The sequence below is a fragment of the Ambystoma mexicanum genome, chromosome 5q, assembly GCF_040938575.1.
Source record: "Ambystoma mexicanum isolate Mex_15411 chromosome 5q, UKY_AmexF1_1, whole genome shotgun sequence".
NCBI classification, from domain to species: Eukaryota; Metazoa; Chordata; class Amphibia; order Caudata; family Ambystomatidae; genus Ambystoma; species Ambystoma mexicanum.
The window spans coordinates 165,262,433-165,406,611 of record NC_090933.1 but is presented as its reverse complement, the minus strand read 5'-3'; positions in this window follow the sequence as shown (position 1 = coordinate 165,406,611).

Here is a 144,179-nt window from a genome sequence, read left to right as displayed (position 1 = left end):
TGGAGTACATGTCTGAGCTAAAGTGCCTGCTGCAGATGCGGTATCGATCACCCCTCTTGTCCGCAAAGACTTCTAGGACTCTACTTTCAAGCTCAGACGGTGGATATCCGCAATATCGGACCCATTCTCTTATCTGATCTATTGTCTTAGGGAAAACATGCATTATAGTACTTTCAGATTTATTATAGGTCTTCGAAGGGCAACCGCCAATGGAACAGGCAGGCATTGTGGAAAGTTCTGAAAAGTAAAGATCAACAATTCTCTATGAATACCAATGTGTTAAAAAATTAAATGACACATAAAAGGTTCAATGCAAGGTTCGTTTTGGTTCTTGGAACTATACACGTTATTCACATGCGGATAAGTATTTGAATAACTTTAAAAAAATAGAAAGATAATTTGACTAAACTCAGAACATGTGACTAGTTCTTGCATGTACTGTCTTGAACGAAAAGAAATTGGACGCAAAATGATTATGGTACATGGCCTTACCTTGACGAACAAACAGTTAGATGCAGGGATCAGAGTAGTTTCTTGTCGTAGAACAGGGAGCAGTTCACAGGTTGCAAACTGACGAGTTTCCTCGAAGTGGTCACGGAAGTTCACAGAGACGAAGAGCAGATAACCAGCACCTTCACGGGTTGACTAGCAAAGCGCAAAGAAGTTCTCATTAGAATATGAAGTGGGTTATAAAGAATTCGAAACAGGGGTGTGTTTGTGAATGAATGACGTGTATATGTCGTGGCATTATGCGGTTTGCAGGGGGCCGTCCAGCGTGAGGGGGGATGCTTGGCAGGAGACACGGGGTATGGAAGTAGACATGGGAACAACAACCCATGCTCTATAGACCACTTTGAAGTGTACATGGTCTTTGGCACCTCTTGGCCTTTATCGCTCCCTGACAGCTCCACTTGCCAGCACAAGAACCCCGGTGCGAACTGCCTTTGATAGGGCGGGGGGGTGGATTCGGGCGGTGGTCGTGCAGACAAGACACAGGAAGACTCGTGAATGGAGACACACTTATGTGGATTGCAGGGGGCCGTCCAGCGTGAGGGGGGATGCTTGGCAGGGGACACGGGGTCTGGAGGTAGACATGGGAACAACAACCCATGCTCTGTAGACCACTTTGAAGTGTACATGGTCTTTGGCACCTCTTGGCCTTTATCGCTCCCTGACAGCTCCACTTGCCAGCACAAGTACCCCGGTGCGAACTGCCTTTGATAGGGCGGGGGGGTGGATTGGGGCGGTGGTCGTGCAAACAAGACTCGTTTGCCGCAGGGCCTCACCAAGGAGAGGCCATCTAACTGCATGTAAGAGGCAGGCTGCAGGATATAGTACATGGAAGTTAGGGGGGTGAGTTTATAAATACCTCACCCTCCCAGGAGAATATATGGGTGCAGTTCACCCTGGAGACCCTGGATGCCTAGGCAGTTAGTCAGCAGCAGGCTGGCCTGTGGTGGCAAGGCGGCACAGGACAGAGGGGGTCATCTCTGTACCCGGTGCCCAAAAGGATGATTTATTATGATCAACCATATGGATTATTTACCTATAACCATGTTTTGTAACAATAAAATCCAACGGCCTTCCTTTTATTGCCAACGCTTGAACAAAGTGGTGTGGTAAGTATTTTTGGGGGAGGAGGCAAGGCCGGGAGGCTTGATGCCAACCCGCAAAATAACATATGTATGTCTGCTGCATATGGATTCAACGGTTATGTGGATTGAAGGTGGGCGGCCAGCGTGAGGGAGGATGCTGTAATGCTCACCTGATTCCCGCAGAGGCGCCGGTCTTGACTGGGTGAATGCCGTATCTTCAAAGGTGATGTGTAACACACGGTTGGCTCTTTGGGCTGCACCTCTGTGCACTGTATGTCTGACTCGAAGAGTAAGATTTCTGCAGATAGAAAATATGGGATTAATGAACTGGGGTTATTGGGTGCCTCTCTCCTCTTCCCTTTCTCTTCTCCTGTAGAACCCCAAAGGTTAACGCCCTCACCTTAGGTAAGTGAACGCCGAGCTCTCCATCTGCCTCGGGGCAGGGTGCCGTAACCAGTTTCTTCACTGGATAAGGGTGCAGGCCTCTTGACCTCAGAGGACTGCTGTCCGTCGTTAACTGCACGAACGGTAAGTTCTGGGCACTTCAAATGTCTTAAAAGTCTTTTGTAATGATATCTCTTGTTTTGCAGGGTTCCGGCGATGGCGGATGGCGGGCTGATGAGAGTTGAGGATCGAACCCGCATGAGGAATAGAAGCGCCTGGAAGAACGTAAGTAAGCGCTTGTAGCCTGCTTCACGATGCACACTAACTGTCCCTTTTATCTTGCAGGTACAAGTTCGGAGCTTTAGAGAAGCTGAAGGGTGCTGGAATACCCACTGGATTCGGCGTGGGAAGGAGTAATGGCACGTGAGTAATAAAGTTGCCCAATGTCTTTAAACGCACCTTCTTTTGTCTTTCAGATGCGGGATGCAGCGCCGAAGGCCTCCGGAGCGTGCAAAGAGCTGGTAAGCTTTTGTCTTTCAGATGCCGGAATGCAGTGCGAAGACCTCCGGAGCATGCGAAGAGTAGGTAAGCCTTTGTCTTTCAGATGCCAGAATGCAGCGCGAGGCGTTGGTGACAGCCGATGGACCAGGTAAGAGATGCGCTGCCACTGAAGACCGTAGTGCTAACCTGTTCTTTCTTTGTCTTTACAGGTGCTGCTGAAGACTGGATTCCAGGATGGTAAGCCTTTGTTCCCTTAGGCCCAGGATCAGAAGCAGAAGACAAGATGAGCGTTCTGCTGCAGAGAATGCAGAATAACACAAAGCAAGATTCATCCATCGGGTGTGGTTTAAATAGCCTCCTGTACTGCTTAGGTGTCTCCTTCCACAGCCACGCCTAGGTAAGAAAAGAGTTCCTGCTTTCCAGAAGAGTTCCAGTGTTCTGAACCTAGGGAGTGGCTCCTGCCCCACCCAACAGGAAAAGTAGTCCCAAACAGAAGAGGATCAGGGGTTCAACTGGCAGGTAAGTAAGCAGCATGGTCTGCTGCAGGTAAGTCCACCCAAGCATTATGAGCCCGGCGCTTCCAGCGCTGGGACTGGGCATCTTTATGAGCCTGGTGCCACTGGCGCCAGGACAGGGTCCAAAAGGTCCCAATTGGGACTGGCTGGCACTCGGAACCGGGGTTATGGGTCTGCTTCTAAGGGAGTCGGGCAAGTCCTGATCTTTTGGAAGCAGAGATCATGACAGCACCCCCCCTCAAGGCCCCTCCCAAACCGGGCTTCTCCGGGGGTTTGGGCTTGTTAGGAAATGTTCGATGAAATCTTTTGATTAGACGAGGCGCGTGGACATATTCTGCAGGTTCCCAGGATCTTTCTTGGGGACCGTAGCCTTTCCAGTCAATCAGGTAAAATAGTTTAGATTTGGAGATCTTGGAATCCAGGATGCTTTTGACTTCAAACTCGAGTTCTCCATCAACTAGAATAGGTTTTGGAGATGTAGTTAGTCGGGTTTGAGGTGGCACGGGTTTTAATAGAGAGACGTGGAAGACCGGATGTATCTTCATGTGAGGGGGCAAGTCCAACTTGACCGCTACTGGATTTACTTTGGTAGTGATGGAATAGGGACCAAGGTATCTTGGGTTGAATGTGCGTGGTCCTTTTAGAGGTAGATATTTGGTGGATAACCAGACTTGATCTCCTACTTGATATTGGGGGGCTTCCTTCCGATGTTGGTCTGCTCCTTTCTTGTATTGTTCTTTAGCCCTTTGAAGGTGAGAAACGGCTTCCTTAAAGGCCTGGGTGATTGTAGAATGCAGGTGGTCTACTGCTGGTGTTCCAAGATCTTGGAGTGGATCCAACTCCGAGGTTCGAGGGTGACTACCGTATAAAAGAAAAAACGGGGTTTTCCCAGTTCCCGAGTGGACAGAGTTATTGTAGGCATATTCGGCTATCCAAAGGATATCTTTCCAAGTTTTTTCAGTTTGTTGTAGCATGCAGCGCAAATACTGTTCCAGAGTTTGATTGGTCCTCTCGGTTTGTCCGTCGGTTTGAGGGTGGTGGCTGGTCGAAAGTCTCACATCAATTTGAGCCGACCGACAGCAACTTCGCCAAAAATGAGAAATAAATTGACTACCTCGATCCGAAATTAGAACTGAAGGAAAACCGTGCAGTCGGACGATGTTTTCGAGAAATTCTCGGGCCAGAGTTGCTGCTGTTGGTAATCCTTTGAGTGGAATGAAATGCGCCATCTTGGAGAATAGGTCCACGATTACTAGGATCGTATTGTATCCGGAGCATGGAGGTAGATCGGTGAGGAAGTCCATAGAAAGCGTATGCCAAGGGCGAGGCGGGATGTCAATAGGGCGTAAGAGGCCGCCTGGTTTTTCCTTTTGACTCTTGTTTTGGGCGCATACTCCACAGGACATTATAAAGTCTCTGATATCTTTTTTCCAAGACGGCCACCAGAAGTAGCGCTTGATCTTTTCCGAGGTCTTGGTCATACCGGGATGTCCTTCCATTAAAGAATCGTGATAACAAGAGATTACCTTTTTCTGTAAATCTGTGCTGGGCAGGTATAACCATTCTTGGAAATATAATAGGTTGTTCTTCACCGTAAAGTCCTTTCCCTGCAGATGCCAATTCTGTATGTCTGCTGGAGTTACCAGTAGCCTGGCTTTATCCTTACCTTCCTCTATGGATTGTGTGGCGATTACACCTAGAATTCTTTGTTCGGGAATGATAGATACAGGTTTAGGATTGATCAAATGTTCTTCCACTCCCATCCGAGAAAGGGCATCAGCTTTACCGTTTTTTGTACCAGGTCGATAGGTAATTATGAAGTCAAACTCGGCAAAGAATAGTGCCCAACGGAGTTGCCTAGAGGATTGAGCTTTTGCGGTTTTCAAATATTGCAGGTTTCGGTGATCTGTAATCACAGTAACGGTGTGTCGGGCCCCCAGAAGATAATGCCGCCAAGCCTTAAAGGCGGACTTGATAGCTAGAAGTTCCTTATCAGTAATAGTGTAATTGATTTCAGGAGGCGAGAATTTGCGGGACCAAAATGCCACGGGATGCAACTGATTGGTTACTGGGTCCTTTTGTGATAGAACTGCCTCCATGGCAAGGCTCGAAGCATCAGTTTCAACGATGTAGGGGAGTTCTGGGCGAGGATGTTTTAAGATCGGTGCAGAGATAAATCTAGTCTTCAAATTCTGGAAAGCTTGTTCCGCCTCGGTAGACCATTCAAAACGTTTGTTTTTCTTTAACAAGGCGGTGATGGGCTGGACTATTCGAGAGAATTCGGGGATAAACCTGCGGTAAAAGTTAGCGAAGCCTAACATGCTTTGAACACCTTTTACAGAGGATGGCGATGGCCATTTGAGAATTGCATCGACCTTCTTTGAATCCATACGCACTCCGCTAGGTGATAATATGAATCCCAAGAATTCAACTTCAGTCACGTTGAAAACACATTTTTCCAACTTAGCGAAAAGTTTGTGTTGACGCAATCTCTCGAGGACCATTTTCACGTGTTTCCGATGTTCAGTTTTCGATGAAGAATAAACGAGGATGTCGTCAATGTAAACAACAACACACACATCTATGAGCTCTCTGAGGACATCGTTCATAAAATATTGAAAGGCGGCCGGGGCATTGCAAAGTCTGAAGGGCATGACCTGATATTCAAATAGCCCATACTTGGTGCGGAAGGCCGTCTTCCATTCATCGCCCTCTTTTACTCGTATCAAGTGGTAGGCTCCTCTAAGATCCAGCTTTGTATATATGCATGCTTTTCTGACTTGGTCCAGGAGTTCAGGGATCAAAGGTAACGTATATATCTATTCTTAACGGTGATCTGGTTCAGGGCGCGATAATCTATACAAGTTCTAAGGTCCCCTTCTTTTTTTGGAACGAAGAACAAAGCTGAGGAAGCAGGGGACTTGGAAGGACGAATAAACCCATTCGCTAGGTATTGATCCAGGTATCGTCGGAGGTGAAGATTCTCAGGCTCGGTGAGGGCATAAATTCTACTACAAGGAGGAGTAGATCCAGGTATCAGGTCTATCTGGCAGTCATAAGACCTATGAGGAGGTAGAGAGTTAGCCTGATCCTTCCGGAAAACATCTTGGAATTCTAGGTATTCAGGAGGTAACTGGGGAGCCTCAGAGGAAATTGCTGCCAGTGCAACACCAGGTCGAGGGTGACAAGTAGAGACACATTCTGGAAACTGAACCGTTCTTGCTCGCCAATCGATCTGAGGATTGTGCTTCTCTAACCAAGGAATTCCTAGAATAATCTGGAACTGAGGGGCCTTGATCACATCGAACACGATCTTCTCATGGTGTCCATCTTGACTTACTAGCGTCACTTCTTGGGTGGTATGCGTTACTGGTCCGCAGGCTATCTCCGTACCATCCACCGTAGTAATGACGTCCTTTACAGCCTTTGGACAAAGAGTCAGATTCATCCTCAAAACCATATTATGATCCACATAATTGCCGATGGCACCGCTGTCGACGTAAGCTTCAATCGCATGTAATCGATCCGGATGTTCAGGGCTAATGAGGACCATAGGTATCACGAAATGCGAGGTCACGGAACTGGTTTTAACGCTCGGCAAGAGGACCTCTATTCTTGTTGGGCGAGGTCGTTTCTCTGCTCAGAGTTTGTGACCCTGGTAACTGCAGCTCCTACCGCCTTCTTGGCTGGTTTCACCGGACAGTCTCGAAGAAAGTGCCCCGAGTTTCCGCAATAGAGGCATAATTGCAGCTGTTTTCTCCTTTCCCGCTCCTTTTGTGTTAGTGGTCCTTTCAGGCCCCCTATTTGCATGGGTTCCCCGGAGTCTACTCCTTTGGTAGGAGTTGGTGGTTTGCAAAATACTCGAGCATCAAACTTGGAACGATCTGCCTTCCTGTTCTGCAGTCTGTGGTCAATTTGAACGACTAAGTCAATATAGTCCGAACAGTCTTGCGGGGGATTCACTACTTGGGCTAACACATCTTTGAGCTCTCCACGTAGACCTCTATAAAACAGCGTAATCCTTTTGTTCTCAGGCCATCGAGTTTCCACTTTCAGTCTGTTGAAAGACGCAATATAAGCCAAAAGGTCTTGATTACCTTGTCGCAATGAAAGGAGCTCATTGTCCAAGGCCTGATCCTGTGAATGTCTTGCAAACAGTTTTTCCATACTGAGCTGAAAAGCTTGAAAATCGTGGAGAACCGGATCATCTTGATTAACTAGAGGGATCAACCAGTCTGCCGCATTGCCACTAAGGTACGAAAGCACGAAAGCTACCTTAGCTTGATCAGTTGGAAAGGCTGCTGGCCGGCATAAGAAGTGCAACCGGCACTGATTAATAAATACTGCAAACCTCTTTGGGTCACCAGAAAATCGTTCAGGCGGAGCCAGAGGTACATTCCCAGGTAGGTTGATCTGCACTGGGTTCGTAGAGGATGTTGAAGGAAGATTTGCCCCTGATGCGGGTAACGGAGTTTGTCCAGCTTGTGACTGTAGCAATTGTCTAGCGAGATCGTGTGTTCGCTCCTTGGAAATAATCAGTTCCCTTCTTAGAGCATTCGTTTCCTGACGGGCTGCATGCACTTCTGCTCTTAGTTCCCCAAGTAACTGGGCTAGCTGGTCGGTATCCGAGGTTTCCATAGCGCCTGGGTGGGAGTTTTGCGGTAGGCTTTGTGTTCTGTAACGCTCACCTGATTCCCGCAGAGGCGCCGGTCTTGACTGGGTGAATGCCGTATCTTCAAAGGTGATGTGTAACACACGGTTGGCTCTTTGGGCTGGACCTCTGTGCACTGTATGTCTGACTCGAAGAGTAAGATGTCTGCAGATAGAAAATATGGGATTAATGAACTGGGGTTATTGGGTGCCTCTCTCCTCTTCCCTTTCTCTTCTCCTGTAGAACCCCAAAGGTTAACGCCCTCACCTTAGGTAAGTGAACGCCGAGCTCTCCATCTGCCTCGGGGCAGGGTGCCGTAACCAGTTTCTTCACTGGATAAGGGTGCAGGCCTCTTGACCTCAGAGGACTGCTGTCCGTCGTTAACTGCACGAACGGTAAGTTCTGGGCACTTCAAATGTCTTAAAAGTCTTTTGTAATGGTAAGCTTTTGTCTTTCAGATGCCGGAATGCAGTGCGAAGACCTCCGGAGCATGCGAAGAGTAGGTAAGCCTTTGTCTTTCAGATGCCAGAATGCAGCGCAAGGCGTTGGTGACCGCCGATGGACCAGGTAAGAGATGCGCTGCCACTGAAGACCGTAGTGCTAACCTGTTCTTTCTTTGACTTTACAGGTGCTGCTGAAGACTGGATTCCAGGATGGTAAGCCTTTGTTCCCTTAGGCCCAGGATCAGAAGCAGAAGACACGATGAGCGTTCTGCTGCAGAGAATGCAGAATAACACAAAGCAAGATTCATCCATCGGGTGTGGTTTAAATAGCCTCCTGTAGTGCTTAGATGTCTCCTTCCACAGCCACGCCTAGGTAAGAAAAGAGTTCCTGCTTTCCAGAAGAGTTCCAGTGTTCTGAACCTAGGGAGTGGCTCCTGCCCCACCCAACAGGAAAAGTAGTCCCAAACAGAAGAGGATCAGGGGTTCAACTGGCAGGTAAGTAAGCAGCATGGTCTGCTGCAGGTAAGTCCACCCAAGCATTATGAGCCCGGCGCTTCCAGCGCTGGGACTGGGCATCTTTATGAGCCTGGTGCCACTGGCGCCAGGACAGGGTCCAAAAGGTCCCAATTGGGACTGGCTGGCACTCGGAACCGGGGTTATGGGTCTGCTTCCAAGGGAGTCGGGCAAGTCCTGATCTTTTGGAAGCAGAGATCATGACAGATGCTGGCCGGAGACATGTGGTGTGACAAGACAAGGCACAGGAAGACTATTCAATGGAGACACACTAGATTCATTTAAAAAATCAAAACAATCATTGTTAAAATATATGTTGGGTTTTATTTTAGATCTTACTTTCAATTGAACATAAATAATAAACATTACACATTGTAAAGTTCCGGTTGCAGCACATCCAGGGAAAATCCGCGGTATTGTCCACTGTCGCTGGGGAAATGTTGTCTAATGGCAAGTACCGCACAGGCAGGTATTACTCTCCGAACGCGGTGTCCGAGCCTCCCGTGAAGCCACCAAGTGAAGCAACGATAGGCCACCAGCCTGTACCACCTGTGAAAATGAAAGATGCAAACTGTATTAAATTGACAAAACTTTCACTGTCGATTCAGGTAAAAAATGTCATTCTGCTTTGAAAAAAATTCTATCTAGAAAATGCACAATATGGAACCAATTTACATTTGAATGTTATGTAGATGTAATTTTATATGTGGGAGACGACCATGAAATAGTAGTGGCATCACTGACATCACAACCAGAGTATACTTACTCGTTACTCGGATTACGCGGACGAACAGTGCAGCGAAGTTCGTGCATAAGCACCATCATCATCCTCAACACGGTCTGTGAGAGGCAGGTTTCCCTGAACTCTGGCAGCTCGGTGATGCATTGCGGACTTGGCTCGCCTTCCGAAATGTAGGCCAAGCACCCGGAATTTTCACGGCAGCAGCAGTTCTCCTCCTCATATGGCATTAGCTTGCACCGATTGCACGTGCACCAGGTGGAGACACCGTCCATGCGACATGGTCCAGGCTCTTCATCCGTTGACTGGTCTTCCCAACTGCCGTCCGAATCCCCATCATTTTCGCGTGCTTGCCTTTCCAGTAGTTCTTCCTCGGTGTACTCGGGCTCGTACATATACGGCATTATTGTAGCCATTGTGTGGTAAAGAAAGTAAAATAATTTACAGAGATGGTACAGGTGTTCACAAGGCCTAGAAGCGGCGAAGGTAGCTGACCAGAGCACAGAAACGAGTCATAGAATACTCAAAGTAACACAGAGAGAGTAATGGAATCGAAAATCTGCTGCTGTGTGTTGTGAAACGGTGTGTTTATACTTATAGAGGAAAGAGGCGTCCTGCCATTTCCATGGCGACACTTCATTAGCTGAGGCGCAGCGATTGTTGACACAAAACGTGCTTTGGCGTTGGCAAATGGGCGGTACGCGTCTGCTGATGTCAGGCTCAGGGGCGGGGGATTTGATTTAGTGCCGCAAAAGCAGGTGAGCCAGGGCGATGGGGGGAAATGATAGGATTATCAGAAAATGGCGGCTGATTTCGAGTGCGTTAATGGACGAAAAGTCGGGTAAGGTCCATAGGAAAGTTTTCTACGATCTACCGATTTATGCTTAAAAACACATGGCCGAACCGTAGGGACAATAAAAAAAAAGTCCCGGAACTATCCTTTAATGGAGTCAATCTCCCATCTGGGAAGACAATTATATTTCTGTTAAAACACTCTGAATTGTCACTCCAGGTTTCACGATCTATAGATCCATACCATATTCATTCAGAGTATGCAGGGGTGATGACTTGTGTCAGAGAGAGCTCATTCTTTCATTCAGGAGAGATAAAGGGGTAACAACCCCCTGTATGTGGGATCAGGCTCATTTTGCCCCATGGCCCCTCCAGAAGGAGTGAGCAGATTTTAAGACCCTGATGATTCTGCTATCCGACAGGCTTGAGCCTTCTATTCCTTGCCCCATCATGGCTCCCAACATCCTGAGCGGCAGTTTATGGACAGCAGGCAGCTCTGGACATGCCTGTTGCCAATTGAATGTAGACAGATCTACTATTTAGACACTGGGAGAGAGCCATGGATCCACATTGGTGGTGAAGAAGCACTCAACATGCAGAACACAATGGTATAGTGTTGCAGTCCTGCTGAGAAATGACAATTCTGAGCAAGTGAGCAGTAGGCTGGATCAGTGCTGCCCGATAAGAGGTGTAGAAGCCTCTGTGAGAAGTGGCAGTACTGTCCCAACATATGAGCACTTGTATAACCACGACAGTTTTGAGTTATTCTGATGATGACAGACTTGCTCAATAGTTCTGGTTCTGTATCATTAAATGTACTTCAGATCTTTTGAGTATCGGAAGGATAGCTTAGGGGCAACGTGCTTGCCTTGTAAGCAAGACGACACAGAGCAACATAGGTTCGATCCCTCGGTCTGCGCAACACAGGTTCACTCCCCCGGTACGCACAACACAGGTTCGCTCCCTCGGTCCGCGCGACACAGGTTCGCTCTCTCAGTTCGCTCTTAGAAACCTCTGGGTAGTACACGCATTATAAATACACAAATTAAAATAAAAAGAAATACATCTGTTGAGAAGTGCTGGGGCCTTGTCAATAAGAGCGTGGGAGCTCAAGTGAGTGGTACTGATGTTTTCCCTTCAAAAGTATAGCAGCCCCACTAAGATGAACTAGCATTGCCTCAACAAAAGCATAGTATTATCGCTGAGAAGATTCAACAATTATAGAAGCCCTGTTACAGCAGTACTATCACATCTAGAGTATAGCCAGCTAACTGAGGAGTACCAGCATTGCCCCATTTCAAATATGGCAGCTCTACTAGAAAGTGCTGGCTCATACGCCTCCGCTCCCCACCCATAGCATTCACCATCACCACGTGCACACTCAGAGACATGCAAACAGTATCATTTTCCCTCTCCCTGTCCCTGCTCCCTGCCCCCTCCCTCGCTTTGCATCTGTACCTCCTTTTCTAAAAATACTTCTGGGTTGGGTGTACCTCTACATCTGTTCACCCCTCTTTCCAAGAGGGGTGCACAGATGTACAAATACACCAAACCCAAAACGATTTTTAGAAATTGAGGGACAGACTTGTTTTGCATCTGTGCCTCCATTTCTAAAAATCCTTCTGGGTTGGGTGTACCTCTACATCTGTTCAACCCTCTTGCCAAGAGGGGAGCACATATGTACAAATACACCCAACCCGAACGATTTTTAGAAATTGAGGGACAGACTTGTTTTGCATCTGTGCCTCCATTTCTAAAAATCGTTTTGGGTTGGGTGTACCTCTACATCTGTGCACCCCTCTTGCCAAGAGGGGTGCACAGATGAACAAATACACCCAACCCAAAACGATTTTTAGAAATTGAGGGACAGACTTGTTTTGCATCTGTGCCTCCATTTCTTAAAATTTCTAAAAATCATTTTGGGTTGGGTGTACCTCTACATCTGTGCACCCCGGTGCACAGATGTAGAAGTATACCCAACCCAAAACGATTTTTAGAAATTGAGGGACAGATGCAAAGAAAGCATTGACATTGCCAATTTCTAAACATAGTTTTTCCCCGGCTTTTACCCGGGCCTCCAGAGAAACAGTATAGATGGAACAAAGGGCCATCCATACTTCATCTCTTCTCTCCGGCCCGGGGGTGGGGGCTCAGCCCTGACTTCATTCTGCCAGGGGGGGGCAGGCCCCGCAGCCCCCCTGTACTCAGCGCCCCTGCATGGTGGGGTTGTAAAATCCAGTCCTGCTGCTCGGAGTGCAGGAGGACAGCCCGGGTAAGTGGGGGCCAGTCAAGGACGGAGACTAGCCCGCCCACCATATCTGCAGGCAAGCAGGAGGCAGGGCTTCATCTGTCCAGGATCTGGCTCTCCTTGGCTCTGTGCGGCGGGGCGCACATTTAATCAGCGAATATCATGACTGTTCCTCAGCCTGGGAGAGCACTGAACTCACTGAGCTATGCAGTTTCAACACTTCTCACTATAACGAGGTTTCATTAAGAGGGGGGGCAATGTGAACAGATGGCTGCGTGCCCCCTCCCCTATCCCCAATGCTTTAATCTGTAGAAAGATGCCTCTTCTATTTCGGTGGCCCTGCCCCCAGTGCTTAACTATTAGTTATGACTGAGCGTGCGCAGTCAGCCGGATTTATCATGAATATGTACGTGTATGTGCATTATTAATGTGATAATGATGCACTTACTTCACATACACGTACATATATATTTGTTATGGATACTTTCATATGTTTTGCACATTTAGTGCTTATTAGAATCCTGGAACTTTATGAAACACAGTGTCCGCTGCGTTTATCTTCTGGAGTCCGCTGGGTTTGTGCTGTTTGCATCCATTTACGAGTAGCTCTTCACAGGGCTTTGCCGTGTTCTGTTATTTCAGTGAGCCTAGCTCACATCAAGTTACAGAAACTGCACCCCTGGCACCCCGCAAACACAGGCACGCCACATTCCTGCTGTCAAAAAATCCTATCTGTTAAGTACTGACTTAGCATGCGCACGCATGCTCAGTCAGCAAGATAGGATTTTCTCACAGATAGCGAAAAGTGACGTTACACCGGGCAAGACAGACTTTGCTGCCCTCCGGGTATGCAACTGGACCATCATATTATTGTCAGTTTTACACCCTTTGATACTGGTTTTATGACAAGTTTTTTAATTAGTTGCACTGCTACCGGCATCTTTGACATTATTGGAAATGTGATACCTAATAGTTTCTTATTGAACACGCATTCTCTTGCTGCCCATTCTGCCTTTATCTATGAGTTTTTATCTGAACACGCCCCTGATTCTCACAGAGACTTGGCTCTCAGAAACATTGGCGCCCATTTTTTTCGCACCTACTTCTTGAAATATGTAATATTATCCATTTGGACAGGGTTGCCCTCCAACCTGGTGGTGGGGTGGCTATTATTTTTAAATCTACTCTTCTGTTTTCCTTGATTCCGTTGTGGCGTAGTTTTAGAATGGAAGTTCATTTGGTGCATTTTAACATTTCTGCCTCACGTTCCTTACATTTTCTTATTATTTATCACCATCCCGGATCCGATTCTTATTTTCTGGATCCTTTTTTTTAGTGTGTTGCTTCCTCCAAGTAAAATTCTCTAATCTACTGGTGCTAGCAGACTTTAATATGTGCTACAACTTTCCCCAAGCTCCGCTATTGGCCTAGTTCGTTGACTCCCTAGCTGATCTTGGCCTTAATCAACTTGTTCATGAATCCACTCATGTGTTTGGTAGTTACTTAAAGATTTTCTTGTCTACCGATCCTAGTATTCTGACCTTACCTGCTAGACCTGTGCTCTGGTCGGATCACTTTTGTCAGTCCAGGCCACTGCCCCCCTGACCAATCCCTCGCAGCTGCTACTTTAAAACAGAATCGGGGTGCAACCATATGCTATCAGTGATTAAAGAGAAATGTAAGAACTCTCCATCTGTAGATCTGTGTTTTTTTAGTTCAGACACTGCGTGATGCAGCTAAACAAGTGGCCCCGCTTCAACTTATCAGACCGTGTGATCATCGTTTGCGGCCCTGGTTCTCCTGAGCTTAAGGCACCTCACCAGGAATTGAAGCCAGCCAAACGTAAGTGGTGCATGTCAAATGGCTCCACCGAGAGATTACTTTTTCATCACTGCACTACTGTGTATCACATTGCCATCAGGCTAGCTAAGCAGAGAGTTTTCACGGGCAAGGTTGAGACAGGGCTAAACAAGTCTAAGGAGTTGTTTGCTGTTGTTAAGTCTTTCTTCTTGACAGCTTATTTTACTTCTAGTCTGCTCCTTACTGAAACTCTGGGTGACTCATGAGCTGAGCTTTTCTACCACTAAAAACACAGATATTCGCAAGCACAGTCATTTGAATACACAGAGTGCCAAAAACATCAGTGCTGTGGAGGCTATGCCTGTTTCACTACACTGATGGTATCGGTTCCCTGCGTTCTCCACAGAGTCGGTGTCTAGAGCTGTTAGGCAACTTAAATCCACAGCTCCCTCTGACCATGTTCCTCTGGGTGTACTCAAGGAGATCATGCCTGGCATGTTCTCTCGGGTTACTAGCACAGTTAATTCCTCTTGTCAGTTGGACTCTATTCCTGGGGAGCTTAAACAGGCTACAGTCATTCCTCTTCTTAAAAAATACATCACTGGGTTCTTCGGTGGTGGATAACTTTCGTCCTATCTCCCTTCTTCCATTTTTCATGAAATTGCTGAGTTTCTGGCCTCACCTCTTCTCTCTTCCTGCCTGGAAACCTCATCCTTTCTTAACGATTTTTAGTCTGGATTATGGCCTGTGCGTAGAATGGAGAGTATGCTTGTGCCGGTTGTGGATGAGTTGGCCATGCTGGTTGATCGGGATGGAGTGGGAGCCCTGATATTGTTAGATATTTCTGCAGCATTTGATACTGTTGGCCACTCGATCCTATTGTCCCGCCTGGACCTATCTAGCCTCTCTGGGACTGTTCCGGTCTGGTTTACCTCGTTCCTAACTGACAGGGGCCAATCGCATACTCTCCCGCCTTTTTCATCTTCCCCTTGCTCACTTTCTGTGATGTTCCCCAGGTTCCGCCTTGTCCCAGTTGCTTTTTAACATCTGTGTTCAGCCTTTGGGTGGTCTCATCCACTCTTGCGGCTTCCTGGGCTATTCCTATGCCGATGACACACAGATCCTGGTCTGCTTACATCTTGATCAGGCTGAGGTGCTGTTGTGCTTGTGTGAGTGCCAGGTCATTGCGAACGGCTGGATGGACAACAACTGGCTTAAGCTGAACGGGGACACAATGGAGGTTCATGTGGGGGGCTCCTCCCCTGATTCTGTGCTTTGGATGCCCTCCTTGTGGCCACCATCTCTGGGTGACATTCCCGTCCCAGTGACTGCAGTAAATAATCTTGGTGAATGTTTCTCTTCTTCACTGTTGAATGCTCCCCAGGTTAGTGTTGTCTGTAAGACGGGTCACTTTTTGCTGAAGGTGCTTTGCAAGGTCGTGCCATTCCTGCATACTTCTCTGTGGCTGCTGGTGGTTGCCTCGCTAGTTACAAGTCGTATAGACTATTGTAAAGCCCTGTTCCTAGCTCAGCCTGCTGGTCTTATACATTGGCTGCAGCTCCAGCAGAATATTGCAGCTCAGGGTGTCGTGTCCTCCCTCTACGGCTATCACATTAGCCCAGTGCTTTGCTCAATTCATTGGCTCCCAGTGACTAAAAGGATTCAGATTAAATCTCTTTATTTAGTCCACCGGGAATACTATAACATGGGGGCACACTTTCTTCAAGATAAGTTCTTGCCCTACATCCCAGGACGTACTCTCAATTCTGGGAGTGCCTGTCTAGGGGTGGTTCCCAAATTTCGTCTTTTTAGGGTAGGCGGCTGTGCCTTTTCATTCTCGGACAGAAAACTCTGGAACACATTTCCCACTGCTCTTATGACCATTGAGAACCATTTACAGTTTCAGTGCTCCTTAAAAACGTTGTTATTGTAGTCTATGAGTGTAGGGCTGTTCTGTCTGAGTCCTAGCACCAAGATGCCCTTTGGGTGAACGTGCGCGGTAGAAATTGTTTCAACATACATAACATTTATTTAATGCATTCAATGCAAAATACCTTTATAATTCGTGCTGTTTTGGGGAATGGAAACCATAACTCAATTCTGTGGGTGCTTGTGGACAATTAAACATTGTCAAGGGTTTTGACCCATGTTGAATCAATAGACTGGGTGGATGTGGGGATGAGCTGTCGCCGCCCATTATTCTATCCCAGAACAAACTAAATCAATAGACTGGGTGGATGTGGGGAGAGCTATCGCCGCCCACATTCACGCCAGAATAGGAGAACTGCGCAGTTGGCACGAGACCACTCCAAAGATACAACCTTCTTGTGGGGGGTTCCACATCACCACTCTACTGTAAGGATGCCATCAAAACAATGTTAAGCAAGGGTCCTATACTATCAAGCAAAAGACCACTCTATTGAAATGCAGTAATTCAAGACAACTCAAAAATGGATGCAGTACCGACAAATTCCACAAGGCGGCGCTAGCGGTCTAAACTCTGACAGGGAAACTGTATTTAGGAGTTGCAAGAGGGGCAGGGACTTCAAAGCATGTTGGTTAATTGAAAATCTTAGCCACCTTCTTTTCCCAGAGGCCAAGAGGCTGGGAAACCTTAACACCTCAGAGATTCCCACACCAGGAGGCAGGATATCACATGACCCTGTTGATTGATTGAGGAGAGACTTCCAGGCAGCCTGCTGGAGCCCACACAGAAGGCTCTTTCTGTTGAATGGGGTATGTTCATTTTGAGTGTTTCCTGTCAACAGCCCTCTGCCAGCAAGAAGAGACATGTGATCACTGACCCACCCAGACTTCTGGAGGTGGACCCAAACACTTTGGGGAGTTGAATTGCAACAAATATATATTTTATAGAAACAGTGATAAAAACTTATTGTAACCAAATGACAGGAATGTACAACTTTGAGAGTCTTAGTTTGAAAAATGCCCTCACGATTTGAGTCCAAACACCAATTTGTACCATGTTCTGGCGCAAAACCCCGCTAATTATGAATATTGTAGACAATGTATTTCAGCTAGAGACATGGAAAGTTACTGGGATATATGTGGAAGGGAAATGTACCTTTGTATAATTTTTGATGAAAAACCAATGTTGCAAAACCCACTAAAATCGAAAATAAGTTGCCATTTTTGAATGCAAGCTCCTAGAAACGCCAGAGTCGGGACATGGACTATCTTTAGTAATATATGATGTGTGTATGTGATGTCAAACAACTGTGTACCTGGGAAATATGTATTTGGATCAGGAATAGATTTGTGTGCACATTGACCAGGGGAGTGTCATTTCTGCAGGTCATAAAAATGACATCACTCTGACACACTATCCCTTCCCAAATCAGGGACCAAAGAATCTATTGACCTATCAAATCAAGAGAGGGGCAGGCTTAGTGATGCTAGCCTCTCCACCCACTTTTTAAAACACATAAAAAGAGACTGCTGGGACAGGTAGAGACATTCAATTCCATTTTCTGCGGGACGCTCTGCCGGGAGACTCCAGACTTCACATCCATCAATCTACAAAGACTAGAACTTTACTTCAGAACTTAAAGCAAGGGCCTAAACCCACAAACTGAGAACTCTTCTCAGCAGGCCTCAGCATCCTTAAAATCATCTGCAAACTATTCCACAGCCGGGCGAGCTGTTTGAATTCTGTGCCAAGAACTTTTGCCGGAACCGCAGACCGGACCCAGACCGCTGTGAGCAGAACCAGAGATCCGGATCGCTGTGAGCAGAACCGGTGCCTGATTGACCCGCTGAGCAGAGAGAACCGCCGCCGGACGTGTTGACCAGATCCGTGACGAGGCCTATTTCAAATTTATATTGTGAGTACCTAGCAGAACTGTGCAGAACCAATCTCTTAGTTAAAATAATCTAATCCAAACTATTTTAACCTAATTAGAACAGCCTCCTAGAAATCGTGTCATCTGTCATTTGTAAAGCTGCACAACTGTCTCCTGTCAATTCTGAAGCTGCAAGCTGTCACCTGTCATTTTGAGTTTTACTTTAAATCCGAAAATCTACCTTTATTAAATCGTCTGTATCTCCGGAACCGTTTGTCTTCATTTTAAAGCTGTGATTCTGAGCTTTCCAACGAACCTAGAACCGACTTCCTACTCCCTATACTTTTTCCGCAATCGCGATTTACGCACTTGCGAAATTTACCGCGATTTGTGATTTGGCTCAATTTCTCCACTTGTCAAAATAGCAGCTCCATTCTTTCCTTTGTTAAAATCCGTTTGCAACCTGGTAATTACTCATAGAGCATTGCTAAAGTGAGCCTGAACTAATACCAACAAGCATCTATCACTCACCCTGAACCTCTAGAGGGAATTAAAAGCAATTTTAGCACCTTTTCCCTTCCTTGCAAACCACATTAAAGTAATTAGCCTGTGTTTAAAACTCATCCCTGTTTTCTCTAAGCTTGCTGGGGGAACTGGAACTGTTTATTGCATTATAAAGTGTGATTTGTTGGGATTCTTGAAGACTGTGTGCTCTCCTTCCATTTCTTACATTGCATAGGGTGGGGGAGTGAATTGTCAAGAAAAAGTGATCATATTACCTTTTGCTAAAATTATAACAAGTTATTTCGGTACTGCATTTTATTTCACCTTGCATTTCCTTGAAACCATCAAGCATTTTCAGCTACCTCATCCTCTACACTACTCCTAAGTAACCAAATCAGTGTACCCCTGTAACATTATCCATTGTTGATCACGGTCATATTCTGAAGTGTGATATCAGTTATCAATTTATTTATAAAGTGTGATAGATATATATTGTTGAATTGTCCAAATAAACCTTTTACATTTGCAAAACAAACCTACTTCTTGGCTCAGTGGGGTCAGGGGGATTCTAAGAGGGGGGTGTTATACAAGGGTTGTCATCCAGAGTACTGAACTGGACATAACAATACATCAATAAGGGTTTTCGTCAGCATCCCAGACTAGGCATTGACTTAGCTGTAGTGTTGATTGAATATCGCTTACAACATCTTCCAGATTAGCCTGTCAACGCGAATCTCTTAAGCTGCAGAATGTTTTCTCACAGGTAAGAGAGACTCCTTTAAATTCAGAGTTAATTTTTCAGCAGCCAAATAAACACTGTTGGGATCAGGATGATTAAACTGCATACCAAAGGTAATACAGGTATGGCATTTATAAAAAAAGATATTAGTTTTAGATGCTTGGGCCTGCCCAACATACTGCGTTTTTGTGTTTCAACATGTGGCTTTTTCGGTCTATAAATACTACATAATGATCAAGGGGAATGCTGGGAATGGCAAAAATATATAATGTTTGATGTTTTGCTATTGTGCCAAATTGCAGGGTGGTCTGTACCAAAGTGCTTGGCAACAGATGTTAAAAATACCAATAATTATGACCCACATTGTGGTACTCAGTTCCAATTTGAATGAAAAGCCTGAAAGAAAAACAAACTCAGATCAGTGTGCATCTCCTCCACAGCAGTGGTGTGCATGGTATGGATTGTGCTACCATTTTCCCCTCACATTTCACTTTTTCACCCGCTATCTTTGCCAGATTCTGCATGGCAACGTCTCTTCACTGATGTGGTGCTTAGTACATTGCCTACTTGTTCCGCACCACAGCTCTGCCTTTATGGCACTCTCAAGCACTAACATGTAGGCAGAATGCGGACGGTTGCCACGGACAGCACACCCTGTCATTTTGACAGATCTGTGGCATGTGCAACATTTTAAAAGCAAAGCAATCTTGGCCTTTGCATTACTTTGATTAAAATACTTATGGAATGTTAAAGTTCCAAAAATAGCCAGTGTGCTGAAATTATAGCCAAATGGCCACATTAAAATGGGGATGAAGTCAGACCACTGCTGTAAAAATAAATGAAAAAACTTCAACTGTTGCCAATTACTCTTTTAAGAGCTTCAATTAAGTTTATGCTGAATACATTTCTCAGATTGTTACTGAGGGAGGGAAATGCACAATTTCTTTTGTGGTCACAGAGGGCACACGCAGCAGCTGCCCAATTTAGGAGGGGTACTCCTACTGTCTATTCTGACATTTCCCTCAGACATCTTATCAACTTGTGTAAAAGTTGAAAATGTAAGAGCACACATAAGTGAACACCCCATGAACTTCAGAGAGACAGTCCATCAACCTATGTCCTCCTCCTTCTCTTCTGTTATATAAATAGCAGTTAATGGATGAGGTGTTACCTCCCTGGCTCCCTGACAGACTTCCCCTACCCTTGGAAGGACAGCTCTTAAAATCTTGATGAATAAAGCATGGGTGTTTCTGCCCTGATCTCATCATTTAGCTGTGGCACAAGTACGGAAATCCCCCTGAGAGCCTTAGCTAGCAGGGGGGCACAGAGGCTGCAAACTCAAGTTTGTTGGCTTATTGGAAAGTTCCCCATACGCCCTCACCACCAAAACACCTACCTGTCATTTCCAACAGCTTGTTGCATCTGCCTGTCCCATTGTTTGGGCCGCAGTGCTGCACATTTCTGAGGCATCCACAATCCACCTTCCATCTTTTCTGCTCCTTGTTTCATCATGACGAATCCATTGAAGTTTGGAAGCTTCACTGTGCTACAGAAGTCCCGGTGCAGCAATCAAAACCTCATGAGTTGTGTCTGTTGGGGCGTGGGGATGCTGGGATTTCATTTTGGACTGTGTGAGAAAGGTTTGGGGATTCTGGGAGACAGTAAAATAGACCTCTTGGCAAAATTAACAGGTATTCTGTCTGTGGCCCTGACCAATGCCGGACGAACGCCTAACCAACCTCTTGCCCTGCCCTTGACGGGAAACAGTCCCAGCAGGCCAATGAGTATAGCACCTGAGTATGTTAGAGTGAGGTTTAAAGAATCTCTCAGCCTAGTGAGGTTTAAAGAATCTCTCAGCCTATCAGCATACCAGTGAAGATGAAAAAATGGGTCCTTAGATTTCAGACTACCCTTTCACTGAACCGTAACTCCTTGCCACCTATAAGCCTTAGTATGTTATGGTAATGTTAGCGTATCCATGCCATCCCTGTCCCTAATCTGCCAACCACAGATGCTTGATTTGTTCCTCATGGGATCCAAAGTATGAGAGAGAGAGAGAGAGAGAGAGAGAGAGAGAGAAAGAGAGAGAGAAGAGAGAGAGAGAGAGAGAGAGAGAGAGAGAGAGAGAGAGAGAGAGAGAGAGAGAGAGAGAGAGAGAAATTTAACATATGTGACCTGTCTGCAAATGACCAGGAGTAGGAGTACATGGTTGCAGGTTATTTTACCTACTCCTGCCGTTCCCTAACCAACCAACCTCTCTCTAAGTTCTCCTACTACTTTGCACGAGACACACAACCCCCTCACAGAAGGCCACCACATGTCTAGCCATCAGTAAATCAACACTAACTGAGACACAACTGAGCTCTCCTCTTTAGCCCTGTCACACTCTCCCACATCAGGGGCTAATATCCCAATTCACTGTAGCCTATCTGATTGTTGGCTTTTCACTCTGGGGAACATACTCTCAAGGTTCTCTGAGGAAGCCATACAAAGCAGATGCCTATCAAGAACCGGTTACTTCTGACCTGCGCTCATCAACACCACAGATTTTGATCTGTCTTTTCCACTGTCACATTAACAAGTCTGTAGTGGGTTTGTCCGCCCCGAAAGACGCTGGACCTGGCTTCAATGTAAGGGTGTCCAGTGATAAAGTCACCTGGGAAATGGCCTCCAGGGGGCAACATTTCGCAAAAAATGCACCCTCGTTAAAATCAATCACTTCCCCTCCATATTCTGCAGTGGGAGTTTATAATATCTAATTATACACATCCTAGAATATTTGGGGATAGTTATTTTAGGGGTTATGAAAAAAAGTTGCCTAAAGGACGACTTTTACTTTTTCCAGGCGACATTATCACATGGAACCAATTAAAGCATCTTTATTGTCCTTTGGTCTACAAAGAGGTAAGTGACATACCGGTAAGTTGGACAACCCAACAGAGAGACCCACTGGCCATCTACGCCCAGCCATATCCCAATTGTAACTCCTTTCTCAGAAAACTCATGCTGTCACACACACTCCATGCTGACCTCACAGCATTCTAATGCCTCAGCATTACAACAATAAGAAATCATAACAGATTCACAATTCTAACAGAGCTAGGTGCCGCACCTGGCCACCAATAAGGGTAGAAGGGCGCAATAGAACACCATTTACCTTACAATACACTATTTTAGTACCAAAATGCAAAACAAATATCAGATTATTGCTGGGCGCAAGAGCTTTAATCATTCAGCTCTGGGCTTACTTTAATTAGAGGAGCATAATATTTACTGAACATAATACAAAACGTGCCCGGTTATTTCTTAAATAAAGTCGCCGGAGGAAGCGTCTGCACAGGGCGGGTAATATTTCGCGACACCTGTCCTGATAAAATGCCAAGATATTACATGCAAACTATAAAGTGAAGTAGTCCTTGCAATATGACATGGATACTGCGACAAGAGATGACTGACATCACTATGAAGCACATTCAGAAGTGAAGTGGACACCGCCCAACGTTTTAAAGTACGAGATAGAGGGATATGCATGACTTCATAATGTTAGATGTTACGTGAGTTTCTAAATAAACACCCGCTCCATTTGAATGACTTTGTGTTGAGGGATCCTTTCCTATGATAGCTGAGTTTATGAGCTGGGAATTCGTTGTTTGTGTTTGAAGATGGCCGAGCGAAAGGTTCAAGGGTTTGGATAACTAATGGCACCCAAGTCGCTCACACTTCTGGTTGTTCTAAAACACAGCTGCATCTTTGTCTATATGGTCTGACAAGAAGGTGTTGGGAAGGTCGCAGGTGGTTAGCTAGCGACCAACTTGAAGATATTCTCAACTTCTCAGTGCGCATGCACCAGCTGAGTTATGTTGTCATGCAGAGAGCGGAGAGTACGATTATAAAGGTATTTCATTCATGCATGCTTGAAACACTTGTGTATAGGCGCGTTATGAATGCCATATCATATCATATCATATCATGCCTGTAAGGCCTTTTTTTCATCCCCTGTTCGTTCGTGGTTTGTATAAGAAGAAGAAGGAACAAGGACTGAATACAATTGTGAAACAAAGGAAGAAATGGAGGGCGAAAAAGAAAACATGGCTTGTTTGAAAAACCGTACGTTCACATATCGAAGGAGGACAGGGCTTTTACATATAATTTCACGTAATCAAACGTTTAAAATGATCCCAGGTCGTTCCTTATAAACCCTAGTTAGTGGCATCGTGATTGGCCTAAAACGAATCATGAACACGTGGCTTGCATGAACCACTTCTAAAATGAATGTATCTAATTTATAATCCCAACGATAATTGCATTGTTACAAACATAATTATTAAATGAATTAGGTAATGTCAAAGTAATTGCAAACGGAAGCCGTACTTTACATGAACTCTAAAACACATGGGCCCTCATTACGACCCTGGCGGAAATCGAAAAACGATGGCGGAAATGCAATACCGCCATCGAATACCGCCCGTTGCGATTATGACCCGTCACCGTAAAGTACGATGCCATTAGCGACACCGTAGTGAACGCCAACGCTAACTGCACCAAGTACGCGCACGCGCGCACTGCGAAACCGTAATTACCACCATGGCGCAACGGTACGGGAATTCTGACCCTAGCGGACATGTACCTAACGCCATCAAGCATGGCGGAAAGTACCATTCTGCCATGGTGAGAAGTACGGCATCGCAAACCAACCGTAAAAGGCCTTACTGAGTGCCTGTACACCACTCCCTGGCCACATTGCACAACTCCACGTAGGTGCAATGAAGTAAAACAATGCAACCAGTGAAATGTACAAGTCACCCATGCATGCCAACGAACAAATGAATGTAGGGGCTCCAAGTGCCTTGTGAGTGGCCATCCATATTAGCCATGGCACCATTGCCGTACTGATGCAGCACAGGCATGTGAAGCTCCAAGTACAGCAACATGAACTGAAAACTGAGACAAACAAAAACAGGCCCCCCATCGCTTGACACCAGTGCAAGGCAACATACAAAGCAGTATCCTGAGTGAGACTGCACCAGCCCTGTACTCCTGCCAGTAAACAAACCAACCAGCAGCATAAGCATGTACCACACAAGTTGGCAGAGTGACTGAGCAGCCAGGCACATCTCAAGAGGGGCCAATGGGAGCAGCAGGGCACAGATGGCACGAATACAGAAGCCATTCCAATGGACATGACCTCAGTCTCCCTCAAAGAAACGCACGCAAACACAGGCACCTGTGACCAGCCATATTCTGAAAATCACATCATTCCACCAATCCACCTGGCTGACCGGCATCTGTTACACAAAAGCCAATCCCCCTCCCATGAGCATGACATCATTAAAACAGTCATAATGGCAGCCCCTATCCCTGACCTTACTGGCCTTCGTAGGCAAACGCGCCCAGTACAGTACCACGCAACTATGCTCAGAAGGCCAAACCCAAAGCAGATCTCCTCACAATACATCGCTCCACAAATAGGAATATGCTACATAACTTGCAAAGAATAACGCTACAAGGTCAATATCATAATCAAAATTTAATGCACAACCAAATCACCCGGGCCATACAGCTATTAGGTCATGAACTCCAAATCATATCTCATAATTGTGGGCTGCATCCGCAATAAATGACCAGCTTCTTCTTGTGTGACGCCCTGTTCCTCCATGGTACACAGGGGCTACATCCACGTTCAAAAAGGCAACATGGAAGCGCCTAGAACTGCAGGGCCGTCCCATTAGGTAGCCACTAGTCCAGCTGAAAGCTCGAAATGTTGCTCGTAGCCACTAGTACTGCGTAAGGGCATGTGGGCCATTGGCGATCGTCCCATAAGATCGTAATGGTGCTCCACTGATTAACACGAAGCAGCAGGTGTCGGGAGTAAAAGCCATCTGCAGGAGTGGCATACAGATGGCAGCGGCAAAAGGGGAGGAGATACCTGTCACCCAAATGAAACGAAAAAGAATAGTATGGGCATCTGAACTCCATTTGAATTACTCACTTCAAAGATCACACTAAATCCACAGCCATATGCATGCTAGCCCACTCAAAAGGATTATTCGCACCCAATAATCACTTGCGAATCATAACCATATAAATCGAGGTGAAAACACTATTACAAACGAGTGTTTGTGTGCATGCGTCTGTTAAAACAGAATCCATTAGATGGGATTAGTAACGTGCATAGACACAAGTGTTTGAAGGCGCGTCAAGACAGGGAGGGTTCAACAAGGACAGATAGACGATGGTCCCACTATGGCAGCCCTGCATCACATAGCGCAGAGGAAGTTGATAGATTCCAAAAAGCCATGTACATGGCAGACTCTCTATAAAATCATCTGTCCATGCATCCATACATCATTCCCTCATCCCGGTATAAAAACCCCTGATTATTTACTCACATAACATTAGAAATTTCCATTGATTCTGTGCTAAATGCAGTCTGCAAAATCCACTGTGCTCCAGGCCGGAATTCTAGTGTTGTGAAGTAACATGTATTTGGGAACGTCCTGCCTTATCCTCCACTACGCTATTGCGCATCCCATACTATTCATATCAATCATTGCATTCTCGGCATGGCCCCTGTCCCAAGGACATTAAACAATAGAACTTTCTATCTGCAGTCAGACCTGTGGGCGTCTCCTCGCCGCTAGCTGGAAACCGAAAGCGCTGTCCTTCGAATTCCTCATTTGCAACATCACATCGAAAAGTCATCTGTGACCGCTTGAAATCACAAATCCATCCATTTAGTGCGGCAGTGTGTGAAAATGGCAACTGGCTACACTCACAAATGGGACGCCCCGCCCATCGGTGAACCGCGGTACAGCGCTGCATGAGGGTCTACCGTTAATCGAGTACTACATTCCACGGACCCTTCACAAGTATGTTCCCGACTGCAAAGATAGTATGTGAAACAATGGGAGCATAGCAGATTTAACATATGAAGCAAGATCTCACTGCCATCGGGATGAAATACATGATTGTAATAGCAAGATGCCATGCGTCGATTTGCAGCGTTGTGTGCGGGACGTGCTCGCCCAAAGGGGATTGCAGCGTGCACAGGTGGAATGAATCACCACAGGTGGAGGCTATACAGCTTGGAAACACATAAATTGCACACCCAACCCCCTCCCACAACCACACCCACTCCAAAATGCTACCGGCCGGACTTGCGGTGTTGGCCCTGGGGGACCTGATAGCACTGCAAGTACTCCAACTACAAGAAGAAGACGAACACCAACTACTACAACAACCGGCCGCACAGAGGAGACGCAGGAGGAGGAGGAGGGCAAGGCAGGGCCAGCAAGGCCCACCAGCACAGCCACTACCACCACGCAGGCAGCCCGCAATCCCACACCTCCGAGCACATCCGTTCAACCTCACTGATGAGCAGATCCACACCCTCTACCGTTTGGACCGGGACACCATAACCGCCATTGTGGACATGACACACGCTGACCTTGTCAGCATGATAGATAGCCCAACCGCCATCCTACCCCTACTGAAGGTGGTGTCTGTACTCCACTTCCTGGCCACAGGCACCTACCAGCACACAGTCGGACAGTTGCATGGCATTTCACAGCCACTGTTGTCACGGACACTATTGCAAGTGCTCGATGCCCTCCTGAAGCACGCAGACGACTACATCTCTCTACCACGCTCGGAGCAGGAAATTATGAACACAAAAGTGGGATTCCATGCACTTGCCGGCATACCGGGTTGCATTGGTGCCATCGACTGCACCCATGTGGAATTGGTTGTCCCACATGCCATGGAGGCCCAGTACCGCAACCGAAAACAATATCATTCTCTTAATGTACAAATGGTGTGTGACTCAAACAGGATCATTACACATTGTTGTGCCCGATTTCCTGGATCAACCCATGATTCCATGGTCTTACGGAACTCTACAATACCACGCTACATGGAGCGACATGCAGGGAACAGATCCTGGCTACTCGGTGAGTCTCATTTCATGCATGATAATGTGGGGTATGTGATGCGGCAATGACCTGCCAGGAAGGGGGGGGGTGCTTACGTAGCTATGTCATTCCTCAAACATCCTTTATTGTCCACATACAGGTGATGCCGGGTATCCACTGAAGAGATGGCTCCTTACACCACTCCGGAACCCACAGGACCAGCATGAGGAGGACTACAACCATGCCCACTCACGTACCCGTGTAGTCATAGAACAGGCATTCGGCCTACTGAAGGGTCGTTTCCGCTGCCTCAGCAGGTCTGGCGGGGCACTCCTGTACCGCCATGAGAAGGTTGCTAAGATGGTCATGGCATGTGTCATGCTACACAACATGTGCATACGTAGAAATGTGCCCATGCCCCCTGACGCAGAACTGCAAGCACCAGAATATGGTCATGATGTGGGTGGTGATGTGGCAGAACCTCAAGGAGTCCGCGAGGCACAGGAGGGCCGTGAAATTCGTCAGATTATCATAGATTCATGCTTCTAGCACTCACGCCTGGTGGTTGATACATGGACATGGGAGTTGTGGCACTGTGTGTGTCTGGAACATGCACAATATGAACTGTACGCCTATGATGGCCTCGTACACAAAGATCAATGTCCACACATCTCATTGGATGATTGTGAAATGTTTATAGCAAATGTGAAATTGTGTTACACACCCCATCGACCCGCCACCCAAGTAAGCCCAACACACCCCCTCCACCCTCCTACCTCCCCCCCCGAACACCAGTGTCCAAGGATGCTCATAGTCAGTGGGCAGACGCTATTGCAAGCCCCCTCTCCGGGTATCAGGGGCACCCCTGCCTGTGGAGCGCAGGTTCCTCCCAGATCTACGTTGGGGGCTGCCCTGGACGGAACTTGCAACGGATGATGTCTCTGCCTGCTCACGTCCATGCATGTCCCTAAGGGTTTGTGAGAGCTCAGTGAGCACACGGCGCACAGCGGCAAGTTCAGCACATACGTCTTTGGACGTCACATGCAGTTCCCCCCTCAGGCTCTCGGTGCTTCTCTCCATTTGTACTCTCAGGCTCTCGGTGCTTCTCTCCATTTGTTCTCTCAGGCTCTCGGTGCTTCTCTCCATTTGTTCTCTCAGGCTCTCGGTGCTTCTCTCCATTTCTGCCCTTAGTGTCTCTGTACATGTTTCTATGGCTGCCTTGGTACCCCCACATTCATCAGCATGGTCCTTGAGGAGCGTGGCCAGTTGCTGCTGTTGCAGGATCACCTTGTCGGGGGACTGTTGCCTCTGCTGGGCCATGGCCATTTGCGGTGGTGTCACAGAGGGGCTGATCACCTCATGTTGCCTTGACACAGGGCTTGTGGGGGATGGCCAGTCGTCGTCTTGTGAGTGCCCCTGCGTGGTATCCTCATGTTGTACGGGATGAAACAAACAGGGGGATTGAGACAGGTCATGGATGGATCGTACATCTACATCACCGTTTTCTGTGTCGGAGCATGCTGCCATTAATGCAGTGTCACCTATGGTGCTGCTGCCACCAGAAGCAGTGCCTTCTGTGGCATCCATTGGGGGGGGCCTGTGGTGGTGGTGGTGTTGTGGCCATGCTGGCTGCTGGGGTGCCTGTTGAAGTCCCCTCCTGTGTGCTGCCACTTGATTTGTGCTGCTGCCGTGTCTTGATGCGTGCAGCTGAGGGGGAGGGTCTTTGCCCGTTGGTCTTGGCCCTCTTTGCAGGTGTGCTGGTAGGGGTGTCCTGGAGCTCGTCGTTTGAATCGGACCCTGTGGTGGAGTAAAGGAGGGCGAGCGTTATTAATGGGTCTGTGGAAATTGGAATGGCAATGTATCACATGCATTGGGGTGGTACCTGAGGGTGATTTGGGTCAGGGCCTTGGAGGTGGTTTCATTTTTGTGTGGATTGAGGGTGCAGTTGTATTGCAGCCTGCAGTTAGGGGGTGCCTGCTGCACGTGTAGAGGGTGTTTTTAGGAATTTGAATTATTTATTTATTTAATTTGACTTTTAATGTCCGCTATCAGGCCAATGTGAGTGGACGTTCTCCTGGACATGTGTTTCTGTTGCACTATGTGGACACATGGTACTTCACATGATTGAACATTGTGGTTTTAGCATAGTTTTATTTGGGCCACCTACCTGATTCTTCGGATGTCTGCACTCCTTTCTCCATCCCTCCGACTCCCTCTATGGTCTCCATTCCAATGGTGGAGGCACAGATTTCTTCCCAGGGTGTCAGCTTGATGGGTGATTCCGATCCTCCCCCGGTAGCTGTGGCAATGTTACGGTTGGCGGATAGTATGCTCCGTACGCGTATCCGCACGTCGTCCCATCGCTTTCTGCATTGCTGTGGGTTGCGGGGTGAGGTCCCCACCGCACTTACCCGCTGTGCCACCAGGGCCCATATGGCCTTCTTGTTCGCGAGTGCCGTCCTGGTCATTTGCGTCGAGAAGACGACGGCAGCATTCTCCTGGAGGGTCTCTGTGAGTACCGTGAGTTCCTCACGTGAGAAGTGGACCTGCCGCTTGCGGTCGCACGCTTTTTTCGCTACTTTTCCCATTGTTTTGGTTTCACTAGGGTGGATGACGGGTTGGGATGTCTCTCAGGGTAGTGTTTTTAATGGTTGTGTGAATGTTCTGGTTTTATAGGTGTACGGCGTGCTGTTTCCCGTTCCGGGACCATGTTTTTGCTTCCGTTTCTGTATATTTACGGTCACCGTATTTTCCGATTGCCGCTCTTTACGGTGACCGCTATGTCCGGTGGCGGAATTGCACCTAGGTCGCCGTACGACGGCGGTGAGGGGCGTTTTTGGGACTTTTCCGCCATCGCGGACTTTGCACTTCCGCCAAGGCGTAGTGCTCGTGCCCGATGGGTCAGAATTAGCCGCACTTTACTTTGTCGTGCCATGGCGGAAACGCTATTTACTCTATGGCGGTCAGGTCAGTTGCTTTGCGCCAGGGTCGTAATGAGGGCCATGTTCTATAATGAGCTTGGAGGCTGAACACGAGAAGGCAGAATGCAAGCAGCCCCTGTGTAACATAGCCCTGCCCTAGATAAAGGCCTGGGTGCACTAGATAAAGGCCTGAGTGCACTAGATAAAGGCCTGCGTGCACTGCAGGACTGAAGAAGGAAATGTGTACAGAACGTAAGCCCAAAGTGAGCTTTAGAACATGTAGGGGGAGAGTAGGTGTATGATATAGTGCATGTTGGGGGCTGCTCCGGGCCACCGGGCAGCCCCATACTCATGTCGGGGAGCATCCGACGCGACCCACAGGGGCGGCGATCACGCCGCTGACACAAGGGGTGGGGGTCACCCCATCTGCTCCGGATCACCGGAGCGACACACACGTGGCCAGGGGCACCCGGCTCACCACGGCCCCGGCTCTGGGGGCACCCAGGCCGGGGTCGCCACACCAGCCCGCCTCACATGGCTGGGTGACACATAAGGACGGCGTTGCCTGGAAGGGGCACCGTCCGGACAGTGTTGCCCGGCAGGGGCACCGTCCTCAAGCTGGGCCCCGTCCTTGGGCCTAGCGAACACGGCGCAGCGCAAGCATGGCGCGTACAAAGGATAACACCGGAGCCTCAAGATGGAGTGATTGACGAGCCGGAAGCGGCTCGCTTCTTTTATTATCTTGGTCACGTGGCTACTGCAACGTGACCCATTACAACATCCTGGGAGCTACCACGCTCCCAGGAGGGGTCACAATGTAACACCACTCCATTTTTTAATAACAACAAAATAAACTTGCACCACTACACACTACTGCTCCTAGGACCACTCAACTAACCACTTTATTAACCTGGGTGAGTGGCTCTCCTCTAACACCACTGACGCTAGGAGCTACTGACACCATATTATTTTATTTTTTTTCGCCAGAGTCATTTGAGCACATAGTCTTTGCGGGGGTGTCGGTGACAGTGTCCTCCATCTCAATGATGTGGCAGGCCATGTTAAGTCCTCACTGGTGTTCGCTGCAGACCGCCCCACCAGAGTCACACAAAGAGAGACTGGCAAAGAGGCACCTGGGAAGGCCCAGGGGCCACATTGGCCAAGTCCATGGTCTGGGGCGCCTGTGATGATCCACTGGCACCTTGGCCGCAGGCCCGTCATTCTGCTTCTTCTCCCCCATGGGCAGGTTCAGAGTCCCACCGGGGGTACCAGCATAACCACACCGGGGGAGTCCACACACACTCCTTCCCCTTTTCCTCCGGGTCAGCTGGCAGGGCGACACTGGTGACAGGATGATGGGTTGCTCCCCTGAACGACGCCCACGCCCAGCTCTGTGTGGTGGCACCTTCTCTGGACCAGCCCCGCCCTGGCAACTTGGGGGAGTCTGCACCCATCCTCAGCGTGGCCCCTTTGGCTGGCCTTGAATTGAGGGCGCACGAGCACTCCCTTAGGGAGCCGCTACCCTGTGCTGGGCAATGGACTCAGCCCTCTCTGTATGGAAGGTGTAGACCCCGGGCCGGTGTGTGCTATTCACGGGGCCATGCAGAGTTCCATGGCACTTCACTTCCTTCATGATGGTAGTGCAGGCTCGGGCAACTCCATCCTTTGTTCCATCTTCTCCTCTGTGATGGAGCACCCCAGCAGATGTCCGCTGCTACTTGATGCTGGCCTCGCTCCCTCCTGATGGCAGAAGGAGGAGGTACTGCAGGCATCGACGTTCTCATTGACCAAACAGTAGGCTGGGTGCCTGCTGTGTGGCAGGGTCCTCATAGCGTGCCCCCCTTTCAATTGTCCTGTTCGGGCCTCTCTAGCTTCACTTCACCTCCGTTACGATTCCTTTTTTTTTTTTTCACGGGCCCGCCTCATTGGTTCATTTTTTCGGGGCCCGACGGTGCCTCAGCACCACCGTGGGTGGCCAGCAGAGCCGGCAGGCACATTGGGGGAGGGGCCGCACACCTCCTTTGTTTCCTGTGGCCGAGGGCGCGAGGCATTCCTCCGCAAGCAGCTCTTGTCCTGCGATGGGGAGCAGGCGGGGTCCACCCACACGCCACCTTCCTTTTATTTAATGAGTCCGAGGCCGCGGGGCCATCCCCCCTTCAGATGGGACAGGGGGCACCTCACGCGGCCATCTCCGCCTTCACAGCGCGGCCGACGCTGCACATTACCGTGCGGAGGAGGGGGCAGCCCTCCCCCTCCGGCAGGGCCCACGGGGACCGCAGTTCACGCGGCCGACGCCGCTCACCCTCACACGGAGCAGATCAGCCGCTCCTCCTCCCAGGGCCACATCTGTTCTTATACGTGGCGCAGCCACCGACCCGTTCCGTCTCCCACAGGGGACAGGGCGGGCAGCCCGCCAACCTTCCTCCTCATTGCGGGTCCAGTTGGAGTTGGGCCCGCCACACGATTCCTTCCATGCGGGCCCAGATGTCGATGGGCCCACCTCACCACGACTTCTTGGGGGAACGCGGGGCCCGTTCCTCGTCGACATTGTAGGGGGCTGATCCGGACCACCGGGCAGCCCCATACTCATGTCGGGGAGCACCCGACGGGACCCACAGGGGCGGCGATCACGCCGCTGACACAAGGGGTGGGGGTTACCCCACCCGCTCCGGATCACCGGAGTGACACACATGTGGCCGGGGGCACCCGGCTCACCGCGGCCTGGCTCGGGGGGCACCCAGGCCAGGGTCGCCACCCCAGCCCGCCTCACATGGCTGGGTGACACACAAGGACGGCATTGCCTGGCAGGGGCACCGTCCGGACGGCGTTGCCCGGCAGGGGCACCGTCCTCAATCTGGGCCCCGTCCTTGGGCCCAGCGATCACGGCGCAGCACCAGCATGGAGCATACAAAGGACAACACCAGAGCCTCAAGATGGAGTGACTGACGAGCCGGAAGCGGCTCGCTTATTTTATTATCTTGGTCACGTGGTGACCCATTACAACATCCTGGGAGCTACCACGCTCCCAGAAGGGGTCACAATGCAACAGTGCATACCTGTTTTAAGTGAGTTACTTAAAGAATAGCAGGCTTGATCCCCACTGTCGCCATGGTAAATATGAATTGCCGAGATGTTGTCAGTAAGGGTACACAGCCACCATTTACCATAGACTGTCCAGGAAGTCAAGATAATGTTGGGCAGAGCCAGGCAGTGCTTCACTAGCCTTACTTAAAAGGGAGGAAGAGATGACATTTTAAAACACCCAGCACAGATTCTCTCTCCGAATCTGTCTAGTAGTATACATTAGAGTGGGCATTCGATCTCGGTGTGCCCCCTCCAATGTCCAATGAGGGAGGTGCAAACATGCAGCGTGGAAGTTGAAGCACATCTTTTTGTTTTAAAACTACTTTATTCATTTTATCTTCTTACAAAAATATTGTAAAATACATTAAACTAAAACAATCAATCCATAAATAGTACACACATTGAAAACAAGCGAAGCGTTCCCCTTCATCCCCTTATATACAATCATAAACAGAGGGACGATTTCTAGGGGATGGGGAAAAACAAAGAAAAAAAGTTCTGCGCACAGGAATTGACAGCTAAATGCTGGGCCTCGTTGGGAATGTGCCACATTGCTCATGCGCAATACAGCTACGGCAATATTGAATCTCCCAGTGTGTCAAAATGAATTGCTGTTTGTGAAGCATATTTAAACAGATTAATTATAATAACTCAATGCCTAAGAACATAATGATACCAAAACCAGCCACAACATACATTAACGAACAGGGGAAATGTAGAGTTTTGAAAAATGAAAGACACTGTGCGCTATAATTGTTTTCCTTTAATTACTGTACTTTGGTACTTTGTGATTTGCATACCTCAATGGGTTATTTCTTTTTGAATCGAAGTGTAAAAGATTTGCCGCTGGGTAATGTGTGAACTGTTCATATGCATCTTGGTTCAAACATTCATTTCTGGGGCAGATCAATGTTAAGCTGATTGCCATGGCAGGCTACTAGTTAATAAACAATCTTGAAAAAAAACAGGGTTTCAATGTATGAATCTGAAAAATTACAAATGGAGAAATACAGTATTAGAAACATTTAGGCCTGATTACAAGTTTGGCCGTGCAGGAAAAACGTGGCAGTAATTCCGTTACTGCCGCTTATCCAACAACACCAAATTATAATTTTGCTGGATTTGCGGCACAGTAAATCAACTGGTGGTAAATCCGAAAACGTTCAGAGATAAAGTGCTGGAGTCTCCTCCAGTTTATTGAAAGAGGTAAATCCTCAACTTTACCTCCAAAAATGGGTGTATTTACTGCACGGTTATTCCGTCAGTGAAAATTCTTCCCAAAATCCTCATGGAGTCCCATGTACTCCAGCAATGGGGAGTTACCATCATTTGTAATCCCATAAAAGCCCCAAGGGACCAAGTGGCAGTAACAGTAATTGAATTTGGTGGTAATTCAGTAGAATTACAGTTGAATTACCAACAAATTCGTAATGAGGCCTAATATCTATAAAAGTATTTTACTTTGGCAGAGTCTGACAAATAATCTCAGATATACATGGGTAGTTTTCGTAAGAATGGGAACAGTATGGACGTTTTAGTGAGGAATCAGGATTATTTCAAATTGTTAGTAGCCCATAGAGAAACCATTTCTGTGTAAACTATGTTGATAGCTACACTAATCTGGGGCTAGAAATGAGTAACGACAACAACTACTCATCTATAAGGGAGACCAAAATAAGGAAGGCAAAGCAACTTACCTCCAATTAGTTTGTAACGAGGACAGCAGGCAACGGGATTGATGGTATTTTAACACTTTATAAGCAATGCTTTAGCTAAATGATTTTGTATGGGCTCGAGGTACTTACTATTAATGAAGGATCTTAGTTGGTTAAATTGCCTTGAGGGTCTATTTTGGCATAAGGCTTTAAATGTACTGCCTACAACTCCCATGGAGTATCTAAGACTTGAGTTGGGGATTGTTTCATTAAGTACCCAATTACTCAAGAAGAGGAGGGCACTATATTTGAAATCCAGAACAACACCGGAGTGCCCGCTGCTGAAAGAGTTGGGGATAAATTATGAATCAGAAGTGGGATTGCACGGGAAAAACTTTGAAGACCTAATTTTAGATTTCTTCAGAACCATTAATTGGATACCGCGACATGAATCTCTGGGCCATATCGATTTAATAAAGGCCTGCCTATACAGTAATGCAAATCTGGAGGATTGGACTAAAAACTATAGTCATCTGCCGAAATTACACAACTACAATGTGGTGGCGCTGGTGACACACCGATACTTGAAAACACAGCTATACCTGCTCCAAAGTTTGAGCCCTGGGGTATTCAACTTTATGCTGCGACTCAGAACTAACCAGCTTCCATTATGAACCCTTAGAGGGTCGGTCGCAGCTGGGAAATCCTCATGAGATGAGATTTTGCATATTATGTAAATTACCTAGGCCCTCATTACGACCCTGGCGGAAAGTGACTGACCGTACCGCAACAGCGTAAATAGCGTTTCCGCCATTGCACGAAGGAGCAAAGAGCGGTCCATTCCGACCCATCGGGCACGAGCACCACGCCATGGCGGAAGTGCAAAGTCCGCGATGGCGCAAATGGCCCCAAAACGGCCCACACCGCCGCCGTACGTCGCCCTAGGTGCAATACCGCCACCCATCACAGCGGACACCGCAGAGTGCGCCTACCGGAAAGTACGGTGACCGGAAATATACGGAAACGGAAGCAAAAACATGGGCCCGGAACGGGAAACAACCCGCCGTACACCTATAAAACCACTAAAACCACACTACCACTAAAAACACAACCCTGAGACACACCCCAACCCGTCATCCACCCTAGCGAAACCAAGTAAAATGGGAAAAGCAGCGAAGAAAGCGTGCGACCGCAAGCGGCAGGTCCACTTCTCCCGCGAGGAACTCACCGTGCTAACAGAGACCCTCCAGGAGAATGGTGCCGTCGTCTACTCCACGCAAATGACCAGGACGGCACTTGCGAACAAGAAGGCCATATGGGCTCTGGTAGCACAGCGGGTAAGCGCGGTGGGGACCGCACCCCGCACACCACAACAATGCCGAAAGCGGTGGGACGACCTGCGGATACGCGTCCGCAGCATACTCTCTGCCAACCGCAACATTGCCACAGCCACCGGGGGAGGTCCTGAATCACCCATCAAGTTGACCCCCCGGGAAGAAATCTGTGCCTCCACCATCGGAATGGAGAGCATTGAGGGAGTCGGAGGGATGGAGAAAGGAGTGCAGACATCAGAAGAATCAGGTAGGTGGGCCAGATAAAATAATGCTAAAACCACAATGTCCAATCATGTGAAGTACCATGTGTCCACATAGTGCAACAGGAACACATGTCCAGGAGAACGTCCACACACATCGCCCTCATAGCGCACCTTAAAACCACAATAAATACATAAATAATTAAAAACCCCTAAAACACCCACCACACGTCCAGCAGGCACACCCTAACTGCAGGCTGCCAAACAACTGCACCCTCACCCCACACACAAATGAAAGCACCACTAAGGCCCCGACCCAAATCACCCTCATGTACCACCCCAATGCATGTGATACAATGCCATTCCAATACCCACAGACCCATTAATAACCCTCGCCCTCCTTTACTCCACCACAGGGTCCGATCCAAACGACGAGCATCAGGACACCCCTACCAGCACACCTGCAAAGAGGGCCAAGACCAACGGCCAAAGACCCTCCACCTCAGCTGCACGCATCAAGACACGGCAGCAGCACAAATCAGGTGGCAGCACAGAGGAGGGAACATCAACAGGCACCCCAGCAGCCAGCATGCCCACTACACCACCACCACAGGTCCCCCCAACGGATGCCACAGAAGGCACTGGCTCTGGTGGCAGCAGCACCATAGGTGACACCCCAATGATGGCAGCATGCTCCGACACGGAAGACGGAGATGTCGAAGTCAGATCCATCCATGACCTGTCCCAATCCCCCTGTCTGTCCCATCCCGTACAACATGAGAATACCACGCAGGGGCACCCACAAGACGACGACTGGCCATCCCCCCCAAGCCCTGTGGCAAGGCAACATGAGGTCAACAGCCCCTCTGTGACCCCCCCGCAAATGGCCATGGCCCAGCAGAGGCAACAGTCCCTCGACAAGTTAATCGGGCAACAGCAGCAACTGGCCACGCTCCTCAAGGACCATGCCGATGAATGTGGGGGCACTAAGGCAGACATAGAAACAGCAACTGAGACACTTAGGGCAGAAATGGAGAGAAGTACAGAGACACTAAGGGCACAAATGGAGAGAAGCACCGAGAGCCTGAGGGGGGAACTGCATGCGACGTCCAAAGACGTATGTGCCGAACTTGCCGCAGTGCGCCGTGTGCTCACTGAGCTCTCACAAACCCTTAGGGACATGCATGGACGTGAGCAGGCAGAGACATCATCCGTTGCAAGTTCCGTCCAGGGCAGCCCCCAACGTAGATCTGGGAGGAACCTGCGCTCCACAGGCAGGGGTGCCCCTGATACCCGCAGAGGGGGCTTGCACTAGCGACAGCCCACTGACAATGAGCATCTTCGGACACTGGTGTTCGGGGGGGAGGTAGGAGGGTGGAGGGGGTGTGTTGGGCTCACTTGGGTGGCGGGTCGATAGGGTGTTCACCATGATATCACATATGCCACAAACAAGTGCACGATCAACCAATGAGATGTGTCGACGATGATCATTATGTACTAGGCCATCCTAGGCGTATAGTCCATATTGTGCATGTACCAGACACACACAGTGCCACGAGTCCCGTGTCCATGTATCAGCCACCAGGCGTGAGTGCTAGAAGCATGCATCAATGACATGCTGACGAATGTCACGGCCCTCCGGCGCCTCGCAGACTCCTTGAGGTGCTGCCACATCCCCACCCTCATCATGACCATCATCAGGTGCTTGCAGTTCTGCGTCTGGGGGCATGGGCACATTTCTACGTACGCACATGTTGTGGAGCATGACACATGCCATCACCATCTTTGCAACCTTCTCATGGCGGTACAGGAGTGCCCCGCCAGACCTGCTGAGGCAGCGGAAACGACCCTTCAGTAGGCCGAATGCCTGTTCAATGACTACACGGGTACGTGAGTGGGCATGGTTGTAGTCCTCCTCATGCTGGTCCCGTGGGTTCCGGACTGGTGTGAGGAGCCATCTCTTCAGTGGATACCCAGCATCACCTGTATGTGGACGATAAACGTATGATGTGGGATGCCATTGCTACGTACGCACCCCCCCCCCCCTTCCTGCCAGGTCATTGCCGCATCACATACCCCACATCATCATGCATGAAAAGAGACTCACCGAGTAGCCAGGATCTGTTCCCTGCGTGTCGCTCCATGTAGCGTGGTATAGTAGAGTTCCTCAAGACCATAGAATCATGGGTTGATCCAGGGAATCTGGCACAACAATGTGTAATGATCCTGTTGGAGTCACACACCATCTGTGCATTCAGGGAATGATATTGTTTTCGGTTGCGGTACTGGGCCTCCATGGCATGTGGGACGACCAATTCCACATGGGTGCAGTCGATGGCACCAATGCAACCCGGTATGCCGGCAAGTGCATGGAATCCCACTTTGGTGTTGGTAATGTCCTGCTCCGAGCGTGGTAGAGAGATGTAGTCGTCTGCGTGCTTCAGGAGGGCATCGAGCACTTGCAATGGTGTCCGTGAGAACAGTGGCTGTGATATGCCATGCAACTGTCCGACTGTGTGCTGGTAGGTGCCTGTGGCCAGGAAGTGGAGTACAGACACCACCTTCAGTAGGGGTGGGATGGCGGTTGGCCTGTCTATCATGCTGACAAGGTCAGCCTGTGTCATGTCCACTATTGCGGCTATGGTGTTCCGGTCCAAACGGTAGAGGGCGTGGATCTGCTCATCAGTGAGGTTGAACGGATGTGCTCGGAGGCGTGGGATTGCGGGCTGCCTGCGTGGTGGTAGTGGCTGTGCTGGCGGCCCTTGCGGGCCCTGCCTTGGCCTCCTCCTCCTCCTGCGTTTCCTCCGTGCGGCCGGTTGTAGTTGGTGTTCGTCTTCTTCTTGGAGTTGGAGTACTTGCAGTGCTATCAGGTCCCCCAGGGCCAACATCGCGAGTCCTGCCGGTAGCATTTCGGAGTGGGTGTGGTTGTGGGAGGAGACTGGGTGTGCACTTTATGTGTTTTCAGGCTGTATGGCCTCCACCTGTGGTGATTCATTCCACCTGTGCAAGCTGCTCTCCCCTTTGGCCGAGCACGTCCCGCACACAACGCTGCTAATCGTGGAACGGCATCTTGCTATTGCAATCATGTATTTGTACCCGATGGCCGTGTGACATTTGTTGATATGTACATTCGGCTATGGTCCCATTGTTTTACATACAATCTTTGCAGTCGCGAACAGACTTGTGATGGGTCAGTGGAACGTAGTACTCGAGTAACGGTGGGCCCTCATGCATCACTGTACAGGGTTGCAACGACGGGCGGGGCGTCCCATTAGTGGGTGATGGCAGTTGACATTTTCACACACAGCTGCACTAGCTGGATTAATTTGTGATTTCAAACGGCCACAGATGCCTTTTCGTACGTGAATGTGGCTCTGTGTACCATGATGGGACAGGGCGTCACACAAGTAGTAGCTGGTCATTCCTTGCGGATGCAGCCCACAATGGTGATATGTGTTTTGGAGTTCATGGACTGATGGCTGTATGGGCTTGGTGCTTTAGTTGTGCATTGAATTTCTATTCTGATATGGCCCGTGTAGCGTTCTTCTTTGCGAGTGATGTGGCATATTCCTATTTGGGGAGCGATGTTTTGTGAGGAGATCTGCATTGGGTTCCGGTTTCGGAGTATGGTCGCGTGGTACTGTGCTGGGCGCGTTTGCCTACGGAGCCCAGTGAGGTCAGGGATGGGGGATGCCAATATGACTGTTTGGATGTTGTCATGATCAGGGGCGGGGGATTGGGTTTTGTGTAACAGACGACGGTCAGCCAGGTGGACTGGTGGAATGTTGTGAGTTTCGTGATATTGCTGGTCACAGGTGCCTGTGTTTGCGTGCGTTTCGGGGGGGGAATGTGGTCATGTCCATTGGAATGGCTTCTGTATTCGTGCCATCTGTGCCCTGCAGCTCCCATTGGCCCCTCTTGTGGATCTTTTGTTCGTTGGCATGCATGGGTGACTTGTACATTTCACTGGTGGCATTGTGACTTCATTGCACCTACGAGGAGTTGTGCTTTGTGGGCAGGGAGCGGTGTACAGGCACTCAGTGGGGCCGTTTACGGTTGATTCGCGATGCCGTACTTCTCACCATGGCGGAATGGTGCTTTCCGCCATGCTTGATGGCGTTAGGTGCATGTCCGCTAGGGTCGGAATTCGCGTACCCTTGCGCCATGGTGGTATTTACGGTTTGGCATGGCGCGCGCGCGCGTACTTGGTGCAGTTAGCGTTGGCGTTCACTACGGTGTCGCTAATGACTTCGTACTTTGCGGTGGCGGGTCATAGTCGCACCGAGCGCTATTCGATGGCGGTATTGCATCTCCGCCATCGTTTTCCGATTTCCGCCAGGGTCGTAATGAGGCCCCTAATCATTTGGAAACTGAAAAGCACGTCTTAATTGAGTGTTGGGAATTGTGCTCGCTATACATGTGTTTTGCTGGAAAAGTGCATGCACATTTATTATACGATTAAATCGGAGCCTTTTGGATATATTTTCCTAACTCCAAATCTGACAAACCACCCATGGCACTTTACTGGGTATGGAATTACATGGGGAAAACTTTGGAAATCCTTGAATTTGTGTTATGTGACATTAATGAGGATGAGGGTCTAAGTGCAGGCATAAGGAATGCTTGGGAAAATGTTTTTATTCAGGCATTTATTAACTCTTTGAAATTTTGGGTCTTTTTAGGATTCAAAAATATTTTAGAAAATTACTCTGTCGGTGTATATGCTATTTTGATGAAATTGTGAATGGTAAGTTTTAAATTGGAAATTAAATTGGAAAATGTTTAGGAGTTTACAACATTTAAATGTTCTAAATGAGTTTTTAGTCGATATGTATTGTCTTTTTAGCATTTTTAGTGCTTAGTAATATTAATGTATTTATGTATGTTTGTGTCACGATTCGACATGTCTATTTGTATTTTAGAATTGTATGAATACGAACGGTTATCATTAAGGCCCTTGAGTTGCTGATGTTGATGATAATATGAATAATATGTATTTATTTTGTTAAAGTTCTTTTTCAACTGAAAACTAGTAATGATAAATAAAAATAAAAAATAAAAAAGTATTTTACTTTGGCTGACAAATAATCACAGATATACGGGGTGATTCATGGAATCATTGTTTGCCGAAATGTGTGGCACAAGTGTGAAAAACGCAATGCAAGTGTGTGAAATGCACGCGTGCGCCCGTTTCCCAATTCATGGAAGGCACTGCGCCTGGATTACCTGGGACCTTCGCCGAATCCGCCATTGGCGCACACGTCACTGCAATATCCCTAAAGCTGTTTGCGAGTCGCTCAGTGAAGGCGCACAATGTCCAGCACACACACCTAAAAAGGGGGCAGAACCCGCGGAATGGGGAACAACACGCGAAAATGTCAGTGTAATGGGGGAAGTCCAGCAGCAAAATCCCCGCAACGCCCACACGTGCGCTAACAACACGTATTCATGGAATTGAATGGGCAAAACCGTGCACGCCAAAAGACATGCAAAGCCGGAAACACGTCCACTACGCGAAAGCAGGAGGAAGTGCCCCTGCGCAGCATAAAAGTGCGCACAAACAATAAACAAGCATATACAGCTACGATGAATGTCCCATTTCTCGCAGCAGTGATCGTGGGACTCCGCAGGAGGAGGAGGATAGCCAGGCCCCGCATTTTGTTACCCAGAATCAGCCTTTTTGGATGCCTGATGACCAGGTCTATGGCAGGTATAGGTTTTCACCTCATTATCATCCTAGACCTGGTCACTGAGTGGGAGGATGACCTCACATCACCCACTTGTGCTCCCACGCACTGAGCCTCTTGGAAAAGGTGCTCAATGTCCTGCATTTCTTGGCCACTGGGTCATTTCATCAGACAACTGCCATAGTTGGGGGCGTCTCACAGGCCACACAGTCACGCTGCCTACACCAGGTGTAGGCAATCATGACTGCACGCCCCTCAGTCCGCAGGCAGATACACATGCCCAGAACACCCGCAGAAAGGCAGGCCGTGGTGCAGGACTTTTATGGGGTGGCACACTTCCCCAAAGTGCTTGGTGTATTGATTGCACCCATGTGGCCCTATGTCCACCTGCGGCCACTGAGCATATCTATCGCAACCGCAAGCACTGGGATTCCATGAACGTGCAGGTTGTATGCGATGCCAAGGGAATCATCACCTCTTTCTATGCAAACTATCCCGGGTCCACCCATGACAGTTTCATATTCAGACTGCTAGCCCTACAGCAGGACCTGAAAACTGGGAGGCATAGCAACACATGGCTCATTGGTGAGTAAAGATGCCTGTGCATATGCATGCATGTCACACACAGACAAATACACAAACCCAACTAATGATAACCATTATCAACTCCCCAAGGGACAGTGCCAACCCTCTGAGCACCTATATGATGACGCCAATACGGAACTCCACCACACCCCCCCAGGTAAGATACAACACAGCCCATATTGCAACCAGGGGCATAGCGGAGCACACATTTGGAGTGCTGAAGTCATGTTTCCGCTCCGTTGACCGCTCTGGTGGACAGCTACTATATGCACCCCCAGTAGTGTGCAGGATCATTGTGGCAGCATGTGTCCTGCACAATGTTGCAATAAGCCGGGGCCTGCCCATGGACATGGTGGTGCCCCCACATCCACAACACACGCACGCCCACTGTGCATGGGAGGGGAAAGGGCATGTGACGAGGCAGCCCATAGCCAGCTTCTGGCTACATTTTTCACCTAAACTCCTCCCCCCCCTGCGGAGTGCACACAGGCCTGGCACATTCCAGGTGACAATCGATGATGACAAAGGGACAGTCAACTGTCACAACCTTAACACCCTGAGAATGTGTCCTTGAAATTGCAGCAGTGTGTGCATCCCTAGCCACTTAAACAAACATAATCCCGTGTGACCAAAAGGCACACATGCAAGCTATAGATTCCACCCCCCATGCAAATTAGCAAATCCTAATGCTGGTATGTCACATAAACCTCCCTCAACCCCATGTCAGCCACCCAACACACCATGCCATTGCATGCAACGTGAAAACTTCAATAAAATATCAACACACATGACATAACTTTCACAAAGCGCACCGTTACAAATGGAAACAGGCCACAGACAATCCCCTCAGAAATGGGACTCTGAAGAAAAGAGTGAGCAAAAATATCCAACCTATACTAAAAGTATGTAAATGCATGCCACCAAAGATGTGAACACCAAAACCTTGAACCTTTGGTGGCATGCATTTCATTCAATTCCAAAAAGAAAAGAAAATGCAGGTGCTGCAGGGGTCTCCCCTGCAACACCTCGCTCACTACACAACACAGTACAGTGAGTGGCGTTTGCGGCCTGGAAACCCATGCAGCTGTATAAAAAAACAAAGGAACAAATGAGGCTGCGACGCCAGTTCACGATCACGAAAGTCAAAGTAAACTTGTGCAGCAGGGACACAGCATGTCTCAGAAGGCAAGTAATGTGTGCGCGGGGGGATATTGGGGTGGTGTCGGGGGTGGGGGTGAGGGTGTGTCCTGTGTTTCGTGCGCGTGTGTTTGCAGGGCTATTGAATGCACATTAGCATTGGAAATGCATGAACCTTCAGTGTTGCGTACATTTTCCACGTGAAGTACTCCATCGTGGACACATCTGCAATGGAAACATATTGCGGATCCCGTGTCACATCATAAGAAAAACCAGCACAGCACTATCAATTTACTAGCATAACATATTATGAACACAGGACCAAATAGTGATAATGTCAGACAGTTACGAATCACAATAGCACAAGTGCCACAATGTGACATTGCCACCACACGTCCCCCTTCCATCATGAGAGTGGCTTTGACAGCCAAAGGGGGGCATGGGACCGCATACAGCATGAAGTGCATCAACAATTTATACAGTCAAGGCAATACATGAATAAGCAACATGAAATCGTGCACAGTCAACAATATACTCACCAAAATGCAGTCCAACCATGCACTGGAGAAACCATCATGAATCCCCACTAGGGGTGTATACACATGTGGGACTCAGACTGGCCACAGATATGATGGAAGCCCAATGCCTCTGTGTTAGTTACTGTCACACAGTGCCACCCTTGCGAGCCCATGGAAAGGGGAAGCAGGAGTGGCATATGTGTCCGGACCCCAAACCACAAACACAAACATGAGACAAGCCTATATGGGCACAGCCGGAACACACAGTGGATGTCTTCGATACCACAAAGCACAACACTGTGACATGAATGCACAATAGACACAAAAATAAAAAAAATTAAAATGGCTATAGTCGACCAATGGGGGAAGGGGAGACCCGGAGTGGGGAGGTGCAGGGTGCACCTCAACACCCACATGCATGGATGTTGAGACAAAAAAAAATCCTCCATGGGCTCATGGTCTTCACGGCCCGACCTGAGTAAGAGATTCGTCGTCATTGTCACCCCCTGGTTGTACATCAGGAGGTGCGCGTGGTACAGGTGGCTGACCACGCATAACCCCAGCAAGCCCCTCCACAGCAGCAAGCATGCGGGCCTGGTAAGACTGGATCTACAGGAATATGGCACGGAGGTCCCCATGCAGCACCTCATGTGAAACACAGGAATTCCTCCTGCAAGGACTCATGTGTAGCACAGAGTTCTGCCTGCGAGGCCTCACATGACAGACGGACCTCCTCCCGGCTTGCATGGAGTTCAGCCAAGATGGTGCGTTCCAGCTGCTCCACCCTCTGTTTTGCCCGTGTCCCCTGGCTCATAATGAGTGCAGCCAGAGTAGTTCTGAGAGAGGTGTTATCTTCCCACAGGGCTTCCCTTTTGGTCTGTGCCTCAGCAGCAATAGCTGAGTGCAGAGCCACCAGTTCAGCCTGGCGTGCCATGTTGGAGGCCCCCGTGCCCAGCCTGAGAGAGCGGCACATGGACTGTATTGCCTGCTGCTGGAGCTCCACCTGCCAATCAGGGGGGAGAAAGGATCAGCCACATGTTCCATGGCTTGAGCCAACATCTCAATTGCTCTCCCCTGGTGCTGTGCAATGGCATACATGGCATTCTCCCACCCAGTGTTCCCCGGTGGCACACGGCCACGGCGTTGCTGGACACACCTGTTGGGCCCAAGGAGACATGGTCATTACTGTGCTGGCACTGCCTGTGGCTGCAGGACTACATTCCTCTGTGGATCTGATGTCCCAGGAACAGGAGCAACTGGTGTGGAGCATGACCATGCACCCGTAACCATCACAGGCGGACATTCCAACACTGACTGGCTCCTTGAGGGGTATACCCCCACTGCAGGTGTGGCAGACAGAACAGCGTCCACTGCAGAATCAATCACTGTCGACGGCATGGATTGGTGAGCATCTGATTCAACAACAGAGCCAAAGAGATCCTTAGAGCCGTATCCAGAGGCAGCCCTGGACAGGATGGCCTGGAGCACCAATGGATATTTATGGCCTACCACACCACGACCACCACTGGTGCATGGATGGTGACCTGAACCCTCCACCCTGTCGGCCATCTCCTCCTCCTCTGCTGCCGGTGCCTCATTACCTGTAACAAAATAAAAAAACACATGTCAGCAGCACATACCACACACATAGACAACAAAATATTGACAGCCAATACATGAAGCAGCCATGTCACACTTGACACAAACTCTGGCATGCATGCAGTGTCAATGAAATAAAAGGGGACCCTGAAAGCAGACATGGATGCATGTTGAATGTGAAGTCACACATGTACTGCATGTTGCATATCACCTGCATCACACACAACCTTCTGGCAGGCATAGATCTTAGCCGAAAATGACAGATGGCAACATAGAGATGGCACATAGCATAGCCATGGCAGAATTCCCAAAAAGCCCCAGCTGTAAGTTAAATAGAACTGTCCATGACACATGTAAAATGCATGTCAACATGCATTACAAGAAAATAAATATTTAAAAAAGAATACGTGTCACAGGACCCAACAATGCAAGTTGTTAAGTATATCACTCAGGTGATACACCCTGGTCTCAGCCTAGTATGCAACGCACAACTGAAATGCTTATTTTGTTATATATATATATAGGTTCAATATTTGAGAAATACACTGCTCATATCACACCCGTTTTTAAAATACTCCGGGTCACAATGGACCAGGAACCAGGCTGGTTGGTAAAGGTAATATTTATTTATTTATTTAAAATTCAAATCAATCATATCCTTTTAATAGGGAGCAGCAATCACCAATGTGATGATAATAAAATAGGAATGAAGGCAATGCACCTAAATTAAACCTCAGCAACACAGATAGAAAACACGCGAGAATAGAAATTCATTTGGCTTTTGGAAAGATAGCACTCAAGTTAGGATTTCCCTCTGCAATATTCCTCAACCCACAAATAATCAATTCTAAATAGATGTAAGGAAGCAGCAGTTAATCAGGAATGAGGAATAAGAAACAAAATTCAAATGTAACCTTCCCTCCCCAAACAAGAGAGAAAAACGGATCCGAACCCTTGCAATGTTAAAATGACACTCGGAAATGGCTGAATAAAACAATGAATGTGTGCAAAAATCCTTAAATACGTGCAATTCCCTACGGGAGCAACACTGTAAAGTTACAAGCAATCATAAGCAATAGATTGAGGAAAAGCCTACAATTCGAAAATGAATGGAAGGATTAAAACAATTGATAGTAAAAATAACACTGTAAAACTTTGCAAAAATGCTCATTCCCCTCTGAAATTAACCAAACGGTTTTTGATCAGTGAAATTCACTGATTTTGAGTTTTTTGGTTGGGGTGTAGCTATAGATCTTAGGTACAATCAGGAGGTGAAATGAAGTCTATAGCTATGAAACTGAGGGAGATATGCAAGGTAGTATGAGGTGCATTTTTAGAAAAATCGGGTAGTGAAAACAGAAAAGAAAATCAATTTGGACAAGAATAGTTTTACTCCATACTAGAGCATTCAGGCTAGGATACCAAAGAGGGACACAGTCCGCCCTAGGGTTAATTCATGAGTTCAACTCTAGTTTCCCAGCGCCCGCCCTGGTGGAACCAGTCCGATCACTCAAAAAAGGATTGATAGCTTAGGATTTCAATTACAAGAAATGAATGACAGGGTTGCAATAATGATTCTGACAATGTTACACGTTACTAAGGTAAGGATAGGATGGTTTAGAGATTGGGGTAGGACAAATCAACAAACAGCTATTTATGCAGTTGCAACCTCTTAGTAAATCAGATACACAGGTTACATATTTTGTGAAGCACAGATTAGTCCAAACCTCCAGTCTGTGTGACCTTGTTTCGCCTTTCTGACACATTTTGGTAATTTGACACATTAAAGATTTGGCCTAAAATTCCACAATTTTATACACAAATGCGAATTGTCCCCAGGGATGTATGTACAATATCTTATGTTTGCCACATTAATACTTTCCTGGGAATCTGCCATATTTCGTAATTTATGTTCCCCATGTGGCAATGAGTTCTACCAAGTTTTGATGGATGGCCCACAAAATTAGATTTACAACGGCACACTTATAGTTTTTCCTAATTCTTGCCACAGAAATAAAAGTCTTTAAAGTTTCTTTATAACATAGTCTCTGACACCAAAAGGCAGTCCCTCTGTTATTTGATCCTTGTTTTTTTTTCTTCCTTCAGCTGCAAGCAGTTATTATTCCCTCCCAGGCAAGGGGGTTTCCAGTCTTAATTGAAGGTTTTATGGTCCCTTCACACTTGACAGGAGAGTGTCCCAGGACTGCTATTGTCCCAGCCTGGAGCACAGACGAATGTCAGATGAGCATGTGAACATTCATTGTCCTATCCCATTCAAAGTTTTTCAAGCTGGTACTTCGCACCTACATGTCCTGGAAGTTTATGATGTGCCTGCAATTCTAAAGGAAGTTGCAGGGCTAATAACTGGCAGAACAGGTTTTTTAGAGCTTGCCAACTCGGCCCAGTTGATTTAAAATGCTTTTTTTCCTGATTTCTGAGTCTTGATATAACAAACCTGTGGAATACAAATAGCCCATGTGTATATTATCACCAGCCACACAATCCTTTAATATTGCTAAGTAAGAAGGCTTTTATTAACAATTTACTTTTAAATAGGCCATGTTCTTCTTCAGTCAGCAAAACCCATTTTACCACATGTGTAAAACTGCTACCATTTCTTTCATTCATTTCGATTTGGCAGCCCCATCTGCCTTGCAGCCAAAGTCATTTTCCTGGAAGCATGAGTTTTATTTGAACTATGATCCATGAAACTGACCAGGTTCAGATAGTTGAAGTTCTTTTGAAGACAGCTAATGTTTGATACATTGTGGAGAAATACAGGCACTTTCCTGTGCGAGTGAAAGCAGTCTCTTTGATTAATGTTTGAAAGTTACTTTTGACGGGGCTGTCATTCAGGAATTAGGCAGGGTTCTGCTCAGGGACGTCATTTCATCAAAATGCCAGGGGTCGCGGAAGTGACCTCACAATGTCACGCCCCCAAGAGTGACATCACAGGAAGTGATGTCATTTGGTCATGCCCCATGTGACATCACGTGAAGTGATGACATTTGACCATGCCCCGCGTGTCATCACAGGAAGTGGCATCACATAGCATTGTTTCTAAGTACACTATGAACAACATGGTCACACAGGTTAACACATTAGCCAGGCAGATAAAAGGCAGAGACATTGTACACACAAAAATTCACCCTCTGCAGACTACAAAAATGACAACTACACCCACATCCCACAAATTGACATGTCAAGCATGCACACAGCAACAACATCCACAATAACCGAAATCTGAAGTTACTTAATGTCGGATGCATCAGGCAGTCTCTCCAACTCTGCTTTCCCATTGCTCCCTGGGTTTTGTAGTTTTCTGTTTCCTATTAGAAATATAACACTACGCGTCCCAGAATGCAGGAAAATTATTTCTGAATGAGCTGCTCCCCCGTGAGTGGGTAAACTGAAACCTTACTCCATTCAACAAATGGAAACTAAACACAGTGCATACCAATCGTACACCACTACCTATTGCCAACATAGTACACACGTGCACTGTACACGCAGAGAGCACTTCGCATGCACTCACCACTCCACCGCACATAATTGAAACTTTCAACACACATTCGCGAGATTCGCTCAGACTAGCGATGCACCACACACACGACCACCACACAAACACGTTGCACGGGCTGTGCCTGCTGTCCTACTTCTGCATTCCACCAGGTACTGGTAGTGCGCTGCCGATCACACTCGCCAAGAAGCACTAAAGTGTGCTGCCGATCACACTCGCCAAGAAGCGGCTGCTGGGCCAGGCATCGATGTGTCCTGCAGGGTAATGGCAGCCATCTGAACAGCTGGCACATAGCTCAAGGGCACAGTGCTCTCGCGTCAGAGCCCTCTGTGCCCCTGGCACTCGGAGTGGCAGCCCAGCCGCACAGCTTTCCGGGCTCCATAAACCGAGCACAGTTGGGTGCTCGCTATTGTTTAAAGCGCTATATAAAAATGATAATTTAATAACAATGTGATATGTATATAGCGCTTTGATCCAAAGCTACCATTCCGTTACAAGGAAGAAACACTTTCCGTAAAGGTGGCAACATGTATGTTGCATTATTTATCGTGGACTTGTCCGTGTTTTCCAAGCGCTCCCACTTTGGGGATGCGCGTTGGCATGCAGGTCATGGGTGCCAATCCATTGTGAGCAGCCGTAACTCAGCCTTTCATCCTTGCGGGGTCGATAAAATGAATGCCATTGAGAGAGAGAGGGGTGCTGGCGGTATTGGTTACAGATTTCCAGTGTGTTGTTTGAATGTCTGGACGCTGTTTTGGGAGCTGCCTGCTTACCAGTGTGTGGTTCGCCCCACTGCCACAGTAACCGTGGTCCAGCCGTGCGCACTGCATGCAGCCCTCACCTTGCTCGGCGGCAGTGTGGTTCTGGCAGACCCTCTTGCCATGCAGCAGTGCTTGCAGCGGCATCTTCTCCTCGTCCCGGGAGATGCAGCGCAGCCCTAGGAGCCGCGCCCGCCCCCAGACAGGCATCATGGAGCCTGCCCTGCAAGTCGCTGCATGCGTGATTCAGCCCACCAGGGACTTGCCTCATAATTCTTTTGAAAATAATCAGAGGTTGAAAGGCACTGGCAGGTTGACTTGCACGCATGGCAACCCGCAAGGCAAGCTTCATGACCTCACCTCTGCAATGCAGGAAACATAGCGGAGGTGAGGTCGGACAAATTTCATGGTTGCCAGGCAACCATGACCTCGAGTGCCAGACGAGTCCAGACCTAGTGAAGCCGCGCCCGCCCCCAAGCATGCATCATGGAGCCTGCCGTGCAAGTCGCTGCACGCGATTCAGCCCGCCAGTGACTTGCCTCATAATTCTTTTTAAAATAATCAGATGTTGAAGGCACTGGCAGGTTGACTCGCGCACACGGTAACCCGCAAGGCAAGCTCCATGACCTCTGCAATCTTTTTGCGACCCCTGATCAATTATTCAGTGGCCTTAATCAGAGGTCGCAAAAAGGTCACCAAGGTCAGAAGGGAATCGCCAGAGGTCGCAGTTGCGACCTCTGGCGATCCCCCAAATGATGTCCATGATTCTGCTGCGACATAATGGATGATCCTGGGAATTGCAGGGCCCTTTTTATCACAGTGATTTCATAAGGACTGGATGAGTTTACTGTAAAACAGCACTTTTAAAGGTTGAAAAAAATGTCATTTTAAAGGGAATTTTGGGGTTTTCAGCAAGGCAATGCTGCCTATTTCACTTAATTTCACATTAAACGTTGCAGAGCACACTGGCACACTCCTGCGGTGTGTGCTCTATTCCCCCCACCTGAAATGTGTGTGGCAGGGTGGTGCAGTCATTATTTTGGTGGTTGTAAAAATGCTATTTTGAGATCCTGGAACGCACAGAAGCCAGCGCAGGCAGGTTGCTGTTTCTTGCGCTGATGCAGCTCAGTGATGTGGGGCAATGCGTTCATTGGGTCAATATAGCCCACAAAGTGCATTGAAATACAGTGAAAGGATGCACATGGATACATACATGCCAGGTCACTTTGACATCACACAAGTGAATAAGCATGTTGAAGGGTGAAACATGGCTCAGAAGTGTGTGGGTGCAGTACATGTGTATGTCCTCAACTATCAACAGAAACAAAAATGTAGTGATGTAAATCTCGTGACATGACGGCAGTGTAAGGGCAGGTGCAGTCATCATGTGCAAAGGGTTGGCACTAGGTTGTAGGGATTCAGTGACCGCCCCCCACTCCCTGGGAATGGCAGGGAGGCAGTGCATGGCTCTGAATTGCTGACCAGAGTACTGTGAAGTTGCAGTGTTGGCAGGTGTCAACTGCATCATCTCAGTCAACTGAGACTACAGCACATGAGAGGGGGACACAAAGCAGGACACATGAGGAACCTTCACAAGTACATCTATACAGGCAGAAGCCTCAACATCAGTTGCCGAGAGGCAGGGTGGATGTAACAGAGGGAGGCCTGTGCTCAACACAGACAAGATCACTCTAAACGTGTGTGATGAGGAAGTGTCCTGAGTGAGTATGATATGGATGACCAAATACCATGAGACAGATAAAATACCGGAGATGTAGTAGAATGAGTAGCTAGCAATGGACCCATAGGGTCTTGCAGGGAATGCAATGGTCCATTAATGATCACTCATGTCCACTCGGAGCCTGTGCCATCTGCACAGTCCAAGTGAGACACCCTACATCAAGGACAAAGGATGTACCACACAGTACAGGTTTGGCAGGGTTGCACAGGGAAGTGTGCATGTACACAGGAAAGGGGAACAGGCCATTACAGTAGTCCAACACAGAAATCACCAGTACCATGGAGACAGTGAGCTGCAGGGTGATGGCGAGGCAAGGAAGCATGCCCATGAGGAGGAGCAGCTTGCAGGGTGACCTCACATAGCCGTCAGTCATGTGACGACATAGGCCGAGTGTTGGGTGGAACACCACCACAGGCTATGTGCAAACATGTCAGTGAGATTGAACATGGACAGGAGAGGCTGCTGAGTGACTTGCATGTAAGTAGGGTGCATGTGTGGTGATTAGGACTGTCGCCGTGTGCAGCACATGGCCTGCATGCAGACTGCATCATGACAAGCACGCATCAGTCAAGCATTGCATATGTCACACATGGCACTCATGAATACACAGCCTGAAATGGCAGTCAATTACAACACATCACACAAGCAAAACACACATGGGCTGGACACACACACATCAACACTCACCGGACTTTGCATCATAATCTGGCATCTCTCCCACTTCCTGGATTAGTCCCTGATCGATGAACTCTGCAACCATTTCCTCATGCAGAGTGAGTTCATCCTCCTCTGGTGATGGCCCATTGCCAGTCACCAGAGTCAAGGCATAATTAGAGGCCCACTTTTGTTTTGCACAGCGTCGGAGGTCAGTCCAATGCTTGTAGCAATCATTAGCTGTGTGCCTCTCAAAATCCATGGCACTTACACTTTCTACAATGCACTGCCAGTGGACCTGATGCTGGGCAGGCAAAGTATGGCAACCTGGGCCCACCAGCATATCGTGGTCATGTGCCGACACATAGCCCACAAGGAAGTCCAGTTCCTCTTTATTGAAAGATCTTCCTCACCGTGCCGTTGGCTGGAGCTGTGTCTGGGGTCCTAGTCTCTTGCGCAGGAACACACTTCCTCCTCTTGGCCTGTTGTGCGGCCCTTGAGTGGCAAATGCCGCTCTGGTCAGTAGGGGCAGTGGTGATGGTGGACTGGCCAATGGCAGTAGTCAATGGCATGAGGACAGAAGGCCTAGATTGCATAATTGGCTGCTGGGTGCTGTTGCCAGGACCCAGCAGCACAACTGCCTCCATGCCAAGGGCTCTGACCAACACAATCCTGGCTGGCAGACACATTGACATGGTGGTGTTGGCTGCATCTGCCCCTGCAGCTCCCACCACCTGGCTTCTTAGGGCAGCAGATGTCACCACTGCCCCAGATACATGTGCCTTGGTCACAGCTACCTTAGACACACGTGGCTTGGCCTTCCTGACATGAAAATCTGCCTGGGAGTCCTCCTGTGCCAAGGCAGCTTGTGCTGACTGACCACAAGCATAGGTGCTGGTTGCTGCAGCTGCACCTGCAGTTTGCACTACCTGGTGGCCCTTGCCAGCAGATGACACTGGCGTGGGGTCAGATGTGTGCCGGGAATGTCTGCAGCAGCAGCATCGCCCTGAGTTGCTGGGGTGGTGGCATAGCTGTCCCAACATGTGGCTGGACATCCTGCACCTGTTGAACAGTCTGGCAACTTCCCCCTCCGCGTCCACCTTTGCCTCCTTAGACTCCCTGGACTCCCTGGCCACCCTGGCCACCCTGGCCATGTGCCCCACCACACCCAGCCCTGGGAGGTCACACAGCTTTGCCGCCCTTACCTTTTGGTGGCCTCCCAACCATGGCACAGATGGACTATTGCCAATGGGAGGTGCACACAACAATTGTACTGGGCTATGGGGTGAAGAGGGCAGGGTATGTGATGGTAGACACACCCCTGTGCTCGGGCGGGGCTGCCTGTGACGCATGGTGAAAAAAGACAGGTCACACAACACTCAGGCACCTCAAAATAACAAAACAAACATGCACGCAACCCCCGGTAGCCCACACGCTGTGGAATCAACCTACTGCAGTACGCTGTGGCACCCAGGGACACAAAAAAAGCATACTCATGGAACACGCAGGCCACTCTGACCTTGAATACGGGGTACGCGACACACAGGGGGAACCACAGTGGGAAAAATAAGCATACACAACTCACTGTCTGCCTTGCGTGGAGAAGAAAAACACATGTGCATGTGCGCTTGGGCTACTCCCCCGCCAAACCAAGAAGTACAAACTTTAAGCATTGTGAAGATATCATGTGCTAACCCACAAGAAGAAACACACGCATCGGTCTCCACGAAAAGCACGTACAACGAACTGCTGTCCCACGCTGACCTTTCATTTAACCTGTGCCGAAGACAACACCTGCATGCGTCACGTCACTCACGTGCTTATGCGCTAAGGGCCTTTCCTCGAATTTTACGCTAACATGCTGTTTTTTCATGTGCGGAGTCACTCTGCATCAACCAAGCCACGCGACTACACACAGAAGACCACGCTCCTGCCCAGAAGGCCACTTGCCTGCCCCCCAAATCCCCGAGCAGCCTCATACGAGCCATCTGCTGCTGCCAGCAGCCTACTGCCAATGTGCCCTGCAATTTGGTGCCTTCACAGAAGACATTGCCAGAGGTCCTGTTGCTGTGACCACCTCTGCTGAAACACTCCCGACTGCTGTACCATTGCTCCACAGCCCAGCCCCAGTACCCAGTTGCCCACCCACACCTGCCTCTGGGATTGCCATGTCAGACCAAACACCATCTGGGGCTAGTGGCAACCCCCAGTCAGAGAGGGAGAGGGCTGCCAGCTTCACTGCCAATGAAGCTGGCATCCTGGTGGAACAAGTCCTGGGGCATTATGATGCCCTCTTCTCGACATCGCACCTTGACAAGGAAGGACGAAGGGGGATCAGGTCAGACATTGTGGATGCCCACAATGCTGTGAGGGTGGCATCCCGTGACTACCAACGCGTCCGGAAGCGCAGGGAGGACTTCAGGTCCGGGACCCACAGCAAGGTGAGGTGCCTCGTTGCGGCTTGTGGAGAAGTGGGGTGCCGGGACTAGTTGAGCAACACCCAGATGCGGGTCCTGGAGCACACACACCCAGCGCTTCACCACCAGGTCCTCGAGTTGCAGACCCGTCTGGAGTTGAGTGGTAAGTGTCCATGTGTTCTTGTCCAGTGTACTGTATGTTGAGGTGTTGCAGGAGTGGGCACCTCGGCCGTATTTCTGGCAAGCCCCATTTATGGATGTTTGTGTGCAGGGACATGATGGTGCTGCATGTGAGTCCAGTCAAGTGTGTTCCACATCAATGGTTTCTGTGTTGCAATGCATGATGTGCACCAGCATGTGACGACGCACACATGTGTGCATGCCTGTGTCTGTACTTGGCCATGATTGTGGTGTGATACATGGATGCTTATGTCACCTTCATGGACGTACACAGTGTACATGTGCGTGTATCTGACACATGTCCATCTCAATGCATGATTGACTGATGCGGCACAGTTGCCAATGAGTGCTCTGTGACATGAGGTAGACATGGCCACATACATGACTGTCCTATGGTGTGTGTCCATGTGATGTGCATGTCCCATGATGTATGTAAGGTTAAGACCCCTTCTGATGTTGCCACAGTGCCTTGGACATGGATGCAAATGTCTGTTGCATGTGCCATGCTTTTTTGTGGATGTGTGTTGCTTGCACTGACCCGTGTGTTGTCGAGGATGACGATGGTAGTAACATTTGACAGTGCCACTCATGTGCAATTGCTTTGTGTCTAGCTGACTATTGTTCAGTACCCTGATGCTTGTGTTCAATCTCTCCCTATCTACAGCAGCGATTGAGGAAGAGGGTGGAGACAGCGCTGTGGAGTAAAGTGGCGGGGATGCCTCCACCAGGCAGATACGCAAGGCACAGTCACCCTCCCAGTTTGTATCATCTTCCGGGAGCGAGGGGACTGGTGCCACGTCTGTGGCCTCAGCTGCCAAGGGAATGCCCAGAGGGTGAGGTTGGACGTCGGCTCCTCGGCAGCAGAAGGGGCAGGTGAGCCCCCACAGGGGTAGGACAATGCAGAAGACAGTGCAGAGGCATCCAGGTCAGTGGTGGTTGAGGAGGAGGAGGCCGCATCAGACCTGCACATGGGGCCCACAGGGGGTGATGCCACTGATGCAGTCCGGGGGCAAGAGCAGGAGGCAGCACAGGTTGCCGCAGAGGGGCCTGTGCCTAATCCTGTCCCTGAAACTGAGACTGCATCACTGTGCACCGGCACGGATGCCTCAGTCCAGGCCTGTCCGCAGATAAGGGGGGGTCCACGGCAACTGACATTCCTCTACCTATGGATGAGGCAATCCATGACAGGTTTGAGCCCGTCCTAGTCGGTGTCGAGATGTGCACACACGTCATTCGTGATAATGTGCGTGCTTCTCTGGCATGACCACACAGGTCATCATGAACAGGTGTGTTTCATCCTGAACTGGCTAGGACTGCTCCTTGTCCGGGGTTTCCTCCATGTGCTGGGTGCTCTTGTGACCCCTCCTCCTCTTCACCCACTACGCGCCAGTCGTCCTCCATGCCCTCTTCCAGCCCAGATGCCACCAGGGCCACCTGTGGATGTGCCCCAGCCGACGTGGCCAGGCTGGTGGAGAGACCATCCCTGTCACAGTCGGGAGTCGGAGGTTCATCAGAGGTGGTCACCGCAGCTACAGGACCCCTGGCAATGGAGGTTGTGCAGGCACCTTCAAGCAGGGCACATGCACGACGGCCCGGGGGTTGCCATCTTCCCAGAGGCTGTCGTGGTGGCACAGGCAGATGGCATCAAGGCAGCAGCAGGCTCGATGTAGGAGGCGTCAGGACTCGGAACAAACTACATCATGGGGGGCAGGCATCGGCCAAAGGGCAGGCGGACCCTGGACAAAGTGTGTCTTCCGTATGGCAGCGGATGGGCCAGCAAATAGGTGCAGAGCATCGGCGGGCAGAGAGGGCACGGCTCACCATGGTCAGGGTGGAGAACTCCATGCGATGGGCAGAGATGCGGGCGGAGTTCCTCGAGGAGACTCGCAGGGTGTGGTGGAAAGCATGGCGGCGTCCCTGCAAGCCCTCGAGGATAGAGCACAATCCCGCCTCCGGGCTGTAGACACAGAGTTCGATGATGCCCTGCTCAAAACTCTTGGTAACAACGCTCAGCATATGTGCTCTGAAATGCGCTTTGGATTAAGGCGCTATATAAATAACACATCATTATCATTACCATTAGCATTGGAAATAGTTCTTTAGTGTTAGGTTTCCTTTCTTTTTCTTTTTTCTTTGGAGTCCATGGACATTGCTCCACTTTTTATATATAGTTAGTTTTTTGTGGTGTTTTTTCATGGATTATTCAGACTTTTGGGATCATGGACCCTTCATCCTTTCATTGTATTTATTGGGGCATCGTTGATTTTTGGATTTTTGGAGTAATGTTTTTTTATGGTTTACGTTTGGAACAGAAAGGTGTCCGGTCAAAGGATTGAAAACAAAAGGATCTAATGCAATAGGGTCGAGTCAATATGACCGAAAACAAAAAGAATTAATGCTTTTTTTAAATGTTTATTTTGTTTGGGTTTCCGTATAGGAACAAAAAGTGGTTTTTACACCAAAAACAGGGGCTTGGGGGGGGAACACCTAAAAAAAAAAAAAAAAGTTTAAAAAAAAAATTCTACCTTTTTGTTGTTGGTCCTTTTGATTCGACCCTATTGCATTTCGATCCTTTTGATTCGTTCCTTTGACCTACAACCGAACAGAAAACATTACTTTGGACAAGGAACACTTCATGGATTTTCACGTTTTTGGATTTTCTTTTTGGATTTGGATTTAATTTCTCTTTGCATTCATTTCATTTTCTTTCTCATGTTTGATTTTCATTTGGTGTATTTTGCTTTTGTTAATACATTTGCATGCAGTTCAGTCTATGTGTTGTCTGCTCTCATTTGTCTGGGGCATGTGTCAATCGTCATTGGCTCAGTCATGTGTCACTGCTGTGGGGCCATGTTGGACATGTCTTTGGGTGCATGCATGTGCGCTTTTGTGAATAACATGCCATGGGGCCTGTACTGGGAAGTGGGGCAAATGGATGGGTGTGGAGTTGCACTGTTGAGGGACAGCGTGTTGTGGCATTTGGGTGGACATTTTCTGAATGATTGTATGTTGTGACAATGTGTTTGTTGGGGGGACATGAGTCAGGGCCTGCTTGCAGGTTCCCGTCACTGGTGGGGTGGGAGGACATGAGTCGGGGCCTGCTTGCAGATTCCCATCACATGTGGGGTAGGGGGACATGACACGGGGCCTGCTTCCAGGTTCCCGTCACTGGTGGGGGGACATGAGTCTGGGCCTGGGCGCAGGTTCCCGTCACTGGTGCGGTGGGGGGACATGAGTCGGGGCCAGCTTGCAGGTTCCTGTAACTGGTGGGGTGGGGGGACATGAGTCGGGCCTGGTTGAAAGTTCCTGTCACTGGGGCATGGACATGAGTGGGGCCTGCATGCGGTGTATGGTACCATGTGGGCTGCCTGCAACCATGGTCACGGGTGATGGAGGGGTCCCTTGTGGTGTGGGCGGACTGCGGCCATGGTCACGGGTGATGGGGAGGTAACTTGTGGTGTGGGCTGAGATGGCTTTGCTCCTGTTGCATGCTGCCACATTGGTGGTGAAGTAGTAAGCAGCTGTGTCCTCAGTAATAAGAATCCTGTTATGAGCATATCATTTCAATAGTGACCCAAATGGCACACATTTATAATCCCTGTATTTATGTGTAATCATGTTACTGAAGAAAGTCTCAAAAGCAACGCCATCACCATTATTCAGCCTTTATTAATTTACTCATTAAGAGGCACTGATCTGCTGTTGGTAATTCTGAACTATAATGGATATGAAAGTAGCATGATGGTAACCAACATCTGCCTTTCCAGTTCCTAATAACAGTACACAGATGGAATTAATAGAGCACTCCTTGAGTAGATTGCAGGCAACCACCGACAACCTCTAACATTCCCTTTAACGGCAGAATGTCCCTGTGTATCATGTGGGATTTTAAGTTCAATTAAATTAACAGATTGTTTTGCCCACTTTGATCGACAATTACCTTCCTTTTTTTTTTAGAAAATTCAGAATATCCCACGAATTTGGTCTTTTCAAACTCAACATTTAATCCATGATCGCTACAAAAAGTGTGTGCATGCCCCTTGCCTGCCAAAAGTCTGTGTCACCGCCCTCACTGCGAAAATATAGAAAGTATTTTATGCATACCACCTACCCTGTGGATGGGAAAAAGATGTTGTGTTTGCACCACTTCCCTACGAGATTGTTGCATATATTGGGCGTGTGTCCCCCCTCCCCTTTAAGAGTCCAGCAACAATTGTGTTTGCACCCTTTCCATGCATTAGAGTGTCAAAAATTAGGAGTGTGTCCCCTTCCCTGTGAAAAGTGTGGCAGAAAATCGGAGTGTGCCTCTTTCCCTGAAGGTATGCAGCAAAAATTATATTTGCACCACGGTAATAGTGCTGCAGAATGTGTGACTGTGTACCCCTTTACATGCAGAAGTGCTGAAATAATTAGGTATGTCCCTTTTCCTGCATTACTGGTACAAATATTAGGTGTGATTAACTCAATCAGATAACTCGTAATGGTGGCATGTCCAAGCAGCGAAATTTCTCAAAAACCCTTCTGCTGCGCTCTGATGATGGATACACAGAATTTATAAAAACATGCTATACCACACTCTGCAGCATCCACAAACGTTTTTATCCTCACCACCACATCACAGTTGCTTTCAATCACCATCACTATCACCTGTATCACAATAGTGTAATTTTATCTTCTGACCCCGAGCTATTAGTATCCATGACAACAGTAGCCATCACATCCGCTCTTCTTCCATGGCTAACGTGATTTTCACTGTGACAGTGGTCACCCTCCGACTCAACTATAATCAGATGCTGACATTGACAATACTGTTATTGTTTTTTAAATGTACCAGCATCTTCTCATAGGCTGCTGGGATATGGTGCTATGAAATATTGATGAATGTCAGTTGTTCAACATGAGGTAGAGCCTATTTCTCCTCTCTGGGACAATTGCTTGACCAGTACTTAAAATGTGTTCCAATTGCACCTATTTGACGGAATCTTGGCATGTTCATGGAAAAATAAACTAGTGCTGTAGGTCATACAGAGGGTTTGGAGAATCAATACTACAAATGGTCAACATCCTTTGATAGCAGCCCTGTATCACTCAAATATGCATCCACCATCTGAGCAGCAGTGGTTTGTCTACTGCTAGAAGTTGTACCTAGGCCCCAGAAATGTTGATCAATTCAGAAAAAGGAGGTGAGTCCCAAAGGAATGTATATGCGAAGGTTGTACAAGATACATGTGTTTTCCAAGTAGCTAACACAGTTGTACTTGGCAAGAGAGGTCTACCAGATGCAAGACCTCTGACGGACTGCTGGGTGTGATCAGCCCTTAGATGTTCTTCATGCCTCTGCTCTGTAATCAAAATGCCTTGCATACTACTTTCAAGAGCATATTTCAACTATGGCTCCTATGTGTATAATCCTACACTCCACAGTCTGAAATTCAGTCACGTTCACCTTAAAATCGGACCCAGGGAAAGATACGAAAAGATATTCAATGTTTTCTTGCAAGGAATGTATTCATGAATCATCACAACATTTTGACATCAGTTGTTGCTCTAGCTGCTCAATTTCTGACCTTCCTGTGCCCTCTTTTTCCATTGCTCTTTTTAAAGATGTTCATATCCAACAAGCATATCAATGGAACTACCATACTAAATGGCACAGACCTGTGGCTTACATGATGTGTGCTTCCTCAAAGGGGAATAGCACATAGATTTTGCATGAGCAACCACTGAGGCGATCGGCAGAAGGCCCCATCCAATTCACGACCATGGCTATAGCTGTTCCCACTTGCAGCATTGTTTTGCTCATACCGGTGGGCCAGCATATGCACGGTTGAATCCCAGTGAGTCAACACAAACATTTTTATGTGGTGGAGTTGGAGGTTGTGTTTCACCCGGAAAAACTGAAAATCATTTCTGTCACTGTATAACAGCTGAAATGAGGGAGGATTACTTGTGCCATGGTAAACATTTTAGAGAGAGGGTGGAAACAGCTAATACCATGTGTCAATATATGGTGGAGAACAGCACAATATTTATGGTTGGCTAATTTCTGAATGGCTGATGCTGTGTATGTTTTGCCATTCCTGTGCATATTGTCACATCATATGGCCAAATATTGATGAGGTACCCTGATTACCCCTTGCTCCACAGATTTCTAGTGTCAGAATGCAGTCCAAGACCCAAAACAAAATAATGTTGCATAGAAGATGTGGACTGTTGATCCACAGTAGTGGTAGTAGTGACCATTGAGTGTTGGACAGGAACAGCAGGAGAGGAAACAAGGCACTGTGCAGGGTGAACAGGTGCCATAGGTGTCACTGGATGTTATGACAGCTCGTTTGGTGCTGGCATTACTTGGCAATGACCTACCCCACTGACACTTCAGGGTCTGTGACTAGGTACTGCAAAAAGAGTATAAACAGGACGTCTGCTGTATGGAATATCTGCACTCTGAATGCATTTAAGTCTTGGGTTGGCTGCTGCTGTTTTAGAGTTTGCTATCTCCTCCATCAGTACCTATGGCTGTCTGCAAGAGCGGGGGTTAAATTCAGTATCAATGTTCTCAGATATAGCTCTCCAATTATGTTTCTACAATGGGGGCTGTACGAGTTCATTTTAAGTACTAGCTGTATCTTTTATTGACTTGAGAATGTATATATGTATTGATGTTGATAATGTATATATTTTATTTCAATTTGAGCATGTTTGTGGTGTAGGCAATTTTATTTTGTATTAGCTTTACAATTATTAGATTAGGTGTTGTTACTGTTTTATTAGACTAGGATGATTCTTCTTTATGACTATGTACATGAGGTTTCCAAGGTGTCTGCACACCGCTAATTACACATGGCTGCCCCTTCATTATTTGTGTTGGTGTTCACATTGAGACACATTTTGTCTGTTCCTCATTGGGTATAGAATTATTCTTCATACATTTTTTATTTCTCGGTTCACACTTTCTTTTGAAGTGGCTTTTGAGTTATTGGTGGACGTTGTTTCTTATGTTTTTTTAAGCATTGTTTATTTCGAGTTATAGACAGTTTATTTGGAATTTTTATTAGTTTATTTGTTTACCTTTTTTATGGTATTTATTATGAAGAACTTTTTTTCCTAAATGCTGGGTTTCCAGACTGTATACATTGTGAAATGTTGTGGTTTGAGAGACTCATTTATTTTCATTTTTTAATATGTATTTTTGGGTATAAAAGATGACAGGGTCTCACAGGAATTGTATGTATACCTGGTTGGTATGTTCTGCATGGGGTGTGTAGGCTTTTTTTTGGTCCATTATAGATCTCCAAGTTAAGGTTTAACAATTTTAGTATTTCTTTGGGGTTTATTGTAGTATTGTATTCATCTTTTTTTTAATGTGTTCTTTTGGGTATAATAGATGCTGTTTTTTTCTTATGTATTATTTTAGTTTATCAGAGATAACACGGTTGCTATTTTCTACATTGGGAGTGCAGGCCACTTTGGGAAATTACATATCTTAAACTATGGGCTTAAGAAATACCATTTTAGGATTTTGTTCTTCATTGTAGTTAGATTTGCCGCCTTTTTCCCATGGTATTTAAGTGAGTGACAGGACTAGCTTCAGTCTGACAGAAGCCTGCCTGTGTGCTGATAAGGCATGCTGGTTAGGTCTGAGCAGTTAAGGTAAAGCAGCTGCTACACTATGGTGAAAGTAAATGTCAATTATTTTTTATTGTAACATGCTGACTGTACCATTTTGCAGTTTATTTTTAGCCTATTTGTCATTCGTTTCAGGATTTTAGTGTTGCAATTTGATCTTTTGATGTATCTACTTTCAGGTGAGCTTGATGGAGCTTGGCCTTCTATACTAACTTCCACACTTAATGACTTCTGATATTTTAGGATCTATTTTTCGAGTTTTGTTTGATGGTGACTAACACGTTGATTATGTTTTTTATATTGACTTTTTGGTAGCTATTCGGACATAGACATGATGCACATGTGGTGGAGTATTGATTTACTTTATTAGAGTAAACACTTATCTCAGTCACCTTTCATATTTACGCAGTTATTTGTTTTGACTAATCTACTTTAGAGTCCGTCCATAGTATCCATATAATTTAAAATATTCTGACTACTATAAGTTGTAAAAGTATATTTTGCATGAATACTGCCTGATAGTAAACATTGGCCTAAGCACATTCGCATCGTACAGTAAATTGCATTTGAATGAACCTGAAAACAGGCTGACTACGCCGCCATTTTAAGTTATCAGCCATTTTGATTCACTCATGCTTTCTGTCCCATGTAAGAATTTGTGTTTTTGGCTCCAGCAGAGCAAAATGAACTTTGTACTGTGTCAACGTAGATCAGCATGCTGAAGCTGCTAAGGTGGATTGTTTGTCCTGCACTAAGGAAACCTTGGAGTTAAACAAGAGCCAAACTAATCAGTAATTTAGACGCCATCTGTACCAACACTGTCTTCCCCATTCAAATAGTAAAACAGAATGATGAATAGCTGAACATGTGCTTTTGCAGAAATCTTGTTTTCGCTCCTTGAAACTAAGCTGACTTTAAACTCAAGAACACATGGTAGACAATTATAATGAAATTAAATAAGAACTGGTACCTTTGTGTCCAATGTTTGGAAAACATATGAAGTGTTTAACAGAAAACAATCATCTATTCAAAAATGTTTTAACATGTATTAGTTATGTGGAAAGGCTATCAACTCTAGATAAATGTGTTACACAAAGAGGGGCTGGACGATGAGTCCAGGATTGTAGAAAAACTGTATGAATACTTATGTTTTTGAGATTTTGAGATGTCCAGCACTCTCTCATCTCACAGTGTCTCTTGCACACATTGTGGGGTGTTGAGAGCCAGACAGCTGCCTGTTAAATACAGTGTACTTGTACATTTGGACTTGTGACTGATGTATTTCTATTATGTGGTATTAAGCCTCGATATTTGTTTAATCTTTCTAAGTGTTGTTTTACCTACATTGTTTCTCGGTCAAACCCTGGATGACATTCCCTAAACAGAGTTGATGAAATCAAAGCCTATTGGACCTAGTCATGTCAACTGAGTTGTCATCTGTAGTATGCAATTGTTGTGTTCTGTTTGTCAGTTACATTAAAAACATCAGAGTGATGTTTTCTGGATTAGTTACATTTTGGCTTCTGAGTGTGTCATGTTAGCATTTGAATGTACTCAATGGTGTATAAATGTAAGGAATCTTTCACAAATGTTTCAATTTTTTGGAAATGTAAGGGCAGTGTGCAACAACCAGTCCTTATGTGTAGTGTCTTCTGCTGTATCTTCTGAAATAACACAATTTGGATGTTGAGTAAGTAACATTAATATTCAGTGTTAATTTCAAAGATCGGTGGTCACTTCCAATGCGCTGAGATACCTGCAATTCTCTTGTGATCCCCCAATCTATCACATCTACATGACTCTTTGAAATTCTTGGCTTGTAAGTAGGATTAGCTGGCATATGCCCTTGTTCCCGTCCTTTGCATGCTCTCAATTTCTCTTGAATAAGGTTGTGAACTGAAGAGCACATCCATGTCAACATCTTATAGTAGTAGTTTGGGCCTCAGAGAAACCCCAGATTTCATCTTCTTTGCGTAAAATGCCTTTCAAGAGGCTCAAAGGTTCAAATTGTGAATTAAAATCACCTTATAGAATACTCAAATAATCTGCTCCATAATTATATTATTCCTCCACAGTATCCATCCGCTTCTCTAAATGCTGTTTGTTAGCAAGTGAAAGCACACATTGTTGCGTGTAAAATAAATTTTAAACAAAATTATTCCATTTTAAGACTGTGTATAACAGAATTGTCTGTTACAATTTCAGGTTGATCTTCACCCATATAAGACGGCCACCACTTGCATCCCCCACCTTTTTATTGCAATGACTGTAAAACTTGCATAACCTGCCATTGTTGGAATTGCCATGTTTCATTCAATGCAACAATCTGACAAGATTTCAAGAACTTATGCCAATTTATGTCAGTACATTTTGAATGAATACCTACTACATTCTATGACAAGATTCTCAAAAAACATGGTCCAGGTATATTCTCCTGCGACTTGTTCAAGTGGTGAAAATAAGGGTAAAGAAGATATCATATTTTGGCCAGTGAGTCTTCTTCTTTTTAATTTCATTTTTGACAAAACTTACCAGGCTTTCCCAATGTCAAAACAGAAAAATAAATAAAAATACGCAAATGCATACTTGTCCCTGGAGGTTATAGTGAGTTAAAATTGCTATAGTAGTCTGACCTACATAGCGTACGCCACATGGCCATTGGATGCAATAAACCACATGTGTGGTTTTACAGTTGGATAGAAACCTATTGAGTTAGTTGATCCACAGGAATTTAGTTGGATTTTGGAGCCCTTCCCTTAATCTTGGATTTTTAAAATTAAGATCTAATGTTGGATTAACTTTATCATGATGCAAATTGCTGAGGAGAACTTAATTCTTGTTACACAACATACTAAAATCATCAATTGCGACATCGATTTAGCCATTTTGTGTTCCTAGTCTTGTAGAGAAATAGAGCCTGCTTTCTTCCTTTTAACCAGTAATAAAATGAATTACCACAAGGTTAGCCAGCCTGCACCTATGTCAACCTATATCAGCCCTGACCCCAGAGGTACACTAGCGCAAAAGTTATCTTAATGGCCACAGACTCAAGTCCTAACAAAAATTGTAGCAGCATCAATAAAATGCTTAATATGGTGTAAAAATGCCAAAGTAAAAAACAAATTAAAAAGTGTTTACACATATCAGCCAAGAAATACAAAGTAAAAAAATATAAGATAGTGCAAACATCCAATTCGTTTATGGGACAGCAATAGTCTGACACACCACCCCTACTACCTCTAGCGTTATTTCAATTTATACAACCTATCCACATTATATGGATTTTTGATCAGCGCACAAATTATCAATATCAAAATATAAATTTTTATAGTTCCTGAGAAATGCCGGCTTAAAAACCATTTTCGACATATGTGAAAACGTATGGACAAATAGAACTCTGTCTCCCTTGCCGCTCATAATGTACCAGCTTTTCAGATTCCAGCTTTTGGGTTCTAAATACCACTTTGCAGTCATGCAGCCAGCTCTGCTGATTGTTAACACCCCAATCGTAGTCACTCAGCTTGTGTGCAGCTCATATATCAATGGCATTTTTATGGTCAACATACATAAACTCTATAGATAATGAGAGTCAAACTACAGCCGGTTATCAAGTTAAAATGGAGAAAGGTAAAGTGTGCTGTGCATCAGCAACATTATGCATGCTTTTTCCATGCTCACACAGAATACCAATTACATCCGACATGCATCAGGCCTGCATCCAGCCTAATGCGTCATTGCCCACAAGCACTACTTAGAGCAGGGGTGCAGAAATTCAAAAATTCAATGATAACCTTACTGAGAGTGAACTCACCTGACGAGTTCAGCAGAGGAGGCACAGGCAGCATGTTCAGCAAGATGAAGACTACCAGAATAATCAGGAAGATCAATAGAGGTTTGCTCTAGTGCATCTGGTGCCTTGGAATTGAACAGCCTCATACAGATGCAGCAAAAGCTGCAGCCGACCCCAGCAACGATCAACAGGAACAGCCCGCACCACCAAACCACTCTGCTCAGACCCTTCACTGAGCACAAATATTGGGGAAACACAGAAAAAGACGATCAGGATTACAACCCAAACAACAATTGCATCCCCAAATCCTTCTCAACCTCTAGACTCTCATGAGGATCTTGAGTGACTATAATAGTTGCAATTAAGCAGTTGAGTTGGATTTTGAACTAGTAAAGAAAAGACGTAACTCTAACTCTTGTCCACACCCCAGTGTTAACATGATTACTGTTGATTCTTGGAATATAGAATACAAAGAATAAGTGCTGCCCCGCCAGGAATAATTTACATTGACAGAAATGAATTATTTGCGTTTTTTTCATGTGCGGTGGAGACCGTTGCAATTATTGACACCCTGCTGGGAACTACCCAGGTAAGTTTATGGGGCAAACTCACTCCAAGTTGAGCTTATTTATTCAAAAGACCATAAACAACTCGTTAATGTGTTTGCATTTTTTTTAAAACCTGTCCTTGACAGGTATTATATTTATTTCATTTTATAAAAATAAAATTACTTTCATATCTTATCAATAATTCAATGATCATCAGACATATCAATGCAAAAAAATTAAATAATATATACATCCAATAAAACATACAATATATACATTTGGCCATGATTGTTTTTTTTGCTTAATTGAAGAAAAAAGTGGAGAAAGAAAAAATGTAAGTAAATGGACAAGGAAATATAAGTAGACACAACTGATAACAAGTTTACAAATGGCATCTCAGTATCACAGTCCTTATTATCTGACTACTTTCAAAGGAGACTTATATTAGATCTTTGAGGACCTAATCATGAGCCAGGGGTCTACGTAGTGCTACAGTTATATATTCAAAAACTGGAGAGCCTCAAGCTTATGTGCCATATATGCTTCGAAGGGGGCTTCAACAGCCGAAAAATCCATGTACCGCCTTCCTCAGGACCCAACTAAGTGCAGCGACGCTAGAGGACCAAAGAAAACAAAATAAATGTATGAAGAATCTGCATTTTAGATTTACTTATCCGATAAAAAGGCAAGTGTGGCCAGTGTAGGAGTGTCTAACAGTGCAACATCACTGCACCCAAAATGTTTTACTAGTAGGTGAACCACCAAACATTATCTTAGAAAAAGACAAGAAAAAGAAAAAGAAACACCATCAACATAACCATAATTGAAAGGTTAGAATCTCCACATTGCTGCCAAAAATGCATGACCCTGCTATCAGTTCTCACCTTAAGATTGAGGGAGAGGAGGCTTATCCATGACGTGGACATCCAAGGAGGAAATGTCTCAGAACAGAATCCAGGTACTCTGGTGTGCTGACTGAGCCCGTTGGATCCGTCAGACGTACAGTGCTTTCCTAACACATGTTGCACGGGATGCAGTAACTGGTGGTAGGGTTCCTTCCCACGGACGAGTTACTAGACTTGAGGGACAGCAGTATGGTTGGTAAGAGGGGGTTCCCTAGTGTCAACCCATGGTAAGTGAAGAGAGAATACTTAAACAAGCTTGCAGTAAAGTGGCAAGCGTAATGTTGAGTCAACTTTCAATCAATGCACATTGTCATGGTGACCTGTGTCAGTGTTCTAGTCAAGTCAGGTGAGCTTGCCGAGGGCGCAGTGTGTAGAAATTAGAATATGATGCGAGAGGAAAGTAGTTCTCTGTTCGAGTCAATGGCCCAGCATGTCTGTGTAAGTGCATGCATAACTATGTCGCAGGCTAAGGGCCTCATTTGGTGCTTACCTGGCTGCCTGTCTGTAAGCTAGGTTGCCGCGTCTGTTTGTATGCAAGTTGTCAGGGCAACCAGACATATTTGAGGATGTGGACTTAGGCAGAGGCTGATATACCATTGGGGCCGCTGGGGGCGGAGAAGTGCACGCTGGGTCATGAACAAATAGGTTGAGAAAAAGGATGCAGCCATCTTAGGACAGTGGATCAAGTGTGCCACAAACTGTACATATGCAGGCTATCACTACAGTAGCAAAGTGCTGTAGTATCACTAAAGGGATGTGGAATACGGAAAATAGTTTCCCAATAACCCTGATTAAATTGAATCAGTTGGTGGGCTAGATTGTGTATGAAAGCCTAATGACCTATGTGGTGGTCACCCATAATACAGCGATCAGTGAGTCTTTGATGGACTGAGGATGTAATATAAGGCAGTGGATCCTGGTGTCCCAAACTTGACCAAATGCCGCCACCTACCTAGAAGCACACATCATATTGTGTGGTAATTGATAGCAGTTTACCCAGTGGTGCTCCAACAGTTGGGCATTTCTTCATTGAGCCCTTCCTCCAGGCTATTCAGGCGGTATAATCATCTTGACTCCTTATAGAGAAGTATTTTCTGTGGATTATTGACATGCTTTACTGTGTCAAATACCCACCAGAGTGTCTCATCAACAGTGTTTTGGTATTCAAGAAAATGGGAGACTAGTGGGGCAGCAATATGTTTGCATCCAAGCCTAGACCGGTGTTAATTGATGAGGACATGCATTGCTCTAGTAGTCTGACCTATATAGCGTAAGCCACATGGCTATTGGATGCAATATACCACATTCGTGGTTTTACAGTTGGATAGCAACTTGAGTTCCCATATTCTTGCCTTGATTTTAAAGGTTTGGATCTTTTTGGTGAATTTGCAAACCTTGCAGGATCCACAGGGGAAATGGCCTTTCATGTGCCTAAATTCCCAATTGGACCGGATTGCACTCTCCTGTTTCAGTCTTGAAATGGACCAGATTGTCCCTTAGATTGGAAGATCTCTTAAAGACTAATAGGGGTAGAGGTGTCTCCGTAAGGCATGGCCTCACCATCGGCCAATTTTTTTTATCAATTGCTTAATGTCATAAGAGCTAGTATTGTATGTGGTGGCACAGGTATGTCTATTGTACATCAGTACCCAGGTTTTGGGCACTAGTAGGCTTTCTCTCTGTGTAAATCAAGCTTGTTTGGGTGAGTGGGAGAAACGTTTCTTGGGGTAACCCCATCTCTTAAGGTTGATGCATGATCATAACAGTTCGACAATGAGGTACAGTTCCTATGTAATCAGAGAAATTGGCCAAATGTCAGGTTGTCTTTGAGATCACTTGGGTGAAAACTACAATGATCAACTTAATTGTCCTCCTTCTGATTTTATTACTAAATCCAGGAAGTTTATCGTGTGACGGTCAAACTCCTTGGTGAACTTGATCGTCGGATGACATCCATTCAGCCAATCTAGGAAGTTAAAGAGTGACCCTTTTGTCCCTGCCCAGATGAAAAGCCATTGATGTATCTAATTCAGTTTGCAATTTGTGATCTAAAAGGATTGTTCTCAGCTACTACAAATTCGTCTTCAAAAGCCGCAATGATCAGGATGGCTAAATTGGACGCAAAAGCTGTCCCCATCGCTGTCACGCGTGTTTGCAAGTAAAACTGATTGGCATATTGGAGAAAAAAAAATTCTTAAGAGCTATGCTCATAAGATTTAAGATGATTTCACATGGGACCCTTTGTTATCTTGGCATGTGTGTTAGTAGGTCTCTATTGTTTCTATTGCCTGATCTTGTGGGATGTTATTGTATAGAGAGTTCATGCTCATCGTCACCAAAAATATAGTACTGTCATCAAATTGCAAACCCTCAAAGGTCTCAATAGTCGCCATACTGTCTTTGATGTAAGTGTAGCTTTGCTAAATGGTTGAAAAAAAAAATCAATACATTTGCACAATGGCTAAAGGATCGAGCAACAGTTGGTCACATCTTTATATATGTTGGGGAGGGCATAGAAGTTTGGCATTATTTGTTCTAAGTAATTCAAGTACTCAAATTCCTACTTAGAGATCCAACCCCTATCTACTGCAAATTGAGAAGCTTCCAACATTTCTATCTAATTTCTGGTGAAGGATCTTGTCTGAGGGTGCAATGGTGTTGGGCGTTATTGAAAGCAACTATTCCCCACCTTTATCAGCAGGTTTGATTGTTAGTCTGTTGTCTGTTGATAATGTTTGTAATGTTTCCCTCTCTGCATTGGATAACTTGTGTCTCACATTCTTTTTCTGAGTGCTGAGTCTTTAAAGGTCCCCTGTGATGCATTTTTAAAAAGGATTAGTTCCTTTGGAATTTGATTTTCCGATGGCGTAATCATTGAAGGAATTTGTAACCCAGTGTCCTCTGTTCCTTCACCAGGTTCATGGTCTTGGAAAAAGCATTGTAGCCTAAATTTCTTAAGAATTTTTTTTTATCTCAAGTTTGGATGTAAACCAATCTGTCTGATTGGTGGGGACCTAGGATAATCCTTTTGAGAGGACTTGGAGTTGTATTGGTGTCAATGTCATGCCTAAGAGGTTCAATACTGGAATTTCCCCTTTGGGATCATTATCTCGTGTTTTTGCCGATCTGTTGTCTATTTGTTGTATGCCTACCTCCAGGGTCCTTGTCTTCTCCTCCTGCGCCATGTACTGAAATCTGGGTAGGAAGTGTGGTCTCGGGGATAGCCTCTGCCTAAAAAAGGTCTTTGTCCTCGTCCACGTTGGAACTGTTCATAGCCATAGTCATAGGGATTGTCTCCTGCTGAGTCACTACTTTTGTCTGAAAAGGTTACCCAGCTTTTTCCTCCCCTTCAACTATTAGATGTGTATTGTGTCTTCTCTTTTCTTGTTTTCCAAGAAGTTACCTGCTAGGTATGGATACATTTTATAAGATTTAAAATCCGGTATATCTTTGTTAAGATTTTTGGTTTTCCTAGTGAATATATTGAATTTAAAATCCTCAAATCGCTACTTATTTTAGCTTGTCCATGGCATTGGTTATGACTGTGATGCTGAGAAATGTAGCCTCTATGTTGAAGGCCTCCTGTAAGCTTGCTCCAATATGTTGGGCTGTTGAGATTGTCAGTATCATTAGATCCCTGCTGCACATGGTGGCTATGTAGCTGAAGTTGGTTTTGTAAGACTCATCCTGTTAAGCGGCTTCACTTCAACACTACAGCTAAGTCAATGCCTAGTCTGGGATGCTGAGGGAAACCCTTATTGATATATTTTTAGGTCCAGTTCATGTACTCTGGATGACAACCCTTATATAACACCCCTCTCTTAGAATCCCCCTGACCCCACTGAGCCAAGAAGTAGGTCTGTTTTGCAAATTTAAAAGGTTTATTTGAGAAATATAACAATATATATTTATCACACTTTTAAAATAAATTAATATTGGATATCACACTTAAAATATGACAGTGATCAACAATGGATAATGTTCTACTGGTAAACTGATTTGGTTACTTAGAAGTAGTATAGAGGATGAGGTAGCTGAAATGCTTTATGGTTTCAAGGAAATGCAAGGTGGAATAAATTCAGTACAGAAAATAAACTGATATGGTTTCACAAGAGATAATATGTTCACTTTTCCCCTGGTGGCAATTCACCCCCCCCCCCTTATATGCAATGCAAGGAGATGAAAGTAACACACACAGTCTTCAGGAATACAATCAAATACAATACGGAATTCAGTCCCCCCCCCCCCCAGCAAGCTTAGACAACAGGTATGCTTTTTAAAACACGGGCAAGAGTGCTTTGTAATGTGGTGGCAAGGAAGTGAAAAATGCTAAATTTGCTTTTAATTCCCTATAGGAGGTTCAGGGTGAGTGGTAGACACTTTATATTAGTTCAGGATCACTTTAACAATACTCTATGAATTATTACCAGGTTGCAAACGGATTTTAACAAAGGAAAGAATGGAGCTGCTATTTTGACAAGTGGAGAAATTGAGCCAAAATCGCAAATCGTGGTAAATTACGCAAGTGCGTAAATCGTGATTGTGGAAAAAGTATAGGGTAAAGCCTAGAATCACAGCTTTAAAATGAAAGTTAAACCACGTTCTTAGGACAAACGGTTCCGGAGATACAGACAATTTTGTGAAGGTAGTTTTTCGGATTTAAAGTAAACTCAAAATGACAGGTGATAGCTTGCAGCTGCTGCAGAATTGACAGGTGACAGTTGTGCCGCTTTAAAAATGACAGATGACACGATTTCTAGGAGGCTGTTCTAATTAGGTTAAAATAGTTTGGATTAGATTATTTTAACTAAGAGATTGGGTTCTGCACAGTTCTGGCGGATACTCACTCCCAATTTTGAAATGAATGGGCCTCGTCACGGATCTGGCCAACACGTCCAGCGGCGGTTCTCTCTGCTCGGTGGGTCAATCAGGCACCGCTTCTGCTCACAGCGATCCGGGTCTCTGGTTCTCCTCACATCGGTCTGGGTCTGGTCTGCGGTTCCGGCAAAAGTCCTTGGCAAAGAATTCAAACAGCTCACCCGGCTGTTGAATAGTTTGGTTAGGTTTGCTGGATTCTGAAGGCCTGCTGAGAATACTTTTGCTTGCAGTGGGCCTTCTAGGTTCAAAGCTCTGTAGTCTATGGGTCCCTGGTTCTGGTCTCTGTCTGGATGGGATGTCGGCCGTCAAAATGCTCTGCAGAAATGGAAAATGAATGTCTCTATCTGTCCGAGCAGTCTCTTTTTATGTGTTTTGGAAGTGGGTGTGTGCGTGGCATAACTGAGCCTGCCCCTCTCTCATTGGCCCAATTCTCCCCTCTCCCATGATTGGGGGAAGGAACTGGATTGTCATCATGATGAGGTCTGTTTATGGGTCAGAGGATCCTCCCCTGGTCAATTTGCCCACAAATATATATTTGATTCAAATACATATTTCCCAGATACACAATTTGTTGAAATTACATGTACACATTATATATTCCTTATGGTCCATGCTTGTCCGCCTCTGATCTTCCTGGGGGCTTGCATTCAAAAATGACAACATTTTGCGCTTTTTGACTGGTTTACCAATATCGGACATTTACCAAAAATTACACACCTGTGCGCAAGGAGTATGGACATTAATTGATGAAGTGTCAGATTTTTAACATGCAGACATTTGGAGTAAGACCCTATTTTCCACTAGCAACCCCCCAGAATACACCACAGGGTCCTAATACCTCTTAAAACGTGCACAGAAAAATCACCAGAATAATGATATTACTTATATAATTCTGACAAGTCCGTACTATGAATTATCCATCTTTTTTTTTAAATTATGCTCTGGCCCAGATGGGTGTGGTTTAGGTTCCAAAGCACATGGGGGAAGCTTCTGTCTGTCCCTGCCTCCAGCTCGGGTGGCTCCCAGAGGCACTTCTCCTCCCACTTCTCCCAAGAGGAAGCCACCTTACCACCCCCCCAATATAACATTTGCCTGAGTCCAGGACACGGCTTTGTTCAACCTCCTGCAGGTGCCCCACCCCTAATCAAATCAGAGAGGTGTCATCTCCTTTTGGTGGGGAAGCAGGAGGCAGCCAGGGCTGGGAATGCAGTTTGATCAAGTTTCAACTCCTTTCGGGTGTTGTTGTCAGGCAGAATTCAGCTGAATGTCACTTTAGTTCCCAGTTTAAATCAAAACTTCCAATCTTTACATATACATTAAATAATTACTTCCTTAAAGTCATTTCAGAATATAGTTTTACATTGTATCCACCTCTTAGCAAGTCTTTCCTTGGCCTGGTTTGGGTTCCTCTGTTCAGTTTTACACAAAAGTCTGGTGGTTTTAAAACGCCGGCTTTCTGATAGTGGTGAGTACTGGTATTGCATTCATTTTTGGGATCTGTCTTGAATTACTGCATTTCAATAGAGTGGTCTTTTGCTTGATAGTATAGGACCCTTGCTTAACATTGTTTTGATGGCATCCTTACAGTAGAGTGGTGATGTGAAACCCCCCCACAAGAAGGTTGTATCTTTGGAGTGGTCTTGTGCCAACTGCGCAGTTCTCCTGGATTCTGGCGTGAATGTGGGCGGCGACAGCTCATCCCCACATCCACCCAGTCTATTGATTTAGTTTGTTCTGGAATAGAATAATGGGCAGCGACAGCTCATCCCCACACCTACCCAGTCTAAGGATTCAACATGGGTCAAAACCCTTGACAAACCCCCCCACCGACTGCGCTTTGATTCGAGTCGAGGGGAAGTCAGGTGCCAAGGATGTTTTGAGCCCTGTGCTGGTATGTCCGCATTATCTTCTTCCAATTCTGTAGATGGCACAGTTCAGCATCTTTTCCTCCACCCAGTTGGATCGATCGGTTCTCCTCGCCGGTCCTGATGGGAATATTGGGCGGCACCCCGGGCCCCTCGGGTCTCTGCTCCCGGTCCCCGGTCGTCCTCCTTAGTCAGTCTCCATGGTTTCCTCTTTCCTAGGATGATAAAGCAAAAGTGGCAATAAACATTCCTAGACATTTTTCCACCACTATTAATGGTTTGGCGAACATGTACATTTTATACATCCGAATGCATTTTGCAGTCTGATTTTAAAAACAATATATAACAGGAAACATTTGCATTACCTTACTATATTTTTGATATGTGGAATATTTTAGGGTTGGAACTGAATTAATCTGGAGCGGTCCCCTCTGGTATTGCAGAGGACTCCTCCAGTTGCTGCAGCGTGTGCCTGGGATGGCAACACTTTAGCTGATTTATATGTACCCACTTGTCTTCCCCTTCCGCCAGACTACCTTTGGGGATGCAGATCTTGTACGCTACAGGGGAGATCTTGTCTATAATTTCAAACGGTCTCTTCCATGTAGGCAAACATTTTCGCTGTTTGGCCTGGTTGCTTTGGAAATTGTATAGATAGACCCGGTCCCCCACGGTATATTCCTTCCTGGTGGTCTTCAGGTCGAAGTGGGTTTTCATGCTATCAGCTGATCTTTCTAGATTCCGCTGAGCATAGGCAAAAGCATGCTGAAGGTGTTTCCTTAAATTATCCACATACTCATGAGTTGTGGAGGCATTTATCAGTGTCTGCTCTTGGGTCCTGAAGAGCAGATGCTGGGGAAGCACCATCTTGCGTCCGGTCATCAACTCAAATGGTGACATTTTAGTTGCAGATGAAGGGGTAGATCTGATGGCCATTAGGACCAGAGGTAATCGGATATCCCAACTTGGTCCAGAATCTGCCACAAACTTTTTTAATATGCTCACAATGGTTCGGTTGTATCTCTCTACTGCTCCAGAAGAAGCTGGCCTGTAAACAATATGTAGCTTCCTTTTGACCCCCAGTATCTCCCACATCTTTTTCATTACTTCACTGGTGAAGTGGCTACCCCTGTCTGACTCAATCCTTTGAGGTAAACCAAACCGAGAGAAGATGTGGTTAATCATCAGGGCAGCTGCTGTTTCTGCCTTGCAGTTTGGGGCCAGGAGACATTCCACCCACTTGGTAAACAAGCATGAAACGGTCAACATGTACTTGTTTCCTCTAGATGAGCGAATTACAGGGCCTACAAAGTCGATTTGCAAATCTGACCATGGCAGTGTCATCCCCCTCTTTTGGAGAGGCGCACGGTGCATGAGGGATGAAGGCTGAAATTGTGCACACACAAGACACCCCTTCAAGTATTGGTCGAGGTCCTGCCCCATGTGTGGCCAGTATGCAATCTCTCTTAAGATTTCCAGTGTTGTGTGAAACCCCCTATGACCGGCGGTGGCTGCATCATGGGCGTGACTTAACATCAGGCTTCGGAATGAGGTAGGGACCACCCACTGATCATGGCCAGCTTGGGATTTCCTTACCAACAAACCGTCTTGGATTCGGAACATTTTTGGACATTTCATCAACACTCTTAGGTCCTCTTTCCCAATGTAATCGGTATCCGTCAGGGGAAAGTTCTCAGGGTCCTCAAGGTGTTGGTAAAACTTACCAATAATTGGATCCCCCTTCGGAGCTGTAATTAAATCAGCATCAGGGGTCTCCTTACTCCATTGTGCAGTTGAAGGATCATTGTGAGCATTTGTCTGGGACCTAGTGATAGCAGTGACCTGGATTTCCCCAACAGGGACTCTATTTTGATTAGATCCCCTTGGATGGCCCCGGTTTTGGCCAGCTGATCAGCTAAGTCATTTCCAGTTTTGTCTGGTCCCTCTGCTTTGGAATGACCCTTGATCTTTTTCCAGTAGATGGTCATCCCATTCGATGTGACCAGATCATCAATATTTTGGATTAACTTCCCATGTTTCAGGGGTTTGTTATTAGCACATAACATGCCTCTGGTTTTCCAATTAACCAGGTGCTTCACGAACCCGTTCCGTACATAATCCGAATCTGTGATTATGACCAGTACGTGGAGTTGATGTTGGACAGCAGTGAGGATGGCCTGATGCACAGCCATCAATTCTGCCACCTGACTACTTCGGGGACCAATTTTGTATCCAGCGGAGTGTTCTGGGGACTCATTCACCCATGCATTCCCTACGCCGGCCACCAGTTCTTTCTCCCCGTTGTTGTCAACATGGTACGAGCATCCATCCATATAGACAGTGGGCATTCGCTCACACTTGTCTTCTTCAAAGACTTTGTGTGGGGAATTAAGGTATGCTTCCATGTTGTCCTTGATTTTTAGACTTTCGTCCTCAAGACAGTTTTCTCTGGCACAATCATGCAAGTCAGCCAGACCTTGCGTGAGGGGATTCTTCTTGTTTTGGCCATATCTGACCTCCACAGGAAAGCCTTGCATTGACAGAATCCAGGAAGTAATTTGGGAATTGCTCACATTTCCGGCCCGGATTCTGTCACTTTGGAGATATTGCAGAGGCTGGTGTGGAGTCTCCACTATGATGTGTTCCCCCTGGATAAACGGGCGGTAATTCTTCAATGCCCACACCGTTGCCAGGAGTGCCTTTTCACAATCGTTGAATTTTTCCTCCACAGAGGATAAAGTTTTGCTCGCATAGGAGATTACTTTGTTGACCTTGTCATGCTTTTGGTATAATACTGCTGTCTAGCACGTATTAGAGAACCCTGTCTCCAGGAAGAACTCCTTGTTTCTGACAGGGTAAGCTAGGCAAGGTACTCATGAGAGGCTTCTTTTGAGTTGTCTTACTGCCTCGGATTGTTCTGGACCCCATTCCCACTTGACCCCCCCCTTCAAGAGATGAATCAGGGATCTAGTGATCTCTGCGTAGCCTTCAATGAACTTTCTGCTGTAATTAGTCAGTCCAAGGAGGCTCCTTAGTTCCCGCAGAGTCGTGGGGTCTTTCAGTTTCTGAAGTGCTTCCACTTTCTTTTCCTGGGGACAGAGACCCTGAGGAGTAATCTCATGTCCCAAGAAATTAACACGGGTTCTACACCACTGTGCTTTCTGTAAGGAAAGTTTTGCTCCGGCGGCCCTCAACTGCGTCAGAACATAAGGGATCTCCGCTATGTGTTCCTCCACAGATGAACTTTTGATGAGGACATCATCTACATAAGCCAGGTTACCACTCGCACCCAGATCCGGCATGGCCTTATGTAGGAAAATGTTGAATTCATTGCTGGAGTTGAGGTATCCAAAGGGAGTCCGGGTCCATGTGTACTGCTGGCCCCCAAAGGTAAAAGCCAGTTTGTATTGGTCCTCCCTACTGACAGGCATGGTCCAGTATCCATTGGTCAGGTCTATTGCTGTGAATACCTGTGACCCTTGAATCTGGGCCAGCCCTTGGTCAATGTAGGGCAGAGGCCATCGGGAAGTATGGACCCGTTTGTTGAGCTCCCTAAGGTCGGCGCAGAATCTCCACTGGCCGTTTGGCTTCAATATTCCCAGCGCCGGATTATTGAATGTACTGTGTACTGGACGGATTATTCCCTGGGACTCAAGGTTCTTAATTATTTCAGTAAGGGACTCCATGGATGCGAGAGGCAAACGATATTGCTTCACAAACACTGCAGTCATTCCAGGGTCCGTGGGAATTGTTGTGGTGTGGATGTCGGTGCGACCACAGTCATATGAGTCTACAGCAAAGAGATCTTGGAAATCCAAGAAAACTTGTTTCAACTTTTGCTTCTGTTCCAGAGTCATACAGGCATCAGCTAGGTTAACCCTCTCTTCCACCATCTGCCTGAAGCCGGGAAAGACTTCTGGTTTGGCTATCTCAGCAGCCTCCTCCAACTGGGTGGAGAAGTCCCTGGTCAGAGTGCTGATTTGGACTGGAGGCTTCAGTTGGGAAAGGCAGCCCTCATGGACCCGGAAAATCACCTCATCCCTCCTGAAGTCACAAGTCACATCTTCCTTACCATAAGGGCAAGAAGTGTACACCAGGAAGTTCCCCCCATGCCGGGTGAAAATCCTGTCTGGTGTTGTATTGTCCTCACTGTCACTGTCAAAACATTCCTTGGGGATCGGTCCTAACAGTTCATTTCCTAAATCAATGGAGAAATGTCGGTCATCAACCTCCATTCCAATAATGGTGCCTGCGGCTAGAGTAATACTCTTTAAGTCGCTGTTATTCACCTCTATTGGAATGGTGTCATGTTCTATGTTGACTAATGGTGTTGGGTTTACCCCTAACCCTTGCTGTTGGTGAGAAGCATTTAGATGAATATAAGCATCAGGATTTTTCAATTTTTGTCCTCTTTTAACTTTCACTTCCAGGGAGAATTGTCGGGTCTTTTCTGGGATGGTGATTTCCTCTTTAATCTGAATTTCAACTGCATAGGGTAGCAATTGAGCTGACCTAAATGATTTTTCTGAATCATCAAAGCCCATCGGATTATCCGCTAATCGAGACCAAGCTTTGAAGTTTATTAGGTCCAAACTAATGGCAAAGCGATTGAGAATGTCACTGCATAAGTAAAAGGCGGCAGTGACGTCTCGCACAACCCAACAATTATGGACTATGTGCTTGTTGCCAATGGAGATTTTGAGCATACACTTGCTTGGCAGGAGATGTTTGGAATTAGGTGCTTCCAGGTCCATTTCCCATTTGTCTATCAGTTTGAATGTGGGAATGGCTGGATCTTTTGGGAGTTGGCGGAACATGGCTTTGCTAATGAAGCTCTTACCGTTGTTCACACACACTGCAGCGAGAACAGAGTCCTTCCCATCATTCAACTGAACAGGGATGAACAACTGCTCTCCAATTTGCTGAATATCAGCCAGGCTCTGAGCTGATTTCACATCTTTCTGGACTATAGGAGTCTGAGTGTCTGATTGTGGATTGGTAATGAATTTCAGAGTATTTCCTTCCAGTGTGGAATACCACCTTAAACTGGAAGGAAGGTTGATTTTCAGAAATAGAGAGGACTCCCCATCACCAGTCTGTTGTCCTACTGCTATTACTGTCACGTCTGGAATCTGGTTGTTCTGGAAGTGAAATTCTACTTGGTCAGATTTTTGTTCAACAATGTGGCAGGTGCCATTTAAACTAACATGGTTGACACTCTGTTTTAATTTTATTGGTCGGATAGTCTGGGTCCAGAGGACCTTGTTTACGCAATCTATTAGGGGTGACAACCTTCTCAGGAGGTCATTCCCTATTAAACAAGGGGTGCCCTCTGGAGTCACTACTATGACCAGGCGTTTCACCTTGTGTCGCCCAATTTTAATGTCCAAGTCTGCAGGCCCTTCGACAGGAATTTCCTTCCCGTCAAAGTTCTGCAGTTGTCCAGGAAGAGAGGTGAGAGGAGTACGGTAATTCTCCCCCCTTCCTGCATTTAGTTCATCAAAGGCCATTTTGGACAGAAGGGTAGCTTGGGATCCAGTGTCCACCAGTGCCGAAATTGTACCCTGCCCCTGTACTTGTACCGGGGCATAAGATCTTCCCTCCTTCTCCTCAAGGGGGCACAGATAATGCACATTTTTTGGACAACTGGTGGGCTAACTTTCTGGTTTTGGACATTGCTAGCCAAGAGATTAGGGCAGAATTCTGTAGAGAGCCTGGGGAATCTGAAAAAAAAGTTGGCAACTGGAAATGGTTTCGGGTTCTGGGCCACCTCCCCCCCCCCTTTTTGGAGGCAGCCATCAGGATGGGTTTGACCCATGGGATTTTGGTTTTGTCGGTTCTGGGATGAGATGATGGGTGGCGGTAGCTCAGTCTCCACATCTCCCCAGTCTGAATTGGCATCCCTTGGGACCCATTTTTCCTTGGGAGGAGTTCCCCCATCTCTGAAGGAGAAGATCCTTTTCCCAGGATCTTCTGAGGATCCCTCTCCCTCAAATTGGAAGACCTGTACCTCCTCCACAAAGTGGGTCTGTTTGGGTCCTTTGTTTCTCCTACCCCCCCTCTGCTCCCTGGGAGGCAGGCTTTCAGGGGCAGGAGATTTTGTTTCCGGTTCCTGGTTTTCCAGGGGTTGTTTGCAAGTTGGGAAGGAAGCTTCCTCCAAGGCTTTACACCCCCCCTTCCCCTTGTGCCTCCTCCCTGGGAACCGGTGGGTGATCGGGGTGCTGCCCCCGTCATTGTTCTAGAGCACCAGGTCCAGAGTTTGGGGCATTCTGCGGTGGCATGCTCACCTGAGAGTTCTGTTGAGCCCTCAGTATGTGACCCAGATCTCGTGCCATATTTTGGACCTGGCGCTCAAGTTGTGAAACCCGCTCAGGCTGATACGGGGCACTATTTTCTCCCCTGGGCTGATCCCGGGAAGGGTAGCTATCCCTTTTCTGGTAATATCGCGGACCAGGAAGATTTGGGTACCCCTCCACCCTTGGCCTCCCCTCTCCCGGATTAGGCGGTCTGGGCTCTGGGAATTGGGGAAAGAAGGATGGATGGTTTTGGGGTTGGAAATTGGGTGGATACCTGGGAGAAAAGTTCTGCCCAGTGTTTGGGGGATTTCTGCCCTCCTGTGGGAAGTTAGGAGGGATGTTCCCTGGGTGAGGTGCTTGGCTGGATCCCCTCCTTTGGGCTGGGGGAGTCCACACATAACCCAGGATGGGTCAGTTTCCCTTGTAGCGGGGACTTACATAATCAGGGGAGCGAGGGACCCCATTTGTGGTACTACCTCCTCGACTCCCTGTCTTGACTGGCCCGAGGGCCTTCTGGGCTTGCCATTATTAGGTGCAGGTAGGTTTTTAGGCCCCCCCATCTCCAAATCCAAAACGGGGGTGACCTCTACCTCTGCCACCTTGGCAGCAGCAGAGGTGCTGTTGGTTTTGGGGTTTTTCTGTGCATTATTTTTATTTTTGATGGGCTTCTGCACCTCATAGATCCGGGTAGCCTGTTCAATGACCCAGTCTAAAGATCTTTTCTCATGAAAATCTCTCACGAGCTGGGTCATTATGTATTTGGGTAAAGCATGGAAAAACATATTGATAAATTCTCTGCTATCCGTGCGCACCCTTCTGGTGGTCTGCGCAAAAGCACGCTTTAATTCTTGCACAAACTCTTGTGGGGCCTGATCCTCCCCACATTGCAAATTGTAGGCTGCCTTGCGAGCCTCTTGAGGATTTCTGTGCACAGAAAAATGTTTCAAGATGGCCGCCCTATAAGTGGACCACCTTGAATGGTTTTGATCCTCCAGCCCTGCAAAGAAACTGGAGTATTCCGGTGAGAAGGTCCATTTGACGTACTGGATGCAGCTACTGCTGTCCTTCAAATGGAAAGTCTCCATCATTTGCTCATAGAGCTCCAAGTGTTCCCAAACAGAATACTTGGCGTTCTTATGATAATGCGTGATGACACTCCTTATTGCCTTTATTTGTTTCAATGGGTCCTTAAGCAAGGCCCTTTTTGCCTTATTGGCCTTTTTGGTTCGGGTAACCCTGGTCCATTCATCCTTTGTCTCAGAAGCACTGCTCCCAGAGGTTCCCGTCTGATCTTCCAGGTTTTCCCGGATTCTGCGAGCCTGAGAATGGCTGGCAGAATGTGGGGACCTGGTCTCCTGTGTCCTGTAATGCTCAGAGGAGTCTTCAGATCCCTCCTTGCTGCCAGGATTTGATGGGTACCCCCCCACTGACCTAACTGGGCAGAGGTTTTCAGGATGCCCTTAATGGGCCTACTCTCCTGGGGTTCCCCACTAAATTGGACTGTGCTTGGGTGCCCATACCCGGATGCCCGCCCATCCATTCCTGGGAGGTACTGGCCTATGAGCCCCATACTTCTAGCTGGATAGTAATCTGCCATCCCCGTGGCCCTGGGCTCATGTGCGCAAGGGGACATGGGGGTGGCAGAGTCCAGGGACTGGGAGAGATGAAGGCCTCTGGTACTAGGGCTCCTGAGGTTATGCTCAGGAGTTTCTCTTCCCCAGCGAACCTCATCTCTATCCGCCCCTGCTCCCTGTTGCAATGCAAGAGCCTGTGCTTTCAGTTCCTCAGTTAAGGCCTTACTAGACTCTATCAGTCTCTCCTGCATCGCTACCTGTTGCTGGAGTCTATCATTGTGCTGGCAGAGAGCCTCATTTTCTCTGTGTGCCTCCTGATTGGTCCTGGAGTACTGGGCCAGTCTTTGCTGCAGGAGGGTTACCTCCTGAGCTGTGTCCCTATCGGCCTGCTCCTTTCTTGCCAGAGCATCCTCCACCCTCCTGGTGTGCTCTAACGAGTTCTGGTGCTCTTTTTGGAGGTCACCCAGTCCCTGGAGGGCCAGGTGATTTTCTTCCATTTTCCTTTTTAAGTGGCAGACTTCCTGGCCTAAGGTATCCCTTTCCTGACTAAGAGCCTGCATCTGTGCTGCCAGGTCGTCCGTTTGCCTTTGAAAGGCACCAGCTTTCTGGCGCTCCTGGTCAAACTCCGCCTGGGTATCCAGATCTTTCAAAATCAGTTTATTGCTCTCTGCCTTCTCCCTATCTAGGTGGCTTTGCAGGGTGACTACCTGCTCAGCACATGCCCTATTGAAGTCTAACTGTTGCTCCAGCTTTTTCTGGCTCTGCAGTAGGGAGTCCAAACCTTCTTTGTACTCCTTCTGCAAGGCCAGAAATCTGGTATCCTGGTCAGCCTTTTCCTGTTGCAGCACATCCATATCCTCCTTTATTTTAGTGATGTACTGTCTGCTGTCCTTTTCTGACTCCTGGCTCCTGAGCAGCCTCTGCTCAGAAGAGTCCAGATCAGATTGGGCCTTCTCTAACGCCATCTGTTGCCTATTTGCCAGATCTTGGCCTTCAGCACATTTGTCCTGCATGGCTCCCATATAAAGGTACAAATATGCCGCTATCCTGGCAATCTTATTATGTTCATCTTTGGCTTTAGGGGTCATATATAGTTCACTCAGGGCCACATGTAGGGCACCCTGATCTCTTCATGTATCTGACCATGTTTCAGTGACCTGTTGCGCGATTGCCTACAACCAGACCGTTTGGTCCTGATGAGTCCACTCACCTCTCACAAATAGCTTATGTAAGAAGTGCTCTCTGGCTATTTTGATGTCTACCAGTGTCGTCATTCTGGAATTTGAGTTCCTTCCTGACTTACAGAAGTTTGTATTTTATTTTTGCAAAACAGACCGTTTCCTTAGAGCGTTCCTTTGAGGAGTGCTTTACAGCGTAACACAGCGTGGTGATCCGACCGGATGTAGGTCTCCTGTCAGTTAGCTCACTGTATTAATCTGCACAAGTGATAGATCTAACCCAGAATCTCTGGCTACGAGCCCCCACTTTGTTAAGCGGCTTCACTTCAACACTACAGCTAAGTCAATGCCTAGTCTGGGATGCTGAGGGAAACCCTTATTGATATATTTTTAGGTCCAGTTCATGTACTCTGGATGACAACCCTTATATAACACCCCTCTCTTAGAATCCCCCTGACCCAACTGAGCGAAGAGGTAGATCTGTTTTGCAAATTTAAAAGGTTTATTTGAGAAATATAACAATATATATCTATCACACTTTCATAATAAATTAATATTGGATATCACACTTAAAATATGACAGTGATCAACAATAGATAATGTTCTACTGGTAAACTGATTTGGTTACTTAGAAGTAGTATAGAGGATGAGGTAGCTGAAATGCTTTATGGTTTCAAGGAAATGCAAGGTGGAATAAATGCAGTACAGAAAATAAACTGATATGGTTTCACAAGAAATAATATGTTCACTTTTCCCCTGGTGGCAATTCACCCCCCCCCCTTATATGCAATGCAAGGAGATGGAAGTAACACACACAGTCTTCAGGAATACAATCAAATATAATACGGAATTCAGTCCCCCCCCCAGCAAGCTTAGACAACAGGTATGCTTTTTAAAACACGGGAAAGCGTGCTTTGTAATGTGGTGGCAAGGAAGTGAAAAATGCTAAATTTGCTTTTAATTCCCTATAGGAGGTTCAGAGTGAGTGGTAGACACTTTATATTAGTTCAGGATCACTTTAACAATACTCTATGAATTATTACCAGGTTGCAAACGGATTTTAACAAAGGAAAGAATGGAGCTGCTATTTTGACAAGTGGAGAAATTGAGCCAAAATCGCAAATCGTGGTAAATTACGCGAGTGCGTAAATCGTGATTGTGGAAAAAGTATAGGGTAAAGCCTAGAATCACAGCTTTAAAATGAAAGTTAAACCACATTCCTAGGACAAACGGTTCCGGAGATACAGACAATTTTGTGAAGGTAGTTTTTCGGATTTAAAGTACACTCAAAATGACAGGTGACAGCTTGCAGCTGCTGCAGAATTGACAGGTGACAGTTGTGCAGCTTTAAAAATGACAGATGACACGATTTCTAGGAGGCTGTTCTAATTAGGTTAAAATAGTTTAGATTAGAATATTTTAACTAAGAGATTGGGTTCTGTACAGTTCTGGCGGATACTCACTCCCAATTTTGAAATGAATGGGCCTCGTCATGGATCTGGCCAACACGTCCAGCAGCGGTTCTCTCTGCTCGGCGGGTCAATCAGGCACCGGTTCTACTCACAGCGATCCGAATCTCTGGTTCTGCTCACAGCGGTCTGGGTCTGGGCTGCGGTTCCGGCAAAAGTCCTTGGCAAAGAATTCAAACGGGTCGCCGGCTGTTGAATAGTTTGGTTAGGTTTGCTGGATTCTGAAGGCCTGCTGAGAATACATTTGCTTGCAGTGGGCCTTCTAGGTTCAAAATTCTGTAGTCTATTGGTCCCTGGTTCTGGTCTCTGCCTGGATGGGATGTCGGCCGTCAAAATGCTCTGCAGAAATGGAAAATGAATGTCTCTACCTGTCCTAGCAGTCTCTTTTGGAAGTGGGTGTGTGCGTGGCATAACTGAGCCTGCCCCTCTCTACTTGTCATTGGCCCAATTCTCCCCTCTCCCATGATTGGGGGAAGGAAATGGATTGTCATCATGATGAGGTCTGTTTATGGGCCAGAGGATCATCCCCTGGTCAATTTGCCCACAAATCTATAATTGATTCAAATACATATTTCCCAGATACACAATTTGTTGAAATTACATGTACACATTATATATTCCTTATGGTCCATGCTTGTCCGCCTCTGATCTTCCTGGGGGCTTGCATTCAAAAATGACAACATTTTTCGCTTTTTGACTTGTTTACCAATATCGGACATTTACCAAAAATTACACACATGTGCGCAAGGAGTATGGACATTAATTGATGAAGTGTCAGATTTTTAACATGCAGACATTTGGAGTAAGACCCTATTTTCCGGTAGCAACCCCCCAGAATACACCACAGGGTCCTAACACCTCTTAAAACGTGCACAGAAAAATCACCAGAATAATGATATTACTTATATAATTCTGACAAGTCCGTACTATGAATTATCCATCTTTTTTTAAAATTATGCTCTGGCCCAGATGGGTGTGGTTTAGGTTCCAAAGCACATGGGGGAAGTTTCTGTCTGTCCCTGCCTCCAGCTCGGGTGGCTCCCAGAGGCACTTCTCCTCCCACTTCTCCCAAGAGGAAGCCACTTTATGCCCCCCCCAATATAACATTTGCCTGAGTCCAGGACAAGGCTTTGTTCAACCTCCTGCAGGTGCCCCTCCCCTAATCTAATCAGAGAGGTGTCATCTCCTTTTGGTGGGGAAGCAGGAGGCAGCCAGGCCTGGGAATGCAGTTTGATCAAGTTTCAACTCCTGTCGGGGGTTGTTGTCAGGCAGAATTCAGCTAAATATCACTTTAGTTCCCAGTTTAACTCAAAACTTCCAATTTTTACATATACATTAAATAATTACTTCCTTCAAGTCATTTCAGAATATAGTTTTACATTGTATCCACCTCTTAGCAAGTCTTTCCTTGGCCTGGTTTGGGTTCCTCTGTTCAGTTTTAAACAAAAGTCTGGTGGTTTTAAAACGCCGGCTTTCTGATAGTGGTGAGTACCGGTATTGCATCCATTTTTGGGATCTGTCTTGAATTACTGCATTTCAATAGAGTGGTCTTTTGCTTGATAGTATAGGACCCTTGCTTAACATTGTGTTGATGCAATCCTTACAGTAGAGTGGTGATGTGGAACCCCCCACAAGAAGGTTGTATCTTTGGAGTGGTCTTGTGCCAACTGCGCAGTTCCCCTGGATTCTGGCGTGAATGTGGGCGGCGACAGCTCATCCCCACATCCACCCAGTCTATTGATTTAGTTTGTTCTGGGATAGAATAATGGGCGGCGACAGCTCATCCCCACATCTACCCAGTCTAAGGATTCAACATGGGTTAAAACCCTTGACAATCCTCTAGAAAGAGGCATGGTTCATTATGTACGACCAGACCAGCCGGGATGATATTAAATTTCAGATATTCGATAAGAAAATGGTAGTGTAACTATGTTTGAAAGCCCGGGTTTTTAAGTTTAAGTAATTCATCCAAGGGGGAAGAGGCTTAATTATGCAAGCCTGTACCTCCTAGATCAAAGATAGAGGGGCCTATTATAATATCTGAGATGTGTATTTCACTATAGCTCAGCGTAGCATCCTCTGTCATGCTATGTGGTGATATGGTGGATGGAAGAAGGAAAGAGAAAAGATTTGAATATCCAAAGTGCCCTCTGCAAGAAAGCTTTACTCACACCCAGTGTTTCTACAAAAGAAATTAGAACTAACTGTGTGTACTCGTACCGATCATAAAGTTATGGGCATAGCACAGGTTCTAGCCAGCTGTAGGAACAAGATGTATACTTGAGGGCAATCCCAACTCTGGCTGGAGCCAGGGTAATATCAATAGAATACAAAGAAAAAAAGGCCCTGCAAGGAATAATTTAAATTAACAGAAATTAATTATTTGCGTTTTTATCATGTGTGGTGCAGACAGGTGCAGTTAATGAGACCCTGCTGGGAACTACCATAGTACGTTTATGAGGCAAACTGACACCAAAGTTTAACTTATTTATTCAAAAGATCATAAATAACTCATTAATGTGTTTACTTTTTTTCCCTGGAATGTAGCAGGCATAACAATTCTAATGAACAATGCTGATTTTATATCCTATGGAGGGAAATTTGACAACCTTATACTTCAAGAAACATGGACCCACAAGCTGCCCAGAATACATTAGTTTTTTCGCCAATGCTATTATGTCCCTGAAGGGGGGAATATAAGGTCTCTGCAACGTTAAGTGTGACAGCAGCAGAATTAGAAAGACACCATTTTGCCAATTAAATTAAGATGGTCTTTAAATATAAAATTAATTGTAGTAAATGTGTATAATGCCACCCGTGGTGGAGGCGACTGATTGTAATTAACAGAACTAAAATCTTTTTAAATAAATATTCAAGTGAATGCTTATCTACCAGCAATCGGTTGATGGTGGTTAATTTAAAAATCGACAGTTATTGTGAAGGTAATCCTTTTGACTTATGAAAGATTTTAATAATGCCATGCCCAACTATTAACTTACAGGAACACAAAAGGTAAGTAAATGGGTAATGATTTCTTACTTATCTATTTAACACAGTATTACAATCTATAAGTGGCAGAGCAACCTCAGGCTACCCACTTAGGGTAACCTACAAGATTGTTTAAGAGGGAGTAGAACAACAAAACATTGTATAGTTCCTAATTTATTTTGGGATGTCATCCTCATTGAAGTTGTAACCCTCATGATTTGGAAAACCCTTAAGATAGCTATGAGGACACAATGGGGCTGATTCATGCAATATTTAGCGTGGAAAATCGGGATTGTGCAAATCAATTTTGCCGCAACACTCCCATCGTCGATTCCTGGATTTTTCCGTAAATTGTGTGGGCTTTGCTCTCGTTCGGCACATCCCTGTGTGCAGTTGATCGTATTGCATGAGACTCCTCGCAGAGCGTGTGCGTGGCCTGAGTAATGTGCAGATGATGCAAAATGGGGAAGAACAAAGGAAATAGTGGGTGTTCCGAGGAATGCCCTGTGCGAGGGAGGCAATCAAATGTCAACTGCGCAATAAAAAGCGTATTTATGGATCTGACCATGCAACCTCACATCGGGACCGCAACCCGAAAGCAGGCGTACAGACACTTGCACATAGGAATCACTGCACAAAGGTAAGATGGGATGTTGGATTTAGGAGTGCGTGAACGCAGTTGGGGTTCCGATCAGACTTAGGGTCAGACTTAGGGGTGCATGTAAGCAGTGTAGGAGAGTGCAGGCGCGGATTACAGCGGTTCACATGCAGATTGACCGTGTAATTACTTCAGTTATGGGAAATGGTACGCATATTGTCAGGGTGCTGTCAACAGTTAAGGGGGACCGTAAACAATGTTGTTGGGGTGCTGGCTTGGTTGAGAGGGACACCAAGCAGGAGCACCGGGGTGCATGAGTTCACAGTCCGGAGTGCTTACAGGTAGCTTAGGGACTAGTTTTGCTTTGCAGGGAGGGTGTCAGGGGTGTTAACGGATGTAACTTGCACATAGGGTTACCTTGCGTAAAACATTCCATGAATACACGAGCGTGCACAAAACCTTCTGCACATAGGGACTCGGAAAGTCGATCTTTGCAGGTTCTATGCGTACTTTGCCCAATTTATCAAATTTAGAAAGGTAAATGATGACCTTCTAAATAACAGTTGTGGTCTCGGGTGGTCTCGTCAGTGTATGTGGAGAAGTGTCCAGGGTAATATTCTGATTTCTGATAATGAAACTGAAGCCCTTTGGTCAGGTGACATCATTACTTTTTAGGCCAAGGGAGATTATAAGGCTATTGAGGTTTTGGCCTTGGGTAGATGCCCAGGTCCGGACTATTGTCCTGTCGGAATTCACAAAATAGATAAGCCATTCTTGACTCAGATTTTATTAGTCCTATTCAGTGAAATAGGTAGGTCATTCAAAATACCAGCGTCCTGGAAACTGGCAGTGCTCATACCGAGCATCATAAAAAAGAACATCACAGAACCATCATGCCATACGCCTATATCATTGCTGGATGCTGTCAATAAGCTTTTCGAGAGGGTGATGTATGACAGAGCTTTGGCCTGGACTCAAGTGCTGCAGCCCCCATCAAGAATGCAGTATGATTTCAGAGAAACGCAAAAGAAGATATTAAACTTAATTCTAATAACATTGATATTTAATGCTGGATACGGGTAACCAACATATATGCAGCCTTTCTGGATGTCGCCAGTGTTTTTGGACTTTGTGGACAGAACCCTGTTATGCTGACTGCTTCATCGTCACACAATTCCTATCTCCGTTTTAATAAGTTTGAAAATATATTAATACAGATTTAAAAAATCCTATTGTGTGTGGTCCATCGGGGAAAGAACCTCTGCATTTCCCTCCCAGAAGGGTGTGAGGCAGGGAGCCCTACTTGTTTATCTTTATATTAATGATTTAGAGAGCCACTTGGCAATTATGCCAGATATTGCAACTCTGGGTGGACGTTTTCAACCAGCATTCTTGTACACGGATGATGCGGTATTGTTGGCCAGGAACCCCAAAGACATCCCAAACTGTGATAGCTTCTTCAGCAGATTCTATGGCTATTCGGGGCTCATCCATTGATAAGGTAACATCTAAGGTCATAGCCAAAGGTCTGAAGAAAGTGCCTTGCCAATCAGTTTTGTGTAAAGTTGAAAGGCTTGAATGGGTTATGTGGTATGATCATCTGAGTGCCTCCATCTGTGGTAATCTGACGTGATCGAAGCTGGTGGCCAAGACACTTGTGTGGATGAAACATGATGTTCGAGGGCTTTTCCACTTCACCTGCTTAATGGGGGGCGCTCCGTGCAGTCAATAATCAAGGCCTGTCAAGGAACGACAGTTGGGCTGGCAGTTTATGGAGCTGATACGTTTTGTAATACAGAGTTGCAGCTACTGGCTATAGAGGAAAACACTTTTCTACAGAACATCTTAAATGTCCAGCAGTTTATACCCTCCTTCAACCTCCAGGTTAGGGTCTATTATATTGAAGACAATGTGAACATACATCCTGTTTTACTTAGCTACCCAGTTTGGATTAATTTGGAAATGCCTTTAACCAGAAATCTTTTGACTGATGTTATGAAAAGAGAAATAGCCGGAAAAATACTGTGGCTGTCTTACATTAAAACAAAGAGCTAAATTAATTGGGGTTGGCCATGTGGTTTACAAATCCGACCCTACTTCCCATGAATTATAGTCAATGATATACAACAGGCTATTAGAGAAGAAGTGTGTTTCGTGAAAATCACACACACATTTTTACTATGTGTTAGCACCCGGCATGGCTAGAAACGTGTGCTAAAACTTACAATCTCAGCCCACGTTCCAAGCCGCCTGACGGCTGGTTCCCACAGCCGCCAACTTCCCCCCTCCCTCCGTCTCCATATTTTATTTTTATTTTACAATTTCCAACCCTGTCTGTTGCAGTGGTGTAGGCCACTCCCGCGGCTTCCCAGGTTCTTAGGCTACTCTGGAAAGGGAAGAGGATTCCGGAAGGCATTGCCTTTCCATGATGGCCATCTTAGGACAGTATTTTCAGTCATTGAACGGGATGCGCGAGGCGTCCCGTTCAATGACTGAAAATACTTTTTTTTAGCTCCCCGCATTACCACTTTGGTAAACTAGGGTGCTAATGGTGTTAAGCCCTGTTTCAAGGGCAGGAACGGGGTGGGGGGGTGAGGGTAATGACACAGAGTCCTCATTAATAGCACTCCCGTTATCCCTCGTTCCAGCCTTTGGAACAGGGACTTAATTCCATAAATACCACCCCAGGCCCAGAACCCTTTCGTGTGGGTGAAAAATATGTTTTCACATGCTATTCTGACTAGATTCAGATTAAACATATTGCCATTGAACGGGGTCAGATCAGGTACCTGTACTTTAACCACCATGATGATGAATTTGTTACATTGTATACTAACTATTTTCCCAAAATCCATTGTAATGTGTCAACAAACTCTGCTACCGGGTTTAAGGAAATATAGTTCTAGACTGTGTTGACCTACACTTACATTTGTATTGTTACTGTTAATTGTTTTAAATGGATTCAATGAAAAGTGTGATCGTTTTTTGAGATTCTATGCAGCATTTTAATGTTTATATCTATTGTATATGCATGAATGAATATTTTAACATGATTTTCCTCACTTCTCTGGAAACATTCATTTCCCAAAATAAAGTAAAATGAATGACACAAAGTTCCTTTCCTGAACTCGATGACCAGAATCTCTTAAAACTTCAGAAATGTAGCCAGTCCCCACTATAGTAGAACATCTGGCAATCATTGTGTTGCTGAACGCATTAGTCCAATCATAGTTTATTCCCTCTCCAGGCATTGGAGCTATGTTCTGTATGTGAAGAACTTTGGGTGGGGTGATCCCTTTTTACTTGTGAACACAAAGATTCTCCTTTCAGCACTATGCATTTGCATGCATATTGTGACCAGCACAATCATTCAGATAATCTAGCTCCCACCTTCTAATGTTGGATTGCACTTGGATATGTACTGCAAAGTATATCATTAGTGGTGACAGAGATGGAATTGTTTACCTCTATCTCATATCTGGCAGTTTCTGCATTATGTAATCCTTCAGAGGTTGTAAACATTCAGCATATGCTAGTATGACCAGAAAGAGTCTAGAATCACTGTATGTGACTCACATCTGTTGATATTCATCTTGATGTGCAGAACTCCTCAATCACTTCAAAGACAATACATCTCAACTTGGGACTGCACTTTGTTTTTACCCATATAAACGTCGTCATACAGGACTGCACCTGTTTGTCCATCAAAATGTGGACCCACTGACTGCATTTTAAGCTTTGGGTTGGATTCTGAACATGTAAGACCATTTCTGAATCAAATGTAAGATCACCCTGTGGGAATGTTTTTGATGTCCTTGGTTTCAGGAGGATGTTTCTCTTCCTTTTGCCAAGTGACATATGTCTCTCTACTTTACCCAGGTTAATGTAACTTGAACATGTAAGCAGTATTTATGGATTCCCAGCAGAGGGAAGTGAGGAACTATTTTACCCAGCACTAGGTAAGTTCTCAGCTGTCATGCGTACTTTCCATATCCCCCTATTCACCCAATTATGACAAGTGAGATTGACCCTGATTCACGCTCTACTCACCATGGGAAGTCTACAGGATGTCCTCAATCCTTAATTCCCTTAACTCACAGAGGTCTTCAACATTTTTAACTCTGCATTCCAGCAGGCAGGTAATAACACCACAGTCTATCTATCCCATGCAACAGAAACCACCTAGCCCCTTCTCCCCAACCAATATTCCGAAATATAACAATGCCAACCAGTGCCTGCCAAGTTGAATGATGTGTCCACAGCTTGTCTATGTCTTTGCTGTCTTGGTTTGTATCTGGGCCAGTCTGCCTCACCATTTTCCAACATCATTATCCAAATGGATAATGCATCTAATTGATGGCTGACAAATAGGACTGCACTTATCTGTTTTTCTCCCCACCATGGGCACTATCTGCGCTATTCTCCCTCGGGCACTCACTATATGCCTCTTGTTTGTTGCTGCTTTTGAACCCAGGTTTTCAGGTGAGAGGCTGTCAGATGCAATTCCTTCCCAGCATTATCAGAGCTGCTGCTGTAATCTATTTTTATGAGTCTGATGTCTCTATCTCTGTGACAGTCCGGCACTCCTACCTCCAGTACCTGAGTGATGTCCAGCAAATGTCCACAGATTCCTTCTAGGCAGAAATTCCCTCTTCAGGCATTGGAGCTATGTTCTGTATGTGAAGAACTTTGGGTGGGGTGATCCCTTTTTACTTGTGAACACAAAGATTCTCCTTTCAGCACTATGTATTTGCATGCATATTGTGACCAGCACAATCATTCAGATAATCTAGCTCCCACCTTCTAATGTTGGATTGCACTTGGATATGTACTGCAAAGTATATCATTAGTGGTGACAGAGATGGAATTGTTTACCTCTATCTCATATCTGGCAGTTTCTGCATTATGTAATCCTTCAGAGGTTGTAAACATTCAGCATATGCTAGTATGACCAGAAAGAGTCTGCATCACTGTATTTGACTCACATCTGTTGATATTCATCTTGATGTGCAGAACTCCTCAATCACTTCAAAGACAATACATCTCAACTTGGGACTGCACTTTGTTTTTACCCATATAAACGTCGTCATACAGGACTGCACCTGTTTGTCCATCAAAATGTGGACCCACTGACTGCATTTTAAGCTTTGGGTTGGATTCTGAACATGTAAGACCATTTCTGAATCAAATGTAAGATCACCCTGTGGGAATGTTTTTGATGTCCTTGGTTTCAGGAGGATGTTTCTCTTCCTTTTGCCAAGTGACATATGTCTCTCTACTTTACCCAGGTTAATGTAACTTGAACATGTAAGCAGTATTTATGGATTCCCAGCAGAGGGAAGTGAGGAACTATTTTACCCAGCACTAGGTAAGTTCTCAGCTGTCATGCGTACTTTCCATATCCCCCTATTCACCCAATTATGACAAGTGAGATTGACCCTGATTCACGCTCTACTCACCATGGGAAGTCTACAGGATGTCCTCAATCCTTAATTCCCTTAACTCACAGAGGTCTTCAACATTTTTAACTCTGCATTCCAGCAGGCAGGTAATAACACCACAGTCTATCTATCCCATGCAACAGAAACCACCTAGCCCCTTCTCCCCAACCAATATTCCGAAATATAACAATGCCAACCAGTGCCTGCCAAGTTGAATGATGTGTCCACAGCTTGTCTATGTCTTTGCTGTCTTGGTTTGTATCTGGGCCAGTCTGCCTCACCATTTTCCAACATCATTATCCAAATGGATAATGCATCTAATTGATGGCTGACAAATAGGACTGCACTTATCTGTTTTTCTCCCCACCATGGGCACTATCTGCGCTATTCTCCCTCGGGCACTCACTATATGCCTCTTGTTTGTTGCTGCTTTTGAACCCAGGTTTTCAGGTGAGAGGCTGTCAGATGCAATTCCTTCCCAGCATTATCAGAGCTGCTGCTGTAATCTATTTTTATGAGTCTGATGTCTCTATCTCTGTGACAGTCCGGCACTCCTACCTCCAGTACCTGAGTGATGTCCAGCAAATGTCCACAGATTCCTTCTAGGCAGAAATTCCCTCTTCAGGCATTGGAGCTATGTTCTGTATGTGAAGAACTTTGGGTGGGGTGATCCCTTTTTACTTGTGAACACAAAGATTCTCCTTTCAGCACTATGTATTTGCATGCATATTGTGACCAGCACAATCATTCAGATAATCTAGCTCCCACCTTCTAATGTTGGATTGCACTTGGATATGTACTGCAAAGTATATCATTAGTGGTGACAGAGATGGAATTGTTTACCTCTATCTCATATCTGGCAGTTTCTGCATTATGTAATCCTTCAGAGGTTGTAAACATTCAGCATATGCTAGTATGACCAGAAAGAGTCTGCATCACTGTATTTGACTCACATCTGTTGATATTCATCTTGATGTGCAGAACTCCTCAATCACTTCAAAGACAATATATCTCAACTTGGGACTGCACTTTGTTTTTACCCACATAAACGTCGTCATACAGGACTGCACCTGTTTGTCCATCAAAATGTGGACCCACTGACTGCATTTTAAGCTTTGAGTTGGATTCTGAACATGTAAGACCATTTCTGAATCAAATGTAAGATCATCCTGTGGGAATGTTTTTGATGTCCTTGGTTTACCAGTACCTGAGTGATGTCCAGCAAATGTCCTCAGATTCCTTCTAGGCAGAAATTGCTTCCGAGAAGATGCCATCTGTGCAGCAGTTATGATCCATGGACTATGTCCTCCCTGGTGCAATCATTCTCAAGGACACCTTTGGCCAGCCGCCAATAAAGCTTACGTGTATATTTCAGTCTTCCCCACAAGTGATTGTTCATGAGCCTATATAACCAAGTAGTAGAACATGAAGAACAATATGCAAGGTACTGTTTTACCAGAATTTCTCAACTTTTAAAAAGATGTTTACCTTGATTTCTTTTTTTGAGCTAGCACTTGATGCAATGTGGTGAGTGTTATGATGTCTCAAAGTGTGCCATGTTATGAAATAATGAAAAAGATGCAACCTTTCTTTTCTTCCTGAAATGAACATCGGCCAATTTGCACCATGCCTTTAATGAAACCTTATGGCAGGTTCATAGTGGCCAGGAAATATGTCATAATACTATAAGCTTGTATATTACCTTTCCCTCCTTAAGAATATGGGCCTAGACTCAATATCGGGACTATTTTGCCATAAGGGACATGACTGCCAGAAGGTATCACAGCCGTTATGGGAGCTACCCAAAGGACGTCTTCCAAATGGTGTGATTGCTATACTTAAAATTGTGTTTCTCAAATGTGGAAATATCTTTGTCCTGTTGGAATGCACGTTCGGATCCCAACCCCTCCCAAACAATTCAGACTGCGGAAAATATATGAATACATATGATATAGTTCCTCTTTGTAGAGAACTGGAAAAGTTGGGCTTTTTCTTTACAAATTACGCTGACGATTTCCAGCTGTCAATGGACTTATCAGGAGACCATCAGGAAGATCAGTACAAATTAAATGAGGTCTATGGAGTTATAAAGAACTGGATGACTACAAACTGGTTATGCCTAAATGCAGGGAAAACAGAACTTATGATTTATGGGTCCAAGAAATCTAGAGAGACCTTAGTTCCTACTTTTTCTAGCTTCTTGGTTGAGGACAGCCGCATAGAAGTGGTCGAAAAGGTGATCACTCTGGGTTCATACCTTGAGGCCTCTTTGGTCGCAGGGGTTCAAGTTGATGCTATTGAAAAGAATACCCAATACTACTTGCGAGTATTGAGACAAGTCGCCCCACTCATTTCTAAAAATAACTGAGCCAAACTAGTTAGGGCCGTTATTTTGCCATGCCTGGATTATTGGAATGCCCTGTTGGGAGGTGCGGGGGCTAGTAGAGAAGATATTCTCAGACTGCAGAAAATCCAGAACGCTTCTGTCCGTATAATTTATAGCATGAAAAGATATGAACCCACCTCCTCTGCCAGAAAGGAGTTACACTGGCTGCCTATATCAGCCAGGGTCTCCTTTAAAATGCTGACCCTGTGTCACAAATGTGTCTATGGGACAGCTCATATCTACTTAAAGCTTTTGAAAACAAGACTTTTCATCTAATCTTCGGTCATCCTCACTGATCCTTTTCTGCTTGTGAAGGAGCGCCTAGATGCCTTAGGGCTTTGGGGCTATAGAAATGTTATAACATAACATAAAAAGATGAGCGGCTAAAAGGGGTTTGGGGGGGCTCTGTGGGAATAGACAAATAGTGTGGGGTGTATTGAGCGAAGCAAATTAGAGGTCATGTGTTCCAGTACTTCACCCCCCCAACCAGGCGGGACTGGGAACACTTGAACGCACACACAAATGTATGCTGTTAGAGTTTTGCCAAATTAGAAAAGAATGTGACCGACCTAATATGAGTACAGTTGCAGCAGATAGTGAAGGACAAACCCATGGGAGGCAGGGCATAGGTCTTGAGCTGCCAAAACACAAGTTGAGATTTAGGAGACCTGCGCCCCCCAGGATAATTGCTATCCCATTTGAACTCCCATATGTCTGAGAACAGATCACATAAATCCTTCACAAATTAGACTGATTACTTGGACCCGCAGGAGAACAAGCCCTACACCCTGGAGGGGTAGCTGATAAGGGGTGATCAGAGAACAACTGGGCTTGTGATTTCTACTAGTGAGAGCAACTGTGTGTCTGGGATGAGTGAAGAGTTGCTTTATTAGCAAGGACCAGACTGACCTCGAAGTTATCCACTGAGCACATGTTGAAGGCCAGATGCACATCATGGGATTAGGCCACAGAACAGGGCAGTGACTTCAGTAACTTGAACAATCAACTAGCCACAACCCAAGGCAAAGAGATCGAAACCCACATGTGAAGACGTTGGAATCGAAGAGGATGTTGGCAATGAACTGGGGGATTGAATGTAACCAGTAATTTGTACATAGATGGCAGCCTATGAGGGTGCAGGGTGCAGGGGTGAACACTGTATATCGTGTGTGTCACAGATGATGATTTCTGCAGTTATAATGTTCTGTTTGCTTTGAAGAAGAGAGAGAGAGCTCTGCGGCAGAGGACTTTCTGCCATTTCCATGTTGTATACAAATAAAGTTATTTTTCTTTTCACAAAAGGGTGCATCGAGCCTTCTTCCCTAGTGGGTTGTTTATAACCGGTCTTGTTGTTGGATGTTTGACCTACAGTCCTTCAGAACTGGCACTGTTTCTATGTTGACCATTCACATTTGTCGTATTGGCTATGTTAAAGTTACTTTAGGCTTGCATGGACGAATCAGAAAAGTTGCCAGTCTTTTTTAACATATCTACTGTCATATTTCTAAAAATAACTCATACAATGTGTGTTCAATTGACAACTATAATAAGTATGCTCATTTATTATCTTTTGCAGGTCCTTGCCTATTTTAGGTATCCTGACACATGCATCATACAAGATGGGCAACCCAGTTTTTAGCAAAACCCAACCCACTAGAATGTCCATGGGTTGAGGCAGGTTGAGTTTTATATGCTTTTTCTGAAGATGCAAGATAAGAGGTTCTACTGGGTTTGACCTACCATGTATATAAATGCAGGTGAATAGAAAACCAGAATTGTTGGTAGAATAGGAAGAAGCAACGCTGGGTGGTTCAAGATTTGGATCTATTGATAGCTTAGTTCAAAAATAGTGTAGGTGTGTGAAGAAGTGCATAGATAAAAGGGGAAAGTAATATGAGGGAATTAGGTTAGAAATTGAGGATGAGTAGGCCTGGGATGATATGATGTGTACGTGGTGTGGCAGTGCACCAAATCAGTGAGAGTCAAGCAGTAATATGCACAGGTGATTTTTTGTACGTGTTGTAAATTACTTATGCCTTGAGAACCCCACATGCATTTTGTAGGCAGAGAGGAATGCAAAGACAGTGGTAGTCACATGTGCATTTTGTAGGTGGTGAGAATGCCAAAGCAGTGAGAATGCCACATGTATTTTGTAAGCAATGGAGGATGGCACATCAGTGAAAACCCCACATGCATTTGTTATGTGGATGAAAAGTGTGAAGTAGGGAACCCCATGTGCATTTAGAAGATGGAGTTGAAGGCCAAGGAAATATTAAGCACATAAGCATTTTGTCAGTGGCGAAGATACCAAGCAAATGTGAGCCCACATGCATTAAGTTGGTGGAGGAGTATTACATGTAGAATGTTGTAGGCCGAGGTGAAAGCCAAAGCATTGGAAATCCCACTTGCATTCCGTAGGCAGCAGCATTGACAAAACAATGAAATACCCACCTATATGCAGATGAGAAGGAAGAAGCAATGAGATCCCTAGATGCATTTTAAAGGCAGAGGAACGTGTAGAAGCACTGAGGAGTCCACATATACTCTGCAGGCAGAGGGGAATGCCACAGCACTCAGAACCTCACATGCATTTTGCAGCTGGAGGTGAAGGCCAATGCGGTAAGAATACTATGTGAATGTAATTGGTGGAAGAGATCCCAGAGCACTGAGACCCACAAAACAATTTAGTTGACAGCAGAGAAGGTCAAATTACTGAGACCCCTGGTGTATTTCATTGTTGAGTAGAACTGTTAATGCCTTGTTTTCCTGTCTCTGTTATGGAAGGAAGGGAGTGAGGTCATCTGTAGAATGCTACGCGAGATCTGGATTTTCTGGGAGTGTTCCACCTATGGCAGCTGGACAAATGTAGCTTGTGTGGTGGGCGCAAGTTGGCTCCCCTGAGCTTCTTTTATCTATCTATGCACCTGATGACAATTGATCTGAAGATTTAACTGAATAAAGAAACCTAATCATCTTGCCTGCTTCCTCCAGAATATCAAGCCAAAGTTAGATACAGGTGAATGCTGTATGTAGAGGAGGAGCCAAAAGCAATGAGAAGCCACATTCCATTTGTAAGTGTAGGAAAAGGGAAAAGTGATAACCGCACATGGATGTTGTAGGCAGAGTAGAACACCAAGAAAGTGGGAACTCCACATTCAATTAGAACACAATGTGCATTTTTTGGGTAGACGAGAAGGCCAAAACACTAAGATCTCCACACAAATTTTGTGGGTGGTGAAGATGGGTGAAGCACTGGAAGGCCAATGTCCATTTTGTACAGCAAAACAGAAGAGTGGTGGCTAGAAGGATTTGAATGAATCATGCACTCTGACATTGGTCTGGGAAACCATCTAGACAAACATTTCTCAGTCCACTATGCCATTAAGAAGAGAAAAGACCATGCTTAAATCAGACTAGGTACCACCCAAAAAGGATCCGTCCACTCTATGTGACATTGAGGAAAATTCAAGGGATTGTCATTCATAAGAGGATGTACTATTTATGTGTAAAAGATTAACTTAACAGATATTTGGAAGCCATGTTACACCCAAGCAACCACATCTGCCTGCCCTGGCTATCAGTGTGGAAGGGTCCCATGTACGCTGACATCTGTCACACCATTTTCCAGCTGCAATTCCTGGTCTTATATTTCATTCATTGGAGGCTTTGCAGGTCTGGTTTGAAAAGGGCAAGGGCAAATCCCTCCTAGATGTCTTTTCAGGTCTCACTGCCTTTCTCCTCCATTTGAAGTGCCGTTCTGGAATGGCTGCTTCCTCGTGCGTTCGACCTTGCTCGGAGGGTGCTGTTGTGCTCTGCCTTTTATCCCTATGGGGAAGGGAAAGGGTAGTCAGGTGTCTGTAGATGCCGGTAATTGCCTGACCCTTGTGTTGGGACATGTCATGTAAATGGCTCGCGTATTAGTTCTTTGTTATTCATGCTGTGAGAAAGTTTTTGTGTTGGAAAAGGGGGGGTAGAATCTCTAAGTATCCTACTGGGCAGGATGGGGAAAAGGTGTCATAAGGAATGGGATACCGCGTCTCAACCTTCAGTGTTCCACTTCCACTCTCCAATGGCCCCCCATCCAGGTGAACCTCCCACACTGGTCCTCCCCCAGGAACTTGATCCAACAGCGATGGCTGTGTCCTGGCCACCTGGGCGACAGATCCCCGGGGACTAGCGGGTGAGACACCTTTCTCAGTCAGGATGCACCCAAAAAGAAATCGTGCTGAGAAGGTGTTTGGGCTGTTCCTGAGTCAGGGATGTTTTGAGGGTTGCTTGCTAAAACATGGATATGGTGAGCTAGCTGGCACACCTGTGTCACTATGGTACCTCTGAAGGAGGGTGCTGCAGTTGCAGGGTCTGGCTCACTTGGTGTAAAGTTACTACTCACATAATTGTGCGTAAACCTACAGTGCTTGCACATTGAAGATGTGCCCAAGTCACTGTCTGTGGGTTATCCCATGTTCACCCCATTTAACTGTATTCTGTCAGAGATGCATCCTCCTCCCCAATTGGCATAATCCCATAGAAATAACTAGATGTATGGAGATATCATGGAAGGGTATAACTTCAGCCACCCCCTCTTCTCCTTTTCAATGAAAGCATGAGAAAGTCTTGCCCCCTCCTTATGGGCAGGCAATGGTGCAGTGGTGAAGTGGCCCTGGTCTCTTGCTCCGACGCCATCTCCTAATGGGCCATTTCTAGTTCCTCTACCTGGAGCCCTTCTATCTCATTCAGCCACACCCCCTCTTGTACTGCACCTCTGTGGCTACCTGTGCTTGCTTCTTCTAGGGTGCCACATCTTCCCCACCAACTGCAACAGCAGTGAACATGTTTACATTCTGCATGAACTTCAGGAAGAACTCTGCACCTGCCACAACCTCCTGACTGGCAGTGTGATGAAATCCACAGCCCGGTTTTGTACACTGCTAACAGGTTTACTTAGGGCACCAGGTGTCACCTCATGCCAGTGGATATTGGAGTCAAGGGCAGTATGGGGACCCCTGATCCCCTTTATTTGGTCTCTGCCAGAGGACAGAAGACAATCATAGTGCTAGTTCTCAGGGTAGTGCTGTTGACCTGGAGCCTCCCTAAGCCTCTAATAGTTCAGGGAAAGACAGCACTGGTAGATTTGGCATTTTCACCTATCCCATGAAGGACATACAGAACAAATCTAATATATTCCTCCCCAGCTAACACAGCCTGAAATTCCTCCTAAGTAGGCCCTAAATCCAATCGATAAAGAAGAAATGCTTTATCATTTTCATTCACCCAATTCAATGTTGCAGACTCATGGTACTTTAACCATGGAATGAGAGAAGGTATTTTCGGGCTTTGGATTCACTCTCAATGAGTAAAGGAGGCGTGCACTTGTTAGAAAATTGCAAACTCATGGTTCTCTTGTCACAGGTTCTTCGACATATGATACACATTTTCAGCATCATTCTCTCGAATGTCTACTTGATGAGGACGGGGCTCATTACAGTTTTGGTGGTATCTCGGCGGTAAATCCACTGAGATAGCAGCAAACTGTATTACTGTTACTGCCTCTTTTTCCAGTTGTATTAAGGCTGTATTACAAGTTGTGGTATTGTGGTGTCAGTCCCTATTTATGGAATCCATAGGACTACTTGAGGATGGCGGTGGTAATACTGTCAATGGTAATACCACCAAAATGGCTGGTAAGGCAGTGGAAACCCTCCAGCGGGTCGTTGGTGGTTTTTCCACCACCCTACTGCCATACTTGTAGTTGGGCAAGGTGGTAATGTGACAACAGATAGATGGAATGACTAACTAGTAATTAGACATCTTGGTGAAATAACTCACTTTTTGATTCACAGGGAGCAGATAAGTAGGTAGGAATAAAATTGGGTCTGACTCCCTTCTGAGCTCTGGTTAATCCCGACTTTAGTGATGTTTGGTATTTAGTACCCATACAGCTAATGAATCAGTTCTAGATATTGGGCTGTTAAAAGCTTAGGGCTAATCTCCTCTTCCACCCCCTAGCCCTAGATAAGCAGCGCACCAGCACTCGATAGGGCAAGCTACCTTATGAGGGATATTTATTGGAGGTTGGAGGGCAAGAATAGCTCATACTCTAGCTTGTAAGCAATTCAGTAAGGTGTATTTACCTGGACTTTGTTTTGTGTTCGAGAGTACAGGAATGCCAGGCCCTGCACAAAAATCTGGGAAGAGGGTCTGGAATAGGACAGTGAAATCCCAAAACGGCAGTCAGGAGAAATAAAGACTTTTTCCCTATGATTATAAAGCATGTTGTTGCTAGGTCTGTGTTAAATAGATATCCTACTAGTAATAGTAATACAGAGCAGTTAGGAGCAGTGCTCTTCTACTTTTTTTAAAAATATTTTACTGTTCCTATACTTTTATTTTAAAAAGAAAACATTCTGGAATAGTTTCAGTTTAAAATAAAGTGGAGGAAGACTTTGAAACTTGCACATCAGTGCACTGCATTGAACATTTCCTTAAAGAACAGGTGTGTTTGTTTGGGGGTATGGATTGGGCATTGGAAAGGGCATGGCGATGGGGTTTGTGGGGAGCAGAGGCAGGTCCACAGGGAACATAATTCCACTACTTCTTTTTGTACACTTCGACCACTAACCCACAGGCATTAGTCAAGCCAAGCCCAGGCCTAATGACCACACACTGGTGCTCCTACTAACAAAGATAACAAACCAGGGGATGCAATAAAAACTAGAGGCCCAAGTCTGCCAGTGTGGGTTGGTGGAGCAGAGGCCTCATGTTTGGCTCTTGCTATAGAATGTAGAGGGATGGAGAGAAAGATGAGGATGGAGAGAGAGAAGCTGGTGGATATTTGGCAGCAGTGAGAGCAAAACCTTTTAGGAAGTAATAGGTAAGATCAAAGGTGCAATGGAGAAGGTAAGATTAAAGATGGTGGAGGAGCTGATAAGACCAATGGTGAAAGAGATGGTAGTAGGAACCGGTATCAGATGGTTGTGGTAAAGCCATGAGTGAAGTAGGGGGTGGTAACAGCAGAAGAGGGACACAACAAGGAGTAGGTGGCATGGCCAAGTGTGCAGGAGGAGGCAATGATCCCCAATGAAAAGTGAGGGAATGCCACAGTACCATCAGAGACAGAAAGTGGTATAGAGGAGTCAGAAATAGAATTGGGGGAAGTGATATTGGAGAGGTCAAGGTGGAAACAATAATTGACAAAGGTAGTGGAGAATGTGGTGCAGAGGAGATGAAAATTGAAAAATTGAGGAGACACAGGTAGTTGCGTGGTGGGGATAGGGCCTAGATTAGACAGAGGTTTGCAATTGATACCGCCAGGTTGTGAAGGTGGCATAGGCTAGGTGGTGACACAGAGAGAGGAGACGAATATAGTAGTGACAGGAGTTGAAGGAATTTGAGAAGAGGAAGAGGGAGGAACATCTGATCACAAAGGAGCGCTGTAGAGCAGATTCTAAGGTAACACCATTTTTCATATGGTCATAAGCTGAAACAGAGACATTTTAGGCGCGAAAAATGGTCCAGACCTAATGGCCATCAGGACAAGCAGTAATTGAATGTCCCAACTGGATCTAGAGTCTGCCACAAACTGCTTTAAGATGCCCACAGTCTTGTTGTATCTCTCCAACTCCCCTCTCGAGGCTGAGTGGTAGGCAATGTGGAGTTTTCTTTTTACCCCTAAGGTCTCCCACATGTTCGCAATCACCTCACAGGTAAAATGACTTCCTAAATTTCACTTAATCCTTTGTGGGAGGCGGAAATGAGAGAAGTTGTGATTTATCACTAGTACGGCAGCTGTCTCCGCCTTACAATCAATAGCCCGATTAAAATCGACTTGCAAATCTTACCAACGCAGTGTCATTGCCCTTTTCTGTAGGAGACTTCTTTGTGTGAGTGAACCGGCTTGGAATTTGGCACACGCAAGACACTCTTTTAAGTATATATTGAAGCCCTGGCCTATGTGTGGCCAGTAGGCAACCTCTTGCAAGATTTCTAATGTCGTATGAAACCCCCGATGACCAGCAGTGGCTGCGTCATGTGTATGGTTCAGAATATGGTAGGTATCACCCACTGGTCACATCCAGATAGGGCTCTCCGTACCAACAAACTGACTTGGATCCGGAACATCTTGGAAAACTTCATCAACACCCAGAGATCCTCTTTACTGGCAATCTGATTCTGTTAGAGGGAAACTCATAGGGTTTTCTATGTGTCGATATCATTTTCTGATAATCGGGTCCTCTTCCTGTGCAGTGATCACATCTTCATCTGGGGCATCTTTACTCCATTGGGCAGTCGAAAGTTCACTGGTGGCCCGTGCATATGACCTGGTGACAGCAGCGACTTGGATTTGACCCGGCAGCGATTCTGTTTCTATGAAATCCCTTCACTGAGCTCTTGTTTTAGCCAGCTGGACTTATCTGGCGACTCTATTTTGGATTGACCTCTTATTTTCTTCCAGAGGATGGTCACCTCATTAGAGGTCACCAGATTATCAATTGACTGGATCAGTTTGCCATGCTTTAATGGTTTGTTTCTGGCACAAAGCATGCCTGAATTCCTCTAGCTAATCAGGTGCTCCACGTCGCCATTCCTGATATAATCAGAGTCAGTGATTATGACAAGTTCTTTGAGTTGGTGGTGCACTTCAGTGAGGATGGCTTGATAAACGGCCATCAACTCTGCCACCTCCCTACTTTGAGGTCATATTTTGTAACCAACAGACAGCTCCAGGATATCATACACCCAGCATTCCCAATGCCAGCCACTAGTTATTTTTCCATTTGTTATTAACATGGTAGGCGCACCCATCCACATAAACTGTGGGTATACCCTGGCACATGTTTTCTTCATAGACCTTGTGTAGGGAAGTTAAGTGTGTCCCCATGTTGTTGTTGGTCATTGGACTTTTTTCCTCAAGACAGGTTACTTGAGCACAATCATGCAAGTCTGCCAACCCTTGTGCCAGTGAACTCTTGTTGTTTTGGCCATATCTGAACTCCAAAGTAAAGACTTGCTTGGGCAGGATCCAGCAAGCAATTCGGGAATTACTAACGTTCCCCACCTGTATTCTGTCATTTTGTAAATATTGAAGGGTTATTGAGGAGTCTCGACGATGATCTGCTCCCCTGGATGAATGAGCAGCAATTTTTCAAAGCCCACACCATTGCCAGGAGTGACTTTTCAGTCATTGAATTTTTCCTCCACAGTGGCAACGTTTTGCTCATGTACGAGATGACTTTGTTGACCTTGTGCTTTTGTTACAAAACTGCGTTTAGTCCAGTGTCTGAGAACCCCATCTCCAAGAAGAACTCATTGTTCTTTATGGGGTGAGCCAAACAAGGAGCCTGTGTAAGACTTCTTATCATTTATTAAACTGCCTCAGATTGTTCCAGACCCAACTCCCACTTGACTCTGGCCGTTAATATGGACCAAAGGTCGATTGACCTCTGCGTAGTCTTCAATGAACTTTCAACTATAATTAGTGAATCCAAGAAGGCTTCTTAATTCTCTCAGAGTTGTAGGGCCTTTTACTTTCAATAATGCTTCCACCTTCTGTCCCTGGAGATAAAGACCCTCAGGGGTGATCTTGTGCACTAAGATGTTCACTCAGTACTTAAACCACTGTGCCTTCTGAAAGGACAGTTTTGCTATGACTTTCTGCAACTGGGTTAGAACATAGCGTATTTCTGCTATATGTTCCTCCACAGTTGAGCTCTTGATCAGAACATCTTCTACATAGGCCAGGTTTCCCCTTTCGCACAAATCGGGCATGGCCATATGCAGAAAGATGTTGAACTCATTGCCAGAGTTTATGTATCCAAAGGGGATTCAGGTCCACGTATATTGCAGCTCTCCGAAGGTAAAGTTCAGCGTGTATTAGTCTTCCCTAGTGATGGGTACTGTCCAATAGCCATTGGTCAAACCAATGGTGGTATACCCCTTTGACCCTTGGATCTGTGCCAGTCCTTGATTGATGTAGGGACGTGGTCTTCTATCTTGACATGTGGATCCATTTGTTCAACTCTTTGAGGTCTTGGCATAGTCTCCATTGGACATTTGGTTAAAGGTACTGTGGATCGGACAAATTATCCCACGGGATGCCAAGTTCTTAATAATCTCCATGAGTGATTCCATGGACGCGAGAGGTAACTGGTATCATCAAATACTGGTGAATCTGGTTGGTGAATCTGGTTTGTTGAATAACTGGTTGTTCATCAAATACTGCATCCATCTCTATGTCCATGGGTATGGTGGTTGAATGTATAGATGTGTGTCCACAATCATTTGAGTCCACTAAAAAGATATCCTGGCATTCCTGGAGGGCTTGTGCTCCCCAGTCTCACAGGCCACAGCAAGATTGATCTTTTCTTCAACCATCTGCATGAAACCTGGAAAGACCTCAGGCTTGGCAATTTCAGTGGTATACTCCAGATGGGTGGAGAGATCTCTTTTTATGGTGCTAAACTGGACAGGATGTTTCAGGGATTCAAGGTGGTGGTTCTTGACTCTATGTGCTACCTCAACCCTCTTGATGTCACAGGGTACCCCTCCGACCCTGTAAGGGGGGGAACAGTACATCAAGAAATTCCCCCATTACTGGTAACATTCTTTTCTGGAGGAATACTGTTGCTGATGTTGAAACAGTCATTTGGGGTTAGTCCAATGATTTCATTACCTAAATCAATAAAAAAATGCTGGGCATTAACCACCATTCCAATAAAGGGGTGTGCGCCCAAAGTGATACTTTGAGGGTCGCTGTTATCCACCAATATCCCAATGGTGTAGTGTTCTAGATCCACTAGAGGTGTTGGATTTAAAGACAAATGTTGATGTTGGAGGTAGGGATTCAAATGTATATAGGTGTCCTGATGTTTGAGGTTCTGTCCTTGCTTAATTTGGAGGGGAATAGTGAATTGTCACACCTGCCCTGGCATGGTAACCTCTTCTCGCTCTTGAATTTCACTGTCTCAGCTATGGCACCCATCTTTATGCCCATGACGAATGACTTGACTAATCTGAACCCAGCCAAAGAACTTTCCACCGTTTTACATAGGACATTGGAAACAGCTGTTGAAAGCTTAGCGCCAGTCAAGTCACGTGTACTTAAGAAGAAACCTGACAAAAGATGGTACACTTCAGAGATTTGTGTGCTCAAGAAAAATATGTGCTTTGTGCTCAAACAATGGGAAAAAAAATAAGTCCAACGAGGATAAACTCCTTTATACTCAGGCGGTCAAGGCCTATAAAACATCAATTTCCAGTGCAAACAATAATTACTATGAGCATCGCATATAGGGGACAGCCTCTAGTTCCAGGGAGCTTTTTAATATCCTTAAATAACTGGAGGCTCCTTTTCCTCTACCCGGTCAGGTCATAAAACATGAAATGGTGTAATGGTATTCAAGAGGCCTTCTTGGATAAACTGAAAAAAAAATGCAGGAACACATCTGCTGTAAAAACAGGGATAGTCTGGTTGACCCTTATGAATCTGTAGAGCATGCAATGCCCAAGACTTTTCAGGAGTTTGCCTTTCGGAGCAGCATCTTGCTGATATCCTTTGCAAATTAAAACCTACTAATTGCAAGGATGATGTCTGTCCGGCTATTATGGTAAAAGCCTCTGTCCCATATCTGGTTCCCCTCATAAAAAATGTGTTAATGTGTCTTTCAGGGAAAATGTTGCCCCTAGTTGCATAAAACAAGCATGGATCTCCGCATTAAAAAAAGGCCCTCTCTTGACCCTGGCATAGAGGACAACTATTGGCCCATTATGAATGTGCCTTATCTGTTAAAGATCCTAGATGAAGTAGCGCACTTACAGATCAAATACTTTCTAGTCGCAAGTGACATTGTGAGGCCCAAACAATGGGGCTTTAGAAGAGCTCATAGTACGGAGTCTACTCTTCTTGAGCTCAAGACCAATATATTGCATTCCATGGCAGAGAGCAAGATCACCATGTTGATGCTCCTGTATCTCTCTGCCACTTTTGATCTTGTGGATCACTCTATTTTGGCAGAGAGATTAAGGGTGTCAGTCCATTTTTCTGGTCCAGCCATTGAGTGGGTCAAATCATTCTTGACATGTCGTAGATCAAGGGTCTTTTTCGAGAATGTCAGGGCTGAGGAGTTCACTGTTTCATGGAGGGGTCCAACAAACGCATGTGCATGTCACTCACACTTTTTAATATCTTTATGCTCCCTTTATTGGAGCAATTAGATGAACTTAGAGTGGTGTATGCTAATTATGCGGATGACACACATAGCCTTGTGCCCCTTACAGGGGTTTACGTTCTGCACTCTCCCTCCAAGAGTTCTACTTACAAACTTTTTTCAAACATGGATGCAAGCAAATAAGCTTGCCCTAATAGTTCCAAGACAGAACTTATGATGCTAGGCACTGCTACTCAGCTGAAGAAGCTCAATCAATTGCAGATTGCAATATTGCAACCCAGAACAAGGTCAAGACACTTCGGGTGATTTTTGATCAGGAACTGTCTATGAAAAGACAGGTTAATGGTCTTGTGTCTAGTACTTGCTACCATTTGAAACTCTTGGCCCAGCTACAGCCCTTCCTCTCATCTTCTAATCACGCCATAGTTGAGCGATCCATTATAGGAGCTAAATTGGACGATTGTTTCAGTCTTCTGCTGGGAATCTCCAAGCAAGACATGACATGGCTACAAGTAATTCAAAACAATGCAGTGCGTATTGTGGCAGGTTTGCAAAGGAGGGAACACATCACGACTGCCAGTAGAGTCCTAGAGTGGCTTACAATTCACAGCCAAATTACTTATCATGTGATATGCATCACGCACAATTGCATGTCAGGGCAAACTCCCAAGTATTTGGCTAGCCATATTTCATGCCTAGACGCTCGAAGAGTTCTGAGATCTAACAATACCTGCCTCCTTGAAACACCAAGATCTCTTCTTACCTATGTCGAGCATAGATCTTTACGTATGCTGCTCCACGGATCTGGAATGCACTTTCTTTGGATCTCAGATACTAGTCTACAGCTTTTTAAACACAGGCTGAAAACCTCTTTATTTGAGTAAATCACTGGGCCTACCGTAGCATGATTGTTTCTCCCATGGCTCCTAATTCTTCCTGATCTATATTTTTTGGTGTGCTGTCTTTGTTGGTGCCCCTATTTCTATGGGCTTTGTTTTGCGCGTGGTATAAATGAAATAAATAAATAAGGCAGCAATTTAACAGACCAGAATGCTTTTTCAGTGTTGTCAAAGCCAATGGGTCACCGACCCGCCCCCAGTCGTGTCCAGGCTTTCTTATTCATTAGGTCCAAATTGATTGTAAATCGGTTGAGAATGTCACTTCCTAATAAAAGGAGGAAGGAACATCTCTCACAACCCAACAATTATGTTCTATGCTTTTGTTGCCAATTGTAATTTTTAGCATACACCTGCTAGGCAGGAAATGTTTGGAATTTGGGCTTTCAAGAGCTAATTTTCGTTTATCAATCAATTTAAATGTGGGAATGGTCTGATCTTCTGGGAGTTTCCTGACTAATCATTCGCTAATTAAGCTTCTTCCATTATTCAGGCATAGTCTGGCGAACACAGGGGCCGCCTCCCCCCTGGCACTTCGCCCCTCCCTCTTCCCTACACTTGCGTGATCTGAATGACACAAGGCCTAGTAAGATTGTTGTTTTGTCCTCCTTCTGTTTCCCCCTCCTTGTTTTTTCACGCCTAGAAACACTTGTGCACAGGCATGTTAGAAATGACTTATATTGTTCATCTGGATGGGGAAAAAACAAATGTTCACCCTTTTTCTGAATGTCCGTCAGACTTTGAGCCAGTTCTGCATTGTCATTTTTCACGGGACTCAATGTTTCTTTTGACTTTGAACTGGTGTAACATTTCAGAGTGTTCCCTTCCAGTGTGGAATGCCACTTAAAACTGGGAGGAAGGTTGATCTTCAAGAATGGAGAAGGGATCCCATCATCAGTTTGTTCTACAGAGATGACGGTGATGTTGGGGACCTGGTTATTCTTGAAATGGAATTCTACTGTTTTGAAGCCTTGGTCAATTAAATAGCAGGTACCATTCATGCTGACATAATTGTTACTCATTTTTTTATTTTATAGACTGGTTAGTCTGGGTCCAGAGGACCTTGTTTACACAGTCAATCAGAGGTGATAACCTCTTGAGGAGATTGTTCCCCAGCAAACATGGTTTTCTCTCTGGAGTCACAACTATTACCGGATGTTTTCATCAATGTCGCCCAATTTTAATTTCCAGTTGTCCGGGAAGTGGTGTGACAGGAATTTGGAGACCCCCCCCCCCGTCCTCAGTTTAGTTGGTCAAAGGCCTTTTTGGACAGGAAGGTGGCTTGGCAACCAGTGTCCACCCAAGCTAATAAATCACACTGACCCCACACATTGACAGGCACATAAAATCTGCCTTCCTTCTCCTCCAGGGTGCAAAGAAAGTGTGAGGTATTTGCCAGCCCTGCAGTCATTTTCTTAATATTTCTGCAAAGTAGATCGGGAATCTGTAAGGAAAATTGTACAACTAACAGTTGTCGGATTTGGTGAATCTTCTTTCTCACCCAATTCTATGCTGCCCCCCCTTTACCTGGAGGCAGTTCTCAGAACCTGTTTGGGGGAAGGACACCTCCATTTCTACCTTGTCAGGCTTGCATTTTCGGGGTTGAAGAGTTTTCTGATCTGGATCAGTTTCCATATATACGCAGTCCAACTCAGGGTCATTCGGGACCCTTTTTTCTTTGGCAGTGATCCCCCATTGCTGAAAAAGAAGGTTTGCTTTCCCAAATCCTCAAGGCACTCTTCTCTTTCAAAGGGGATAATCCTGAGTCCCTCCACAAAGCGGGATCTTTTTTGGCTTCTTGTACTTACCATTTGCTCTTTGGGTTCTAACTTCCCAGGGGCAGAAGAGTCAATTTCAGGCTGAGAGGTTTCTAGGGGTTCTAGCTGGGTGAGAAAGAAGCTTCCTCTAGGGCTTGGCATCTCCCCTCCACTCAGGCCCCATCCTCAAGAACCTGTGGCTTGTCAGATGTTTCCACCCAATATTTTCCCTCCTGAGCATCGACCCCAGAGTTTTGGGAATTATGAAAAGCAGGGTTAGGTTGAGGGATGGACTGAGTCCTCAGCATGTGCCCCAGGCCGTTGGTCAGTTGCTGGACCTGTAGCTCCAGCTGCAAGACTTTTTATGGATTGCAGGGAAGTCTCAAGTCATACCTCTGCTGCTCCCGAAAAGGGTAACTGTCCCTTCTCCCTATGAAGTTCTGGTACTGGGCCTTTCCCCCATAATTTTCGACCCTGAATCTCCCTTCTCCCGGGTTCAGGGATTTACTGTCCTGGAAGCTAGGAGAGAGAGAGGAGGATTATTTTGAATGTTGTTGTTCACGGGGTATTTGGGGACAAAGTTCAGGTTGGGAGATGGAGTGATACTTTTATCCTGAGGGAAGATTGGAGGGAAGTTTCCTGGGGCCGTACTCAACTGGTTGGGTCATCCCCATGGACTGGGAGAGTGTATAAATACCCCAGGACAGGCTCGGTTCCGCTTATACCTAGGGCTTGCATAGGTGGCAGGGTCAGAGGGATCATCATTTTGGAACCCTGTCTTATTAAGATTAGATTGGGCCAGGGTTGGGGGTCCATTCTGCTTTCTGTTTTGCTTGTTATTAGGATGAGTATTTTTAGGCGGGTAGTTCTCATCTCTACCATCTTCGCAGCAGCAGGGGTTTTAGGTGGTTTAGGGGTTTTGTCATTGTTTTTACTCTCAGTGGACTTCTGAACTACGTAGATCCTGTTGGCCTGTTCAATCACCCAATCCAGGGTCCTGTGTTAATGAAAATCACGCAGCAACTGAGTCATAATGCATTTGGGGAGTGCATGGAAATAGGTGGTCGCGATCTCCCTACTATGTGTGTTCACCTGCCGGGAAGTCTGCACAAATGCATGCTTTAGCTCCGGCACAAACTTCTAGGGGCCTGATACTCCCCACATTACAAATTATAAGAAGCCTTACGGGCCTCTTGTGGGTTTCTATGGATAGAGAAATGTTTTACAATGGCCACCTTATAGGTGGACCATTTATAATGATCTTTGTCCTCCAATACAGCAAAGAAACTGGAGTACTCCATTAAGAATGTTAATTTCACAAATGCGATGCAATTTAAATAATTTCTGATCTAGAATCATACCATCATTTGCTCATAAAGTGGCAAGTGCTCACACACCAAATACTTGGAATACTTATGGTATGGGTTTAGAAAGCTTGTTATGGTCTTGATCTGTTTGAATGGGCCCCTAACAAAGCCCTTTCTCTGTTTTGCTGTCATTGTCTTCCTCTGAGTCCATTCATTTTCTGACTCAGAGATGCAGAGATGCAATTTAGACTCCATTCGCTGTCTTCTAGGCACTCCCTATCTCCGTGAGATTGGGAATATCTCCCAGACTCATACGATCTGGACTCCTCTCGCCTGAACCGCAGTGAACGCTCAGGTTCACTTTCCCTGTGGTCACTTTTAGGCCCAGGATAAAACACAGTTTCTTCATCCTTCCTACCTGGGAGTCTGGGGAAATCCCCACCCCTTTAACATATGTAGGTTTTTAGTATGCCCTTCCCTAGACTTGGGCACATATTTGTCTCTTTGTAGTCTCATCTTCAGCTAATCTAACTCCTGATTTTCTCATCACAGGAGTTTTCATGGTGTGAAGCAGTCACAATAGTCTTTTTAGTCTCACAGGACATGCTGATCTGTCCCCCTTCCCTTCTGTGTGGTAGAGATGAATACTCATCAATTTCAGACAAGAACTGGCCTTCTGGATCAGTTTGGCTAAGCCTGGGTAATTCTAACTGCCTCATGTCCCCTGTTCTTTATCAGTGGTATGCATGAGATCAGTTTCAATTGTGCATGGGAAATGGTGGATATCTAGCCTGAGGTCCTTAGTGCGAGGGGAATGTTTGCTTGATCAGAAAGCCTTACCCCATACCCTGACTGGTCAGGTTGCCTCAAGGCCTGTATATATTTTTCAATTTCCTTTATAAAATCCTCAAACCTACTTCTGTCTGTCCTTATTTCCTGTTGGTATTCAGAGAGCTGGCTTTTTAATTCTGACAACAAGGCCTGACAAGTCCCAAGCACTCTGCTCTGAACCACCAATCGAACCTTAATTCACTGTAATTCCTCCTGAAATGCTTCAATTTCTTTCTGGGAGTACTGTATTATATGTGCATATTGCAGGTGCTTTTCTTTCAAAAGACTAATCTATTTCTCCTGCACACCCGTACAATTTGCTGCCTGCAATAGGCCAGCTTCTGCTTGCTTCACATGCTCCACAAGTTCCATGTGCCCTCACCTCCTTTTAGTCATTTCCTGACAATAAGACGGACACTTCTCTGCACCCCTTTCCAATTCTGATGCATCTGGGTCTTTACTTAGTCGTAAATTCTGTTGCTTCAGACTATTTAAATTCTGAAGCATTTTGTCAAATTCCCGTCGTGATTCCATCTCTTTAATGATGAACTGACTGTTTTCCCTTTCAAATTCCCTAATTTGTTGTTTGAGGACCATAATGTTATCTAACAGCCCTGTTTTATTACCAGTCTGGTCATTCAATTTGCATTGGAGGTGGCTCAGGGTTTCTGCACTCTTTTTGCATGTGTCTTTCAATGCAGCCAACTCTATCCCTCGCTCTGCACTGGCCTGCAGGTGGGATTTTACCTCCTTTTGTAATTGTTGCATGAAGTTTAGTTGTTTTACTTCAAAAATCAGACTCTGTTGTGCTTTGTTTTCTGTCTGATTTTTTTCTGGGCCTGTTCACATTTCTCAGTACCCAAGCCTCCCTATTTTTCACTCGCTCTTCCACTAACTGCAAGTGGACATATAAACACGTGGTGAGCTGAGGAGTCATTTTGCCTTGGGTCATGTAAAATGCCTCATCCCACCTACTAGCCATATGTCAGTGCTCACTGATGTTACCTCCTGGACCATTCTGGTTTGCCAGCTCATGGATTTTCCCTCAATTCATTCTCCTCAAATAAAAAGCTTAGTCAGGAAATCTTTTGTTGCATCACCCACTTCTACAGTTGTCATTTTTAATGTGTCTTTTTGCAACTTTGTAATACTTATTTTGAGCAGGTTCAAAATCACCCTGTTCTTGCTTGATCTCCACAAACAATGCCAAATCAAAAATCAATTCTAATCAATTTACTTTTTGTATTGGTACTTAACACAATCATATTTTTCTATATCTATATCCCTCCCTGGAACTCAGGGGTCAAGTACTTGAGATACTTTAACAGAGCAAAAACAACGTTATATCGACCTCAATGTGATTACACCAGAAGGAATAGCCTGTAGCAATGCACTTGTCATGAGTCAAAAGACAGTACGCGAAATCCCAAATGAACTCCTACTTTTTGATGATATATTTGAATACCACGCTTAACATAGGGTTCCCCCCCCCACTGAAGAGAGCCCACAACAAACCAACAGGTGTTCCCCTGCTCTTCCAGAACCATTAAAGACCACATTGACACCCTTGATCCAGCCTTTGCTGATTTCTGCAATCACGCTTTGGCCACTGGATCTTTCCTCTCTCTCCTCAAGCACTCCCTTGTGTAGCCCCTCCTTAAAAAGCCTTCTACTGATCCTACCAGTCCAGCAAACTATTGCCCGATATCTATCACTCCTTTCCTGGGCAAACTCCTGGAAAAACTGTCCATCTCCCAGCTTTCTCTCCACATTGAATCTGTTGTTTGTCGATATGAACATCAACCTGGTTTCAGAGCAGCCTGAGGCACAATAACTGCTCTCCTGAACAAATTTAAGATCTGATCTCTAATCTTGTCTCCAGCCTTCCATCTGTCTTCATGCCTCCTAACCTTTCCTCTTATTTTGACACAGTCAATTGTGACATCCTGATTAATTGACTCTGTGAGAACATGTTTATCACAACTAAAGTCAATGGGTTAGCGATCCTGTTTCGACCCATGCATCGTTATAACACAACAAAGACAGAATATATTTATTACAATTATTCCTAAGACTTGATTCCCTACAAATAGCTCACTGTCCCTACAGAGTGTCTCTTTATCCCTCAACTGATTTTTCTCGCCCTAGTGGTGCGCTGGTGCATCGCCTACTAAGATTAGGGGATAGAAGAGAGATGTCGCCCTATCCTCTCTCACTGCTTTGCTGATTTGCTAAAAAAGGTGACACTACTCCCGGAAGTCAATATATACCTTTTTAATGTTATTGCTTCCATTTCGTGTGACTTATCACAAAGTTTAAAAGGTGGATACCATATGGATAATAGTTTTATTCCATATGTGTCTCGATGTCAATTTCTTAGTCCTACAAACATTGTGAATAAAATTACATAGTCTTTATACAGGCCCATTTTTTGTTCTATATGGGTTCTGGGGGTTGGATCATCGGGCCAGCCCACTTCTTGTCTACCGGTTTCAGTGGATACGGATTCACTCTCTGCTTTCTTCAGGATGTCCCTATGGCTTCTATTAACCCAGGGATAATATTTCATACAACAGACAATTTTCTCAATTGTTGTCTTGTGCTCCTTCTTTCACTTAATGGAGGGCGTCTCAATTTGGATATTGGGGCTTCAGATTCTTCATTCTTCCTGTCCCTAGAAGGGAACATGTACAGAAGGGCAACTATCAATATTGTATCCATCTATAAGTATGCGTGTTGGGGGAGACACAAAAAGAGGATGGCTTACCTCTTTATATGTCAAATCAGATGTGATGTGTATTCCTCTTCGGTTCTAGACTCTATGTAGTTCATTTATCCCCTCAGGTGAGTTACATATGTAGATAAATAGTAGTTCTTAATTTTGTAATGTGTATAACCTGTTATGAGCACATATAGGTTCTAATTATAATGCTTTCTGGTTGCATGCACAGTACTCACCCCTAAGCGGTATTCTGATCTCATTCTTAATGTAATGTGGAACCCGATTTCTGGTAACGGTTTACCGGAATTTCTTCAGAAAGGTGTGCTATTCAGTGTTCACCTTGCAGCACCTAGTAATGAAGAATATTGCATCTGTTTCACAACCTCGTTATTTCAGTATGTACAGTGGTTGGCATAGGTAACGCTGGCCAGAGTGATATTGCAGGATGCATTCACACTAAAATGCCCATGATGCATTATCATTCTTTTCACATTCTAATGTATCTGTAAGGGAACCTTTATGTCTCCCCAGATGTCAGGATAGATGACACCTACTAGAACGTCTATACCGAACTTCCAGACAAGGCCAGATTTTGGCACCAATCTTATATAACACCCAGGAGGGGGTGTCAAAATTAAGTCTCTGGGAATCATTCCTCTTTTCTCAGGGGGGATAGTAGCCTCTCTACTGCTACAGGTAACAAAGCCTATTGATTTTTTGAGGCAACAGAGGGGTTGGAGGCTCTATGACTAATCTTCTGGAATTATACGTTCCCCAATTTGTTTCAATTGAGTCACATTCCATTCCTGACACTACATGTAAGGAATGCATGTTGACAATAGTAAGACAGACACAAGTGACCACAGTTCAAGGGTGTTTATTAAACGTTCACATGAATGAGATAAACGCTATCGAAACCTAAATCTACAGATGGGAGCAATCTACCACCATCAAATAATAATAATGCGGTCCTAGTGGAGTCTTGTCAACTTAAAAATAGCCTATACTAAAAAAATACTTGCCAATCGTTACAACTAATTTACAAAATAAGGGGGTTGATTTTTATGGAAAAAAAAGAAGTGTCACAAAATGATAAGTCAGGATGCTTGGGCCATTAGTGTCCCTTCCCCACGTTTTCAGGATAGGACAAGGTGGTTCACTCGAGCAAAGCACACACTCTGGATTCTGTGGCACGAGGATACGGTTCCAATTTCACAGTTCAAGACCTTCTGTGTCCAATCCTTTTTAATTCTTACAAGTCTCTAAACCTAGAGGGCCTGATATACCAAAACAAATACGAAAACATTCTTTTCATTTTCCAGAATTCAATTTGGGTGCTCACCCTGGAACCCTCTCAGTCGAGCTCAGATCCTTTTCAAAACAAAAAGTTCAAAATCGGATCACCCTCTTCCGGACTTAGAAACCTTCCAAACTATGTTCAGATAACTCTTTCTCAGGTGACTCGTGGTTCACTCTGGATCCCCCTCAGCCGGGCTCAGATCCCTTTCTTTCACTCAATTAGTCTCCCTCAACTGGGCTGACCAATTGTGTTGTACTTTAAACTGTCAAAGACTTTTGAATGTGCACAGGATTTAGCAAGACCTGTTGCATGACCACTTCGATATCAGCATTCCTTTGTCTCACACTCAGCATCAGTTGAATACCTAACAGACCTTCCATTGAGCAACCACATGGCACAGGACCACTATGTGTATGGTATTTTGGGTTGCCTCCCCAAGTTCAATCACAAAGTTCAATTACTTCTTTGCTCCCAATTATTCTTGAGTCACTCATTGCCAACGCCTCACACACTGTTCTCTTTATACAAATTTGCCGCTTGCAACCCTGGTTCAAAACACAAGCCAGTCTGGGATCAGTCTCTCCGACTCAAGGGCTGTGCTGTCCTTTCTGATGCTGCTTTGTTTTAGGAGTCAAGGACAGTACCACAGTGGCAATCGCTCCTCCCCGCCTTGGTTAGTGATGCCGGAGAGCCCTGGGTGCCTCCGACACACTGTCGGGGTTTAATCAGCCTTAGTACCTGGTCTTCGGATTCTTACTTTCCAAGGCTCTTTAAAGTAACAGTTTTTATAGGTCAAAGGTGTTTCCCATCTTGCAACCCTCTCCGTTCTCGCTGTCTAGCTCCTTGTATTAAGCTGCCATCTTTGAACCACGGTTTCCTCATGTGCTTTGCCTCACTCAGAGTGTGCTTTCATGCTCTGCCTTTTATCCACGTGGGGAAGTGTAATGGGAGTCAGGTGTGTGTAATGATCCATAATTGCCTGACCGTGCCTGTCCATGGTGTTGGGACAAGTCAGGTATATACGGCCCTGCTGTTAGTCTGTTGTCACTCACAGTGAACTGTCCATGAAAGGTGTTTGTGTCGGAAAGGGGGGGGTTGAGTTCCTAGGTTTCCTAGATGGTAGGATGGTAGGATACTAATATTCCGCTTTCTCACCAGACACTCTACCATGAAGATACCATGAAATTCACTGTGTATCTTTTCTAGATAGTAATCGTAACCATACTGGTTTTACTACATTATATACATCCATTGAAGAAGTCCCATCTGATTTTACACACGGAAGGATCCGTCACATTCAATCAAGAAATAGTATGCGTATACATGATTGCATGTATCGGCTTTCAAAACGCTTCATGTCTATTCAATACAGTGAAAAACGTGGAGTAAGACACGACTGCTACTAGCACAGTAATCAGACACCTATACACATCTAGTAATGCAGCATTACTAAGTAACAACAAAAAAGGACCAACTTTAGTAATGTAGGGACGTCACGAGCGTCACCAAACACAAATCTGGCACCTCCAAGATGGCGGACGCCACAACAATCGCAGCATATACTGGCCGCGAGACAGAAAAAGGACCAACTCAGTGACGTAGGAACGAAACAAGCATCATTAAATATAAATCCGGCACCTCCAAGATGGCGGATGCCACACCAATCGCAGCATACACTGGCCGTGAGACAGACTTCGACTGGATCACAAGAATAATCGGAGGTTAGAAACGAAGGAATAGTATGTATGTGCCCCGCCTAATCCGGAGCACACTATACCGCTCTTGAGCCCTCTTAATAGATGGACGGCTGATTACGTGCATACAGCCACAGAGTTCAGCACATCCTAAGGAAATAGTTGGAATGCATGTACTAACCGCCATATAGCACATTTGTGTTTCTAGATGCAGAATGTTTTTCACACGCAAAATGTATTTTAGAAATGGCAAAAAAGATGATCACCCTCTGTGGGAAGCTTATTATCCACAGAAGGTAAAGAACACTCAAACTAATAGGATAGATACATTAGAATGTGAAAAGAATGATAAAGCATCAGGGGCATTTTAGTGTGAATGCATCCTGCAATATCACTCTGGCCAGCGTTACCTATGCCAACCACTGTATATACTGAAATAACGAGGTTGTGAAACTGAAGCAATATTCTTCATAACTAGGTGCTGCAAGGTGAACACTGAATAGCACACCTTTCTGAAGAAATACCGGCAAACCGTTACCAGAAATCGGGTTCCACATTACATTAAGAATGAGATCAGAATACCGCTTAGGGGTGAGAACTGCGCATGCAACCAGAAAGCATTATAATTAGAACCTATATGTGATCATAACAGGTTATACACCCCACAAAATTAAGAACTACTATTTATCTACAGATGTAACTCACCTGAGGGGATAAATGAACTACATAGAGTCTAGAACCGAAGAGGAATACACATCACCTCTGATTTGACATATAAAGAGGTAAGCCATCCTCTTTTTGTGTCTCCCCCAACACGAGTACTTATAGACGGATACAATATTGATAGTTGCCCTTCTGTACATATTCCCTTCTAGGGACAGGAAGAATGAAGAATCTGAAGTCCCAATATCCAAATTGAGTCGCCCTCCATGAAGTGAAAGAAGGAGCACGAGACAACAATTGAGAAAAGTGTCTGTTGTATGAAATATTATCCCTGGGTTAATGGAAGCCATAGGGAAGTCCTGAAGAAAGCGGAGAGTGAATCCGTATCTGCTGAAACCGGTAGACAAGAAGTGGGCTGGCCCGACGATCCAACCCCCAGAACCCATATACAACAAAAAATGGGCCTGTATCAAGACTACATCATTTTATTCAAGATGTTTGTAGGACTAAGAAATTGACATCGAGACACATATGGAATAAAACTATTATCCATATGGTATCAACCCTTTAAACTTTGTGATAAATCACACGAAATGGAAGCAATAACATTAAAAAGGTATATATTGACTTCCGGGAGTAGTGTCACCTTTTTTTAGCAAATGAGCAAAGCAATGAGAGAGGATAGTGTGAGATCTCTCTTCTATCCCCTAACATTAGTAGGCGATGCACCAGCGCAGCACTTGGGAAGAACAATCAGTTGAGGGATAAAGAGACACTCTGTAGGGACAGTGAGCTATTTGTAGGGAACCAAGTCCTAGGAATAATTGTAATAAATATATTCTCTCTTTGTTATATCTGTGAGAACATGGACATGAGGGATCAGGACTTGGAGTAGTTGACCTCCCTCCTCCTGGACAGACGCTTCCAGGTTCAACTTGGGACCTTTCTCTACATCACCTCTCTGTCCACAAGTGGTGTTCCCCAGGGCTCTTTCCTCTCACACTGGCTCTTCAATGTCTACTTGGCCCCTTCAGCCCACTTGATCTCTACCTTCTCTTCTAACTTTCAGTGTTATGTGGATGGCACTCGGCTCTCCTTCAGGCTCCCCTCAGCCTCCTCTCCACTCTCACTCATTCCTGACCATCTATCCGAGATTCAGGATTTGTGCGCCTCCAATGATCTCTGCCTTAATGCCAGTAAGATGGAGATCCTTCTCATTGGGACCCTTGCTCTTGCTTTCCCTCTCTCACTCTGGCCACCCTACTTGGGCCCTGTGAGATACCTGAAGTTGTCTCACCTGCTAGTCCCCAGGGATCTGTCATCCATGTGGCCAGGACATGGCCATCACTTTTGGGTACAGTTCCTGGGGCTGGACCATTGCGGCAGGATAACCTGGAAGAAGGGTCTTTGTGGAGTGGAAATGGGACACCGGACTGCGAAACGAGGTATCCCATTCCCTGTAACTCATTTTCCCAATCCTACCAAGGAGATAGACAGCGAGAACGGAGAGGGTTGCAAGATGGGAAGCACCTTTGACCTATAAAAACTGTTACTTTAAAGAGCCTTGGAAAGTAAGAAACCGAAGACCAGGTACTAAGGCTGATTAAACCCCGACAGTGTGTCGGAGGCACCCAGGGCTCTCCGGCATCAATAACCAAGGCGGGGAGGAGCGATTGCCACCGTGGTACTGTCCTTGACTCCTAAAACAAAGCAGTGTCAGAAAGGACAGCACAGCCCTTGAGTCGGAGAGACTGATCCCAGACTGGCTTGTGTTTTGAACCAGGGTTGCAAGCGGCAAATTTGTATAAAGAGAACAGTGTGTGAGGTGTTGGCAATAAGTGACTCAAGTATAATTGTGAGCAAAGAAGTAATTGAACTTTCTGATTGAACTTGGGGAGGCAACCCAAGATACTATACACATAGTGGTCCTGTGCCATGTGGGTGCTCAATGGAAGGTCTGTTAGGTATTCAACTGATGCTGAGTGTGAGACAAAGGAATGCTGATATCGAAGTGGTCATGCAACAGGTCTTGCAAAATCCTGTGCACATTCAAAAGTCTTTGACAGTTTAAAGTACAACATAATTGATCAGCCCAGTTGATGGAGACTAATTGAGTGAAAGAAAGGGATCTGAGCCCGGCTGAAGGGGATCCAGGGTGAACCATGAGTCACCTGATTAAGAGTTATCTGAACATAGTTTGGAAGGTTTCTAAGTACGGAAGAGGGGGATCCAATTTTGAACTTTTTGTTTTGAAAAGGATCTCAGCTTGGCTGAGAGGGTTCCAGGGTGAGCACCCAAATTGAATTCTGGAAAATGAAAAGAATGTTTTCGTATTTGTTTTGGTATATCAGGCCCTCTAAGTTTAGAGACTTGTAAGAATTAAAAAGGATTGGACACAGAAGGTCTTGAACTGTGAAATTGGTACTGTATCCTCGTGCCACAGAATCCAGAGTGTGTGCTTTGCTCGAGTGAACCACCTTGTCCTATCCTGAAAATGTGGGGAAGGGAGACTAATGGCCCAAGCATCCTCACTTATCATTTTGTGAACATTTCTTTTTTTGTCCATAAACATCAACCCCCTTATTTTGTAAATTAGTGGTAACGATTGGTAATTATATTTTTAGTATAGGCCCTTTTTAAGTTGCCAAGACTCCCCTAGGACTGCATTATTATTATTTGATGGTGGTAGATTGCTCCCATCTGTAGATTTAGGTTTAGATAGCGTTTATCTCACCCTTGTGAAAGTTTAATAAACACCCTTGAACTGTGTTCACTTGAGTGTGTCTTACTATTGTCAACATGCGTTCCTTACATGTGGTGTCAAGAATGGAATATAACTCAATTGAAACAAATTGGGGAACCGTACAATTCCAGAAGCTTAGTCATAGAGCCTCCAACCCCTCTGTTGCCTCGAAAAATCAATAGGCTTTGTTATCTGTAGCAGTAGAGAGGCTACTATCCCCCCTGAGAAAAGAGGAATGATTCCCAGAGACTTCATTTTGACACCCCCTCCTGGGTGTGATATAAGATTGGTGCCAAAATCTGGCCTTGCCTGGAAGTTCGGTATAGACGTTCTAGCAGGTGTCATCTATCCTGACATCTGGGGAGACATAAAGGTTCTCTTACAGAACCATGGCGAAATTCCATTTTAAGCACATTGTGGAGACAAAATTGCCCAAGGGATTCTTGAAAAAGCTCTATTTCCCCTATTTTAGAGAAAGAAAACTAGAAGAAACAGAGAGAGGTACCTTAGGCTTTGGGGAAACTGATGAACCATCAAAAACAGAAGAAAGAAAGGGGGAAGGGCCTATGATCTTTCCCGACCTACTCTTCGCCCAGCGAAATGACCCAGCCGTCACTGAGGCTTTTTTACAAGCAATTCCCAAAGGAGAGGGGGTAGAGAAGGGAAGTCCTTTCTTCTTCTTATAGTGAGGAATGCTATATAGAAAAGACACATCCACAGAATGCTTGAGTAAAACCCAGTTAGCAATCCCCAAGACTCACCGAAAGATTGTGCTCAAGATTGCGCATTCCCATCTGACCGGGGGACACCTAGTACAGTCCAAAATCCAGGCACATATCAGCGGGAAGTTTTACTGGCCAGGTATCCATGCTGATATAAAAACCTTTATTCAGATGTGTGAAATATGTCATAAAACCAGTACTCACATCCTATTGCCTGCCCCTCTGAATCCTTTGCCAATCATAGAAATCCCTTTTTCAAGAATTCAGATGGACATCATTGGACCTTTAGAAACATATAGACTGGGCAACAAATATGTCCTTGTAATTGTAACACCACTCAGCAAATTCTAAAGCACCTCCTACCATATTTTTTCAGGGTTAGTTTTCCTAAGGCAATCCTAACGGATCAAGGCTCAAATATTATAAGCAAGCTCATTGGGAAGTCAAGGAACTTCTCCATATTACCACCTTACAAACTTCAGTGTACCATCCCCAAAAGATGGTTTGGTAGAAAGAATCAATGAAATGCTTAAAATTATCCTAAGAAAGTTGGTAGAAAAGGATGGGAAGGACTGTGACTGTATGATCCCCTGGGCACTGTTTGCAGTGAGGGAAACCCCCTCAGGCATCTACTGGATTCTCTCCTTTTGAGCTACTCTATGGTAGAGAAACTAGAGATGTCCTGGACATGCTCCTGGAGCCCTGGGAAGAATGAGATGAGGCACCCATTCCCCTTTTGCAGATGGCTACCGGACTGTGAGAATATATGAGACTTGTTCAAAATCTAGTCTATACTCATATGGAAAAGGCCCAAATCCAGCAAAACTCTTCATATGACAAAAAGGCGAGCTTAAGATCGTTTTCCGTAGGACAAAAAGTATTGGTCCTCTTGCCTACCTCGAAAAACAAGCTTGTGTCTAAGTGGCATCGGCCATATGAAATACTGGAACAAACAGGAACCTTTACTTATAAGGTAGCACAACCTGACAGGAAACAGAAGGTCCATCTATATCATGTAAATCTCTTAAAAGAGTAGAAAGAAAACCTGTCTGCCACCAATGCCACAATACTATCTTGTTTGGTTCCAGAAGAGGTAAACAACTTTGAATGAATTCCTCAAGAGCTATCTAGTCTACAACAACAAGATTTAAAAGATTTAATTAACTAATTCCCTGATGTATTCTTGGAGAAACCAGGAAGAGTGAAAGGCACCTATCACTACACTAGAACACCTAAGGGAAATATGGTTAATCTGAAACCATGTAGACTACCAGAAGCCCACAACCAGATAGTGATTGAGGAAGTGAATCAAATGTTAAGAGGGAACATTACCAAACCCTCATCAAGCCCATGGTCCTCCCCTATCGTATTGGTCACTAAACATGACCATTCCTGGAGCTTTCGCATACATTTTCACCAAGTCAATGCCATTTCCAACTTTGATCCTTATCCCAGATTGGAACATCCCATCTTAATTACGAGTTACAAACTTTCCCACATGAGAAAAATTACTTTGTGATGGAATTAGAGGCCCTTGCCATCAAGTGGACCATTATACATCTTAGATAATACCTCCTAGGAAGAAAGTTCACACTCGTCACTGACCATTCTCCACCAGTTCATATTAGCCAATGAAAATACTCTAACCCTTGAGTCATGCAATGGTTCTTAGACCTGCAACCCTACTGTTTTACTGTGGATCAACAAAAAGGTAAACACCAAGAGAATATGGATTTCCTCTCTCAGTTCCCCTGTGAAACAGATGCGGCTACATTGCATCGGGGAAGGGTATGTGAGAAACCTGAAGGTGTCTCACCCGCTAGTCCCCAGGGATCTGTAATTTAGGTAGACAGGACATGGCCATCGCTTTTGGATCCAGTTCTTGGTGGTGGACCAGTGCGAGAGGAACACCTGGATGAGGGGTCTTCAGCGAATGGAAGTGGGCACAGGACTGCGAGACGCAGTATCACCTTCTCTGTAACAACTTTTCCCCATCCTACCAGGATACCTTGGAACTCAACCCCCCTCTTTCTGACACAAACTCCTTCTCACGGACAGTTCACCGTGAGTGACAACCGACTAACGCCAGATCTGTATACCTGACATGTCCCAACACCATGGACAGTTAAGGTCAGGCAATTATGAATCAATACAAACACCTGACACCCATTACACTTCCCCACACGGATAAAAGGCGGAGCATGAAACCACACTCTGAGCGAGGCTAAACACATGTGGAAACAGCAGTTCCAAGATGGCAGTTTAATACAAGGAGAAAGATGGCGAGACCAAAGAGGGTTGCAAGAAGGGATGCACACCTTAACCTACAAAGAATGTTACTTTCAAGAGCCTTGGAAAGTAATAAACCGCAGACCAGGAACTGAGGTGGATCAAACCTGCACAGTGTGTTAGAGGTACCCGGGGCTCTAGCACATCGATAACCAAGGCGGGGAGGAGTGATTGCCACTGTGGTACTGTCCTTGGCTCCTAAAACAAAGCAGCATCAGAAAAGACAACACAGCCAGTGAGTCGGAGAGACTGATACCAGACCGGCTTGTGTTTTGAACCAAGGTTGCGAGCAGCAACTTTGTGTAAAGAGAACAGTGTGGGAGGCATTGGCGATGAACGCTGCGAGTGTAATTGGAACCAAAGTAGTAATTGAACTTTGTGATTGAACTTTGCGAGGCAACCAAATAAACCATACACAGAATGATTGGGTGCCACGTGGGCACTCATTCGAAGGTCACTGTTAGGTAATCAACTGATGCTGAGGGTGAGAAAAAGGAATGCTGATATCAAAGTGGTCATGCAATGAGTCTTGTTAAATCCTGTGCACATTCAAAAGTCTTTGATAGTTTAAAGTACAACACAATTGGTCCGATCCCAGCTAAGGGAGACTCATTGAGTGAAAGAAAAGGATATGAGCCCAGCTGAGGGAGATACACAGTGAACTGTGAATAACCCAAGAAAGAGTTATCTGAACATAGTTTGGAAGGGAGCTGAGTCCGGAAGAGGGGAATCTAATGTTGAACGTTTTGTTTTGAAAGGATCTAAGCCCGGCTCAGAGGGATCCAGGATGAACACCCAAATTGAGTGCTGGAAAAGGAAAATGATGTTTTCGTATAGTTTTTGGTATACCAGGCCCTCTAAGTCTAGAGACTTGTAAGAAGTAAAGAGGCTTGGACACAGAAGGTCTTGAGCTGTGAATTTGTATCTGTATCCTCATGCTGCAGAAGCCAGATTGTGTTCTTTGCTCGAGTGAACTGCCTTGTCCCGTGCTGAAAACGTGGGGAAGGGAGACCAACGGCCCAAAAATCCTGGCTTTTGTGAATACTTCTTACTTTTTCATGAACATCAGCCCACCTTATTTTGTAAATTAGTGGTAAGGACTGGCAATAGGTTTTTTTAGTGTAGCCCCTTTTTAATTTGACAAGACTCCACTAGGACTGCATTATTATTATTTGTTGATCGTAGCTTGCTCCCATCTGTAGATTTAGGTTTAGCAAGGCATTTATGTCACCCTTGAGAAAGTTCAATAAACACCTTTGAACTGTGGTCACTTGTGTCTGTCTTACTATTTCCAACATGCGTTCCTTACAGCCCTCTTCCTACCCTTTCCTTTGAGGAAATAAAACTTGGTGTCATCTTTGAATCCACTCTCTCCTTCTCTCCTCACCTCACAGACCTTGCCAAGAAGGCCCACTACCAGCTGCACCTCGTCAGGGGTATTCCTCCATTTTGCACTTTCCTCCAGAAGCTCACTGTCTCCAGACCCCTTGTTCAATCTAGGCTGGACTACTGTAACAGCCTCTTTCTCAATCTGCCTTCCTCTACTATCTGCCCTCTGCAACTAATCCAGAACAGGACTGCGAGACTCATCCTAGACCTCAAGCGCAGGGACCGTATGTCTCCAGCCCTGAAATCTCTTCATCCGCTCCCGGTGGCTGCAAGGATCAAGTTCAAGATCCTCTGCATCGTCCACAAGGCTTACTGGGGCCGAGGCCTGCACCGCATCCAACTCTCTCTTTCAAAACACCTTCCTTCTCAAGTTCATTGCTCAACTACCACCAACTCTCTGAGGGTCAGATGCTTCTCCAGGCAGAGAGTGGATGGTAAATCTCTCTCCTCTGCAGGTGCCTCCCTCTGGATTGGCCTCCCTGCCCCTCTCTAACTTGAGCTGAACCACCTGAAGTTCCGGATGCAGCTCAAGATCGTCCCTTTTTCTTCTGCTTTCTCTCTTTCCCTTCCCTGCTAACCTACCTGTTTACTGCACCCACTGGTTTCTTGGCTATCATCAGAGTCTCACTGGGTACCAGACTCCTCCTACTTCGCACTTAGTAGTTGTAATTGTAACCTCTACAGTCCCCTGCCTCCTTGAATTTACCCAGATCCATGCTGCCCTGGCTGCACTTACTCAGAGCAATTCTGCCCTGACTGCACCCCAGCCCCTCTCTATGGCACTTCCCACTCTCCCTTCCCCAAGCACTTTGCTTTGTTGCACTTGCACGATATGAATGCCACAAGGCCTAGTAAGATAATTTGTCTTGTCCTCACTCTGTCTTCCCTCCCTTGTTTTGTCACGCCTAGAAACAGTTGTGTACAGGTACATTATAAATGACATATCACATCGTACCATTGATTGGGATTCAACACGGCCTATCATATTGAGACACGTAGATCCCTTCCCCTGTGCTAACAATGAGCCAAGAACCATGGAGGGGTATAGGCAGAATATATATTTATATATAATATATGTTCAATAGTTCTTTACTATTAACACATGCTGCCTTCTCTGTGGTACCAAAAATGCTTTAACAAAAAAAAAACAGGTAAATAGTACTTGATAACATTTATATTAACAACAAAACACTGTTTCGATTATTATAAAACAGGTCAAACATCACATGTACAATGCTTGATAATGGGGTTTCACTGGACACTTGTTAAATGCTTGCAGTTTTTAAAACACCGATTTGTAAAACTGCATGTGGCACATAGAACCCTGTTTCCTTTTCACAGAAAAGCAGTACCAAAATGGTTCTTTTGTCAGGGTCACTTGCTCACTCTCAGGAAAGAGTATATATTATAAAATGGAAATTACAGTCATTTCTCTTTGGAAAGCACTTCTCCCCCCAGTACCCAAAGACCCATGCATCTGTGACAGGCATTAATCTGCTGTTTAAAGGTTAGATCTAGAGAGTGGGGGCAGTTAAGGAATTTCATTTGGTGCAAGGGCACCCCTTTGCACCAAATGAATACAATGTAAAAGAACTGGTGACAATTGGGTATTTCATACAATTTTGAAATTTCATTTTGGTGGCAAAAACACCTTCTGTTTAAATGCAAGTCTCAAGTTTAAATACAATGTTAAAGAACTGGTGACAATTGGGTATTTCATACAATTTTGAAATTTTATTTTGGTGGCAAAAACACCTTCTGTTTAAATGCAAGTCTTGGGAAGGGGTATCAGTGGGGAATTTTGTTTTAGGGACAACAACCTTTTTGTTTTAAAGCCAAAGTTTGTGATTGGAATACACACCTTTTGTTTAAAGGCAAGGTTTGGGGATGGTGACAATTACACATTTAATTTTTTGGCCAGAACACCCCAATTACTTTATGTGACTGTGTGGAAGTTTTAAACTCTTTCATGCTCCATCCTGTGCCAATCTATTTGGGAGTTAATTACATTAATATAGAGTCAAATATGATAAGGGTCACACAATTTGCCCCCACCCCCTATGAAGGAGAGATATTTAGGCATGCAGATCCCCCACAAACTTGGTTTCAAATGGATCAATACTTCTTACATGGGATCTCCATTTTGGGGTGCTTGGGGTAGACAGCCAGGCTCCTCTTTGGACAGCTCGGGGTCTGGATACTTGATTCAGAGCTCATCACCAGCTTTCCTCCCTGATCGGGCTTCTCCTTAAGGATCGGGGCCTAGTCAGCTGTTGGCTTCCCCCAGGTTCTCTCTCCCAGGCAAAGTCTAAGGCATCTCAAGTTTAAGGCCTCTCCACCCACAATGTCAGGCAGCTGTCTCAGGACACCCCGAGGTTGATTAAGGGAAGTCATGAAATATCTTTGCAGATCTCATTCATGGATTTGTTTAGGCAGGTTTTTCTCCTTGTCTGATCCCTGTCTGTATGTGCTGTATTACTCTGTGTTTCTTGTATCTCTTTATTACGCTGCCTCAAGCGCATATCGCTCACCAATTCACAATCTAATCCACAGGACATCACCCTGCTTGCTTACAAGAAACTCACTGTCCAGTACAAAAAAGACATCACAGCAGCTAAATGAGCTTCCTATAACACCAGAATTGCAAATCCCAAATCTGAATCGAAAGAACTGTTTGCCATATTTAAGGAAGTAGCCACCCCAGCCACTAGCACACAAGATCTCGTAAAAGATGAATCCTGGTGCTCGAGCATCCAGTCTGCCATGCTCAATAAAATTGAACTCCTACAGAGCAATATCAAATCCCACCTCTCTGCCCTGCCCAAATCCGATCTGCCCATTCTACCAATTGAAAACCCTCACTCCTCAGAAGAAAAGAAGCTTTTCGCCTTCAGAGATGTGTCTGAATCAGAAGTACTACCCATCTTGAAAAACATAAAACCATCCAACTGTAAAGGTGATGTCTGCCAGGCCAATCTCATCAAAGATTGCGCAGACACCCTAACACCCTTCCTGACAGCATTCATAAATGCCTCTTTCGTCACCAGCATTGTCCCACCTTGCCTGAAGGCGGCATGGGTTCGCCCACTCCTGAAGAAACCATCCATAGAGGCTGCTTCGCCAAACAACTGCACACCCATCACCACCAAGCCCTTCTTGCTACAAATCCTAGACAAAGCTGCATACAATCAAATCCAACACTTCCTAGAATCTAACGGCATCCTAGGTAAGAGGCAATCAGGTTTCCATCCTGGTCACAGGACCAAAACTGCCCTACTGGACCTAAAGAACCAACTATGTGAAATAATGGATGAAGGCAAGTCAGTGCTTCTCCTACTTCTCGACTTGTCTGCAGCGTTTGATCTTGTGGACCGCACGATATTCTGCAGACAACTCATCAACTCAGACCAATTCTTCCCGGAAGTCACGCCAGGGTTACCTCCTTCCTTGAAGGAAAAACCATGAAAGTGTTCTCAGAGCAGGCTTGTGCAGCTCCCACCACACTACATCGTGGAGTCCCACAGGGCTCATGCACATCTCCACTTTGTATAATCTCTTTATCCTACTGCTCTTCAACAAACTGGACAATCTTGGCATAGCATACACAAACTATGCTGACGATACTCAAGTTCTCCTTCCTCGCACTGGCTCATATGTAAGAGATGCAGAAACACTGTGCAAAACCTATGCCACCATCCAAGCTTGGATGGCAGGTAATGGTTTATGCCTCAACTGGGATAAAACTGAGCTCCTCATAGTAGATCCCAAGGAAACACTCAACAAGCTCGACAAACAATACAACTCCTTTATCCTAGACAACTCCCAAATCCCTGTCTCAGCAGCAGTCAAAACCCTCAGCTATACATTGACTCATCTCTCTCTAAGACATGCCAAGTTAGTGCCATTGCGTCTTCAGCTGCTTTCATGACCAAACTAATCAATGCAGTCAAACCATACCTATGTAGACTGAATTGTTTCTCCATAGCTAGTGCCACCATTGGAGCCAAATTAGACTACTGTAACGTTTTATTTGCTGGCACCTCATCCAAAAATCTGAACAGACTTCAAATCATTCCGAATAATGTGCTTAGGGCTGCGCTCAGCATTCCCAAAAGGGAGCACCTTGTCAGCGCCACACAAAATGCTATTTGGCTTCCAGTCAAAGAATGGATACTCTTTAAGACACTAGCCATAACCCACAAATGCTTCTCACTCACAACCCCACCTTATCTTGCAGAAATAATTACCAGAGTTACATCCTCCAGACCCAAGAGGTCACACCACTCCAACCAGCTTAAAGTCCCCACCTTCAAAAGGGCCAAAGCAGGAGGGGCCAGCTTCACTTTCCTTGCTCCCAAACACTGGAATGCACCACTCACCACCCTTAGAAACAAGACATCTCCCCTAGAATCCCCAAAAATCTCTCAAAACTGAGGTCTTCAATTAGCTCACCTAGTACTCTCTGCCCACTCACTCCTTCATCCTTGAGAAGGTCTCCTTCCTTCTCTTGCTTTCTGTTATTACTTGAATCATTTTGTCTGTATCTCTGCATACTTTTCCAGCTCTTTGTGAATGTAATGTTCACCTGTCTGGCATCAGGTTCAATGTAACTAAGAACCACACACAGGTGCTCTTGTCTTTTTCTGCTGTAACCAAGTAAGCACTGCTGTAACAGCGCCACAATGCCACAGGGCCGCTTTGTGTGCTTTATAAATGTAAAAAAATTAATAAACAAATAGAGCAAATATTTTTTTTATGTTTAAGCCACACCTCCAATTATTACAATTAGAAGGTGCCAGTTTATTGGTGCTAACTTTCCCATTGGAGGTTCTTTGTTTCTTCCTCCTCCCAAGAGCCAACGCCCCCTTTGGATAGGCTAGGAGGTACACCCCTAATTTTTCTTTTTACATGACAGCTTTTTACTCAAAATGTCCTAAATGGCACATTTTATTAACTTACTGATAAAGGCCATAATATATAGATATTAACATTCACTTCCTCATGATGGATCGAGAGAGTTTACCTTCATTTCAGCACACCATAGCACAGGCACACTATGGTTTTTCACCCTTTACACAAGAAGTGTAATAGTTATGAATGTGAAATTTAATATCCAGATACCTGATTTAACAGGACAACAGCTTACCAATTTTTAGATTTGGGATATTTCTGGTGAAGCTAAAATCACATTTTAGGTGGTAACTGAACCTCCCGAAACCACACATGAATGATAAATATATAAATACCACTGCCTTGAAACCAGCTTTAAAATGACATCTGTCCCAAGTCTGTAAGTATAACCGTTCACCAATTACTGAATAAAATAACATTTCCATTATAAGTATATGGCCACATAATTACCATATATAACATTTAGTTTCACATCACACCTCCCATTTATTGGTTTAATTTCCTTGAAACCACTTAGTTCAGAGTCTGTGGGCTGCAATGTTGACATAGGGGGTCATTACAACCCTGGAGGTAGCCATGCCGCTATTTGCGTCACGGCAACCCCCATTCTGGGTACCGGTTCCGAGTTCCCTGAATGGGGAAATACCGGGCCATTCCGACTTTGGAGGACCCATATTCCCACATTCGGGAAACCTGGACCCTGTAAATACCCATTCCCATTCAAGCCCCTATAACGGGCCCGTTGTTTGCATCCTGGTCTACTTGCGGGACCCGCTAAGGACGCCTGGTTTTACCAGGCATCCTAACTGGGTCCCGCGAGCAAACCTCGAAATGAGGCGGTAGGGGTTTAACGGGGCCAGCAGCTCTACCGGCCCCATTAAACCTCTACCGCCAGGGACGTTATGACCCCCATAGTCTGCAATTAGTCCATTCGCTCTCTTCTGACCATGGCTAATCATCATTTTATTGCTCCTGCCAGAGACAAGGCCTGTGTAAAGTCCTTTAATCATGGTCTAATATTCTTTCTGGCAACTGGTTCACATCCAGAATCGAAACTTACAGTGTTGTATTTTCCTGAACTCCAGACAAATATGCATGTGGGACCTGAAAGTAAATAGCCTCCTCAATGGTCACCTTTGTTTTTGTTTCCTATGCAGCCTTTCTTCCTTGAAACAACAATGTATTTTGCTATCATGGTTCAATGCACTTTTGAATCAGTGGATTTATTTTTCTTTGCACACAGCATTTGTTTTTCAATGGGGTATTCTGAAAGTGAAAGGCTGCTACAGTTCATTTTAGTCACGCACAATGTGCATTTCCATTTAACATAATGGGCCTCATTGCGAGTCTGGCGGCAACTGTGCCGGAAAAACTGGCAGGCTACCGACGGACCGTATTGCCATTCCGCCTCCGTGCTTCCCGGAATCACCGGGGCATTACGACCCTGGTGACCCGGGAATTCCGGAGGAAGAATTCTGTAAGTCCCCATTCCCATGGATCTGTTGGGGCTGTGATTAAGCCCCACAACAGTAGCAAGTATTCTGCCCATTTTAAAGCTGTAATAAAGTGGTATTCAATCTTTTTTCATACACAGCCCCCCTTCAGTAAAAATATTGTTTCTGCCCCCCCACATTAGGGGGCCAAAAGAGTGTCCAAGCGGGCTACAGGCTCTTTCAAATATAAGCAGAATGTCTACTGCTTATATTTTCTGTTAAAAGCAGTCACCTTAATCCTGTTTTTATCTTAAAAGAAGTAATTAATCCCTCTTAATTTGAAGTTCAATAGTAGATGTCATTCCCAGGAGCAATGCACAGTATAGAAACTGTGTAATAACAGGGTCCTCCAGCGATCATTCATCCAGCCTGTTTAGAATTCTGAGCAATGAGTGTCAGGTGTGTTCATATGTAACTTAACATCACATCACTTCTTAAAAGATGCTGCATTTTGCTGCAATTGTTCTTGTGGGTGAATTAAGCCAACCCTGAATTCATGCCTGGGTGACGAGGTTGATCGATTTGTTTCACCATTACCTTGTTGTGCCTTACAGGGTTCAAAGTTAGGTGTGACCCAGTAGATTTTGTGGCTGATGGAGCTTTCTCTTTAAGACCATATATCACGGAATGCGACAAAAGCTGCAGCTAATATTAATTGCAGAGGTTCTGAACTTGTGTACACATCAGCAAAAACCTAGCATTTTTGCAAAAGGCAACACTGAAATCAGTTTACAAATCCACAGTCTAATGGATAGACTGTGGGGGATGTCTAGTGCTTGGTCTGTAGGTGTTTGCCAGAAAGCTTCTTCTTATAGGGCAGGGGTTGGCAACCTCTGGCTCAACACATGCTTTGGACTACCACTTCATTGACTATGAAACTATGGGCCTAATTTACAAAACGTTTACGGGGAGCAAAGTGACTTTGCACTGCAAAAGTAATCTTTGTACTGTGCTAAATGAGCCTAACTTACAAAATCTTAGCATAGACTTGGTGCTTTCTTTTGTAAATTAGACCCATTTAGCGCAGTGCAAAGAGTACTTTTGCAGTGCAAAGCCACTTTGCTTTGCGATAAAATATGTTTTAAATTCGGCCATATGACTGCAGGGATTTGTAGTTCAAAATATATAAAGAGCCAACGGTTGGAAAGCCCTGTTTTAAAGGTGTTTCAAATGATTTGCTTTTATAATACACTATTTTTAATCCACTCAATTATTCTACTGTACTCATGGACCATGATACCCATGATGACAGAACATTTGTGTTGTTCTGAAATAGTATTTGCCTTGAATGCCAAATCAGCTCTAGACATTGGTTTAACAGGACATTAATGTCTGATTGGCTTGCCCCCTCTGCTGTCTGTCCTGCTGACTGACAGTGCTGTTCTGATCCCTGTTGAGAATCTCATCCCATGTCACTGCCCACCCATGTTTATTAACTGACCAATTCCAGTAACTGGCACAATACACTCACTTTGCTGCTCGACTGCCAGTTGCGTTTCATTCATCTCTGGGCCTTGATTTACCAGTAGTCTATATACTGACTGTCCTGCTCCACTGCCAGTCAAACTCCAGCTCTTGTTCAAGTCCACTGGCCTACATTCCTTTGATTTGCAGAACTAAATGTACCACTCCACACAGAGCTGCTCTCATTTACTAGTACTGCTCCATTTTCTGTCCTCTTCAATTGCCTGCGCGGCTGCACTACCTGATTTTGTTGGTGAATTTGTGGCCATATCACTTGGGGATAAGGAAAGAAATGATGTCCATGTAAATTTGAGCCAAATGTTTGCAGGTATTTGATCATTTAAAGTGTTTGCTACTTTGTGAGGGCAAAGTGATTGCTATAACAAGAAATGGCATTGGGTATGCAACGGGCAATGCCCACATTATTTTCTTTGTGTTTATATGCAGCATGGCACATCCAAGTCTCTCAGAAGCACAGTTACTGGACTGCTAATAAGTCATACGGATGCACTGCAATAAAACAGGATTTCAGTAAGTATTCCCTATGATGTCATGCAAACAGGTTACAGCAAGCACCTCGCAATAGCAAGGCAGTGCTGCAGATCATGTTCTCCCAATTCCCACACCCCAGAAGGATGTGGGAAGCAGGTCAAAGACAAGCCAGCCATGTATCACCAGCCTCCTTGCTGTTGTGGCATCAGGAGGGAGGGTGTGAGTGAAGCAAGGACAATCCCGAAAGCTGAACTGCAGCACCCCTGCTCTGCCTTACCATACCGATCTATCTGCTCATGGTGCATGAAGAAAAACGAAACTTCATTCCCCTACCATCATCAGATAGTGTAGATCAGCTGGATGTCCAATGGACAAAGGCTCAAGGTGGCAAATATCAGGTGGTATCAGAGCGGTTTTTGGAAAGCCTATGCAAAGGTACAAGTAACTGTGCATTTAATTTTGTCATCCTTGATGATGAGCCATGTACCTGGGAAATGGTTGTCTCTTATTGGCAATGAAGTAAACAACTGGGCATTGTATGGCAATCACAGGTTTTGAGGCAGGTACCTGGACATTTGCTGGCAAACGTTTGCAGTGGCCCAAGTGCTTTTTGAGTTGATGACAATGTGGGGTCTAATGGACGCTTCAGCACAATGAACGGAAAGGTCGGACTTGCCTCTAATGAAAAATACACTGTATAATGGAACACGGCACACTGGAAGAATGACATGGCAATGCCTAAAACTGTCATGCAGCCAAGTGCATAGTGAATGCGAGGTGTCTTGATAAATGTCACTGTTACGCTCACCTGGCTCCCACAGAAGCGTCGATCTGAACTGGACAGCTGCGGTCTCCACCAATCTGACGCATAGGGCCGAGATGATGGACTGGACTGTCCCACCTACCTTCGTTTGCTTGGCCCGTAGGAATATTCTTCTGCAAATGGAGAAAGGGAATTAACCACCCGTGGAGTTGGGCGTAAATCCCCCCACCCCCGTTGTTCTCCCCACAGATCACCTTTGATGTCCCGTCCTATAGTCTCACCTGATGGTTTGAAAAGATGAGCTCTCCATCCTGCATTGAGCTTAGGGGCGCGTTGATAACCAGTTGCTTCACTGGCTCGAAGGAATTGGTGAGTTACAGAACAATATTGACTCCGAAAAGTATGTAGTTCGTAAGAGTTCACATGTCTGACTTTCACTCTTGTCCGATTCCTTGCAGTTGGCAGCTTGACCCCAGCGAAGAGTTCCTCGTGGTAGCTGACGAAGTTCAGGTAAGGATTTGGCTTATCCTACACAGTTTAATAAAATAAGGCCAGAATGTAACCTGTGGCTTGCTCCCTTATTCAGGTGTGGAGAGAAAATATGAAGTTCGGGGAATAATGCCTCCGGTGGTAAAATTAGGTAAGTCTATTGTGGTGAGAAGAGTTCCCCTTGTTTGTCCCTTCGTCTCACCTTGTTGTCCTTTTGTTCCCCTTAGGGGGCGGGATACGGCGAGGATGCAATGGAGACTGCGCCGACCCGTGAAGAGGAATAGTACCCCCGGCGGTAATCAGGTAAATTTATGGGGGTAGTTACTATTGCCTCTGTTTATTCCCTTGGCTCACCTTTGCTGTTCTTGTGTTCCCCTTAGGTGCCAGAGTGCGGCGGGAACGTGCAGAAGGATGCAGTGGATCGTGAGGATGCTGCGAAGGCCGGTGAGTTCAGCGCGGCGCTGCAGCAGGCGAGGCGGCGCGCGTAAAATGCTTCTTTCTTCTAGCTCAAAGGCGCGGTGGATACGGAATTCATGTAAGGATCGAAGGTTTTGCTCTTATTCTAACCTCTTCTCCTTCTGTTCCTCCCTTTTTCTAGGTGCAGCAGACTCGAGGCGGGCGTGGCAGAAGACTGGATGCAGGCTTGCAGACACGGTGAGCATTACGCTGCTGGATGCATAATCACGCGAAGCGTGTGTTGCTCTTCGGGCGTGGTTTAAATAGCCTCCAAAGTAGTCCCAGGTAAGTATTCCTGCCCAGCCCCGCCCGAGTAAAAAATAGTCCCTAGGTAAAATAGTCTCTTCCTAGCCTCATTTGGCTTGGAGCTCTGCAGCATGGTCTGCATCAGGTAAGATTGCAGCATGGTCTGCATCAGTTAAGTTCTACTCTATGAGCCTGGCGCCTATGGCGCCAGGACTGATTCTTCATATGAGCCTGGCGCCACAGCCACCAGGACCGCACCCAAACAGCCCCTAGCAGGGGTTTTTGGGCTTGCTCAAAATAACTTGATGCCTGCTTCCGGGGTTGCTGGACCTGGTCTGGTTCCCCGGGGGTAGGCATCATGACAGCACTCCCCCCCAAGGCCCCTCCTAAAGTCGTTCTTCTGGTTTTGGTTTGTCTGGGAAATTTCGGTGGAATCTTTTCACCAATCGAGGTGCATGCACGTGGTCACTAGGTTCCCAAGACCTTTCCTGTGGTCCGTAACCTTTCCAGTCAATTAAATAAAAAAGTTTTGACTTCACCATCTTGGAGTCCAGGATGTTCTTAACTTCAAATTCGGGTTCCCCGTCTATAAGTATGAGGCCTGGTGGCTTGGTTAGTCTTGTCCCTGGTTTCACTGGCTTCAAAAGTGACACATGAAAGACAGGGTGAATTCGCATATTAGCAGGTAAGTCCAACTTGACGGCCACCAGGTTCATAATGGCCTTAGGTCCGCGTTCCCTTGAGAGGTATGTGTTTTGTGGCCAACCATACTTGGTCCCCTCTCTGGTACTGTGGAGTATCACTTCTATGCCGAACAGCATCTTTCTTATATTTCTCCTTCGCCTGTTTTAAATGTGCAGTTGCCTACTTAAAGGCTTGTGTAATCGTAGCGTGTAGATGGTCCACTGCGGGCATTTCTAAGTGTTGGGGTGAGTCAAGGTCTGAGGTTTGAGGGTGGTGCCCATATAGGGTATAAAAGGGGCTTTGTCCAGATCCAGAATGTACTGAATTATTTATGCATATTCGGCGATCCAAAGAATGTCCTTCCAATTACTCTCAGTCTGATGTAACATACAACGCAGGTATTGTTCAAGAGTCTGGTTGGTCCTCTCCGTTTGACCATCGTTCTGGGGGTGGTGACTGGTCGATAATCTCACGTTGATTTGCGCCAATTGACAACATTTCTTCCAAAAATGTGAAATGAATTGACTGCCCCGGTCAGAGACCAACACGGACGGAAATCCATGTATGCGAACAATGTTTTCGAGGAATTCTTTGGCCAGGATTGAGGCTGAAGGTAGTCCTTTTAAAGGAATAAAGTGGGCCATCTTGGAAAAAAGATCCACAATAACTAGAATGGTGTTAAACCCATTACAAGGAGGTAGATCGGTAATAAAGTCTAACGATAAGGTGTGCCATGGTGTAGGCGGAATGTCTAAAGGTTGTAAGAGTCAAGCTGGTTTTTTCTTTTGACTTTTGTTTTGGGTGCAAATGCCATAAGACATCACAAATGCTTTAATATCCTTTCGCCAGGTGGGCCACCAGAATTGTCTTTTAATTTTAGCTTCAGTTTTTGCAATACCTGGGTGCCCCTCCATTAGGGTATCATGATAACGGGAAATGACTAGCTCTTGTAGTTCCTTGTGTGGCAGGAATAGCCGCCCTTGGTAATAAGGCAGATCATTGGTGACAGAGTAGTCTGGGCCTTTCTTTACCCAGTCCTGCAGGGCTGTAGGATCAAAGAGTTGCTGGATCTTTACCTGAATGTCCTCTAGTGTCTGTAGATGTCATGATGCCCGCTCCCGGGGAGCCGGTTCAAGCCCTGCGTCCCCGAAAGCGGACATCCAGTCCCCAGGGAAGGACCCAGCAACCCCATATAGGGGCCCTTTGGACAGTGTCCTGGCGCCTATGGCGCCAGGCTCATAAAAGACATCAGTCCTGGCGCCATAGGCGCCAGGCTCATTATGGGAGTGCTTGGGTGCACTTACCTGATGCAGACCATGCTGCAGGATCCCGGCCTCCTTGAGGCCTGAAAGGAACTACTTTACCTGTGGGACTAATTTACCATCCGGGCGTGGTCGGGGAAAGATACATACCTGATTGGAGGAAGGATACATACCTGGAACTTCTTCCAAGGCTATTTAAACCCCACCCGAACAGCCACACGTGCTTCGCGTTGTTCTGCATCTAGCAGCTGGACGCTCACCGTGTCTGCTCCTGCATCCTGACTTCTGCCACACCTGCCAGCATCCTGGATCACCTGCAAAGGAAGAGAAGAAGAGAACAGAAGAAGGAAAAGTCCTTACCTGCTAAATCCGCAGCCCAGAGACATCTCGCCGACAATCCTGCAAAGGAAGACTTTTATTTAAAGGCTCATCGCGTCGATCGCTGCAGCGCCACATTCCACTCACCTTTACAGGGCGCCTCCATGTTCAGCAGCGATCATCCGGATTCGCAGTCACGCCCCAGCGCCTAGGGAGAAAAAGACAAGAACAAAAGGTGAGAGAGAGAAGGGAATAAGGAAAGCTAAATCTCCATGTTAAGACTTACCTGTTGATTCATTCCCTCTTCATTTCGGGTCCGCGCCGCATCCTGGCATTTCCGGACCCCGGCCCCTAAGGGGAAAAAGAGACATCAGCGTTAATGAGCGAATGAAAAGACATTACCAAAAAACGCTCATTAAAGACTTACCTGATTTCTACAAGGATTTCACCTCTCATCTCGGGTCGGTGCCTGTTCCCCGGCATTCCGTACCCCGGCCCCTATGGGGAAAAAGACACTAGCATTAGTACATTAATGCATGGACACAAGGGGAACCTCTTATCAAAAAACGTACCTGGAAGCGAAGCAAGTTTGGTTCTCACCAATCCGAAAATCCAGTGAAGTAACTGGATACCAACGCGCCCCTGCATCAGAAGCAGGATGGAGAGCTCGTCCTTCCAGACCCTAAGGTGAGACGCTACGGGGAATCACAGAAGGGTTTTGAGGAGGGTGAGAGGGGAAAGTGGGAGGCCGATTGCATTACCCCGCAGACAGTTAATCCCCTATTTTCGCCTACAGAAGGATACTTCTGCGAGCCAGACAAGCCAGATTTGGGGGCCCGGTCCAGTCCGTCTTCCGAACCCTGCGCATCACCTTAGAAGAGGTCACAGCAGCGCGAACCAGGCCAGCGCCTCCGTGGGAGTCAGGTGAGCGTTACAGAACGCGAAGCCTTCCTACAAATTCCCACCCAGGCGCTATGGAAAGTTCTGAGACTGATCAGTTGGCCCAATTACTGGGGGAATTACGGGCCGAAGTACATGCCGCTCGTCAAGAGACTAATGCCCTCAGGAGGGAATTAATAATATCAATGGAAAGAACTGATGACCTGGCCAGACAGCTTTTGCAAGGTCAAGCTGGGCAAACTCCTCTACCCGGTTCCGAAGGGAACCCCGCTCCTGTGGTTTCCAGTAACCCTGTGCAGATTAATCTACCTGGAAACATGCCGCTGGCCCCACCCGAACGCTTTGCTGGGGACCCCAAACGATTCGCCGTATTCATGAATCAGTGTCGTTTGCACTCCCTATGCAGACCTGGGGTCTTCCCTAATGATCAGACCAAGGTAGCCTTTGTATTGTCATATCTCAGCGGCTGCGCTGCCGATTGGTCAATTCCACTGGTTACTCAAGATGACCCGATTCTCCGTGATTTTCAAGGGTTTGAAGCAAGCATGGAAAGGTTATTTGCTCGACACTCTCAGGGGCAGGCTCTGGATGACGAACTTCTATCCCTGCGACAGGGCAATCAGGACCTCCTATCCTATATTGCAACCTTTAATGGACTAATTGTGGAAACGGGATGGCCAGAGGATAAAAGAGTCACGTTGTTTTATCGAGGCCTATGTGGAGAACTTAAAGATGTCTTGGCCCAAGTTGTAAATCCGCCCCAAGAATGCACAGAGTATATAGACTTAGTGGTCCAATTGGATCACAGACTTCAAAACAGAAAAGCAGATCGGTCCAGGTTTGAGACCCGGGTGTTGGTCAAGACCCATGCTAACCCCAAGGGAGTTGATGTCTCTGAGCCTATGCAAATTGGAGGGGTTAAAGGACCCTTAACTCAAAAGGAACGTGAAAGGAGGAGGCAGTTAAAATTATGTCTTTATTGTGGGAATTCTGGACACTTTCTACGAGATTGCCCGGCAAAACCGCCCCGAAAGGCGGTAGGAGCCGCTGATAAAAACCATGAAGACCCTGTTTCGGGAAACGACTCTGCCCGACAAGCGTAGGGGTCCGCTTGCCGAGCTTGAAAACGAACTCTCAGACCTTGCATTTCATTGTGCCAATGGTTCTCGTAGATCCAGAACAGCCTAAGCGGTTGCATGCAATAAAGGCATACATCGATAGTGGGGCTATTGGAAACTATGTGGATCGTGAATTGGTCTCTAGGTTTAACCTCCCTCTCCGTCCTAAAACCAGCAAAGATGTCATCACCACAGTCGATGGAACTGAAATTGCCTCTGGACCGGTAACACATTCCACTACTGAGGTGACTCTTATTGGTCCCGACGGCCATCGGGAGGGTGTTGTGTTTGATGTAATCAAGGCTCCACAGTTTCAGGTTATTCTTGGAATCCCTTGGTTAGAGACACATAATCCTCGAATTGATTGTCGAGCTAAGAGAATAACCTTCCCGGATTGTGCACAAACCTGCTACCCAGAAAACCTGAAGATTAATCTAGCATCTGTAACCTCTGCCTCTGATCCCTGAACTCCTTGACCAGGTGAAGGACGCTTGCATATACACCAAGTTAGATCTCCGGGGGGCTTATCATCTGGTACGAGTTAAAGAAGGCGACAAATGGAAAACTGCCTTCCGTACTAAATACGGATTATTCGAGTACCAGGTGATGCCTTTCGGATTGTGTAACGCGCCGGCTGCCTTCCAATACTTCATGAATGATGTCCTTCGGGAACTCATCGATGTTTGTGTAGTCGTATATATCGATGACATTCTGGTGTACTCCTCTTCGGAATCTGATCACAGAAAACACGTCAGGGCAGTACTTGAAAAACTGCGCCAACACAAACTATTTGCTAAATTGGAGAAATGTGTTTTCCATACCACAGAAGTCGAGTTTCTAGGTTTCATCCTGACACCCAAAGGAGTCCGAATGGACTCAAGAAAAGTGGATGCCATCCTCAAATGGCCATCACCTAGCTCTGTAAAAGTTTCAAAGCATGCTCGGCTTTGCCAATTTCTATCGCAGGTTTATCCCGGAATTTTCACCCGTGGTACAACCCATTGCTGCACTCTTGAGGAAAAATAAACGTTTTGAATGGTCTGAAGAAGCCGAGCAGGCCTTTCAGGATTTAAAAGCTAAGTTTACCGCCGCACCTATATTGAAACACCCGCGTCCAGTTCTCCCTTATGTCGTTGAGACTGACGCATCCAGCCTAGCCATGGGAGCTGTCCTGTCCCAAAGAGATCCCGAAACCAACCAACTGCATCCCGTAGCATTTTGGTCCAGAAAATTCTCGGCACCCGAGGTTAATTATGCAATCACTGACAAAGAACTGTTAGCCATTAAGTCCGCTTTTAAAGCCTGGCGGCATTATCTGCTTGGCACTCGACATACCATCACAGTGATCACTGATCACCGGAATTTACAGTATTTGAAAACCGCCAAGGCTCAGTCATCACGGCAGCTCAGATGGGCTTTGTTTTTCGCTGAATTTGATTTCGTGATTACCTATCGACCTGGCTGCAAGAATGGCAAAGCAGACGCCTTATCCCGAATTGGAATGGGAGAATCTGATACAAACTCAGAATCAGTACCAATAATTCCCGAACAGAGGATTCTAGACATGACTTCGTTACAGACGCTTGAAGATATTCAAGCCAGAGTGAAACAACTCCTGGACCCTACAACCTTACAGGATTGGATACAAAAGGGATCAGACTTTACCATAGATAATGGTTTACCTTATTTCCAAGGACGTTTATTCCTGCCACATAAGGAGTTACACGAACTAGTTATTTCCGGTTATCATGATACATTAATAGAGGGACACCCCGGTATTGCCAAGACAGAGGAAAAGGTGAAACGACAATTTTGGTGGCCCTCTTGGCGAAAAGATGTTAAATCTTTTGTGATGTCCTGTGGTGTTTGCGCCCAAAATAAAAGTCAAAAGAAAAGACCAGCCGGTCTCCTTCAACCACTAGACATACCGCCAGCACCCTGGCACACCCCATCAATGGATTTTATTATGGACCTGACTCCTTGTTCGGGGTACAATACTATTCTGGTAATTGTGGATTTGTTTTCCAAAATGGCCCACTTTATTCCTTTGAAAGGTTTACCTTCAGCTTCTGTCCTAGCCAAAGAATTCCTCGAAAATATTGTTCGGCTACATGGATTCCCATCTATACTAATCTTTGACCGGGGAATCCAATTCATTTCCCACTTCTGGCGCAAATGTTGTCAAATGGCGCAGATCGACGTAAGATTATCGACCACTCACCACCCTCAGACCGATGGTCAGATCGAGAGGGCAAATCAGACCCTTGAGCAGTACTTACGGTGTATGTTACAGCAATCTGAAAGCAACTGGAAAGACATTCTTTGGATAGCCGAATACACATATAATAATTCGGTACACTCTGCAACTGGCCACAGTCCTTTTTATACTTTGTTTGGGCATCACCCTCGAACCTCAAACCTTGTCTCACCTCAGAAC